The sequence below is a fragment of the Salvelinus alpinus genome, chromosome 1 (genome assembly GCF_045679555.1).
Source record: "Salvelinus alpinus chromosome 1, SLU_Salpinus.1, whole genome shotgun sequence".
NCBI classification, from domain to species: Eukaryota; Metazoa; Chordata; class Actinopteri; order Salmoniformes; family Salmonidae; genus Salvelinus; species Salvelinus alpinus.
In genome coordinates this window covers 20329545-20473723 of record NC_092086.1, presented here as the reverse complement: position 1 = coordinate 20473723, position 144179 = coordinate 20329545, and the positions used below count along the sequence as shown (strand labels likewise).

General features: G+C 40.8%; 5 protein-coding genes across 15 annotated transcripts in view; all 5 read left to right on the top strand.

The window, feature by feature from the left end:
• Nucleotides 1–4939, top strand: part of LOC139575682 (serine-rich adhesin for platelets-like) — a 7405-nt gene extending 2466 nt beyond the window's left edge. For all 4 annotated transcript variants that reach the window (XM_071401084.1, XM_071401006.1, XM_071400932.1 and 1 more), the window contains 6 exons: nt 1–50; nt 335–371; nt 485–795; nt 1238–4238; nt 4425–4506; nt 4701–4939. The exon at nt 1–50 is cut by the window's left edge and continues 104 nt beyond it. In XM_071401084.1, coding sequence (XP_071257185.1) covers nt 1–50; nt 335–371; nt 485–795; nt 1238–4238; nt 4425–4506; nt 4701–4819 — 3600 coding nt within the window. In that variant the 3' untranslated portion in view covers nt 4820–4939. The remainder of the gene's footprint in view (nt 51–334; nt 372–484; nt 796–1237; nt 4239–4424; nt 4507–4700) is intronic.
• Nucleotides 4940–20781: 15842 nt separating this feature from the next.
• LOC139575433 (serine-rich adhesin for platelets-like) lies at nt 20782–27043 on the top strand. Of its 2 annotated transcripts, none has more exons than XM_071400504.1 (9): nt 20782–20862; nt 21524–21619; nt 21771–21837; nt 22048–22201; nt 22486–22522; nt 22636–22946; nt 23358–26358; nt 26539–26620; nt 26806–27043. In XM_071400504.1, exons 2-9 carry the CDS (start codon nt 21575–21577, stop codon nt 26922–26924), a joined length of 3816 nt encoding a protein of 1271 aa, XP_071256605.1. In that variant the 5' UTR covers nt 20782–20862; nt 21524–21574; the 3' UTR covers nt 26925–27043. The 2 variants fall into 2 exon arrangements, with proteins under 2 accessions (XP_071256605.1, XP_071256527.1); XM_071400426.1 differs by lacking the exon at nt 20782–20862 and adding an exon at nt 20935–21320.
• Nucleotides 27044–36191: 9148 nt separating this feature from the next.
• On the top strand, nt 36192–42512 carry LOC139575549 (serine-rich adhesin for platelets-like). Of its 3 annotated transcripts, none has more exons than XM_071400723.1 (9): nt 36192–36321; nt 36987–37082; nt 37234–37300; nt 37511–37664; nt 37949–37985; nt 38099–38409; nt 38821–41821; nt 42002–42083; nt 42275–42512. In XM_071400723.1, the coding sequence occupies exons 2-9, from the start codon at nt 37038–37040 to the stop codon at nt 42391–42393; spliced, it is 3816 nt and encodes a 1271-aa protein (XP_071256824.1). In that variant the 5' UTR covers nt 36192–36321; nt 36987–37037; the 3' UTR covers nt 42394–42512. The 3 variants fall into 3 exon arrangements, with proteins under 3 accessions (XP_071256824.1, XP_071256733.1, XP_071256911.1); XM_071400632.1 differs by lacking the exon at nt 36192–36321 and adding an exon at nt 36664–36783; XM_071400810.1 differs by lacking the exons at nt 36192–36321; nt 37234–37300 and having other exon boundaries at nt 36996–37082.
• A 16488-nt stretch (nt 42513–59000) lies between these two features.
• LOC139576080 (NLR family CARD domain-containing protein 3-like) lies at nt 59001–112270 on the top strand. Of its 2 annotated transcripts, XM_071401774.1 has the most exons (10): nt 59001–59095; nt 60140–60321; nt 64379–64495; nt 71271–71695; nt 72085–73873; nt 74514–74687; nt 78583–78756; nt 82677–82850; nt 83116–83162; nt 84821–86288. In XM_071401774.1, the coding sequence occupies exons 2-10, from the start codon at nt 60149–60151 to the stop codon at nt 85372–85374; spliced, it is 3627 nt and encodes a 1208-aa protein (XP_071257875.1). In that variant the 5' UTR covers nt 59001–59095; nt 60140–60148; the 3' UTR covers nt 85375–86288. The 2 variants fall into 2 exon arrangements, with proteins under 2 accessions (XP_071257875.1, XP_071257961.1); XM_071401860.1 differs by lacking the exons at nt 83116–83162; nt 84821–86288 and adding an exon at nt 112008–112270.
• Nucleotides 112271–139663: 27393 nt separating this feature from the next.
• Nucleotides 139664–144179, top strand: part of LOC139575873 (NLR family CARD domain-containing protein 3-like) — a 54655-nt gene continuing 50139 nt past the window's right edge. For all 4 annotated transcript variants that reach the window (XM_071401390.1, XM_071401476.1, XM_071401648.1 and 1 more), the window contains exons 1-2: nt 139664–139810; nt 142774–143007. In XM_071401390.1, the coding sequence (XP_071257491.1) occupies nt 142880–143007 (128 nt within the window). In that variant the 5' untranslated portion in view covers nt 139664–139810; nt 142774–142879. The remainder of the gene's footprint in view (nt 139811–142773; nt 143008–144179) is intronic.

Genomic DNA, 144179 nt, shown 5'->3' with positions numbered 1-144179 from the left:
ACATGCTGTGCCCCAATCCTCCTCTCTTTCCTGAGGAGTCTAACTGATGAGCAAGTTCCATGTCTTTTTCCAACCTCACATACAACTTATCTGAATTTGTAGTCATAGTGCACCTTCTAACCACAAATGGGATTTTAAACACTACACCTAACCCTAACATCACTGTAACCACACCCCTAACTCTTGCTGTAAATCAAGAACAAAATGACTCATGTACTTGCTAATAGCTTAATTAAATACACTTTTATTATCCCTAACATGGCTATCTAGTGACTCCACTAACTCAACACCAGTGTGCAGCTAAAATATGTTTCCTTTCTTTTCTTTTCTCTAGCCAATGGAGAGTGATTCAGCATGGCATGAAAAATAACGTAAGTCTCTCCACATAAGGTTCTGGTCAAAAGTTGTGCACTATATATATATAGGGAATGGTGTCATGGAATTGGTTGATTGGCAAAAACATTACTCTGTTTGTTGGTCATAGCTGACATTCGAGCAGCTCTCCATGCTGTGTCTGAAGATTGTTAAGGTCGTGACCCAGACAGCCCTCCGCATTCTCCTACCAGCGCTAGCTCGTATCATGGGGGTGAACCTGAGGAGTGGGGCAACCTCCCCAGAATCCCAGTGCTCTCTGACAGGGTCTGAGGATTCCTTAGGCAGTCTGGATGAGAGAGAGAAAAGGCTGCTGATCAGTGAGATGAACTACTGGACTAAGGAGAGGAGGAGGAATGGCAGTGCAGGGTTCCGCCAAAAATCCACTCGCAGAACCTCATCATCATGCTGGTCGCCTAAGAGGTATGTTCACAGCAATATTTGAACTTAATAATTTCAAGACCTGACCCATACTTATCATAAATTATTAACTTGGAATTCATACCTTGTAGTTTTAAGTTCTGGTCAGAAATGTTGCCCCTGAGGGGGTGGGTCCAGGTGAAAGTAATTTGTAACTGGGTAAGCCATAATCTGGGTAAGATTAATCTGGGTAACTGGGTAAGTAATCTATGAATAAATAGATCAGGTACATGCCTTTCAGAATTAGTCATATTCTGATGTCGTATAAACATAAAAATCAGGCAAAAAATTGTGTCAGTTGGCTTTAGGCTTCTAGAACTACGATGGTATGAGAAGTAAACCATCATTGCTCTAATTTGGTTTTCAGGCTCACTAATGACCCAGATAAGATACCAGTTGGTCACATTTGCATGGCATAAGTGGTGATTGTGTGTTTATCTTCAAGGTCCCAGACCTCATTGCAGAGCTTGCCTGCAACTAGAGAGGCTCCCCTCATGGAGGAGCCTCTGAAGGCTCTTTTTGGGGTAACGGAAGAGAGCCTCCTGATATCCCTGGTTGAGGGTCACTCCAACCCCACCTCCTCCAGCTCCTCCGAGTTGAGCTGTGCTATCGTGGGGGAGGTAGTACACCAGCTTAACTCTGGCCTCTCAGTGGCCATTCAGGCCAGCTCGGGGAATTGCCCCCCTATGGACAGTCAGGACATAGCAGCAGGCAAGGAGGTCATTCGGGTAGCCTCGGTGCAGATCCTGGCCGAGCTACAGAGCAAAACGTCTGAGCCAGAGTGGGTAGGGTTTATCGAGCCCCTCATGGACCCTGTGACCGATGATGTGCTGGATGCCATTGTCGGCACAATGGACAAAATGGCACAGGACTTCAACATCCTCTTGGATCTGGCCAAGAAGATGACAATCTTGGGGTCTAAATTTCTGACCAATCTTCAATGTGACCTTGATGTTGAGTGTCCATCTGGGAAAGAAGGAACCACTCACTTTCTCAAAGAGACTGGATCCTCTACCAGTGTGGTGGCCAGAAAGCTTCAGACCCTCTCTAGCCCCGACTTTCAGTCTAAAGCCCTCAAGGCGGTGAGCACCATCCTTACAAGGAAAGTCAGCAGCTCTTCTGGCATGGCTCCTTCCTCTAGGCCTTCTAGTGCTGCTCCTAGCCTTACTGAAGCACCCCTGAATACCAGCTCTACAGCCCTGACATCTGTAACCTCCACTGCCACAGTGATTGTTAAGGCATTTGTGGGAGGCATGGAGACGATAGCATCATTTGAAGGCACATGTGAAGCAGTTGATTGGCCAGTTCCTGTAAATGACCACAAAATAGGGTCTTCACAGAAGATAACCTTCTCTCCAGCCCGCACACTCTACGGCCTTATACGAGCAAAGCTGAGGGACCTTTTAACTCTATCCGCTCGAGAAGAAGGTGTGGCTAAGGACGCTTCTCTTCAGGAGTCTTCAGACACCCTGGAAAAGGCAACTGTTTCAACTGTTGAGGTCCAGTTACCCAGCACCAAACTTAGTAGAGTTCATAGTGAGAGCCAACCAATATCAGCTCTCTGTCTCTCCAATCTGGATACCAGTACTCAAGAAGTTCTTAGCAGTGTTTTTTCCATCTACAAGTCAGAGTTATCAAAAGTGGAGAGTAAATCCTTGGACGTTGTCAGTTCATCTGATGAGTCCCTAGAGGCTTGTTGGATTGTTGATGGTGTCCTATCAGAGCTTGATGACTATACTATTTCCCAGTCACCCTCACCCAATGAAGACTTGAGTGTGAGTACTCAATGTTCTCAACTGAGCTCAGAAGAGAGTGTCAGAATCACACAGTCCTCTACTCGTCTGATTCAGAGCATTAAGAAGCTCGCTAGCAATGACTTTCAGACTCAGGCAGAAGAGGCAGTGAGTAAAGTGCTGATGAGATCCAGTCATTCCTTTATCACACAGATCAGTCATACTGGTCTTCAGAAAAGTCCGCAGGCTGGCTTATCATCTAGCTCGCCATCAGAGATTGCCTCCATGTCCTCTCAAAATACAGCCTCTGGATTAGTGGAAACCTTTGTCAAAGGAATGGCGACTATTTTCCAGAAAAATGAGTCCACTGGCACTGTGCTACTGGAAAGAAGTGGGAAAGTTTTGCAGTACTCCCACGGGGGCTCCCAACTGGATGATACTGAATTGAGTGTTAAAATATCAGAGGAGAAGCTTTGGTCAACAGCTAAGACCATCTGCGTCAGTATGAAGAACACACTTAAGGATTTCTTCACAGGGCTGAAGCCATCCGGATCCGAAAGGACAGAAAATGCTTCTTCCAAAGAGACCCTTGGGGAAATCCTGGTTGCTATCCAGAGTGAAATCTCAAACTTAGGGCGAATGAAGGATTCCAGGGAGCTCCTTCAGATCAACGATATGGTAGGAACTATGCTGAAGGAGGTTGAGAAAAGTGAGGATGACAGTGAAGAAGTCTGCCAAGACATCCCTAGAACCTGTTCATTTTTGTCCACTTCTTTAAAGGGTCGTAGTTCCTTGTCCAGCTCTTCAAAGGGTTCTAGGTCAGAGTGTGAGTTAGAGATCAACCTCCCTGGCACTCCCATCCCTGACGAAGTGCCTTTTGATCTGACCTGCCCCATAGTCAGGAGCTCCTGCATCGACATCAGGGACTCTAAAATGCCAGAGATTTCTACAAGTGACACAAAGACAAAGATGATGGCACACACAGATGAACCCCTGCATCGTAACAGTCCAATGACTGACAGCAGCCGACCACCGAGTGCTAAAGCCTCTTTTCGATCATCCACTCCGTCTTTCACCAGCAAGGGAACCTCTTTGGTACCAAAGGGAGATGGGATTGACATTGAAGAGAAGGAGGTGTGCATCCCCAGCAGCTCTGGCCATCTGAGGGAGCTCTTAATCACCCCGGACATCAGCAGTGCCACTGCATTCCTACTGCAGTACTTGATGGACTCCAGCAAAGATGATGTCATGTGTTTGGTCACCATACTGGTGATACGGTTGCTATCGAAGATCAGACCCTCAGCCCTAGATGGACCCTCCCAACAGGCAGCAGACATGACAGAAACATCTCAGCAACTCATCAGACAAGTCCTGTCTGAGTTCTGTGCTGCATCCAGATTCTCCAGGACACAGGCATATTCCCAGAACCTGCACATCCACAGGGTGTTCAGAGGTGTACATAAAAACCTCATGGAGGAGTTTGGCTCTTATAACACCCTGCAAGCAGCTATTTCCTCCCAGGACCCTGCATTTGACAGAGTCCTGGTAAAGTCTTTGACCCAGCAGCTGGTACAGGGATGCAAGGAGGCATCAAGACCAGCTTCTGCTGCAACAAACCCATCAGACCAGGCTGAGACAGAGAGGGGGGCTGAGCAGAAAGCAAGAAGGAGCTTCCTTTGCTTTTCAATGACCAAACTCAGGATCAACTTCAAGGTATAGCAGGGAGTTAGCATAGTTTTTTTTGTTCCAGTTAGGTGCTGATGTTATTGATGTGGCTATGATAAGACAAATACATGTGATAAATATGTTTTATTCATCACTAAATTGTTGCCTTGGATTCAGAAGTGTTCCATTTATTTATTTATTCTCTGTACCATTTTCTTTACCTTTCTCTGTTAGCGTTCCAAGAGAGGAAACAAAAAGGACTGCCATTCAGTCCAGGAACAGACTGAGATTCCCTCTACTGATGGACATTGCATAGGTAAGGATGTTTTAGAGCTCTGCTATAGCTTGTAGTTTTGTTTAGGTGTGTGTTAGAAACATAGAGTATGCCTACCAAACTCATAGCACTGTTATTTTTCAACGTTATTATACTGTATTTCTCTCTCTCTCTTCTCTCTCTCTCGCTCAATTTCTCTTTCTCTCTTACCCCATCCATTTCCCTTGTGTTTCTAGCTCCAGTTGGAGAGGTTTCTCTCTCCATGTCTCAGCCTATCAAAAAACAATCCTTGATTGTCAGGGTCTTTTCAGCAATGATGAAGCCATTCAGGTGCTTCACCAAGAAGAACCTGTAACCTGTTACGCTGCATGAACAACTACTTTTGGAACAGCAAGACTTTTGACAAGAGGAATTTCTGCATGTTTACCCTTTCAAAGTCTATTTGATCAAATAAATGCAAATTATTTTACAAGAGTTTCAAGTGTTTTGGATGATTGGTAGCACTGAGCAGCTTTTCTCAGAGAAATGTGCTAGTTCCCCCTTGGTTACACATTTATTGTGCAGTTTTTGAGTTGGCGGGACTTGGGGTGGCAAGTAGCCTTGTGGTTAGAGCGTTGGGCCAGTAACCGAAAGGTTGCTAGATCAAATCCCTGAGCTGACAAGGTAAAAATCTGTCATTCTGCCCCTGAACAAGGCAGTTAACCTGCTGTCATTGTAAATAAGAATTTGTTCTTAACTGACTTGTCTCGTAAAATATAATAACCAGAGCTTGTCTCTAATACAATAGTTGCTGCATAGACCGTCAGATAACCAGATGTTCTCTATTCATTTAGTTAGATTGATAAGAGCTTATTAGCAGCAAGGGGAAAACACATAGAGGAGAATTAGCTATCTGCAGCTAGATCAACCCTCTGAGATGTTATCTGTATGTTGAATATATAAGGTCCAGCAGTTGACAGTGTATGTCAGAGCAAAAATCAAGCCATGAGGTCGAAGGAATTGTCCGTAGAGACATGATTGTGTCAAGGCACAGATCTGGTGAAGGGTACCAAAACATTTCTGCAATATTGAAGGTCCCCAAGAACACAGTGGCCTCCATCATTCTTAAACGGAAGAAGTTTGGAACCACCAAGACACTTCCTAGAGCTGGCCGCCTGGCCAAACTGAGCAATCGGGGGAGAAGGGCTTTGGTCAATTCAAAAATGCTCTATTCTGAGAACTACTTTTAATCACAGAGTGGAAAACATAGAACCATACTGTGTGAATCACAATTATGGGTGTATTCTGGAATAAGACAAACCTATAAATAGAGTTGGAGTCTGAGTGTGTGTGCACACAGCCACATCTTTAACCACTCTTTAAAATATTTGGCAGCCTTTGAGATGGAGAGGCAGGAGAATGAGTGACAGAACAAGAGTCTAATAAAAGCATGGCTTCTCTCCCACTCCTGCTCACAGCAGCAGTGCAGTGGAGTAGCTTCAACAGCCATAGGCCCAGGGATTTCACATCACATTCCATGATGCAATGCAGAATACGGCTTCACACAGAACAATCACCAAACCCATAAGATAACACTTCACACAGCACAGCCAAACATCATGTATCACATGAAGAGGCATGTGTGTTCTCCGGACGTGATACCTTGTCACGGACCTGCTGTTTCGATCTTCGCTCTCTCTCCCTCTCCCCCACCTCTTTCTCTCTCTCCCTCTCTCTCTCTCTCTCTCTCGTCGGAGTGCATGCTGGGAGTGAGTCGTCAAGCAGGAGTGATTGTGAGAGCGAATGGAATTTATTTTCACTCTATTGGGTTTTGGTATGTATATATATATATATTGATTAGTTAGTTGTTTTAAGGGTATCTTGTCTAACTATCACTAAGCACGTATAGGGGTGGTGGGATTGTTGAGGTTGGGTTTTCGCGAGGGCACAACCAGTGGGTGGGGCTGGTTGCAATGGCCAATCGCGGAAGTGTGGAGTTTGAAAAACTTAGTCGGAGGCATGGAGTAAAGATTCCTGCTGCGGCCGGGTGTTCAGTGGAAGAATGTAGCTTGGCTGTGGGTGCTATCATTGGGTATGATAGCATCAAATCAGCCTCAAGGATGAATAGCGCTGTAGTGATATTCTTAGATTCCATTGAAAAGGTGAATAAAATAGTTGAGAGGGGGGTTGTGTTGCGGGAGACACAGACGCCGCTATTCCCGCTTATGAATCCGGCGAAGAAAGTTATATTGTCTAACGTGCCACCATTTGTTAGAGATGAAGTGTTGGAGCGAGAGTTATCTCGCCATGGTCAAATCGTATCTACAATAAAGAAAGTTATTTTTGGATGCAAATCTCCGTTGCTGAAACATGTCGTGTCTCATAGGAGACAAGTGCATATGATATTAAAAAAGGACGGAGATGAACTGAATTTAGCGTTCAGTTTTAAGATTGATGGATTTGATTATGTATTCTACGCTTCTACTGAATCAATGAAATGCTTTGGCTGTGGAAGAGAGGGGCATTTGGTGCGTAGTTGTCCCGAGAATGAGCGCGCTGAGCCCGGTAGTAGCGCTAGTGCTGGTGCAACTAACGCACCACCGCGAAGGGATGAACATGCTAAGGGTGCAGGGGAAGGGAGAAGGTGGGCAGATGTGGTTGGAAAAGTAGGAGAGGAAGGCATTGTGGATACGGGGGCAATTGTGGTAGATCAGAACAAAGAGGGAGGGGAAACAGTCGGTGAGATTGCGACTGCCGTCGCTGAGGTGGTGCTGGAAAATGAAATTGGAGGTCAAGAGGAGATTGAAATAACGGAAAAGGAAGCAGATGTTTTCAAAATACCGAGGAGTAAAAGGAAGAATTTAAGGGGTGGTGAAGGGTCTAATTCTAAGAGAAAGGTAGAGATTGATAAATCAGTTGAAGATGAACAAGTTGTAGAGATGGTGGAGTTTTCTTCTGGGGAGGATAGCGAGAGTGAGTCATCTGACGCGTCACAACAATATAGCGAGATAAATGGGGTGGAAGGGAGGTATGGGATTGAGAAGATACGTCAATTTCTGAAGTTGACAAAAGGGAAGAAATATATGCAGGATTACAATGTAACTGATTTTTTCCCTGAAAGTGAATTGTTTATTGAATCAGCAAAGTTTCTGATGTCAAAAATTACAGGGGGAGGTTTAAAAAGCCCTGAAATTGCTAGACTCAAGAAAGTGGTCACGAGAGTGATAAGTGATGTAAATTCTAAAGAAAATGAAAGAGTTTTAACTCTGAAAGAGTTTTAACTCTGTAAAGAGATGTGGTGGCTGTATCTTCCTCTGTATAGCAGTTTTAAGATTTCTTCTTTAAACGTAAATGGGGCAAGAGATGGTAGAAAAAGAGCTATGGTGTATGTGTTAATTAGGGGAAAGGGAAGTGACATAAATTTTCTACAAGAAACGCATAGTAATTTGGAAAATGAAGTTATGTGGCAACAGGAGTGGGGGGGGACAGTGGTGTGTAGTCATAAAAACTCAAAAAGTGGGGGTGTGGCTATCTTGTTCTCAAAAGGGTTTTTGCCTTTCTCTTATGAGGTTGAAGAAGTAGTTGAGGGGAGGTTATTAAAAGTTAGAGCAAGGTATGAAAACATCACTATGTGTCTGATAAATGTATATGCCCCAGTGGTGACAGTTGAGAGGGTATGTTTTTTAGAGACATTATCAAATACCATTGAGAAATTAGATTATTTATTTATTGCTGGGGATTTTAACTGCACAGTCAGCGATTTAGATAGAAATCACCAAGAACCTCATATAGCCTCAAGGACTTTTTTTAAAACGCCTCATTGTAACACATGAACTGTGTGATATTTGGCGGAGTCAACATGGAGGAACAAGGCAGTACACCTGGGCGCATGTGAGAGAGAACATCATCTCTATGGCCAGGTTAGATAGGTTTTATTGTTTTGAGCATCAATTTCAGGTCTGTAAATCAAGTGTGATAACCCCAGTGGGATTTTCTGATCATTGTTTAATAACAGAGGTGGTGTTCATTAAAACCTTTTGTCAATAGGGGGTGCTGTTAGCAGTTCTTATTTTTTTGCCTCTCCAAATTAAACTGCCTCGTTATCAATTCTTGCTCGTACAATATGCATATTATTGTTATTATTGGATAGAAAACACTCTCTAGTTTCTATAACCGTTGGAATTATGTCTCTGAGTGGAACAGAACCCATTCTACAGCACTTTTCCTGACAGGGAGTGAGATTTCAGAAATCTTGGCCTCTGGTCCCAGGTCAGTTTTAATGTCCCTGTGAATGCTATGAGGATACAAACACTGCCTACGCCTTCCTCTAGATGTCAGTAAGTGGTGACAATTTGAATGGAGTCGATTGCGCAATCAGGGCCTGTATAAAACACAAAAGACCGGAAGGAGCTTTCTTTCGGACCCTGCGCTCGACGCACAATGGACATGGGGACTGGCCTCTTTCCAAGCCTTGGTTTAGCCAGTAATATATCCCCGGTCATGTTTTTACTAGTTATAGGTGTTAAAAACATCATAAGGTAGTTAATTTAAACCGTTTTATAGCAATTTATATCCGTTTAGTGCGATTTTGAGGCATTTATTTGTGACTTCCTTCCATGAGCTGGGCACGTTTCCTGTACATACCGAACGTTAGTGGCAATTTCGACGGGACAAGAGGACATCTTTCGACCAAAAGACGATTAGACCGGAGAAAGGATACATTGCCCAAGATGCTGATGGAAGAACAGCTCAAAGTAAGCACTATTTATGATGATAAATCGCTGTTCTGTTGAAAAATGTTAAACGCATATATCGCCATTTTGTTTTGTGTAGCTTCGTTTGGCGGACCCGGTATTGCACAGTAAGGATAATTTTAGAAATGTAATTCAGCGATTGCATTAAGAACTAATTTGTCTTTCGATTCCTGTCAACCCTGTATTTTTTAGTCAAGTTTATGATTAGTTATGGATTAGACTAGATCACTCTCAAAGATGGCGCCCGACATTTTCAGGCCAGTTTTGCTACTACTCTCATTGTATAACCACGTTTTTTTGTGGCTAAATATGCACATTTTCGAACAAACTCTATATGTATGTTGTAATATGATGTTACAGGAGTGTCATCGGAAGAATTCTGAGAAGGTTAGTGAAAAAATTTATATATTTTGGCGATCATAACGTTATCGCTCACGTTGCCTTGAATTCATGCTGGGGTAACGTTTGCACATGTGGTATGCTAATATAACGATTTATTGTGTTTTCGCTGTAAAACGCTTAGAAAATCTGAAATATTGTCTGAATTCACAAGATCTGTGTCTTTCCATTGCTATGCTTTGTCTATTTTTATGAAATGTTTTATGATGAGTAAATTGGTAATACACGTTGCTCTCTGTAGTAATTCTAGTCGCTTTGGGGAGATTTGTGATGGTGGCTGCAATGGCAAACTATGATTTATACCTGAAATATGCAAATTTTTCTAACAAAACCTATGCTATACAATAAATATGTTATCAGACTGTCATCTGATGAGGTTTTTTCTTGGTTAGTGGCTATTTATTTCTTTATTTGGTCGAATTGGTGATAGCTAGTGATGGAGTGGAAAAATAGTGTAGTAAAAAAAATTGTGTCTTTTGCTAACGTGGTTAGCTAATAGATTTACATATTGTGTCTTCCCTGTAAAACATTTTAAAAATCAGAAATGGTGGCTAGATTCACAAGAAGTGTATCTTTCATCTGGTGTCTTGGACTTGTGATTTAATGATATTTAGATGCTACAATTTACTTGTGACGCTATGCTAGCTATGCTAGTCAGTGGGGGGGGGGGGGGGTGATCCCGGATCCGGGTTTCTGAGGCAGTAAAAGTTAACGATGTAAAACCCAAAAGCGCATACTGGCATTTTAATATAACTTTATTGAGTGATGCTCACTTCAGGAAATGTTTCAGTTTTTTCTGGGAGAGGTGGAGGTCACAAAAGAACAGTTTTGTATCCCTTCAACAGTGGTGGGATGTAGGGAAAATCCAGATTCAACAATTCTGTAATCAATACACGAGGAATGTCACCAAGGATATCACCAGATCAATGAAAGCCCTAGAGTTTGAAATAGTGGAACTCATGACGTTGGTTGAGACCACAGGAGATCGAGGCCATACTCAGGCCCTCAAGAGGAGAAAAGCTGCATTGGCAGACCTGCTGGGTATCAGAGCACAGGGGGCATTGGTGAGAAGTAAGTTTCAGGGAATATCTGAAATGGATGCCTCATCCAAATTTTTCTTTGGTTTAGAGAAAAATAATGGACAAAGAAAAATTATTCATTGTCTCAAATCAGCTGTTGGACAAGAGCTCACTAGCCCTAGTGAAATTAGAAAGAGGGCAGTAGAGTTCTATGCTGAGCTCTACAAGTGTGAGTACAAAGAGGATAAAACAGTGACACAACAGTTCTTTGATGGGCTCCCAAAGGTGGCTGCAGAAGCTCAGGTTGAGCTTGAGCAACCATTGTCTTTGCAGGATTTATACACTGCATTAAAAGGCATGGAAAATGGAAGGGCACCAGGCATTGATGCGCTTCCCGTTGACTTTTTTAAGTATTTTTGGGCTATGTTGGGAGAGGATTGGCTAGCAGTAGTTAATGATAGTTTAATCGGAGGGTTACTACCAATAAGCTGCAGAAGGGCTGTCCTCACCCTACTGCCAAAAAAGGGTGACCCTAGGGAGGTGAAGAACTGGAGGCCGGTGGCTTTATTGTGCACTGATTATAAGATATTGTCAAAAGCTTTGTCCAACAGGCTGAGGGAGGTGATGGGGCAAATCATACATACGGACCAGTCCTACTGTGTTCCTGGCAGGCAGATAGGGGATAACATTTCTCTGATTCGTGATTTTTTGGACGTCTCTAGGGCTATTGGGTTGGAAGCTGGTCTAATTTCAATTGATCAGGAAAAGGCATTTGACCGAGTTGAACATCAATATTTATGGCACACGCTTGAGGCGTTTGGGTTCAGCTCTGGTTTTATTGCCATGATAAAGGTGATATATGGTGACATTGAAAGTGTATTGAAAGTTAACGGTGGTTTGAGTGCTCCTTTTAAAGTGTGTAGAGGTATTAGGCAGGGATGTTCTTTGTCCGGAATGTTATATGCCATTGCTATAGAGCCACTACTAAATAGCATTAGAAGTCGCATTGCAGGGGTGTATCTTTCAGAGGATATTCCTCCTATTCGTCTTTCAGCCTATGCTGATGATGTAGTTGTGTTAGTGAAAAATCAAGCGGAGGTGGATAGTTTGAGTCTAATGGTTGATCGTTTTAGGGGAATATCCTCTGCAAAGGTAAATTGGGAAAAGAGTTGTGCTTTACAGATTGGAGAATGGTCTGGAGGGATCATGGCTTTGCCAGGGGGGCTAGAATGGTGTAAGGGAGGTTTTAAGTATCTTGGAGTGTACCTAGGAGATGAGGGGACTATGGAAAAAAATTGGAGTGGGGTGGTTGAAATGGTGGAAGGGAGGATGAGGAGATGGCGTTGGTTACTATCTCGTATGTCATATAGGGGGCGCACTATTATAGTTAACAATGTGATTGCCTCTGCACTGTGGCATCGGTTGTCAGTTTTAGAACCACCATCTGGCCTTCTGGCTAAGATACAGGCAATTATTGTGGATTTCTTTTGGGATAAATATCACTGGGTTCCACAAAGTGTTTTGTATTTGTCAAAAGAGGAGGGGGGACAAGGTCTTGTACATCTTGCTAGTAGGGCTGCTGCTTTCCGGTTTCAGTTTATTCAAAGGTTGCTTTATGGACCGGAAAATGTGGTGTGGAGAGGGGTGGCAGGTCTTGTATTACAGAGGGTTGGAGGATTAGGTTTAAAGAAGGCTTTATTTCTGGTTGATAGTAGCCAGATTTCTAGGGAGGGAGTACCTCCGTTTTACAGAGGCCTTCTCAGAGTGTGGAGCATAATGAAGGTGTCCAGACGAACTTCAGCGGAGTCAGTGCATTGGCTGTTGGAGGAACCTCTGGTGTATGGGGCAAGACTGGATTGTACAACTGCAGCTGTTCCACATTTCTCTAAGATTCTGGTGAAGGGCAAAATCATTACCTTAAAACAGTTAATGGCCATGGCTGGGCCCGCCTTAATGGATGGAAGACGGGTGGCTGAACATTTGGGGATGAGGTCGGAAAGGATTGTCGGACAAATGCTGGGGAGCTGCAGGAAGGCTCTGTCAGCGGAAGAGTGGGGTATGCTTAGTAGCCACAAGAAGAAGGTACAAGATGAAGACGTCTCATTTCCAAGACTAGGGATTACACCAAATATCCCAGAGTCAGAAAGAAAGGCGTTATTGCTGGATTTGAGAGGGTTGGAGGAGGTGGGTTTGGATGAGGTGAATGGGAAGGACTTGTATAGGGGGTGTGTCAAGGTGTTGAATAAAGATAAATTGAAAAATAGAAAAGACACTCCATGGAGGGTAAAATTGGGCATTGATGACAAGGTAAAGCCAGAATGGAGAGCACTGTACAAGCCACCGTTACAAAAGGGTACTGGTGATATGCAATGGAGGGTTTTACATGGTATCATTGCAGTTAATGCTTTTGTATCTGTTATTAACTCAGATGTTAGAGATGGATGTCCTTTTTGTAATATAAGAGAAACCATTTTTCACTGTTTTATGGAGTGTGAGAGGATAAAACCTCTATTGGAAATGCTGGAATCTTTGTTTAAAGCTGTAGGGGAGTTTTTCAATAACACTGTTTTTATTTTGGGGTTTCGATATAGTAAGCAACAGAAAAGAAAATGTCAAATGTTAAATTTTATTTTGGGACAAGCTAAGATGTCAATTTTTCTGAGTAGGAAACATAAGATAGAAACGGGATATGGGCAGGATGTAAGATGTGTTTTTAAAGGATTAATGAAAGCAAGAATAAAAGTAGATTTTGAGTTCTTCTCAGCTGTAAAAGATCTCATATTGTTTGAGGAGAAGTGGGCATACGAAGGAGCGCTTTGTTTTGTAGAGGAGGGGAAATTATTTTTTGCTGATGAAATAAGTTGAATGTATATGTTATGTAATTATTTTTGTTTAGGAATTACATTTGTTGTTTCATTTCTGAAAAGGCAGTGTGTCATTATTTATGTTAACACTTGAGTATAAAATAAAGGTTTTATAAAAACTCAAACTCTCTCTCCCTCTCTCTCTCTACCACACCTGCTGTCTCGACCTCTGAATGTTCAGCTATGAAAAGCCAACTGACATTTACTCCTGAGGTGCTGACCTGTTGCACCCTCTATAACCACATTATTTTTGACCCTGCTGGTCATCTATGAAGAACTTTGAACTACAGTACTTGAAGAACAATCTGGCCTTAATGGCCATGTACGCTTATAATCTCCACCGGCACAGCCAGAAGAGGACTAGCCACCCCTCAGAGCCTGGTTCCTCTCTAGGTTTCTTCCTAGGTTCCGGCTTTTCTAGGGAGTTTTTCATAGCCACCGTGCTTCTAAATCTGCATGATGATGATGAGCAAGCTTGACAGTTTTCTAAAGAAAGATAATCTATCTGAAGAAGAGGAGTCTGTGTTCAGGTCTTTACAACTAGAATTAGAACAGACTTACACGGATCTGGCAAAGGGCGCCTTTGTAAGGTCAAGAGCAAAATGGATTGAAGAGGGGGATAGAAACACTAGTTACTTTTTTGCACTTGAAAAGAGAAACTAGAAAAAGAAAATCTATAACTGCACTCAAAATTAACAATGTTTTATGCAAAGATCCCATTACAATATCATCATTTGTCAATTCCTTTTATGAAAACCTTTACAGCTCTCAATTTCAGGAAGATGGTTGTGAAAGTTACATTTGCCACATTCAGAATTGTGTCCCGGTAATTGAGGATGATTTCCACTCAGTTTGCGATTCACCTGTGTCAATTGGTGAAATTAGAGAGGCTCTGAATTCAATGAAAAAAGGGAAATCACCTGGCCCTGATGGCCTGTCAGTTGAATTCTATAGACAGTTTTGGGAGTTGCTAGAAGACCCGATTTTCAATATGTTTCAAGATTGCATTAAAAATGGGGAAATGGTCTCCACTATGAAACAGGGCCTTATTTCATTGATTCCGAAGCCTGATAAAGACCCTTCTCTCATTGATAATTGGAGACCAATTACTTTATTAAATGTTGATTACAAATTGATTGCTCTGGTTTATGCCAAAAGATTAAAGAAAGGAATAGATACCATTATAAATTAGACTCAAAGAGGATTTATGAAGGGCCTGAAGGGATGAAGGGATTTATAAACTCTAACATTCGTTTAGTCTTGGACCTTATAGATTATTCAGATGCAATTGACTCAGATGCGGTTGTCGTGCTTCTACACCTGCATTACTAGCTGTTTGGGGTTTTAGGCTGGGTGTCTGTACAGCACTTCGAGATATTAGCTGATGTACGAAGGGCTATATAAAATAAAATTGATTGATTGATTGATTGATTGATTGTCCTATTTCTGGACTTCTATAAAGCCTTTGACACAATTGAACATTAATTTCTCTTTAGGTCTCTTAAACTTTTTGGATTTGGTGAACATTTTATTAAAGTAATTTGCATGTTTTACAAAGATATAAATAGTTCTGTGCTACTAAACCTTAATACTTCCAAAAGATTTAGTATCAACAGAAGTGTACGACAGGGATGCCCAATTTCGCCATTTTTATTTATTTTGGTTGTGGAACTTCTATCTCTAGATATTCTGAATGATGCAAATTTGTATGGCTTAACCATTTTTAACAAAGAAATCAAAATTTCCCAACTGGCTGATGATACTACTCTTTCCTTAAGAGTCAAAGACCAGGTCGCACATGCCCTTAATGCTATAACTGCATTTTCTATTGCATCAGGATTAATGCTGAATGTTTCTAAATGTGAAATCTTATGTTTATTTGACTCTGATTATAAAGAAATTGAAAATATTCCTGTAAAGGACTGTGTAAAATATTTAGGAATACATCTGTCAAAAAACCACTTAGTCAGACAACATTTGAATTTCTCTCCTAAAATTAAGGAACTAAAAATATATGTAATAATTGGCTACAAAGAGATCTGTCAGGACTTCAAAAGTGGTGAGTGAAGGAGTCAGGCGCAGAGAGCAGGGTAGTTCCAAAAGACGTGGATTTTTAACATTCCAAATAACCAGAGAGACGGTCACGCCACACACACAAGGGCGCGTAAAGTCCCAGTCCAACAAACAGGACGAAACTGAGCAGGAACAGACACCACAAGAATGAACGAACACCACAAACAGAAAAACAAGCCCGCACAAAAGCCGGCGGGCCAACTGGGTTGAAATAGCCCACAACCAAACCTAAACACGAAACAGGTGCAACAAATCAGACACAACCAAATGAAACAGAAAAGGGGATCGGTGGCAGCTAGTAGGCCGGCGACGACGACCGCCGAGCGCCGCCCGAACAGGAAGAGGCACTATCTTCGGCGGGATTCGTGACAAGATCTTTCTATACTTGGGAGAGTACTTCTGTCCAAGCAAGAGGGACTGTCTCGTTTTGTGTACCCCTCATTATCGTTATGTGTAAATCCAGCTACTTGTAAAGAGATCAATAAGACCTTTCTTGACTTCATCTGGAAAAATAAGTCTCACAAACTAAAAAAATATGTCCTTTCTAACAAAAGAGCTGAAAGCAGTCTAGAAGTGTTGGATTTTGTTGACATAAATAACACTTTCAATATAAACTGGTTGAAAATGTTTTGCTCGATACTGATTCAATATGGTATTTCATTCCAAATAATGTGTTTAATAAATTGGGAGGTCTTCACTTTTTACTGAAATGTAATTATATTCCTGAAAGATTACCTGCTAAATTGGCTAGGTTTCACCAACAAGCTTTACTGGCCTGGAAAATATGTTTCCTGCACAATTTTTCCCTCATAAAGCTCTTTTGTGGAATAATTCAGACATAACTGTAAGGAATAAGTCATTGTTCTACCCCAGCTGGCATGAGAGGAATATTGACTTTGTTCTTGATATTTTCGACAACAAGGGTAATATTCTCACATATGAACAATTTATAACATTGAAAGAGTTTCCAATACCTTTCAGAGAGTTTATTTCTGTATTCAAAGCTGTTCCCAGTGGTCTAACTACACTTATGAAAAGTCACCTTAATTTTGGGAATGATCACAAAGTTTATCCAGAACTCAGATTGGAAGGCGTGGGCTTACTTGAGAAATCTTGTTGTAATAAATATATAAGACAAATTCTTCATTCACAAAACCAACTTACACCGAGAGGAAAGTTTTTCTGGAACATGCTTATTCCTGACATTGTCTGGAAAAATGCATGGTTAAGGCCTTACAAATACTGTATACCAAACAAAGTTAAGGAAGTGCACTTCAAAATTTTACATAAGATATATCCATGTAATTCTATGATTTCCAAATTTGTGGCTAAAGGTGAGAATCTGTCTCACTTGTTCTTTGAATGTAAATTTGTGTCAGAATTTTGTGAAAACCTTGCAAAGTACTTATTTACCATTATGAACACTGCCTATATTTTTAACATAAAATATATTATATGTTACTATTGCAATGATAACAAAACCACTGAAATGATTGTTATTTTTTTTAAATTCTTGTTGCCAAATACTTTATACCAGGGGCGAAAATCTGATATCAACTTTGGAGGGGACAATTACATTACATTTTCTCAAGAGCAATTCCTGAGGGGGACACCAAAAGTAGTGCTGTAACACATAGCCTACGTTGTAATATGTTAAATGTATATTGAGGAACCATAATCACTACTACTGGATAATTGATAGGTACAGTAGTTAACTGAAGGGTTGTCCCAACTTGTTCAAATGTTTAAATCATTATAATACTACTAATAATAATAGTTATAGCAGTGTTCCTTATCAGTCCAGTATGTATGCAGGTATTTGTACTTACAACAAGCAATACCAAGAAAGGCCAGTAGGTGGCAATGGTACTGTACACTGTATGGGTGCAGTTTTCGTAAATACAATGAACATGGTGTGATCTCGTCTAAAATAATCTCCATTGAGAACAATCACAAAGTTGGTCTCCACTGGCCTGAGTCTACTACAATAGTTTTACAAGAACAAAAAGATACAAATAAGTACAGTTCTAAAAGCAAAATAACTACTTCAATGAATAACCCAAATAAATCAAACAAAATATCCTTCAGTCATTGGCTCAACTCTTCAAACAGCAGCTATGGACAAGTATGTCACACAAAGTATGCCATTTTAAATAAAATAACATTAAATAAATAATTAGTAAGTGTAGTCATGTACTAAAAACTAAAAACTACTATTCTGCCCTATAGTGATCCACTGCTTTGCCAGCAAATAGTCTTGAGTGCGTCTCAATGGATTCAATAGAGTCAATCAATGTTGTTGCTTTCTCATACAGTCAACGGTAGCTTTCGTCATTTCTCTTCCCCTAAGAGATGACCGCACACACTCGACTGCAGCCTGCATACCAGAGACAGTCTGAGTTTTCTTCTGCAGTGAAATGTTTAGACATTCAAGCTCTCCAAGAACAGCAGAGGCAAGTGTGAGGCCCAACACAGTCTTGCCTTTGCTGAAGTGCTCGAATAAGCCACTGGCAGTTGAAGCTGTCTTGGATGCAGATTTTGCCATCTCCTCTAGGTTGCTTAGTACCCGCTCATACTGCCCTAGCACAGCTCTAATAGCAGTATTCAGCACAGTCCACCTTGTTGGACATATGGGTTTCAGGGTGGTCAGATTTGTATCTTTGGACGTGACAATTGATTCAAACATGCTCTTAAACTTTCCTGACTGGCCATAGAGGACACCTAACTGATGGACCCAAGAAAGGGAATCCCGGATCAGTGGGGGGGCTGAGCAGCCAGCCTGTGTAATCAGATTTACTGTGTGCTCCACAATGTACATAGAGGGCTAATGGCTGCTGCCTCCTCACAATTGCCTGTGCACCTGTGTATTTTCCTGCCATGTTTGAGGCACCATCGTAACTCTGCCCACGTAAGCCAGACATGGGCAAATTGAGCCTCAACAACACATCAGTAGCCACTTTCGTAATGCCCTCGCCTGTTGTCTCCGACACCCTGTACAGCCCAATAAACTCCTTGTGAGGGACAAGGTCATGGTCAACATTACGCAGACAGACACTCTCCTGTTCGGCACCAGAGACATCTTGAGTACCATCAACAATTACTGAAAATTGTACAAATCGGAAGAGACCTAATCTCAGCTGCAATGGCTCGAATGACTGTATTGGCCATGATGTTCAGAATTTCATTCTGTGCTTTGGGGCCTTTGTACATTGTGGTAAGCTCTGTTAATAACCACTTCAGTAAAATGGAATCATCCTCTTCTGCCCTAAGTTTCAAAAGCCGGTATAAATTCCCACTGTCATCCGTGTGGCCTCTAAAGGCTTGTCCCTGTCTTACTACATGCCGCACCGAACTAACAATTTTCATCAAGCAATACCTTGCGTCCTGCTGCTGTCGCGAAATCGCGAAACCATCTCTCTTGAAACGTCAGCACTCTGTTGGCAAGAGTTTGCGGTTCTATAAATTGTGGGTGCTGCTGATATAGTTTTGTGCCATCACTGAGGTAACTGGACAATGCTGTGCCACTGTCCCCTATACTGGTGCTGCTGGCAACAAGGGTGACACCTGGTCCTGCCGTGGCTGTGACATTGTTCTCTGAAGTCTCTCTCCCTGGCTCTTTCCCTTTCACCACCCTCAATGACTCACAGTCTGTCTCCTAGAAAAGAAATAAGGTGTTTGCCGTACTCGTAACTACCGGTACCCAAAACTACACAATTAATCACAACAGCAATACCATTGCCTTAAACAAATCTTAGTTCAGTCACCAGTTTAAGTTGAGAGTGGGGGTATCCATGGCATTTTCCAATTATGTCCCTATTTTACAACTAAAAAAAATTGAGAACCTTTCATAATGTTGCCAAACACAGACTCAACAAACTTACCTGAGACTCCCTGTCTCTGCCAGTCTGTCCCTGCATATCTGTCCCCAACTCTGCTGTCTGTGTGCCATCTGTTGCCTGCTCTGCCTAATGACATCATTGTGAAACATTTCCATTAGCATTTCACTTCTTTCTTATGAACATTTTATCAACTAGTCTTTGAGATATTAGGCTACTAGGGTTCTTACTTTGCGTTTTGGTGTACTGAAAAATACTCTGATGTCCGTCTTTTTTCTGCCATTTGTCTATCTGGCTGGCTGGCTACACACACACACACAGTGTGTAGGTTATTTACAGTAGGAGATGGGCTTCTATCATCTTATCTTCTATCATTCTATATGTGCTTCGATCTAAAAGGTAACTAGCAAATGTGAAACGGATTGCAGTGACAAGAGTTGACAGCTGTATGAGTTCACCATTTACACAACATATGCTGCAACATTTCGTAATTTTAATATAGTTTGTTTCATATTGGCTGGCTTCCAACAATAGCTGAATTTGCAAAGCACCAATTCCGTTTCTGTGGTGTTTGCTATAATCTTTGCTACCTGGTTAAATAAAGGTGAAATAAAATAAAAAAGTTCACTAGCGACAATTTAGCTTTTGCAACGAGACCATTAAATATATTTAAGACAATGGTAGAAGAGAGTGTAGTTCTGTTCAGTTTGGACTTCTTTATCGCTAACCTTATTGCAGGGACTTTGAAGCACTCCAGCTGCATGCTGATCTTGGAATAAACTGACGATAGCAAAGATTCCATCTTTGACGACGCCACATAAATGGATAGGTACTAACTAGCATGATGGTTAATGTTTACTTTAGTTTGCGTGCTAGCTCTGCAAATTCAGCTAGTGTGTGTGTGGGTGTGTGTGTGAACCCTGCCAACATCAACAACAACAAAAAACATTGCTATGGCCGATTGACTAGATAAACCTCACGTCAGTTACTTGCATTGAGTGCCTTTCACACAGTAGATACGAACTATCTTTTACCTTGCCAGCTAAGGAACAGGCAGTGGATCAAACCATTGTGAGGAAAAGGGCGGGGGTCGCAATCTTTTGAAATTTAAAAACGCGCTATTAAGTGTCTATAATCAGAATAAGTGCTTTCATTGCGTATTATTAATATTATTGAAATTACATAGCTATGTTAACAGTGATATATTGGGGGGGACAAATCATATTTTTCCCAGGATGGGGGGGTCGTGTGTCCCCCGTCCCCCCTGGGATTTCCACCTATGCATGAGATACCCATAGAACTGAGCCCTGCTCCATTTCAGCACCATGCCGCGGTCTCAGGTGCTGCCCAGACTCGAAACATTTCAGCACCATGGCACGGTCCCCTGACGCCGAGAAACGTGTCAGCACTATGCAGCGGACAATAGTGCTGAAATAGTTAAAGCCCCCTAGAACGTCATTGATTTTAAATTATTGTGCAAGTGGTTATAATTTATTGCATGTCCTAGTTTTGCAGTTTTGCAACCTCAGAATGATAGCTAATGGATTGCAGCGAGTTACGTGTTTGTGCATGGCGATGAATGAGGATGCTTGATAAACCATAAATTAAATGCAACAACGTGCACTTACAAATATTTTCGTTTGGCAGAACTTTGCCAAGCTATGATCTGTTTTCTAATGACATTGACAATTCATATAGACATTAGACTTAGGCCTAATTGTGACATCATGTGTGTATGACATCTTTGAAGAATGCCCTGGCTTCAGCCAATCGGAATCGAGTATTAAACAATGCTTTGGCATAATTCAAGGACGTTCATATTCACTTCAGTTGTCTGCCGATGGTTCACTGGCGTTTTTTCAAAGGAAGTATTAGTATTACCTCTAAACAGCCTACAACAATAAGCTACACATCATGTCAGACGACAGCAAGGTATGGTTCATTTAGCCTATTTTGAGTTTAGAGGAGAAATTACTAACAATATAGTAGGTCACTACCACAGCAATAGGTGTCACTGGTTTGATCCATGGACTGAAATCTGACCACTATTGCCGTTTTGTTTGAAATAGGAGAGAATCATTTGTTTCATAAAGTCACAACCTAGGACTGATATTGACCTCTCATTTATCCACCAGAACGTGAAATGTGAGGATCACCCGGATGACCAAAATAAAGTTGTGGAGAATATGAAGGATGAAACAGAGACCAACAAGAACAGGACAGGAGGCAAGGTAAGAAATATGCTGTCCTTTACACATCCTCTGCCTACTTAGGCACAGATCTAGGATTAGTTTACTATCACTAAATCCTAACCTTAAAGCATTAGGAGACACTACACTGACCTTAGATCTGCTATGAGACCTATAATCTGTTGTCATGTAGGCTAAACGTAAGTCCAGTGGCCGTGCCAAGAAGACTTCCGTGGAGGAGGACAGCAGCATTGGTGCAGGTCCGAGATTACTTAATGTTGGGTGCAGGTTGTGTTCAAATTCATCAGCACTGATCTGAGAAGATAGTATCTATATAGGTGAAAGCAATATAGTGGAGGCCCGCAGAGAGATGTGCTTTTACCTGTCCAGTGCAATCAAATCACTAAAGGTGAAGGAAATTAGGAATAAAGTTCAGATTCAACTTTAGATTTCTCTTTGCGGTTTCCCAGAGTCTTCTCAGACACCCAGGTGTGGTTTCCGGGAAAGGGGATCTATCATTGAGCAGCTGGAGAAGGAGGCTCAGAGGACTCTAATGCCTTCTCTCAAGATTGGGACATGCTGTGCCCCAATCCTCCTCTCTTTCCTGAGGAGTCTAACTGATGAGCAAGTTCCATGACTTTTTCCAACCTCACATACAACTTATCTGAATTTATAGTCATAGTGCACCTTCTAACCACAAATGGGATTTTAAACACTATACCTAACCCTAACATCACTGTAACCACACCCCTAACTCTTGCTGTAAATCAAGAACAAAATGACTCATGTACTTGCTAATAGCTTAATTAAATACACTTTTATTATCCCTAACATGGCTATCTAGTGACTCCACTAACTCAACACCAGTGTGCAGCTAAAATATGTTTCCTTTCTTTTCTTTTCTCTAGCCAATGGAGAGTGATTCAGCATGGCATGAAAAATAACGTAAGTCTCTCCACATAAGGTTCTGGTCAAAAGTTGTGCACTATATATATATAGGGAATGGTGTCATGGAATTGGTTGATTGGCAAAAACATTACTCTGTTTGTTGGTCATAGCTGACATTCGAGCAGCTCTCCATGCTGTGTCTGAAGATTGTTAAGGTCGTGACCCAGACAGCCCTCCGCATTCTCCTACCAGCGCTAGCTCGTATCATGGGGGTGAACCTGAGGAGTGGGGCAACCTCCCCAGAATCCCAGTGCTCTCTGACAGGGTCTGAGGATTCCTTAGGCAGTCTGGATGAGAGAGAGAAAAGGCTGCTGATCAGTGAGATGAACTACTGGACTAAGGAGAGGAGGAGGAATGGCAGTGCAGGGTTCCGCCAAAAATCCACTCGCAGAACCTCATCATCATGCTGGTCGCCTAAGAGGTATGTTCACAGCAATATTTGAACTTAATAATTTCAAGACCTGACCCATACTTATCATAAATTATTAACTTGGAATTCATACCTTGTAGTTTTAAGTTCTGGTCAGAAATGTTGCCCCTGAGGGGGTGGGTCCAGGTGAAAGTAATTTGTAACTGGGTAAGCCATAAAGTAATCTATGAATAAATAGATCAGGTACATGCCTTTCAGAATTAGTCATATTCTGATGTCGTATAAACATAAAAATCAGGCAAAAAATTGTGTCAGTTGGCTTTAGGCTTCTAGAACTACGATGGTATGAGAAGTAAACCATCATTGCTCTAATTTGGTTTTCAGGCTCACTAATGACCCAGATAAGATACCAGTTGGTCACATTTGCATGGCATAAGTGGTGATTGTGTGTTTATCTTCAAGGTCCCAGACCTCATTGCAGAGCTTGCCTGCAACTAGAGAGGCTCCCCTCATGGAGGAGCCTCTGAAGGCTCTTTTTGGGGTAACGGAAGAGAGCCTCCTGATATCCCTGGTTGAGGGTCACTCCAACCCCACCTCCTCCAGCTCCTCCGAGTTGAGCTGTGCTATCGTGGGGGAGGTAGTACACCAGCTTAACTCTGGCCTCTCAGTGGCCATTCAGGCCAGCTCGGGGAGTTGCCCCCCTATGGACAGTCAGGACATAGCAGCAGGCAAGGAGGTCATTCGGGTAGCCTCGGTGCAGATCCTGGCCGAGCTACAGAGCAAAACGTCTGAGCCAGAGTGGGTAGGGTTTATCGAGCCCCTCATGGACCCTGTGACCGATGATGTGCTGGATGCCATTGTCGGCACAATGGACAAAATGGCACAGGACTTCAACATCCTCTTGGATCTGGCCAAGAAGATGACAATCTTGGGGTCTAAATTTCTGACCAATCTTCAATGTGACCTTGATGTTGAGTGTCCATCTGGGAAAGAAGGAACCACTCACTTTCTCAAAGAGACTGGATCCTCTACCAGTGTGGTGGCCAGAAAGCTTCAGACCCTCTCTAGCCCCGACTTTCAGTCTAAAGCCCTCAAGGCGGTGAGCACCATCCTTACAAGGAAAGTCAGCAGCTCTTCTGGCATGGCTCCTTCCTCTAGGCCTTCTAGTGCTGCTCCTAGCCTTACTGAAGCACCCCTGAATACCAGCTCTACAGCCCTGACATCTGTAACCTCCACTGCCACAGTGATTGTTAAGGCATTTGTGGGAGGCATGGAGACGATAGCATCATTTGAAGGCACATGTGAAGCAGTTGATTGGCCAGTTCCTGTAAATGACCACAAAACAGGGTCTTCACAGAAGATAACCTTCTCTCCAGCCCGCACACTCTACGGCCTTATACGAGCAAAGCTGAGGGACCTTTTAACTCTATCCGCTCGAGAAGAAGGTGTGGCTAAGGACGCTTCTCTTCAGGAGTCTTCAGACACCCTGGAAAAGGCAACTGTTTCAACTGTTGAGGTCCAGTTACCCAGCACCAAACTTAGTAGAGTTCATAGTGAGAGCCAACCAATATCAGCTCTCTGTCTCTCCAATCTGGATACCAGTACTCAAGAAGTTCTTAGCAGTGTTTTTTCCATCTACAAGTCAGAGTTATCAAAAGTGGAGAGTAAATCCTTGGACGTTGTCAGTTCATCTGATGAGTCCCTAGAGGCTTGTTGGATTGTTGATGGTGTCCTATCAGAGCTTGATGACTATACTATTTCCCAGTCACCCTCACCCAATGAAGACTTGAGTGTGAGTACTCAATGTTCTCAACTGAGCTCAGAAGAGAGTGTCAGAATCACACAGTCCTCTACTAGTCTGATTCAGAGCATTAAGAAGCTCGCTAGCAATGACTTTCAGACTCAGGCAGAAGAGGCAGTGAGTAAAGTGCTGATGAGATCCAGTCATTCCTTTATCACACAGATCAGTCATACTGGTCTTCAGAAAAGTCCGCAGGCTGGCTTATCATCTAGCTCGCCATCAGAGATTGCCTCCATGTCCTCTCAAAATACAGCCTCTGGATTAGTGGAAACCTTTGTCAAAGGAATGGCGACTATTTTCCAGAAAAATGAGTCCACTGGCACTGTGCTACTGGAAAGAAGTGGGAAAGTTTTGCAGTACTCCCACGGGGGCTCCCAACTGGATGATACTGAATTGAGTGTTAAAATATCAGAGGAGAAGCTTTGGTCAACAGCTAAGACCATCTGCGTCAGTATGAAGAACACACTTAAGGATTTCTTCACAGGGCTGAAGCCATCCGGATCCGAAAGGACAGAAAATGCTTCTTCCAAAGAGACCCTTGGGGAAATCCTGGTTGCTATCCAGAGTGAAATCTCAAACTTAGGGCGAATGAAGGATTCCAGGGAGCTCCTTCAGATCAACGATATGGTAGGAACTATGCTGAAGGAGGTTGAGAAAAGTGAGGATGACAGTGAAGAAGTCTGCCAAGACATCCCTAGAACCTGTTCATTTTTGTCCACTTCTTTAAAGGGTCGTAGTTCCTTGTCCAGCTCTTCAAAGGGTCCTAGGTCAGAGTGTGAGTTAGAGATCAACCTCCCTGGCACTCCCATCCCTGACGAAGTGCCTTTTGATCTGACCTGCCCCATAGTCAGGAGCTCCTGCATCGACATCAGGGACTCTAAAATGCCAGAGATTTCTACAAGTGACCTAAAGTCAAAGATGATGGCACACACAGATGAACCCCTGCATCGTAACAGTCCAATGACTGACAGCAGCCGACCACCGAGTGCTAAAGCCTCTTTTCGATCATCCACTCCGTCTTATACCAGCAAGGGAACCTCTTTGGTACCAAAGGGAGATGGGATTGACATGGAAGAGAAGGAGGTGTGCATCCCCAGCAGCTCTGGCCATCTGAGGGAGCTCTTAATCACCCAGGACATCAGCAGTGCCACTGCATTCCTACTGCAGTACTTGATGGACTCCAGCAAAGATGATGTCATGTGTTTGGTCACCATACTGGTGATACGGTTGCTATCGAAGATCAGACCCTCAGCCCTAGATGGACCCTCCCAACAGGCAGCAGACATGACAGAAACATCTCAGCAACTCATCAGACAAGTCCTGTCTGAGTTCTGTGCTGCATCCAGATTCTCCAGGACACAGGCATATTCCCAGAACCTGCACATCCACAGGGTGTTCAGAGGTGTACATAAAAACCTCATGGAGGAGCTTGGCTCCTATAACACCCTGCAAGCAGCTATTTCCTCCCAGGACCCTGCATTTGACAGAGTCCTGGTAAAGTCCTTGACCCAGCAGCTGGTACAGGGATGCAAGGAGGCGTCAAGACCAGCTTCTGCTGCAACAAACCCATCAGACCAGGCTGAGACAGAGAGGGGGGCTGAGCAGAAAGCAAGAAGGAGCTTCCTTTGCTTTTCAATGACCAAACTCAGGATCAACTTCAAGGTATAGCAGGGAGTTAGCATTTTTTTTTTGTTCCAGTTAGGTGCTGATGTTATTGATGTGGCTATGATAAGACAAATACATGCGATAAATATGTTTTATTCAAATTGTTGCCTTGGATTCAGAAGTGTTCCATTTATTAATTTATTCTCTGTACCATTTTCTTTACCTTTCTCCTGTTAGCGTTCCAAGAGAGGAAACAAAAAGGACTGCCATTCAGTCCAGGAACAGACTGAGATTCCCTCTACTGATGGACATTGCATAGGTAAGGATGTTTTAGAGCTCTGCTATAGCTTGTAGTTTTGTTTAGGTGTGTGTTAGAAACATAGAGTATGCCTACCAAACTCATAGCACTGTTGTTTTTCAACGTTATTATACTGTATTTCTCTCTCTCGCTCTCGATCAATTTCTCTTTCTCTCTTACCCCATCCATTTCTCTTGTGTTTCTAGCTCCAGTTGGAGAGGTTTCTCCCTCCATATCTCAGCCTATCAAAAAACGATCCTTGATTGTCAGGGTCTTTTCAGCAATGATGAAGCCATTCAGGTGCTTCACCAAGAAGAACCTGTAACCTGTTACGCTGCATGAAGAACTACTTTTGTAACAGCAAGACTTTTGACAAGAGGAATTTCTGCATGTTTACCCTTTCAAAGTCTATTTGATCAAATAAATGCAAATTATTTTACAAGAGTTTCAAGTGTTTTGGATAATTGGTAGCACTGAAGCAGCTTTTCTCAGAGAAATGTGCTAGTTCCCCCTTGGTTACACATTTATTGTGCAGTTTTTGAGTCGGCAGGACTTGGGGTGGCAAGTAGCCTTGTGGTTAGAGCGTTGGGCCAGTAACCGAAAGGTTGCTAGATCAAATCCCTGAGCTGACAAGGTAAAAATCTGTCATTCTGCCCTTGAACAAGGCAGTTAACCTCCTGTCATTGTAAATAAGAATTTGTTCTTAACTGACATGTCTAGTAAAATATAATAACCAGAGGTTGTTGCTGCATAGACCGTCAGATAACCAGATGTTCTCTATTCATTTAGTTAGATTGATAAGAGCTTATTAGCAGCAAGGGGAAAACACATAGAGGAGAATTAGCTATCTGCAGCTAGATCAACCCTCTGAGATGTTATCTGTATGTTGAATATATAAGGTCCAGCAGTTGACAGTGTATGTCAGAGCAAAAATCAAGCCATGGGGTCGAAGGAATTGTCCTTAGAGACATGATTGTGTCAAGGCACAGATCTGGTGAAGGGTACCAAAAAAATTCTGCAATATTGAAGGTCCCCAAGAACACAGTGGCCTCCATCATTCTTAAACGGAAGAAGTTTGGAACCACCAAGACTCTTCCTAGAGCTGGCCGCCAGGCCAAACTGAGCAATCGGGGGAGAAGGGCTTTGGTCAATTCAAAAATGCTCTATTCTGAGAACTACTTTTAATCACAGAGTGGAAAACATAGAACCATACTGTGTGAATCACAATTATGGGTGTATTCTGGAATAAGACAAACCTATAAATAGAGTTGGAGTCTGAGTGTGTGTGCACACAGCCACCTCTTTAACAACTCTTCAAAATATTTGGCAGCCTTTGAGATGGAGAGGCAGGAGAATGAGTGACAGAACAAGAGTCTAATAAAAGCATGGCTTCTCTCCCACTCCTGCTCACAGCAGCAGTGCAGTGGAGTACTTCAACAGCCATAGGCCCAGGGATTTCACATCACATTCCATGATGCAATGCAGAATACGGCTTCACACAGAACAATCACCAAACCCATAAGATAACACTTCACACAGCACAGCCAAACATCATGCATCACATGAAGAGGCATGTGTGTTCTCCGGACGTGATACCTTGTCACGGACCTGCTGTTTCAATCTTCGCTCTCTCTCCCTCTCCCCCACCTCTTTCTCTCTCTCCCTCTCTACCACACCTGCTGTCTCGACCTCTGAATGTTCGGCTATGAAAAGCCAACTGACATTTACTCCTGAGGTGCTGACCTGTTGCACCCTCTATAACCATATTATTTTTTGACCCTGCTGGTCATCTATGAAGAACTTTGAACTATAGTACTTGAAGAACAATCTGGCCTTAATGGCCATGTACGCTTATAATCTCCACCGGCACAGCCAGAAGAGGACTAGCCACCCCTCAGAGCCTGGTTCCTCTCTAGGTTTCTTCCTAGGTTCCGGCTTTTCTAGGGAGTTTTCCAAAGCCACCGTGCTTCTAAATCTGCATGATGATGATGAGCAAGCGTGACAGTTTTCTAAAGAAAGATAATCTATCTGAAGAAGAGGAGTCTGTGTTCAGGTCTTTACAACTAGAATTAGAACAGACTTACACGGATCTGGCAAAGGGAGCCTTTGTAAGGTCAAGAGGAAAATGGATTGAAGAGGGGGATAGAAACACTAGTTACTTTTTTGCACTTGAAAAGAGAAACTAGAAAAATAAAATCTATAACTGCACTCAAAATTAACAATGTTTTATTACAATATCATCATTTGTCAATTCCTTTTATGAAAACCTTTACAGCTCTCAATTCCAGGAAGATGGATGTGAAAGCTACATTTGCCACATTCAGAATTGTGTCCCGGTAATTGAGGATGATTTCCACTCAGTTTGCGATTCACCTGTGTCAATTGGAGAAATTAGAGAGGCTCTGAATTCAATGAAAAAAGGGAAATCACCTGGCCCCGATGGCCTGTCAGTTGAATTCTATAGACAGTTTTGGGAGTTGCTAGAAGACCCGATTTTCAATATGTTTCAAGATTGCATTAAATATGGGGAAATGGTCTCCACTATGAAACAGGGCCTTATTTCATTGATTCCGAAGCCTGATAAAGACCCTTCTCTCATTGACAATTGGAGACCAATTACTTTATTAAATGTTGATTACAAATTGATTGCTCTGGTTTATGCCAAAAGATTAAAGAAAGGAATAGATACCATTATAAATGAGACTCAAACAGGATTTATGAAGGGCCGTCACATAAACTCTAACATTCGTTTAGTCTTGGACCTTATAGATTATTCAGATGCAATTGACTCAGATGCGGTTGTCCTATTTCTGGACTTCTGTAAAGCCTTTGACACAATTGGACATGAATTTCTCTTTTACTTTTTGGATTTGGGGAAAATTTTATTAAAGTAATTCGCATGTTTTACAAATATATAAATATTTCTGTGCTACTAAACCTTAATACTTCCAAAAGATTTAGTATCAACAGAAGTGTACGACAGGGATGCCCAATTTCGCCATTTTTATTCATTTTGGTTGTGGAACTTCTATCTCTAGATATTCTGAATGATGCAAATTTGTATGGCTTAACCATTTTTAACAAAGAAATCAAAATTTCCCAACTGGCTGATGATACTACTCTTTTCTTAAGAGACAAAGACCAGGTCGCACATGCCCTTAATGCTTTAACTGCATTTTCTATTGCATCAGGATTAATGCTGAATGTTTCTAAATGTGAAATCTTATGTTTATTTGACTCTGATGATAAAGAAATTGAAAATATTCCTGGAAAGGACTGTGTTAAATATTTAGGAATACATCTGTCAAAAAACCACTTAGTCAGACAACATTTGAATTTCTCTCCTAAAATTAAGAGAACTAAAAATATATTTAATAATTGGCTACAAAGAGATTTGTCAGGACTTCAAAAGTGGTGAGAGAAGGAGTCAGGCGCAGAGAGCAGGGTAGTTCCAAAAGACGTGGATTTTTAATATTCCAAATAATCAGAGAGACGGTCACGCCACACACACAAGGGCGCGTAAAGTCCCAGTCCAACAAACAGGACGAAACTGAGCAGGAACAGACACCACAAGAATGAACGAACACCACAAACAGAAAAACAAGCCCGCATAAAAGCCGGCGGGCCAACTGGGTTTAAATAGCCCACAACCAAACCTAAACACGAAACAGGTGCAACAAATCAGACACAACTAAATGAAACAGAAAAGGGGATAGGTGGCAGCTAGTAGGCCGGCGACGACGACCGCCGCCCGAACAGGAAGAGGCACCATCTTCGGCGGGATTCGTGACAAGATCTTTCTAATCTTGGGAGAGTACATCTGTCCAAGCCAGAGGGACTGTCTCGTTTTGTGTACCCCTCATTATCGTTATGTGTAAATCCAGCTACTTGTAAAGAGATCAATAAGACCTTTCTTGACTTCATCTGGAAAAATAAGTCTCACAAACTAAAAAAATCTGTCCTTTCTAACAAAAGAGCTGAAGGCAGTCTAGAAGAGTTGGATTTTGTTGACATAAATAACACTTTCAAGATAAACTGGTTGAAAAAATGTTTGATCGATACTGATTCAATATGGTATTTCATTCCAAATAATGTGTTTAATAAATTGGGAGGTCTTTAATTTTTACTGAAATGTAATTATATTCCTGAAAGATTACCTGCTAAATTGGCTAGGTTTCACCAACAAGCTTTACTGGCCTGGAAAATATGTTTCCTGCACAATTTTTCCCCTCATAAAGCTCTTTTGTGGAATAATTCAGACATAACTGTAAGGAATAAGTCATTGTTCTACCCCAGCTGGCATGAGAGGAATATTGACTTTGTTCTTGATATTTTCGACAACAAGGGTAATATTCTCACATATGAACAATTTATAACATTGAAAGAGTTTCCAATACCTTTCAGAGAGTTTATTTCTGTGATCAAAGCCGTTCCCAGTGGTCTAACTACACTTATGAAAAGTCATCTTAATTTTGGGAATGATCACAAAGTTTATCCAGAACTCAGATTGGAAGGCGTGGGCTTACTTGAGAGATCTTGTTGTAATAAATATATAAGACTTCTTCATTCACAAAACCAACTTACACCGAGAGGAAAGTTTTTCTGGAACATGCTTATTCCTGACATTGTCTGGAAAAATGCATGGTTAAGGCCTTACAAATGCTGTATACCAAACAAAGTTTTACATAAGATATATCCATGTAATTCTATGATTTCCAAATTTGTGGCTAAAGGTGAGAATCTGTCTCACTTGTTCTTTGAATGTAAATTTGTGTCAGAATTTTGTAAAAAGCTTGCAAAGTACTTATTTACCATTATGAACACTGCCTATATTTTTAACATAAAATATATTATATGTTACTATTGCAATGATAACAAAACCACTGAAATGATTGTTATTTTTTAAAATTCTTGTTGCCAAATACTTTATACCAGGGGCGAAAATCTGATATTAACCTTGGAGGGGACAATTACATTAAATTTTCTCAAGAGCAATTCCTGAGGGGGACACCAAAAGTAGTGCTGTAACACATAGCCTACGTTGTAATATGTTACATGTATATTGAGGAACCATAATCACTACTACTGGATAATTGATAGGTACAGTAGTTAACTGAAGGGTTGTCCCAACTTGTTCAAATGTTTAAATCATTATAATACTACTAATAATAATAGTTATAGCAGTGTTCCTTATCAGTCCAGTATGTATGCAGGTATTTGTACTTACAACCAGCAATACCAAGAAAGGCCAGTAGGTGGCAATGGTACTGTACACTGTATGGGTGCAGTTTTCGTAAATACAATGAACATGGTGTGATCTCGTCTAAAATAATCTCCATTGAGAACCATCACAAAGTTGGTCTCCACTGGCCTGAGTCTACTACAATAGTTTTACAAGAACAAAAAGATACAAATAAGTACAGTTCTAAAAGCAAAATAACTACTTCAATGAATAACCCAAATAAATCAAACAAAATATCCTTCAGTCAGTGTCTCAACTCTTCAAACAGCAGCTATGGACAAGTATGTCACACAAAGTATGCCATTTTAAATAAAATAACATTAAATAAATAATTAGTAAGTGTAGTCATGTACTAAAAACGGAAAACTACTAAACAAAAGAACAAATATCATACTATACACCAGGGGTTCTCAAACAGGGGTCCATGGACCCCTAGGGGTCCCTGGTGTAATTGAAAGGGGTCCGTGAAATCAAAAAGTGTAATGAACGTATTCAGTACCACAAGGTTTCCAGTAACTTTACATATAATATAGAGGGGGTGGAGGTCCCTGAGGACCGCTCAAAACCTTGCCTGCCTTGCCTCAAAATATGCAGGGGTTCCAGTACCCAAAAAAAGGTTGAGAACCACTGCTATACACATTACTGAACAAAAGAACTGAACATATGTTTGCGGGTTTCAATGGATCCAACAAATTGCTGGCAGATATTTTCCCTCTTGAGACTGTCCAGCCTGTCTTTATGTACATTACAGACAACTACGCCGTTCAGTCTCTCTTGGCCCATGCTAGCCCGTAGCCAAGTCTTTAACCTGCGGAGTGCACTGAAACTCCTCTCAGCCTCACATGAAGACACTGGCACCACAGCCAAAATTCTGATCAGCACCTCAACTTGGTCAAACAACCCCCGCACCTCCACTGGAAGCCTCCTGAGGACCTCTGCTGCCTCTCCACTGCTGCTACAGGGGTATTTGTTGTGAAAGAGAGGGATCTGCACTGAAAGAGAATCTATGTTCACCTCTGGGTACTGATCTAGAGACTCATCCAACTCCCCCGTGAGAAGCGCTCTTTCCAACTTTTGCAGGATGTTTAGACTGTCCTGGTCAAAACGGTCACCTAACTGAACCTCCACACCATCCAACACTTAAAAAAATTCTGCCCTATAGTGATCCACTGCTTTGCCAGCAAATCGTCTTGAGTGCGTCTCAATGGATTCAATAGTCAATCAATGTTGTTGCTTTCTCATACAGTCAACGGTAGCTTTCGTCATTTCTCTTCCCCTAAGAGATGACCGCACACACTCGACTGCAGCCTGCATTCCAGAGACAGTCTGAGTTTTCTTCTGCAGTGAAATGTTTAGACATTCAAGCTCTCCAAGAACAGCAGAGGCAAGTGTGAGGCCCAACACAGTCTTGCCTTTGCTGAAGTGCTCGAATAAGCCACTGGCAGTTGAAGCTGTCTTGGATGCAGATTTTGCCATCTCCTCTAGGCTGCTTAGTACCCGCTCATACTGCCCTAGCACAGCTCTAATAGCAGTATTCAGCACAGTCCACCTTGTTGGACATATGGGTTTCAGGGTGGTCAGATTTGTATCTTTGGACGTGACAATTGATTCAAACATGCTCTTAAACTTTCCTGACTGGCCATAGAGGACACCTAACTGATGAACCCAAGAAAGGGAATCCCGGATCAGTGGGGGGGCTGAGCAGCCAGCCTGTGTAATCAGATTTACTGTGTGCTCCACAATGTACATAGAGGGCTAATGGCTGCTGCCTCCTCACAATTGCCTGTGCACCTGTGTATTTTCCTGCCATGTTTGAGGCACCATCGTAACTCTGCCCACGTAAGCCAGACATGGGCAAATTGAGCCTCAACAACACATCAGTTGCCACTTTCGCAATGCCCTCGCCTGTTGTCTCCGACACCCTGTATAGCCCAATAAACTCCTTGTGAGGGACAAGGTCATGGTCAACATAACGCAGACAGACACTCTCCTGTTCAGCACCAGAGACATCTTGAGTACCATCAACAATTACTGAAAATTGTACAATCGGAAGAGACCTAATCTCAGCTGCAATGGCTCGAATGACTGTATTGGCCATGATGTTCAGAATTTCGATCTGTGCTTTGAGGCCTTTGTACATTGTGGTACGCTCTGTTAACCACTTCAGTAAAATGGGATCATCCTCTTCTGCCCTAAGTTTCAAAAGCTGGTATAAATTCCCACTGTCATCCGTGTGGCCTCTAAAGGCGTGTCCCTGTCTTACTACATGCCGCACCGAACTAACCATTTTCATCAAGCAATGCCTTGCGTCCTCCTGCTGTTTACCCCACGCGCTGGATAACTGGACACTGATTGGATTTAGCTGGTGTGCTGTTACAGTTACAAAGTGGCGGTGGGTTTGGCAGTTTTGATGTGCTGTGAATTTTTCAATGGCTTTTCTCCAGTTCCTAAATCCTGCACTAATGAAGGCAGCATCTGCTCTTTGGCCAAAAGATGAATGGCTTGAAAACCCTTGGCTCCAGTGAAAACACAACACTCCTTTTATTGATGGATTATAATGTAGCCAGGGGAAATCGCGAAACCATCTCTCTTGAAACGTCAACACTCTGTTGGCAAGAGTTTGCGGTTCTATAAATTGTGGGTGTGGCTGATATAGTTTTGTGCCATCACTGAGGTAACTGGACAATGCTGTGCCACTGTCCCCTATACTGGTGCTGCTGGCAACAAGGGTGACACCTGGTCCTGCCGTGGCTGTGACATTGTTCTCTGAAGTCTCTCTCCCTGGCTCTTTCCCTTTCACCACCCTAAATGACTCACAGTCTGTCTCCTAGAAAAGAAATAAGGTGTTTGCCGTACTCGTAACTACCTGTACCCAAAACAACACAATTAATCACAACAGCAATACCATTGCCTTAAACAAATCTTAGTTCAGTCACCAGTTTAAGTTGAGAGTGGGGGTATCCATGGCATTTTCCAATTATGTCCCTATTTACAAAAAAAATATTTGAGAACCTTTCATAATGTTGCCAAACAAAGACTCAACAAACTTACCTGAGACTCCCTGTCTCTGCCAGTCTGTCCCTGCATATCTGTCCCCAACTCTGCTGTCTGTGTGCCATCTGTTGCCTGCTCTGCCTAATGACATCATTGTGAAACATTTCCATTAGCATTTCACTTCTTTCTTATGAACATTTTATCAACTAGTCTTTGAGATATTAGGCTACTAGGGTTCTTACTTTGCGTTTTGGTGTACTGAAAAATACTCTGATGTCCGTCTTTTTTCTGCCATTTGTCTACCTGGCTGGCTGGCTACACACACACACACAGTGTGTAGGTTATTTACAGTAGGAGATGGGCTTCTATCATCTCATCTTCTATCATTCTATATGTGCTTCGATCTAAAAGGTAACTAGCAAATGTTTAACGGATTGCAGTGACAAGAGTTGACAGCTGTATGAGTTCACCATTTACACAACATATGCTGCAACCTTTCGTCATTTTAATATAGTTTGTTTCATATTGGCTGGCTTCCAACAATAGCTGAATTTGCAGAGCTAGCGAGCACCAATTCCGTTTCTGTGGTGTTTGCTATAATCTTTGCTACCTGGTTAAATAAAGGTGAAATAAAATTAAAATAAAAAAGTTCACTAGCGACAATTTAGCTTTTGCAACGAGACCATTAAATATATTTAAGACAATGGTAGAAGAGAGTGTAGTTCTGTTCAGTTTGGACTTGTTTATCGCTAACCTTATCACAGGGACTTTGAAGCACTCCAGCTGCATGCTGATCTTGGAATAAACTGACGATAGCAAAGATTCCATCTTTGACGACGCCACATAAATGGAATAGGTACTAGCTAGCATGATGGTTAATGTTTACTTTAGTTTGCGTGCTAGCTCTGCAAATTCAGCTAGTGTGTGTATGTGTGAACCCTGCCAACATAAAAAAAAACATTGCTATGGCCGATTGACTAGATAAACCTCACGTCAGTTACGTGCATTGAGTGCCTTTCACACAGTAGATACGAACTATCTTTTACCTTGCAAGCTGAGGAACTGGCAGTGGATCAAACCATTGTGAGGAAAAGGGCGGGGGTCGCAATCTTTTGAAATTTAAAAACGCGCTATTAAGTGTCTATAATCAGCATAAGTGCTTTCATTGCGTATTATTAATATTATTGAAATTACATAGTTATGTTAACAGTGATATATTGGGGGGGACAAATCATATTTTTCCCAGGATGGGGGGGTCGTGTGTCCCCCGTCCCCCCTGTGATTTCCGCCTATGCATGAGATACCCATAGAACTGAGCCCTGCTCCATTTCAGCACCATGCCGCGGTCTCAGGTGCTGCCCAGACTCGAAACATTTCAGCACCATGGCACGGTCCCCTGACGCCTAGAAACGTGTCAGCACTATGCAGCGGACAATAGTGCTGAAATAGTTAAAGCCCCCTAGAACGTCATTGATTTTAAATTATTGTAAGTGCAAGTGGTTATAATTTATTGCATGTCCTAGTTTTGCAGCTTTGCAACCTCAGAATTATAGCTAATGGATTGCAGCGAGTTACGTGTTTGTGCATGGCGATGAATGAGGATGCTTGATAAACCATAAATTAAATGCAACAACGTGCACTTACAAATATTTTCGTTTGGCAGAACTTTGACAAGCTATGATCTGTTTTCTAATGACATTGACAATTCATATAGACATTAGACTTAGGCCTAATTGTGACATCATGTGTGTATGACATCTTTGAAGAATGTCCTGGCTTCGGCCAATCGGAATCGAGTATTCAACAATGCTTTGGCATAATTCAAGGACCTTCATATTCACTTCAGTTGTCTGCCGATGGTTCACTGACGTTTTTTCAAAGGAAGTATTAGTATTACCTCTAAACAGCCAACAACAATAAGCTACACATCATGTCAGACGACAGCAAGGTATGGTTCATTTAGCCTATTTTGAGTTTAGAGGAGAAATTACTAACAATATAGTAGGTCACTACCACAGCAATAGGTCTCACTGGTTTGATCCATGGACTGAAATCTGACCACTATTGCCGTTTTGTTTGAAATAGGAGAGAATAATTTGTTTCATAAAGTCACAACCTAGGACTGATATTGACCTCTCATTTATCCACCAGAACGTGAAATGTGAGGATCACCCGGATGACCAAAATAAAGTTGTGGAGAATATGAAGGATGAAACAGAGACCAACAAGAACAGGACAGGAGGCAAGGTAAGAAATATGCTGTCCTTTACACATCCTCTGCCTACTTAGGCACAGATCTAGGATTAGTTTACTATCACTAAATCCTAACCTTAAAGCATTAGGAGACACTACACTGACCTTAGATCTGCTATGAGACCTATAATCTGTTGTCATGTAGGCTAAACGTAAGTCCAGTGGCCGTGCCAAGAAGACTTCCGTGGAGGAGGACAGCAGCATTGGTGCAGGTCCGAGATTACTTAATGTTGGGTGCAGGTTGTGTTCAAATTCATCAGCACTGATCTGAGAAGATAGTATCTATATAGGTGAAAGCAATATAGTGGAGGCCCGCAGAGAGATGTGCTTTTACCTGTCCAGTGCAATCAAATCACTAAAGGTGAAGGAAATTAGGAATAAAGTTCCGATTCAACTTTAGATTTCTCTTTGCGGTTTCCCAGAGTCTTCTCAGACACCCGGGTGTGGTTTCCGGGAAAGGGGATCTATCATTGAGCAGCTGGAGAAGGAGGCTCAGAGGACTCTAATGCCTTCTCTCAAGATTGGGACATGCTGTGCCCCAATCCTCCTCTCTTTCCTGAGGAGTCTAACTGATGAGCAAGTTCCATGACTTTTTCCAACCTCACATACAACCTATCTGAATTTATAGTCATAGTGCACCTTCTAACCACAAATGGGATTTTAAACACTATACCTAACCCTAACATCACTGTAACCACACCCCTAACTCTTGCTGTAAATCAAGAACAAAATGACTCATGTACTTGCTAATAGCTTAATTAAATACACTTTTATTATCCCTAACATGGCTATCTAGTGACTCCACTAACTCAACACCAGTGTGCAGCTAAAATATGTTTCCTTTCTTTTCTTTTCTCTAGCCAATGGAGAGTGATTCAGCATGGCATGAAAAATAACGTAAGTCTCTCCACATAAGGTTCTGGTCAAAAGTTGTGCACTATATATATATAGGGAATGGTGTCATGGAATTGGTTGATTGGCAAAAACATTACTCTGTTTGTTGGTCATAGCTGACATTCGAGCAGCTCTCCATGCTGTGTCTGAAGATTGTTAAGGTCGTGACCCAGACAGCCCTCCGCATTCTCCTACCAGCGCTAGCTCGTATCATGGGGGTGAACCTGAGGAGTGGGGCAACCTCCCCAGAATCCCAGTGCTCTCTGACAGGGTCTGAGGATTCCTTAGGCAGTCTGGATGAGAGAGAGAAAAGGCTGCTGATCAGTGAGATGAACTACTGGACTAAGGAGAGGAGGAGGAATGGCAGTGCAGGGTTCCGCCAAAAATCCACTCGCAGAACCTCATCATCATGCTGGTCGCCTAAGAGGTATGTTCACAGCAATATTTGAACTTAATAATTTCAAGACCTGACCCATACTTATCATAAATTATTAACTTGGAATTCATACCTTGTAGTTTTAAGTTCTGGTCAGAAATGTTGCCCCTGAGGGGGTGGGTCCAGGTGAAAGTAATTTGTAACTGGGTAAGCCATAAAGTAATCTATGAATAAATAGATCAGGTACATGCCTTTTAGAATTAGTCATATTCTGATGTCGTATAAACATCAAAATCAGGCAAAAAATTGTGTCAGTTGGCTTTAGGCTTCTAGAACTACGATGGTATGAAAAGTAAACCATCATTGCTCTAATTTGGTTTTCAGGCTCACTAATGACCCAGATAAGATACCAGTTGGTCACATTTGCATGGCATAAGTGGTGATTGTGTGTTTATCTTCAAGGTCCCAGACCTCATTGCAGAGCTTGCCTGCAACTAGAGAGGCTCCCCTCATGGAGGAGCCTCTGAAGGCTCTTTTTGGGGTAACGGAAGAGAGCCTCCTGATATCCCTGGTTGAGGGTCACTCCAACCCCACCTCCTCCAGCTCCTCCGAGTTGAGCTGTGCTATCGTGGGGGAGGTAGTACACCAGCTTAACTCTGGCCTCTCAGTGGCCATTCAGGCCAGCTCGGGGAGTTGCCCCCCTATGGACAGTCAGGACATAGCAACAGGCAAGGAGGTCATTCGGGTAGCCTCGGTGCAGATCCTGGCCGAGCTACAGAGCAAAACGTCTGAGCCAGAGTGGGTAGGGTTTATCGAGCCCCTCATGGACCCTGTGACCGATGATGTGCTGGATGCCATTGTCGGCACAATGGACAAAATGGCACAGAACTTCGACATCCTCTTGGATCTGGCCAAGAAGATGACAATCTTGGGGTCTAAATTTCTGACCAATCTTCAATGTGACCTTGATGTTGAGTGTCCATCTGGGAAAGAAGGAACCACTCACTTTCTCAAAGAGACTGGATCCTCTACCAGTGTGGTGGCCAGAAAGCTTCAGACCCTCTCTAGCCCCGACTTTCAGTCTAAAGCCCTCAAGGCGGTGAGCACCATCCTTACAAGGAAAGTCAGCAGCTCTTCTGGCATGGCTCCTTCCTCTAGGCCTTCTAGTGCTGCTCCTAGCCTTACTGAAGCACCCCTGAATACCAGCTCTACAGCCCTGACATCTGTAACCTCCACTGCCACAGTGATTGTTAAGGCATTTGTGGGAGGCATGGAGACGATAGCATCATTTGAAGGCACATGTGAAGCAGTTGATTGGCCAGTTCCTGTAAATGACCACAAAACAGGGTCTTCACAGAAGATAACCTTCTCTCCAGCCCGCACACTCTACGGCCTTATACGAGCAAAGCTGAGGGACCTTTTAACTCTATCCGCTCGAGAAGAAGGTGTGGCTAAGGACGCTTCTCTTCAGGAGTCTTCAGACACCCTGGAAAAGGCAACTGTTTCAACTGTTGAGGTCCAGTTACCCAGCACCAAACTTAGTAGAGTTCCCAGTGAGAGCCAACCAATATCAGCTCTCTGTCTCTCCAATCTGGATACCAGTACTCAAGAAGTTCTTAGCAGTGTTTTTTCCATCTACAAGTCAGAGTTATCAAAAGTGGAGAGTAAATCCTTGGACGTTGTCAGTTCATCTGATGAGTCCCTAGAGGCTTGTTGGTTTGTTGATGGTGTCCTATCAGAGCTTGATGACTATACTATTTCCCAGTCACCCTCACCCAATGAAGACTTGAGTGTGAGTACTCAATGTTCTCAACTGAGCTCAGAAGAGAGTGTCAGAATCCCACAGTCCTCTACTAGTCTGATTCAGAGCATTAAGAAGCTCTCTAGCAATGACTTTCAGACTCAGGCAGAAGAGGCAGTGAGTAAAGTGCTGATGAGATCCAGTCATTCCTTTATCACACAGATCAGCCATACTGGTCTTCAGAAAAGTCCGCAGGCTGGCTTATCATCTAGCTCGCCATCAGAGATTGCCTCCATGTCCTCTCAAAATACAGCCTCTGGATTAGTGGAAACCTTTGTCAAAGGAATGGCGACTATTTTCCAGAAAAATGAGTCCACTGGCACTGTGCTACTGGAAAGACGTGGGAAAGTTTCGCAGTACTCCCACGGGGGCTCCCAACTGGATGATACTGAATTGAGTGTTAAAATATCAGAGGAGAAGCTTTGGTCAACAGCTAAGACCATCTGCGTCAGTATGAAGAACACACTTAAGGATTTCTTCACAGGGCTGAAGCCATCCGGATCCGAAAGGACAGAAAATGCTTCTTCCAAAGAGACCCTTGGGGAAATCCTGGTTGCTATCCAGAGTGAAATCTCAAACTTAGGGCGAATGAAGGATTCCAGGGAGCTCCTTCAGATCAACGATATGGTAGGAACTATGCTGAAGGAGGTTGAGAAAAGTGAGGATGACAGTGAAGAAGTCTGCCAAGACATCCCTAGAACCTGTTCATTTTTGTCCACTTCTTTAAAGGGTCGTAGTTCCTTGTCCAGCTCTTCAAAGGGTCCTAGGTCAGAGTGTGAGTTAGAGATCAACCTCCCTGGCACTCCCATCCCTGACGAAGTGCCTTTTGATCTGACCTGCCCCATAGTCAGGAGCTCCTGCATCGACATCAGGGACTCTAAAATGCCAGAGATTTCTACAAGTGACCTAAAGTCAAAGATGATGGCACACACAGATGAACCCCTGCATCGTAACAGTCCAATGACTGACAGCAGCCGACCACCGAGTGCTAAAGCCTCTTTTCGATCATCCACTCCGTCTTATACCAGCAAGGGAACCTCTTTGGTACCAAAGGGAGATGGGATTGACATGGAAGAGAAGGAGGTGTGCATCCCCAGCAGCTCTGGCCATCTGAGGGAGCTCTTAATCACCCCGGACATCAGCAGTGCCACTGCATTCCTACTGCAGTACTTGATGGACTCCAGCAAAGATGATGTCATGTGTTTGGTCACCATACTGGTGATACGGTTGCTATCGAAGATCAGACCCTCAGCCCTAGATGGACCCTCCCAACAGGCAGCAGACATGACAGAAACATCTCAGCAACTCATCAGACAAGTCCTGTCTGAGTTCTGTGCTGCATCCAGATTCTCCAGGACACAGGCATATTCCGAGAACCTGCACATCCACAGGGTGTTCAGAGGTGTACATCAAAACCTCATGGAGGAGTTTGGCTCTTATAACACCCTGCAAGCAGCTATTTCCTCCCAGGACCCTGCATTTGACAGAGTCCTGGTAAAGTCCTTGACCCAGCAGCTGGTACAGGGATGCAAGGAGGCGTCAAGACCAGCTTCTGCTGCAACAAACCCATCAGACCAGGCTGAGACAGAGAGGGGGGCTGAGCAGAAAGCAAGAAGGAGCTTCCTTTGCTTTTCAATTACCAAACTCAGGATCAACTTCAAGGTATAGCAGAGAGTTAGCATTTTTTTTTTGTTCCAGTTAGGTGCTGATGTTATTGATGTGGCTATGATAAGACAAATACATGTGATAAATATGTTTTATTCAAATTGTTGCCTTGGATTCAGAAGTGTTCCATTTATTAATTTATTCTCTGTACCATTTTCTTTACCTTTCTCCTGTTAGCGTTCCAAGAGAGGAAACAAAAAGGACTGCCATTCAGTCCAGGAACAGACTGAGATTCCCTCTACTGATGGACATTGCATAGGTAAGGATGTTTTAGAGTTCTGCTATAGCTTGTGGTTTTGTTTAGGTGTGTGTTAGAAACATAGAGTATGCCTACCAAACTCATAGCACTGTTATTTTTCAACTTTATTATACTGTATTTCTCTCTCTCTCTTTCTCTCTCGCTCAATTTCTCTTTCCCTCTTACCCCATCCATTTCTCTTGTGTTTCTAGCTCCAGTTGGAGAGGTTTCTCCCTCCATATCTCAGCCTATCAAAAAACGATCCTTGATTGTCAGGGTCTTTTCAGCAATGATGAAGCCATTCAGGTGCTTCACCAAGAAGAACCTGTAACCTGTTACGCTGCATGAAGAACTACTTTTGGAACAGCAAGACTTTTGACAAGAGGAATTTCTGCATGTTTACCCTTTCAAAATCTATTTGATCAAATAAATGCAAATTATTTTACAAGAGTTTCAAGTGTTTTGGATGATTGGTAGCACTGAAGCAGCTTTTCTCAGAGAAATGTGCTAGTTCCCCCTTGTTTACACATTTATTGTGCAGTTTTTGAGTTGGCAGGACTGGGGTGGCAAGTAGCCTTGTGGTTAGAGCGTTGGGCCAGTAACCGAAAGGTTGCTAGATCAAATCCCTGAGCTGACAAGGTAAAAATCTGTCATTTTGCCCCTGAACAAGGCAGTTAACCTGCTGTCATTGTAAATAAGAATTTGTTCTTAACTGACTTGTCTAGTAAAATATAATAACCAGAGCTTGTCTCTAATACAATAGTTGCTGCATAGACCGTCAGATAACCAGATGTTCTCTATTCATTTAGTTAGATTGATAAGAGCTTATTAGCAGCAAGGGGAAAACACATAGAGGAGAATTAGCTATCTGCAGCTAGATCAACCCTCTGAGATGTTATCTGTATGTTGAATATATAAGGTCCAGCAGTTGACAGTGTATGTCAGAGCAAAAATCAAGCCATGGGGTCGAAGGAATTGTCCGTAGAGACAAGATTGTGTCAAGGCACAGATCTGGCGAAGGGTACCAAAACATTTCTTCAATATTGAAGGTCCCCAAGAACACAGTGGCCTCCATCATTTTAAAAAGGAAGAAGTTTGGAACCACCAAGACTCTTCCTAGAGCTGGCCACCAGGCCAAACTGAGCAATCGGGGGAGAAGGGCTTTGGTCAATTCAAAAATGCTCTATTCTGAGAACTACTTTTAATCACAGAGTGGAAAACATAGAACCATACTGTGTGAATCACAATTATGGGTGTATTCTGGAATAAGACAAACCTATAAATAGAGTTGGAGTCTGAGTGTGTGTGCACACAGCCACCTCTTTAACCACTCTTCAAAATATTTGGCAGCCTTTGAGATGGAGAGGCAGGAGAATGAGTGCCAAAACAAGAGTCTAATAAAAGCATGGCTTCTCTCCCACTCCTGCTCACAGCAGCAGTGCAGTGGAGTAGCTTCAACAGCCATAGGCCCAGGGATTTCACATCACATTCCATGATGCAATGCAGAATACGGCTTCACACAGAACAATCACCAAACCCATAAGATAACACTTCACACAGCACAGCCAAACATCATGTATCACATGAAGAGGCATGTGTGTTCTCCGGACGTGATACCTTGTCACGGACCTGCTGTTTCGATCTTCGCTCCCTCTCCCCCACCTCTTTCTCTTTCTCTCTCTCTCTCTCTCTCTCTACCACACCTGCTGTCTCGACCTCTGAATGTTCGGCTATGAAAAGCCAACTGACATTTACTCCTGAGGTGCTGACCTGTTGCACCCTCTATAACCACATTATTTTTGACCCTGCTGGTCATCTATGAAGAACTTTGAACTACAGTACTTGAAGAACAATCTGGCCTTAATGGCCATGTACGCTTATAATCTCCACCGGCACAGCCAGAAGAGGACTAGCCACCCCTCAGAGCCTGGTTCCTCTCTAGGTTTCTTCCTAGGTTCCGGCTTTTCTAGGGAGTTTTTCATAGCCACCGTGCTTCTAAATCTGCATTGCATGCTATTTGGGGTTTTAGGCTGGGTGTCTGAATAAGCACTTTGTGACATCTGCTGATGTAAAAAGGGCTTTATAAATAAATTGTACTGATTGATGATTGATTGTATGAAATGGAGTAGCATATATTGTCACGTTCCTGACCTGTTTTCTGTTAGTTTTGTATGTTTTGTTGGTCAGGACGTGAGTGTGGGTGGGCATTTCTATGTTTTGTGTTTCTATGTGTAGGTCTATTGTAATCAGCCTTATATGGTTCTCAATCAGAGACAGGTGTTTGACGTTGTCTTCTGATTGAGAACCATATATAGGTTAGCTGTTCACACTGTTTGTTTGTGAGTGGTTGTCTCCTGTGTCTTTGTTTTGTTTGCACCATACAGTACTGTTTCGTTCGTTCGTCATTTTGTTTGTAGTAAGTACTTGTTCGTTCGTTCTGCGTGTTTTATGTCAGTTCGTCGTTCTAGTCTGTCTACATTCGTTTTGTTATTTTGTATCATTTCAAGTATAGTTCGTTTTTGTTCTTGTTTAATAAAATTCATTATGGCATTTCAACGCGCTGCACCTTGGTCGAATCACTACTCCTCCTCTTCGTATGAAGAGGAGGAGGAACGGCGTTACAGAACCACCCACCAATCCAGAACCAAGCAGCGTAATGTCGAGCAGAGGAACCAGGACTCGTGGACTTGGGAGGACGTTTTAAATGGAAAGGGTTGCTACACATGGGAGGAGATCCTGGCTGGAAGGGATCGCCTCCCATGGGAACAGCTGGAGGCATTGAGGAGAGCAGAGGCTACCGGAGTGAAGAACCGCAGTTATGAAGGTACGCGGCTGGCCAGGAAGCCCGAGAAGAAATCCCAAAAATTTCTTGGGGGGGGGGCTAAAGGGTAGTGTAGCGAGGTCAGGTAGGAGACCTGCGCCCACTTCCCATGCTTACCGTGGAGAGCGGGAGTACGGGCAGACACCGTGTTACGCAGTAGAGCGCATGGTGTCTCCTGTACGTGTGCATAGCCCGGTGCGGGTTATTCCACCTCCCCGCACTGGTAGGGCTAGATTGGGCATTGAGCCAGGTGTCATGAGGCCGGCTCAACGCGTCTGGTCTCCAGTGCGTCTTCTCGGGCCGGCATTCATGGCACCAGCCTTACGCATGGTGTCCCCGGTTCGCCTACATAGGCCGGTGCGGGTTATTCCACCTCCCCGCACTGGTCGGGCGACGGGGAGCATTCAACCAGGTAAGGTTGGGCAGGCTCAATGCTCAAGAGAGCCAGTACGCCTGCACGGTCCGGTATTTCCGGCGCCACCTCCCCGCCCCAGTCCAGTACCAACAGTTCCGGCACCACGCACTAAGCCACCAGTGCGTTTCCAGAGCCCTGTTCCTCCTCCACGCACTCTCCCTATGGTGCGTGTCTCCAGCCCAGTGCCTCCAGTTCCGGCACCACGCACTAAGCCTCCTGTGCGTCTCCAGAGCCCTGTACGCACTGTTCCTTCTCCCCGTACTCGTCCTGATGTGCGTGCACTCAGCCCGGTGCCACCAGTGCCGGTACCACGCACCAGGCCTATAGTGCGCTTCGAGAGGTCAGTGTGCCCTGTCCCTGCTCCCCGCACTAGGCTTGAAGTGCGTGTCTCCAGTCCGGTGCCTCCAGTTCCGGCACCACGTACCAGGCCTACAGTGCGTCTCAGCCGGCCAGAGTCTGCCGTCTGCCCAACGGCGCCTGAACTGTCCGTCTGCCAAGCGCCGCATGAACTGCCCGTCTGTATTGAGCCTTCAAAGCCGCCCGTCTGCCATGAGCCTGCAAAGCCGCCCGTCTGCCATGAGCCTACAGAGCCTTCCGCCAGACAGGAGCCGCTAGAGCCTTCCGCCAGACAGGGGCCGCTAGAGCCTTCCGCCAGACAGGAGCAGCCAAAGCCTTCCGCCAGACAGGATCAGCCAGAGCCATCCGTCTCCGCAGCGCCATCTGAGCCATCCGTCTCCCCAGCGCCATCTGAGCCATCCGTCTCCCCAGCGCCATCTGAGCCATCCGTCTCCCCAGCGCCATCTGAGCCATCCGTCTCCCCAGCGCCATCTGAGCCATCCGTCTCCCCAGCGCCATCTGAGCCATCCGTCTCCCCAGCGCCATCTGAGCCATCCGTCTGTCCCGAGCCATTAGAGCCGCCCGTCTGTCCCGAGCCGTCAGAGCCGATAGTCAGTCAGGAGCCGCTAGAGCCATTCGTCAGACAGGATCTGCCAGAGCCGCCAACCAGACAGGATCTGCCAGAGCCGCCAACCAGACAGGATCTGCCAGAGCCGCCAACCAGACAGGATCTGCCAGAGCCGCCAACCAGACGGGATCTGCCAGAGCCGCCAGTGAGCCATGAGCGTCCAGAGCTGTTAGTGAGCCATGAGCAGCCAGAGCCGTCAGCCTGCCATGAGCGTCCAGAGCCGTCAGCCTGCCATGAGCGTCCAGAGCCGTCAGCCTGCCATGAGCGTCCAGAGCCGTCAGCCTGCCATGAGCGTCCAGAGCCGTCAGCCTGCCATGAGCGTCCAGAGCCGTCAGCCTGCCATGAGCGTCCAGAGCCGTCAGCCTGCCATGAGCGTCCAGAGCCGTCAGCCTGCCATGAGCGTCCAGAGCCGTCAGTCAGCCATGAGCTGCCCCTCAGCCCGAAGCGGCTAGTAATCCAGAACTGCCCCTCAGTCCAGAGCTGTCTCTCTGTCCGGAGCTGCCCTTCAGTCCGGAGTTGCCCCTCTATCCTGAGCTACCTCTCTATCCTGAGCTACCTCTCTATTCTGAGCTATCTCTCTATTCCGACCTACCTCGCTGTCCTGAGCTACCTTGTCCCGGAGATGTCCCTTATCTTGGTGTTGCCCCTTATATTAGGTGGGTGGAATAATGGGGTGGTCATTGTAAAGGGGAGAAGTAAGCTGGGATTGATTATGGTGGGGTGGGGACCTCGTCCAGAGCCTGAGCCACCACCGTGGTCAGATGCCCACCCAGACCCTCCCCTAGACTTTGTGCTGGTGCGCCCGGAGTTCGCACCTTGAGGGGGGGGTTATGTCACGTTCCTGACCTGTTTTCTGTTAGTTTTGTATGTTTTGTTGGTCAGGACGTGAGTGTGGGTGGGCATTTCTATGTTTTGTGTTTCTATGTGTAGGTCTATTGTAATCAGCCTTATATGGTTCTCAATCAGAGACAGGTGTTTGACGTTGTCTTCTGATTGAGAACCATATATAGGTTAGCTGTTCACACTGTTTGTTTGTGGGTGGTTGTCTCCTGTGTCTGTGTTTTGTTTGCACCATACAGGACTGTTTCGTTCGTTCGTCATTTTGTTTGTAGTAAGTACTTGTTCGTTCGTTCTGCGTGTTTTATGTCAGTTCGTCGTTCTAGTCTGTCTACATTCGTTTTGTTATTTTGTATCATTTCAAGTATAGTTCGTTTTTGTTCTTGTTTAATAAAATTCATTATGGCATTTCAATGCGCTGCACCTTGGTCGAATCACTACTCCTCCTCTTCGTATGAAGAGGAGGAGGAACGGCGTTACATATATCCATCATGTAAAATGAACAATGAACACTGTCTCCATGGAGTATAGCACTGCAGCCTTAGGCAATGTATATTTGCATGGTACATAACATTATCTCATATCACATGCATGGCAAGACATGATTGACGTAATTAGATGCTCTGGAGAGATCCCACCCTCCTTCCCCAACACATGTAGAATGCTTAGAAACCACCAGAAACCTGTGAAATAGATCAACAGATGTTCTTTTATCTCCTCTCGAGGTCTGTTGATTTACAGTATCTCAGAATCAGGAACTGTCATATCCCATGTGATATGTCAAAACAAGTTGATGCATGTGTTATCATGGTGCATTGGGTTTGTATTTGTATTTATTGTGGATCACCTTTAGCTGCAGCAGCTACTCTTTATGGGATCCAGTAAAATGAAGGCAGTTATACAATTGTAAAAACATTACTATACATTCACAACAGATTTCACAAAATCCATGTTCCTGTTTGAGATCGGGGTAGGTTGTCAACAGCACGTACTGTGATATGTATTCTGATTAAGTATTTTTATTATTTTTTAATTCATAATACACAAATCAACTTACATTGCTACATCAAACATGTCTAGCAAACCAAACACAGGTATTAACAATACTCAAACATACAAAAAATATCAATAAAATACAAAAAATAAACAATTTAAGTGCAATTATATTCACTCTGAAAATATCTTATTATAATGATTCATGAAGATGTTATTATTGTTGTTATTCACTAGGGTTAATGTTTTAATAAGATAATTAAATTCAATCAGAAAAATTGGTCATTTTGGTATAGAATTTTGGAATCTTTGTTTGTGTATAAAGTATTTGGCAACAAGAATAAAAATTTAAAAAAACAATCATTTCAGTGGTTTTGTTATCATTGCAATAGTAACATATTATATATTTTATGTTAAAAATATAGGCAGTGTTCATAATGGTAAATAAGTACTTTGCAAGGTTTTCCCAAAATTGTGACACAAATTTACATTCAAAGAACAAGTGAGACAGATTCTCACCTTTTTCACATAAAACGCAGATATCAATAGCCACAAATTTGGAAATCATAGAATTACATGGATATATCTTATGTAAAATTTTGAAGTGCACTTCCTTAACTTTGTTTGGTATACAGTATTTGTAAGGCCTTAACCATGCATTTTTCCAGACAATGTCAGGAATAAGCATGTTCCAGAAAAACTTTCCTCTCGGTGTAAGTTGGTTTTGTGAATGAAGAAGTCTTATATATTTATTACAACAAGATCTCTCAAGTAAGCCCACGCCTTCCAATCTGAGTTCTGGATAAACTTTGTGATCATTCCCAAAATTAAGATGACTTTTCATAAGTGTAGTTAGACCACTGGGAACGGCTTTGATCACAGAAATAAACTCTGAAAGGTATTGGAAACTCTTTCAATGTTATAAATTGTTCATATGTGAGAATATTACCCTTGTTGTCGAAAATATCAAGAACAAAGTCAATATTCCTCTCATGCCAGCTGGGGTAGAACAATGACTTATTCCTTACAGTTATGTCTGAATTATTCCACAAAAGAGCTTTATGAGGGGAAAAATTGTGCAGGAAACATATTTTCAAAAAGCTTGTTGGTGAAACCTAGCCAATTTAGCAGGTAATCTTTCAGGAATATAATTACATTTCAGTAAAAATTGAAGACCTCCCAATTTATTAAACACATTATTTGGAATGAAATACCATATTGAATCAGTATCGAGCAAAACATTTTCAACCAGTTTATCTTGAAAGTGTTATTTATGTCAACAAAATCCAACTCTTCTAGACTGCCTTCAGCTCTTTTGTTAGAAAGGACAGATTTTTTTAGTTTGTGAGACTTATTTTTCCAGATGAAGTCAAGAAAGGTCTTATTGATCTCTTTACAAGTAGCCAGATTTACACATAACGATAATGAGGGGTACACAAAACGAGACAGTCCCTCTGCCTTGGACAGAAATACTCTCCCAAGTATAGAAAGATCTCTTTGTAGCCAATTATTAAATATATTTTTAATTCTCTTAATTTTAGGAGAGAAATTCAAATGTTGTCTGACTAAGTGGTTTTTTGACAGATTATAATCCTAAATATTTAACACAGTCCTTTACAGGAATATTATCAATTTCTTTATCATCAGAGTCAAATAAACATAAGATTTCACATTTAGAAACATTCAGCATTAATTCTGATGCAATAGAAAATGCAGTTATAGCATTAAGGGCATGTGCGACCTGGTCTTTGTCTCTTAAGAAAAGAGTAGTATCATCAGCCAGTTGGGAAATTTTGATTTCTTTGTTAAAAATGGTTAAGCCATACAAATTTGCATCATTCAGAATATCTAGAGATAGAAGTTCCACAACCAAAATTAATAAAAATGGCAAAATTGGGTATCCCTGTCGTACACTTCTGTTGATACAAAATATTTTGGAAGTATTAAGGTTTAGTAGCACAGAACTATTTATATCTTTGTAAAACATGCAAATTACTTTAATAAAATTTACACCAAATCCAAAAAGTAAAAGAGAAATTCATGTTCAATTGTGTCAAAGGCTTTACAGAAGTCCAGAAATAGGACAACCACATCTGAGTCAATTGCATCTGAATAATCTATAAGGTCCAAGACTAAACGAATGTTAGAGCTTGTGTGACGGCCCTTCATAAATCCTGTTTGAATCTCATTTATAATGGTATCTATTCCTTTCTTTAATCTTTTGGCATAAACCAGAGCAATCAATTTGTAATCAACATTTAATAAAGTAATTGGTCTCCAATTGTCAATGAGAGAAGGGTCTTTATCAGGCTTCGGAATCAATGAAATAAGGCCCTGTTTCATAGTGGAGACCATTTCCCCATTTTTAATGCAATCTTGAAACATATTGAAAATCGGGTCTTCTAGCAACTCCCAAAACTGTCTATAGAATTCAACTGACAGGCCATCAGGGCCAGGTGATTTCCCTTTTTTCATTGAATTCAGAGCCTCTCTAATTTCTCCAATTGACACAGGTGAATCGCAAACTGAGTGGAAATCATCCTCAATTACCGGGACACAATTCTGAATGTGGCAAATGTAACTTTCACAACCATCTTCCTGAAATTGAGAGCTGTAAAGGTTTTCATAAAAGGAATTGACAAATGATGATATTGTAATGAGATCTTTGCATAAAACATTGTTAATTCTTCAGATAGATCATCTTTCTTTAGAAAACTGTCAAACTTGCTCATCATCTCCTTTTCTCTATGGTTCTTTAATTGCATCAGCTCTTTGGCGCGTTTAATGGCTACCACTGACTTTATATTTGAAAAATTCCCATCTACTTCCATGACCCAAGTCTTTTCTTGCAAAAATATCTTTAGTTAATGATTTGATATTTTCAATGAGAGCAGTATCTTTAAGAAGTGTATTGTTTAACTTCCAATATCCTCGAGTACCTTTTGATTTTTTAGTAGCTTGTAAATTCAGGGAAATCAAGTGATGATCAGAAAAGGGAGCCAACTGATGATCTACATCTATAACAAATTGTAACAAAAAAGGGGAAATTAGGAATACATCTATTCTAGATTTACGTGACATAGTTTTGTTGGTTCAGGTATAACCCTTAGCATCCGGATTGAAATAACGCCAGGGATCCTCAACACAGAGATCCTTGCATAATGTAATAATAATAATGTTACTATTTTGAGGGTTTTGACTCGTTCTAGGAGGAAAACGATCAGCAGATGCATCAGGTGTTACATTAAAATCTCCTGAAATAATTAGAAAAGCCTCGGAGTATTTGTTGCTTAAATCCTGTACTTTCCTGGTAAATTGGGTAAAAGGGGTCTTATTAGGAGCATGTGAGTTATGTCCGTATACATTACAGATGATGAACACAGCATTGTCAAGTTTAACAGTTACTATGACCCATCTGCCGTCTTGTGAAGATGTGGATTCTAGAATGTCACCTTTAAACTTGTGAATAAGTGTCAAAACACCAGCAGAATGATTTGATCCATGACTGAAATAGGCCATATCTCCCCATTGTGCTTTCCAAAATTTCAAATCACTTTCACCCGAATGAGTTTCCTGAAGAAGGACAAAATCTGCGTTACTGCGTTCACAGTATAAAAATAAAGCTTTCCTTTTTGTAGGATTTCTCAAACCCCTAGCATTCAGACTAACGATATTGAGTGAATTGAAAACGAACTCCTGCATTAAAAAAGAAAGAACACAAATTAGATAACAAGTATTAACGTGAACAATAAAACAAACAGTGAACCTTGAGAGGATTACTCCGACGGAAAACTACGCTCAACTGAGGTAGCGGTGGTTAACAGAATAACAAATCTATTTACTTCCTTTTCTTGGCAAGTGTTCATCAGTTGTAGTTCGAACGGTACATGTATAATTGGCAGTACATTAACTGTACTCATGGTAGTACGTACAGTTCCAATTTGGTTCATGTCAACAGAGTTACCCAGTAATCATTCTTCCTTCGATAAACGCGTGTGGGCCCTTGAACCCCGCCTTCTTTCCCTCTTGTCGCGCTTTCTGTATAAGCGGCCACAGTTTCTCTCTGGCAGCCTGATCCTGCGGTATCAGGGCTTCTTTGATGCGGAGTTTCTTCTCGTTCATAAACTTGTTCCCATTGGCCATTTTCCATATGATGTCCCTGTAATGGCGCATAGTTAAGCGCAAGATGATATTGCGAGGGGGTCCATCAGATCTTCGTTTCCCAAGTCGATGTACCACATCAATCACGTCTCTTAGCCTGTCTTTGATGCATGGTGCCACTTTTCCCAGGATATTAATGACTACTTCTCTAATATCCTCTCCCTCTACCTCTTTTACACCTTGGATTTTCAGATTTCACCTGCGAGAGTACCTTTGAAGTTCAGCTACATTCTCACACAACTCATTATTTTTGGATTGCATTTTCTTCAGCTCATTCTCTAGGAACGTTATCTTATCATTGTTCTCGCTCACAATTTTGTGTAGTTGATTGACAGTTTCTGACAAATTATCGATCGTCTTTGATGTTTCTTCTGTAGCCCGCTCTATGAGGGACACTTTGGAGAGCGTGGCGTCTTGTTTAGTAGACAGGGACTGGATTGCAGAGAAAAGTTCCGACATGGAAATGTTTTCTTTTACTTTTTTCACCGGTGGATTTTTACTTGGGGTCTGAGGTAAAGAGGTTGCAAGGATTTCATCCTGGTCAGTTTTGTTCTTTCTCTTGCTTGAGTTTGCGGCTTCTTGTGTATCCATGCTGCTCTGGTTCTCGTTGTGGCTAGCTAGCATGTCAGCCGTCTTCTGCGAGACTTGGATATTTCGTCTACTTTTGTCTTTCTGTCGTGTTCTTCCCATTCAACTTGACAAAAACTAACTCTAAACGTATCCCATGTCCATAAAAAAAGTTATAGTTCGTTTTTTCCAATATTAATAGCCAATATTTGACTGTTAACCACCTAACACGCAATATTGCTTTGTAGAGCGAGAAAACACTCCCTCTCACAGCGACGCCATCTTGGCCTCCATCCTGTATTATGATTAAGTCAACAATACCTCTAGGCATATCTGACGTCATGTATTTGATATCTTTATGTGAAGGTTAATTTCCATATTGACATCAGTTCATTGTGTTTGAGAACGGTTCAATGACGGGTTTTCAACGGATAGATTAGATTAGACTAGTTTAACAGTTACAGAGCAGCTACAGTAGCCTATCAGAACAGCTGCAGTAGCCTATCAGAACAGCAGAGGTAGGCTATCAGAACAGCTACAGTATTAGAGGCGCAGACCCTTAATCAACGGACTACACATAATGGCTGAAGACAGCCAGGTAAGGTTAATTTTAGCCTACGTTTAACGAGCTTTAGAGTTTTCCTAATTCCATCTTGTTCTAATAGCAAGTCTGCCTTAAGTGCAGAAACCGTGGTTGATATTAGAAAATATGTATGATTGGAAGTTTATGCAAGTAATTCAATTTGGTAATTGTTGTGGGATGTTAGCATACCATACTGCGCGTGTAGCATTAGTGCCATGGAGGATTGTGCAGGCCGGCAGGTTGCTACAGTTTCCTAGTAGCATGTATGCTTTAGGGATCAGATCTGGATGACTTTTTCACCTGAACTGCTCATTGGCTGTCCATAATGAGCCCAGCAAGCAGGATGTGTAGCTGGGTTCTGCAATAACTAGCTCCCAGAGCAATTACAAATAACTATTCTTGTTTTAATAGCGTCATTAGAACTAGCAACATGACAGTCAGTCACCTCAGTAGAAACGCTATGTGTTGGATTCGTCCATGTCTTGCTAAATGACCTAGCTACCATAACAGCTGTGGAGAATTTATACTGCAGTTTTAAGGGATCTCTCTGAAGGTTTTAGATGATACAGTGGTGCTTCGTCCTCTGGATGAAGAATCATACATCTCGGCTTGGCTTCATTGCATTATTATTTGGGAAACGTTGACATGCCATTTGTGTTGACGGATGGATGAAAATAATGTAATTATAGTATCGTTATACATAGGCTAGCAGGAAAATCCTCATCCCTGCCTCTCCTCCACAGTATCCACCCTGCCTCTCCTCCACAGTGTCCACCCTGCCTCTCCTCCACAGTATCCACCCTGCCTCTCCTCCACAGTATCCACCCTGCCTCTCCTCCACAGTGTCCACCCTGCCTCTCCTCCACAGTTTCCACCCTGCCTCTCCTCCACAGTATCCACCCTGCCTCTCCTCCACAGTATCCACCCTGCCTCTCCTCCACAGTTTCCACCCTGCCTCTCCTCCACAGTATCCACCCTGCCTCTCCTCCACAGTATCCACCCTGCCTCTCCTCCACAGTATCCACCCTGCCTCTCCTCCACAGTATCCACACTGCCTCTCCTCCACAGTTTCCACCTTGCCTCTCCTCCACAGTATCCACCCTGCCTCTCCTCCACAGTATCCACCCTGCCTCTCCTCCACAGTATCCACCCTGCCTCTCCTCTACAGTATCCACCCTGCATCTCCTTCACAGTATCCACCCTGCCTCTCCTCTACAGTATCCACCCTGCCTCTCCTCTACAGTATCCACCCTGCATCTCCTTCACAGTATCCACCCTGCCTCTCCTCTACAGTATCCACCCTGCATCTCCTTCACAGTATCCACCCTGCCTCTCCTCTACAGTATCCACCCTGCATCTCCTTCACAGTATCCACCCTGCCTCTCCTTCACAGTATCCACCCTGCATCTCCTTCACAGTTTCCACCCTGCCTCTCCTCCACAGTATCCACCCTGCCTCTCCTCCACAGTATCCACCCTGCCTCTCCTCCACAGTTTCCACCCTGCCTCTCCTCTACAGTATCCACCCTGCCTCTCCTCCACAGTATCCACCCTGCCTCTCCTCTACAGTATCCACCCTGCCTCTCCTTCACAGTATCCACCCTGCCTCTCCTCCACAGCACCCACTGTGCCCCCCCTCCATCTCCTATATGTAACAGATATATCCCTCTCTCTCCTTCTTTTCCACCCCTCTGTCACAGCTCTCTCCATCCATAATACATAAAACTGGCAGTCTGGGCACTGTCCAGGAAGTGATGGGTCTGTGAAATACCCCCACAGAACTCCATGCTTCCCAGTTCCTGTGTACCCCACACAGTCTTTGAAGTAGTCATTGCGCATCAAATCTTAAAACGTCTGTGGCATGCTCTCCGTGTTCACCATGCCTGTATCAAGAAACAGGGAGAATCAAGGAGAACGTAACATTATTAAGATGAACAGGCTTATAATTAGAATACTGCCTAAGACAACATGAGACACGAAATGGTGAAACACTAAGAGTTGATGGAAAATTCTATTCTTGAATCAATCTACTGTGTTGTAATATTTTCATGCCACTGTTGCACTGCTTCCTGACACACGAGTAAAGGTTTCATAAACAGACGTCTCAATTTTCTTATTATCATTATTGAAATTGTGTAACATTGAATAGTACTTAACAATATAGCACAAAATTGCATTGGCTACTCACGGTCCAGCCAGGCAAAGTGGGCCCGCTGTCAAAATTATCCACTGTTCTCAACATCCCTTAATCCCTTCCATTTCAAGGAGAGAGTCAGGTAGGCAACATCCGCCTCCGAGAGGATGACCTCCAGACAGATCTCCTCTGAGAGGACGACCTCCAGACAGATCTCCTCTGAGAGGACGACCTCCAGACAGATCTCCTCTGAGAGCACGACCTCCAGACAGATCTCCTCTGAGAGGACGACCTCCAGACAGATCTCCTCTGAGAGGACGACCTCCAGACAGATCTCCTCTGAGAGCACGACCTCCAGACAGATCTCCTCTGAGAGGACGACCTCCAGACAGATCTCCTCTGAGAGGACGACCTCCAGACAGATCTCCTCTGAGAGGATGACCTCCAGACAGATCTCCTCTGAGAGGACGACCTCCAGACAGATCTCCTCTGAGGGTGACCTCCAGACAGATCTCCTCTGAGAGGATGACCTCCAGACAGATCTCCTCTGAGAGGATGACCTCCAGACAGATCTCCTCTGAGAGGACAACCTCCAGACAGATCTCCTCTGAGAGGACGACCTCCAGACAGATCTCCTCCAAGACACATTGTGGCATCTGAAGGGCAAATAGCATATTCAGTGTATTGTCAGGGTTGTTACTATTACCAATGGATAATGCATACATGTTTGTAATTACAATCATTACATTTTTTATTTGAAGTCATGTGTAACAGAGATAAAGAGAGGGAGAGATTGTGTTGTGTGTGCTCCTGTCACGTTCTGACCTTAGTTCTTTTGTTATTTCTTTGTTTTAGTATGGTCAGGGCGTGAGTTGGGTGGGTTATCTATGTTCGTTTTTCAATGTTGGTTTTTACGTTTGGCCTGGTATGATTCTCAATCAGAGGCAGGTGTCGTTAGTTGTCTCTGATTGAGAATCATACTTAGATAGCCTTTTTCCACCTGTGTTTCGTGGGTGTTTATTTTCTGTGTCTGTGTGTTCCACACGGAACTGTTTCGGTTGGTTATTTCACGTGTCGTTTATTGTTTTGTTTCAGTGTTTGTTTGTTTTATTAAAGAGCATGAACACGTACCACGCTGCGCATTGGTCCTCCGATCCGTACTACTCCTCGTCAGAGTTAAGGTTATTACATACTCTAGTTTAAGGTTATTACATACTCTAGTTTCCAAATGGTTTCATTATCATAAATGACCAACTTTCTGACATGATACTTGGGTGACTTCCGCATGTCTCCTTTTCCGTTCCCCCGTCACAATCCTCTTCCTGGAAATGACTGGACCAAAGCGCAGCGTGATGAGCGTACATTTATTTTTATTTGAAATGAATGTCAACAACAAAACAACAAAACAAGGAAATGACCGTGAATTTTAACTTGGGCAATAGTGCCAGGCTGGGGAGACCTACTGGAGGCCTGGTCCTTGGAGGAGGCACAGGATGAACCAGGCTGGGGAGACCTACTGGAGGCCTGGTCCTTGGAGGAGGCACTGGATGGACCGGGCTGTGGGGGAGCACTGGAGATCTGGTGCTTAACACTTGCACCTCTCCTCTTGGCTGAATGCCCACTTTAGCCCGGCACAGGCGGAGCGCAGGCATAGGACGCACTGAGCAGTCACAGCGCACCGGAGACACAGTGCGCAGAGCCGGCACAGGATACCCTGGGCCGAAACAGCACACCGGAGACCAAGAGCGCTGAGCTGGCACAGTCCGCCCTGGCTGGATGCCCACTCTAGCGTGGTACTTACGGAGAGCTGGCTCTGAGCGCACCGGGCTGTGCATGCGCACCGGAGACACTGTGCGCTTTACCGCATAACACGGTGCCTTACCCAGTCACTCGCTCCCCGCGGTAAGCACGGGGTGTTGGCTCAGGTCTATCACCTGACTCCGCCAATCTCCCTGTGTTCCCCCCCCCAAAAAAATGTTTTGGGGCTGCCTCTCGTGCCTGCTTCGATGACCTGCCTCCTCATATCGCTGCCGCTCCTCCTTCGCTGCCTTTATTTCCTCCTTTGGACGGCGATATTCCCCAGCCTGTGCCCAGGGTCCTTTACCGTCCAGGATTTCCTCCCAAGTCCATGAGTCCAAAAAACGCAGCTCCTCCTTAACACGCTGCTTGGTCCATTTGTGGTGGGTAGTTCTGTCACGATCCTCTTCCTGGAAATGACTGGACCAAAGCGCAGCGTGATGAGCGTACATTTATTTTTATTTGAAATGAATGTCGCCAACAAAACAAGGAAACGACCGTGAAGCTTAACTTGGGCAATAGTGCTAACAAAGTCAACTACCCACAAACACCAAAGGAAAAAAGGCTACCTAAGTATGATTCCCAATCAGAGACAACGATAGACAGCTGTCCCTGATTGAGAACCATACCAGGCCAAAACATAGAAATACAAAACATAGAAATAAAGAAACTAGAATGCCCACCCTAGTCACACCCTGGCCTAACCAAAATAGAGAATAAAAGCCTCTCTATGGCCAGGGCGTGACACCCCCACCTTGTTCAAAACAGTTTTTAAGCATCAGCTGTCAGAGCAGCTTACCGATCATTGCACCTGTAAATAGCCCACCCAGCTACCTCATCCCCATATTTTTTGTTTTTATGCACCTTTGCACCCCAGTATCTCTACTTGCACATTCATCTTCTGCACATCTATCACTCCAGTGTTAATTGCTAAATCTTACTACATTTGCACACACTGTATATAGATTTTTCTATTGTGTTATTGACTGTACGTTTGTTTATCCCATGTGTAACTCTGTGTTGTTTGTGTCGCACTGCTTTGCTTTATCTTGGCCAGGTCGCAGTTGTAAATGAGAACTTGTTCTCAACTGGCCTACCTGGTTAAACCAGAGAGTGTCTAGAATGCGCTGTTACTGAAGATGCGGTATTGCAGAAAGTTCTGCGTGGGGTCCATCTACTGGGAGGTGGCTAACTGGTCTGTTTATTCCACTGATTCATATGGATGCCAGTTCATACATTGGCTGTAAAAGTGGGTAAAAGCAGAAAAGCGTTTAACTGTAGCTATGTGGTGTTTACTTGCGTGTGTTTCAGCAGGGTGAGGTCAGAGAGATGCTTCCAAGTCAGTGTTTTTTTGAACTCATAAAATCCTTTACACAATCTGATGGGATGGATGTTCAACCCCATTAAAATGACCATAAGGTCCATATAGTACCTTTAAGTTAAGACCTCACAGATCTGTTCATGGCAAAGCAGGTCAATTAATGATAGTCATTGATTCTTAAAGAACATAACTTATAAATCATGAGCATCATCTCAAGTCACATGTGAAAGTAGGAGTCACTAGGACCAAGAAACCAAACACACACTGTTGTAAAGTCTAGATACCGCAGGTGTTACATGCCATCTAGTGGAAGATACCAATAAAACACTTTATTATCAGGGTGGGACTGAGCTGAAACAGAAAGTAAAGTTGTTATTTTGTACAGGATTCATTTTGAGACGACAGAGCAGAAAACACTATATGGAGAGAAGTAATAATAAAGTAAGTATTTGTGAACAATAATATATTCTAACGGACAGAGTAAGAGAATGAATACCTGGAATTAGATATTACTAGTTAGTAGAACTGTTACTTGAGCTTAGTTGCTGACAAATAGTGGAAACTAATCAGTAGGCCTAGATGTTATAAGGTAGGCTATTTATATTGTCATAATGGAGACACCTATTTTACAACCCTTATTCCATAAAACATGTTAACGCTCTGTGCATCAAGAAATAAGGCAACAAAGCACAGGAAAACTACTTTAGGCGCTCTAGAGTGCATTAGATACATTTGCTCGGAGGTGCTTTAAACTGCATTCCAATGTCGACTTTACTTATGGATAAATCATATCATGCGATGGTTTTTATGCATGCTCAGTTCTTGGGTCTCGCAGTTCCATTTGCTTCTGTTATGAGAAAAACTCCACACTGAAACTGACATTAAATGTGGAGACTGATTCATCTTTTGGCTAATAAGTAGCCTATACATTTGTGTGCATATGTAGGCTACTGTAGGCTACCATTTTATACTATAAATATGTTGAAATGACTGGAGTCATTGCAAATCATTTTGTGCCACTTGTGTAGCCAACCTGGAGCTGGAAAACGGATTTAATAAACAGTCTAAACTTCAGTTTGTTGTTGTTGTAGCCTTGTGTTATTATGCAACTATTAATGGCCGTGTTTAGTTACATCAATTGGAAGTTATGAAGTGTGACCATGGTCACAGTTCTATCACAATTGCTGATCAGATGTTAGAATGTATTAGATTGAAGGTAACAGTCAGTCAGATTAGGCTACAGGTAATAAAACGACCTGGCTATTTTTGGGGCTAGTTTTCAGGCCTTGTGGGCATGTTTTGAGTAGTCATTGGGCTGGGCTAGAAAAGGTAATTGCATTAAATCACCTGACCGTTTGGATGTGTCTGTTAGTAAACTGTTTTATTTCTAGGAGATACTGAATAAAATAAAACAATTTACATTTAATAATTAGTTGTCACTGTGTTAACCACAACCAACATGCTGCATCTTTGTTTAATACTCAGTGATCGAAAATGAGTCTCTCTGGGGAGAGAGAGGAGGGGGGCCTTGCCTCTAAAAGGAGACTCTCTGGGGAGAGAGAGGAGGGGGGCCCTGCCTCTAAAATGAGTCTCTCTGGGGAGAGAGAGGACGGGGGACCTGCCTCTGAAATTAGTCTCTCTGAGGGACATGACACCAAAGTTAAGAGGTGAGATAACAATATTGTTTAAGAATTTATATTAAAAAACGCTATATACAAAGAAAAAAAGTGCTTTTTCATCAGAAATGATTGTTTATGGGTACCTTCAATATAACTGTCCTAGATTTGAGATGTGTATGAAAATATGTTTTTTTATATATGTACAGTGGCAAGTAAAAGTATGTGGACCCTTTGGAATTACCTGGATTTCTGCATAAATTGGTCATCAAATTTGATCTGATCTTCATCTAAGTCACAACAATAGATAAACACAGTGTGCTTCAACTAATAACACACAAATTAGTGTTTTGTTCTTGTCTATATTGAATACATCATTTAAACATTCACAGTTTAGGTTGGAAAAAAATTGAAAACATAATTTAATCATTTACAGTGTAGGTTGGAAAAAGCATGTGAACCCCTAGGCTAATGATTTCTCCAAAAGCTAACTGGAGTCAGGAGTCAGCTAACCTGGAGTCCAATCAATGAGATAAGATTGGAGATGATGGTTAGAGCTGCCTTGCCCTTTAAAAAACACTCACAAAATGTGAGTTTGCTATTCACAAGAAGCGTTGCCTGATGTGAACCATGCCTCGAACAAAAGAGATCTCAGAAGACCTAAGATGAAGAATTGTTGACTTGCACAAAGCTGGAAAGGGTTACAAAAGTATATCTAAAAGCCTTGATGTTCATCAGTCCACGATAAGACACGTTGTTTATAAATGGAGAAAGTTCAGCACTGTTGCTACTCTCCCTAGGAGTGGCCGTCCTGCAAAGATGACTGCAAGAGCACAGTGCAGAATGCTCAATGAGATTAAGAAGAATCGTAGAGTGTCAGCTAAAGACTTACATAAATCTCTGGAACATGCTAACATCTCTGTTGATGAGTCTACGATACGTAAAACACTAAACAAGAATGGCTTTTGTGGGAGGACACCATGGAAGAAGCCTCTGCTGTCCAAAGAAATTGCTGCACGTCTGAAGTTGCAAAAGTGCACCTGGATGTTCCACAGCGCTTCTGACAAAATATTCTGTGGACAGATGAAACTACAGTTGAGTTGTTTGGAAGGAACACACAACACTACAGTGTCTTGCAAAAAAAATTATTGTTTCAAAAAATAATAAAATAAAAAAATGGAAAAGTGGTGCGTGCATATGTATTCACCCCCTTTGCTATGAATGTCCTAAATAAGATCTGGTGCAACCAATTACCTTCAGTAGTCACATAATTAGTTAAATAAAGTCCACCTGTGTGCAATCTAATTGTCACATGATCTCAGTATATATACACCTGTTCCGAACGGCCCCAGATTCTGCAACACCACTAAGCAAGGGGCACCACCAAGCAAGCGGCACCATGAAGACCAAGGAGCTCTCCAAACAGGTCAGGGACACAGTTGTGGAGAAGTACAGATCAGGGTTGGGTTAAAAAAAAAACATATCAGAAACGTTTAACATCCCACGGAGCACCATTAAATCCATTATTAAAAAATGGAAAGAATATGGCACCACAACAAACCTGCCAAGAGAGGGCCGCCCACCAAAACTCACCGACCAGTCAAGGAGGGCATTAATCAGAGAGGCAACAAAAATACCAAAGATAGCCCTGAAGGAGCTGCAAAGCTCTACAGCGGAGATTGGAATATCTGTCCATAGGACCACTTTAAGCCGTACACTCCACAGAGTTGGGCTTTACGGAAGAGTGGCCATAAAAAAGTCATTGCTTCAAGAAAAAAATAAGCAAACATGTTTGGTGTTTGCCAAAAGGCATGTGGGAGACTCCCCAAACATATGGAAGAAGGTACTCTGGTCAGATGAGACTAAAATTGAGTTTTTTGGCCATCAAGGAAAATGCTATGTCTGGTGCAAATCCAGCACCTCTCATCACCCCGAGAATACCATCCCCACAGTGAAGCATGGTGGTGGCAGCATCATGCTGTAGGGATGTTTTTCATTGGCAGGGACTGGGAAACTGGTCAGAATTGAAGGAATGGTGGATGGCGCAAAATACAGGGTAATTCTTGAGGGAAACCTGTTTCACTCTTCCAGAGATTTGAGACTGGGACAGTAAATCAACAACAGAGTGGCTTCAACAGAATAAAATACGCCTTCTGGGGTGGCCCAGTCAGAGTCCTGACCTCAACCCGATTGGGATGCTGTGGCATGACCCCAATAGAGTGGTTCGCGCCAGGCATCCCAAGAATATTGCTGAAATTAAACAGTTTTGTATAGAACAATGGTCCAAAATTCCTCCAGACCATTGTGCAGGTCTGATCTGTAACTACAGAAAACGTTTGGTTGAGGTTATTGCTGCCAAAGGAGGGTCAACTAGTTATTAAATCAAAGGGTACACATACTTTTCCCACCCTGCACAGAGGTTCACCTTCCAGCACAACAATGACCCGAAGCATACTGCTAAAGCAACACTGGAATGGTTTAAGGGGAAACATTTAAATGTCTTAGAATGGCCTAGTCAAAGCCCAGACCTCAATCCAATTGAGAATCTGTGGTATGACTTAAAGATTGCTGTACACCAGCGGAACCCATCCAACTTGAAGGAGCTGGAGCAGTTTTGTCTTGAAGAATGGGCAAAAATCCCATTGCCTAGATGTGCCAAGCTTATAGAGACATACCCCAAGAGACTTGCAGCTGTAATTGCTGCAAAAGGTGACTCTATAAAGTATTGACTTTGGGGGGTGAATAGTTATGCACCCTCAAGTTTTCTGTTTTTTGTCTTATTTGTTTGTTTCATAATACAAAATATGTTGCATCTTCAAAGTGGTAGGCATGTTGTGTAAGTCAAATGGTTCAACCCCCCCAAAAATCTATTTTAATTCCAGGTTGTAAGGCAGGAAAATAGGAAAAATGCCAAGGGGGTGAATATTTTTGCAAGCCACTGTATGTGTGGATAAAAAAGGCACAGCACACCAACATCAAAACCTCATCCCAACTGTAAGGTATGGTGGAGGGAACATCCTGGTTTGGTTCTGCTTTGCTGCCTCAGGGCCTGGACAGCTTGCTATCATTGACAGAAAAATTAATTCCCAAGATTATCAAGACATTTTGCTGGAGAATGTTAGGCTATCTGTCCGCCAATTGAAGCTCAACATAAGTTGGGTGATGCAACAGGACAACGACCCAAAACGTAGAAGGAAATCAACAACAGAATGGCTTCAACAGAGGAAGATACGCATTCTGGAGTGGCTCAGTCAGAGTCCTGAGCTCAACCCGATTGAGATGCTGTGGCATGACCTCAAGAGAGCAGTTCACACCAGACATCTCAAGAACATTGCTGAACTGAAACAGTTTTGTATACGAGAATGGTCCAAAATTCCTCCAGACCATTGTGCAGGTCTGATCTGCAACTACAGAAAACGTTTGGTTGAGGTTATTGCTGCCAAAGGAGGGTCAACTAGTTATTAAATCAAAGGGTTCACATATACTTTTTCCATCCTGCACTGTAAATTTTTACACGGTGTTCAATAAAGACATGAAAATGTATAATTGTTTGTGTGTTATTAGTTTAAGCAGACTGTGTTTGTCTATTGTTGTGACCTAGATGAAGTTCAGATCAAATTCAATGACCAAGTCACGCAGAAATCCAGGTAATTCCAAAGGGTTCACATACTTTTTCTTGACACTGTATATCCATTGTTTAGCTGGAATGGAATGTTCGAATCCTGTATATTTGACTGTGATATGTGGTTGCTCACCTAGCTACCTTATGATGAATGCACTTACAGTACATATGTCATATCTTAATTTGACCCAGTTTCTCACAGCAGGAAAATAATCCTGCAGCAACAGCAAACATTTTTACGTGGATTATAATTAAGGGACATTTTTTGTAGGGGCTGATCCATTTTAGGGCAAATCAAGTCTGACATTTTTAAGTGGAAATTACACACTTTAGAAGCCTTTATAATGCCTTCTAGTGATATAAAAGCTAATTTACCAACATTTCTGAAAATGAATATGTAGCGTTTTGGAATGAAACTCTTCTTATGTTTCCCATCTGAGCTCAGAGTAGATGAGCTATCGAATGTTTTTCTCTGTTGTGTTAAAGCTCAATCAAGCAGGAGAGACCAGCCTCCCCTGTACCCAGCTGTGTATCCATGAAGAGTGACTTGTCTATGAGGCATCCTATACAGTTTAGAGAGGAAGACTTTTCTACTGAACAAAGGTAAGAAGAACCCATGGGTCATGGTCAGTGAGTTAAACAACACTGTCTCTAGTCATTTCTCCTCTCCCATATCCTATTTATTTTTGTTGTTTTCATAATCCATAGGCTAATCCTTTTCTTCCATTTTCATAGTTCTAAAACAATATTAAACAAACACAACATTTGTTGTGGGTGTGTGTGCACTCCCTGCATGAGGGGATGTAATCTATATTCTGATTGCATGGTCACTTTTACCCCTACCTACATGTAAATATTACCTCAACTACCTCGTACCCACATTGACTCGGTACTGGTACTCCATATGATAATTTTATTGTGTTACTATTTCCTTTTTTTATTTAGCAAATATTTGTTACTTTTTAACTGCATTGTTGGGAAAGGGCTCATAAGTAAGCATTTCACAGTAAAGTGTACCCTTGCAGCCAAATGAAACTAGTTCAGACAGGACAAATTCAATTCAATTCAATTTTATTTTATATAGCCCTTCGTACATCAGCTAATATCTCGAAGTGCTGTACAGACACCCAGCCTAAAACCCCAAACAGCTAGTAATGCAGGTGTAGAAGCACGGTAAGGGAGAGGAATGGTTAAAAAAACAAATCTCACTTAAAGGGAATGTTTCCGATTATGGGGGAGGGGAGAGCTTAAGGGAGGATAGAAGGAAGGAGAGGTTGATGCTTAGAGCTGTGTGGAGGGAGGGATCAAGGGATGAAAAGCTCAAAGCTGGGTGAAAGGAGGCAGGGTGGGAAGGAGGGATGAAAGCGGAAAGAGTGAGAGGGAGGGACAGGGTGCTCAGAGCTCTCCACAGTCAGCTATACAATTTAATTTGGATAAATTTCAAGCTCATGCGTAAAAACATGTCATAGCGTTAAACGGTCGACTCGCACCGAACTGCGCAAGTGTAGGCCGTCAAATCAAAGGCAGTCCTTCCATATAAAGTTGTTTTTGACTAACATGAAAACGTGTCAGTTTGTCACTTTCATGAGGTTGGAGTAGTAATGTGTTCAACTACTTACGACCGAACATTTTGAAAATTAACAAATCAATCAAATCAAATGTTATTTGTCACATGCGCCGAATACAACATGTGTAGACCTTACCGTGAAATGCTTACTTACGAGCCCTTAACCAACAGTGCAGAGTTTTAAAAAATGTAACTAAGACATTTATTTTTGCTAAATAAACTAACAACTAAGGAAGTCATTTTTACTTATTTGACTTCTCAAACCCCAAACCCTGGTCTGGTCTGCTTCATATGCGTTCCCAGAAGACATGTTTTTTTACATCAGCAGTTGTCACAAAGTGCTCATATAGAAACCCAGCGTAAAAGACCAAAGAACAAGCAATGCAGATGTAGAAGCGTGGTGGCTCTGAAAAACAACCTAGAAAGGCGGGAACCTAGGAAGAAACCTAGAGAGGAACCAGGCTCTGAGGGGTGGCCAGTCCTCTTCTGGCTGTGTTGGGGCGAGATTATAAGAGTATATGGCCATTAAGGCCAGATCTTCAAGATTTTCAAATGTTCATAGATGACTAGCAGGGTCCAATAATAATCACTGTGGTTATAGAGGGTGAAACAGGTCAGCACCTCAGGAGTAAATGTCAGTTGGCTTTTCATAGTCGAGCATTCAGAGGTCGAGATAGCAGGTGTGGTAGAGAGAGAGAAGGAGATCCGGTGAACAGGTCAGGGTTCCATATCCGCAGGCAGACCAGCAGAAACTGGATCAGCAGCTTGACAGGGTATCATGTCCGGTGAAGAAGCATGTATCGATACTGATAGGATCAAAAGAAAGGGAGCGCTGCTCTCGGATCAGCTTTCTCCATTCAAATCTTTCCTTATAATTATAATTATTTCAAAATACTGATGATGGATCAGCTCCTAGAGCGATATTAGCAACTATACCTGCAAATATTGAGGCAGCTTATTCTAATGGTTACCCAATAAAAATCACTAAATCACAGATACTCTATGGCACATCTGTAACGGCTGCTCTCCTCCTCTTCGTCTGAAGAGGAGAAGCATGGGTCGGACCAATACGCATCGAGGTATGCAGTCATAATGAATTTATTTAAACAAAACCGAAAACACGAAGAACACTTGAATTGATACAAAATAACAAAACGATGTAGACTGACCTAAACATGAGAACTTACAGACACATGAAGAACGCACGAACAGGTACAGACTACACAAACCGGAACAGGTACAGACTACACAAACCGAAACAGTCCTGTGTGGCGGGACAAACACAGACACGGAAGACAATCACCCACAAACTAACAGTGTAAAACAGCCTACCTATATATGATTCTCAATCAGAGGAAATGAATAACACCTGTCCCTGATTGAGAACCATATAAGGCTAATTAACAATCACACTCCCACATAGAACAAACACAGACTGCCCATCCCAACTCACGCCCTGACCAACTAAACACATACAAAACAAGAGAAAACAGGTCAGGAACGTGACAACATCATTGCGCACATGTTAGGCTACACATAATGAAATATATTGAGACAAATTACAGACAGTAGTCTACAAGTAACAAATTAGAACTCAATTAATGTAACATTTTTGTATACGTCCCTTGTTTGAATCAATTGCAAAGACATTGGCAACTTTGTATTTGTAGACAACTTTGTTCTGAATTTATCGGCGGTCACAGAGAGATGGATTACCCATGTGATTTTATGTTTAGCAGAGATCTGTGTATAAAGTCACTCGGAAGGGCAAAAAAGCATCAAACGACTCACTCAGCTGTTCTTCGAGTGGTCTGAGGCAGGTCATATCAAATCACATTTTATTGGTCACATACACATGGTTAGCAGATGGTATTGCGAGTGTAGCGAAATGCTTGCGCTTCTAGTTCCGATAGTGCAGCAATATCTAACATGTAATCTAACAATTCCACAACAACTACCTAATACACACAAATCTAAGTAAAGGAATGGAATAAGAATATATACATATAAATATATGGATGAGCAATGACAGAGCGGCATAGGCAAAATGCAATAGATGGTATACAGTATATGCATATGAGATGAGTGATGCAAGATATGTAAACATTATTAAAGTGGCATTATTAAAGTGACTAGTGATCCATTTACTAAAGTGTCTAATTATTTCAAGTTTGTATGTAGGCAGCAGCCTCTCTGTGTTAGTGATGGCTGTTTAACCTTTCTAGCCCCAGCGTTTCGCTAGCGGAACTCCTCCCACATTCCACTGAAAAGGCAGAGCGCGAAATTCAAAAAATATTTTTTAGAAATATTTAACTTTCACACATTAACAAGTCCAATACAGCAAATGAAAGATACACATCTTGTGAATCCAGCCAACATGTCCGATTTTTTAAATGTTTTACAGCGAAAACACCACGTATATTTATGTTAGCTCACCTCCAAATAGAAAAAAGCACAGACATTTTTCACAGCACAGGTAGCATGCACAAAACCAACCAAACTAACCTAGAACCAACCAAACTAACCAAGAAACAACTTCATCAGATGACAGTCTTATAACATGTTATTCAATAAATCTATGTTTTGTTCGAAAAATGTGCATATTTGAGGTATAAATCAGTTTTACATTGCAGCTACCATCACAGCTACCGTCAAAAATAGCACTGAAGCAGCCAGAGTAATTATAGAGACCAACGTGAATTACCTAAATACTCATCATAAAACTTTTCTGAAAAATCGATGGTGTACAGCAAATTAAAGACAAACATCTTGTGAATCCAGCCAATATTTCCGATTTTTTAAGTGTTTTACAGCGAAAACACAATATAGCATTATATTAGCTTACTACAATAGCCTCCCACACTACCGCATTCATTCATCAAGGCACGTTAGCGATAGCAATAGGCACGTTAGCGTTAGCGAATAAACCAGCAAAATATATTAAATTTCACTAACCTTCATAAACCTTCCTCAGATGACAGTCCTATAACATCAGGTTATACATACACTTATGTTTTGTTCGAAAATGTGCATATTTAGAGCTGAAATCCGTGGTAATACAATGTGCTAACGTAGCATATTTTTCCCAGAATGTGCGGATATTTCTATTAGACTCTCACCTATTCTGACCAAATAGCTATTCATAAACATTACAAAAAAATACATGTTGTATAGGAAACGATAGATCCATTAGTTCTTAATGCAATCGCAGTGTTAGAATTCTAAAAATATCTTCATTACGACATAAGACTTAGTTATGGTAAGGGAATAACCTAAACCTGAGCGCAAAGCTACTAGTACACAGTTCGACAGATATGTGAAATAGCATCACAAAATGGTTCCTACTTTTGCTGATCTTCTATCAGAATGTTGTACAAGGGGTCCTTTGTCCAGAACCGTCTTTGTTTGGATTCAGAACGTCATTTTTCCCTCTTGAATTAGCAAGCACACTGGCCAGGTGGTGCTAAGCTCTCCTTCGTGAACAAACGCAAACAACGCAACACGCCTAACGTCCCGAATAAATTTCTATAATCTAATAAAACTATATTGAAAAAACATACTTTACGATGATATTGTGACATGTATCAAATAAAATCAAAGCCGGAGATAGTATTCGCCCATAACGACAGCTTTCCAGTAGGCAATAACAGGTCCCTCCACGCGCCTTGCAGAAAACAGAAAATGGCGTACACGTCGTTCCAAGAGGGTTTATTCCACCTCAGACCGAGATAATCAACTCATTTCTCCTCTCACTTCCTCTTGACATCTAGGGGAAGGTGTATGACGTGCACGTATAGTCATACGTATCATGCCCATTTATAGGCAGGCCCTTGAACACAGCATCGATTTCAGACTTTCCACTTCCTGGTCAGAAAGTGTGCTGCCAAATGAGTTGTGTTTTACCCACAGACAAAATTCAAATCAGGTTAACCTTTTATGGCTGCCATCCCGCTACCGGGATGATATGACAACAGCGAGTGATAGTACAGGGCGCCAAATTCAAAAAGCAGAAATCTCATAATTAAAATTCCTCAAACAAACATGTGTCTTATATCATTTTAAAGGTAATCTTGTTGTTAATCCCACCAAAGTGTCCAATTTCAAATATGCATTTCAGCGAAAGCACTTCAAACGATTATGTTAGGTCACCACAAAACCACAATAAGCACAGCCATTTTTCCAGCGAAAGATAGCTTTCACAAAAAACAGAAATAGAGAAAATTAATCACTAACCTTTGATTATCTTCATCAGATGACACTCATAGGACTTCATGTTACACAATACATGCATGTTTTGTTTGATTAAGTTCATATTTATATAAAAAAATCTGAGTTTATATTGGCGCGTTAGATTCACTAGTTGCAAAAACATCAAGTGATTTTGCATAGCCACATCATTTCAACATAAATACTCATCATAAATATAGATGATAATACAAGTTATACACATGGAATTATACATATACCTCTCCTTTAATGCAACCGCTGTGTCAGATTTCAAAAAAACTTTACGGAAAAATAAACCATGCAATAATCTGAGACGGAGTTCAGAACAATAGCCAAATTAGCCGCCATGTTGGACTCAACAGAAACCAGAAAATACATGATAAATGTTTCCTTACCTTTGATGAATTCATCAGAATGCAGTCCTAGGAATCCCAGGTCCACAATAAATGCTTGATTTGTTCGATAATGTCCGTTATTTATGTCCAATTAGCTACTTTGGGATTGTTTACCAAACGCCCAACCCAAAGTCACAAAGCGCGTCCACTACCGTCCACTATAACGTGACGAAATGTCCAAAAGTTCCGTTACAGTCAATAGAAACATGTCAAACGATGTACTGAATCAATCTTTAGAATGTTGTTAACATACATCTTGAATAACGTTCCAACCGGAGAATTACATTGACTTCAGTTGACCGATGGAACGGAGCTGCCTCTCACGTGAACGCGCCTCTTCAATGCGTGATCACCTCGTGGCAGTGGTCACTAATTCCTGTCTCCTTCGGCCCCCCTTCACATTAGAGTCATCAGACAAAGTTCTATTGACTGTTGACATCTAGTGGAAGCCGTAGGAAGTGAAAACTCATCAATATCTCACTGTAATTTCAATGAGAGCTTGGTTGAAAATCTGGCACCCCCAGAAAAAATACAAACAGGAAGTGGAACTTCTCAGGTTTTTGCCTGCCATGTGAGTTCTGTTATACTCACAGACATAATTCAAACAGTTTTAGAAACTTCAGAGTGTTTTCTATCCAATACTACTACTAATATGCATATATTAGCAACTATGACATAGGAGCAGGCCGTTTACTCTGGGCACCTCTGTGCACCTTTCATCCAAGCTACTCAATACTGCCCCTGCAGCCAAAAGAAGCTAAACAACATGAACATGAAACAGAACAGTGTCTGGACAGGGGAAACAAAATGACAATAATGCAGACACGGGGAAGACACTGAGGAAGTGACAGATATAGGAGGGGCAATCAACAAAGTAATAGAGTCCAGGTGAGTCCAAAGACTCACCGCAGCCTGGCACCCTCGAGCGCCAGGGAGGGGGAGCGGGTGCAGGCGTGACAGTCGTGACAGTCTCTAGTTATTTCTCCTCTCCCATTTTCTCATTTATTTTTGTTGTTTTCATAATCCATAGGCTAATCCTTTTTTCCATTTTAATAGGCCTAAAACAATATTTAACAAACACAACATTCCCTCCCTGAATGTGTGTGTTTGTGTGTGTACATGCGTGCGTGTGTGTCTGTGTGTGTGTGTGTGTGTGTGTGTGTGCACTCCTTGGATGTTTTGTCCACAGAAACCAACAGGAGATATCAGAGTCAGAGATTCTCAGTGCTCAGTCTTCCCAGAGTCATCAAACAGACCTGGCCTCCATATTCAGTGTATGTGGTCCTGTTATGTACATTTGTTTTTGTTTACCTCAAGTGAAGTTGATCTGTCAATTATTCATTAATGTGTTAATGAGAAAGCATTTCTTCTCTTCTTTAACATATTTACTTGAAAATAATATAATGACATTTGTGAAGAACGAGCTGAAGAGGTTCAAGAGGATTCTTAGTTCAGAACTCCCAGAAGGCTTTGAGTGTCAGAAGCAGGATAAGGAAGTGGTGGACGCTGAAGATGAGAAGCAGGAGAGTAGTGCCAGAGAGGGGGCTCTGAAGATCAAACTGCACGTCCTAAAGAAAATGAACCAGAAGGAGCTTGCTGACACACTGGAGAAAAGTAAGAGCTGTCTGTTTTATAAAAAAAACATTTAAAAGCTGTAGCTAAAGTAAAGCTAAAGTAGCTGTGTAACTCAATGATATTGTTGCAGACTTAACAACACCTAGTGACCCCATCAAGTAGCAGCAGTTGTGGTGATTAATTTAGACAGAAAGAAGAGGAGAGGCAGAAGAGGAGAGACATAGAGATTAATAATACCATAAATAATACCAGTAATGATATAAATCTTTCACACCAGTGTGTAATGCACTATGAAAACATTTACACATTTTTACGGACAGTTAATATAATACATTATTATAATTTTAACTTTATAACACAGTCTTACAATACTGTAGGCATTAAAACAGATGTAATATTAATACCCTCTGTGTTATTTCTTCATTCAGATGAGCTTGCTGTGATTTGCCAACGTGAACTCAAATCTAGTCTAAAGATGAAGTTTCAGTGTGTATTTGAAGGGATCACTAAACAAGGAAACCCAACACTTCTCAATAAGGTCTACACAGAGCTCTACATCACAGAGGGTGGAAAAGGAGAGGTAAATAATGAACATGAGCTGAGACAGATTGAGACAACAACCAGGAAACAAGCAAGACCAGAGACTGCAATCAAATGTAACGACATCTTCAAACCCTTAACTGGACAAGACAAACCTATCAGAACTGTGATGACTAAGGGAGTCGCTGGCATTGGAAAAACAGTCTCTGTGCAGAAGTTCATTCTGGACTGGGCTGAAGGAAAAGCAAATCAGGATGTCCAATTTCTATTTTCATTCCCTTTTCGGGAGCTGAATTTGATGAAAGGGGAAAACCACACTTTGATTGAACTTCTCAATCACTTCTCAATGGAAACCAAAAAATCAAGAATCTCCAACTACGACAAGTACAAAGTTCTGTTCATCTTTGATGGTCTGGATGAGTGTCGACTTCCCCTAGACTTCCAGAAGAACAAGATCTGTTGTGACGTCACAAAGTCAACCTCAGTGGATGTTCTGCTGACAAATCTCATCAAGGGAAATCTGCTTCCCTCTGCTCTCCTCTGGATAACTACCCGGCCTGCAGCAGCCAATAAGATCCCTTCCGTGTGTGTTGACCAGGTGACAGAGGTACGAGGGTTCAATGACCCACAGAAGGAGGAGTACTTCAGGAAGAGATTCCGTGATGAGGACCTGGCCAGCAGAATCATCTCACACATAAAGACATCAAGGAGCCTCCACATCATGTGCCACATTCCAGTCTTCTGTTGGATTTCTGCAATAGTCCTTGAAGACATGCTGGAACATAAGAGAGAAGAGATGCCCAAGACTCTGACTGAGATGTACACACACCTTGTGGTGTTTCATACAAAACAGAAGAATGAGAAGTATCTTGGGAAAGAAGAGACAGGTCCACACTGGAATAAAGAGAGCATTCTGTCACTGGGGAAATTGGCTTTTCAACAGCTTGTGAAAGGCAATCTGATTTTCTATGAAGAAGACCTGAAAGAGGCTGGCATTGATGTCAATGAAGCCTCAGTGTACTCAGGATTGTGCACACAGCTCTTTAAAGAGGAATGTGGGCTGTACCAGGAGGTGTACTGTTTCGTGCATCTGAGCGTTCAGGAGTTTCTGGCTGCTGTATATGTGTTCCTCTCATTCATCAACAACAATGAGAATCCAATCGACGAACCGCAATCAACATCCAGCAACTTATTTGTTATTTTCAGAAACAAGCCTGAAGTTACTGTCTACAAGAGTGCTGTGGATAAAGCCTTACAAAGTGAGACGGGAAACCTGGACCTTTTCCTCCGATTCCTTCTGGGCCTCTCACTGGAGTCCAATCAGAAGCACTTAGGAGGTCTACTCACAAAGACAAGAAGCAGTTTACAGAGCCATGAAGAAACAGTCAAGTACATCAAAGAGAAGATCAGGGAGAATCCCTCTCCAGAGAGGTGCATCAATCTGTTCCACTGTCTGAATGAACTGAATGACCATTCTCTAGTGGAGGAGATCCAAAGCTTCCTGAGCTCAGGAAGTCTCTCTGAAGTCGAACTATCACCTGCACAGTGGTCAGCTCTAGTCTTTGTGTTGCTGACTTCAGAAAAGGAGCTGGATGTGTTTGACCTGAAGAAATACTCCAGTTCAGAGGAGGGTTTTCTGAGACTGCTGCCAGTAGTCAAAGCCTCCACAGCTGCTCTGTGAGTACATCAAATGACATTTAAGTACTAATCATCAGAAAGAAATATTCAGTTAAGGCAAAAATATGTTGTCACGGCCATTTAAAGGAGTGGACCAAGGTGCAGTGCGATTGGAATCCATCTTTTAATTCCACAAAGAACACTTAACAAACTAACAAACGTGACGCCAACGTAGTGCTCACAGGCAACTAAACATGGACAACTACCCACCAAACCAACATGGAAAATGGCAACCTAAATAGGCTCCCCAATCAGAGACAACGATAAACAGCTGTCTCTGATTGGGAACCCACTCAGGCCACCATAAACCTACAACCCCTAGACAATACAAAATCCCCACAGATAACAAAACCCCAAGAAACTAAACAAACCACCCCTTGTCACACCCTGACCTAACCAAATAATAAAGAAAGCAAATATAACTAAAGTCAGGGCGTGACATATGTATTATTGAAAAACGTATTGAATCAATGCATTGATGTTCACATTAGTATAACAATATGACCATATAATTCTAGGAGACGGAAGATGAATCTATATGTTGTTTTTGAAATAAACCAAATGCATCTGCCACTCTCCTTCTACACTACTGGTGTTAAATTAACAGTGTGATTGTGAAATCATGATGATCTCTTTGCAGGCTGTCAGGCTGTGGAGTCACAGAGAAAGGCTGTCCTTTTCTGGCCTCAGCTCTGAAGTCAAACCCCTCACATTTGAGAGTTCTGGATCTGAGTTACAATGACCTGAAGGATTCAGGAGTGAAGCTGCTCTCTGCTGGACTTGGGAATTCCCACTGTAAACTGGAGACTCTGAGGTCAGTATTCCTGTAATTGGTCAACAAGTGATAACTGTTCACGAGATCCACATGTGTTTACCAGGCACACATAATCTACACCATATATGTTTGGGCAGTGAAGCTTACATTTTCTGTTTGTCACACCCTGATCTGTTTCACCTGTCCTTGTGCTTGTCTCCACCCCCTTCCATCTGTCGCCCATTTTCCCCATTATCCCCTGGGTACTTATACCTGTGTTCTTTGTTTGTCTGTTGCCAGTTCGTTTTGTATCGTCAACCCGACCAGCATTTTCCCTCTGTTCCTGTCAATTGATTGTTCCTGTTTTTCCCGGTGTTGACCTTTTCTGCCCACCCTGACCCTGAGCCTGCCTGCCGTCCTGTACCTTTGCCCCACTACTCTGGATTATCGACCCTTGCATGTCTTGACCTGTCGTTTTCCTCCCCCTGATGCTGTAATAAACATTGTTACTTCAACACAGTCTGAATTTGGGTCTTACCTGAATGTGATAGTGTTGTCTTAGGAATTCAGCAGTCTCTGTGTTGTCTTAGGAACTCAGCATTCTCTGTGTTGGTCTTAGGAACTCAGCATTCTCTGTGTTGGTCTTAGGAATTCAGCATTCTCTGTGTTGTCTTAGGAATTCAGCATTCTCTGTGTTGGTCTTAGGAACTCAGCATTCTCTGTGTTGTCTTAGGAACTCAGCATTCTCTGTGTTGTCTTAGGAACTCAGCATTCTGTGTGTTGTCTTAGGAATTCAGCATTCTCTGTGTTGGTCGTAGGATTTCAGTATTCTCTGTGTTGGTCTTAGGAATTCAGCATTCTCTGTGTTGTCTTAGGATCTCAGCATTCTCTGTGTTGTCTCAGGAACTCAGCATTCTCCGTGTTGTCTTAGAAATTCAGCATTCTCTGTGTTGGTCTTAGGAATTCAGCATTTTCTGTGTTGGTCTTAGGAATTCAGCATTTTCTGTGTTGGTCTTAGGAATTCAGCATTCTCTGTGTTGTCTTAGGAATTCAGCATTCTCTGTGTTGTCTTAGGAATTTAGCATTCTCTGTGTTGGTCTTGCCAACCCCCATTGTCCCAACTCTGAGAAGCAGAGGTTATATCATGTAGGTCTGATATCTTATTGGAGGTTAACTTTACAGTAATACTATTGGTCAACAACTCAGGTTTTGAATCCAAATAACTCAGATGCTTATGAATGGGTCTAAGATTCATTGTTCATTCTCTTATTTGTTCCTGATATGCTGTGGTGAGATATGCTTTCTCTCTCTCCACCCAATGGACTTTTGGGGCTTGGCCTTTCAGGCTAGAGATTTCTCTCTCTCCACCCAATGGACTTTTGGGGATTGGCCTTTCAGGCTAGAGATTTCTCTCTCTCCACCCAATGGACTTTTGGGGCTTGGCCTTTCAGGCTAGAGGTTTCTCTCTATCTCTGACCTTGCTTATAATAATGACTTATAATGCTTGTTAATGCCTTGTAACTTAACAAGGCTTTATGCCTTGTATTTTAATCCATTAATTTTACAAAGTAATTAAATACACTTGTCTTTACAATCCATTCTCAGACATTTCTTCATTGTCTATTAGTGTAACTCAACCATAGTCTCTTGCATATAGCTAATTATCTTTATGCAGTCAGATAAACATTTTAATAGGCTAATTGCTGTCTTATTACAAGTCACGTGAGGTATTTATAATATCATACTGTACATGATAAATATTATGCCCACTACAGTTCCATAGTCTTTGCCTGCAGTGATAACATCAAGCTTGTGGTTCTACAAACTTGTTGAATGCATTTGCAGTTTGTTTCGAATGATGTTTTTCCCAATAGTAACTGAATGGTGAATAATGTCCTGTCATTTTGGAGTCACTTCACTTGTATTGTAAGTAAGAATAGAAGATGTTTCTGAACACTGCTACATTCATGTGGATGCTGACATGATTATGAATATTAATAAATAAGAAAGTTAGAGGCACAAAGATCATAACCCCCCCACAAAAATGCTAACCTCCCCTGTTAATGGTAATGGTGAGAGGTTAGCGTGTTTTGTTGTAGCCTCTGTAACTTTCTCACTTATAATATTCATTATTCATTTAGTAGTGTTTATAATTATGTTATCTACTCACTTAGAAACAGGACCGGTCCTTGGCGTTCTGTCGCCATAGACGAGACCAAAAAATGCCGCCCCCGGCAAAACTAGAATAGTCCAAGTAAGCAAAATGACGTTGAAAATAAATACTCTGAATGATAGGTGAAAAGGAATTTTCAGTTGGTTTAAAATACGTATTTTCCGGACGTTGAAATCAGGCTCATTTTCAGTTCTGAATGAAAGTTGAAATAAGTAATTTATTGACGTCTATGTTTGGACGAAATCAAGGCTGGTCCATACCGGACAAAATCTGAACCAAACATACTGCAGACGTCTATGACTGGTTCCGAGTTGGTCCGGACCAAAAACCAATGTCCGTGAATGTGGATGGCCGGTCCGGAAACAAAAAAAGACGTCCAAAAGTCGTCGCCGTTGGTCTGTGCTTACTGAGGTGTAGCCTACAGTGTTGCCTAAAATTGAATTGTATGAATGCACATCTATGTGGTAAGCTTACCATTTGTAAAACACGAAAAAACGACATCCAGACAGGACCAAAAAAGACATCCAAAAGACGTTGGCTCGTTCCTACTGGGGTGTAGCTTACCATGTCGGCCGCAATTCATTTTTATGAATGTCTATCCATATGGTAGGCCCACCGTTTGTAAAACAGGCCATTGCATTGGCTTTTATTAGTCCTGATTCCTGTGACTAATCAATTTGGCTATTTAAACTGAATATCAGCTACCCAACTTTATCAGGAGCTATCGCGAGCCTATTTGCAATGTGTTTACACAGTGGGAAATGCAGAAGTATTGACAATGGGGGGAAGATCATGACAATGTGGTGAAACTCCTGGACAACAGTTGTGATTGTCCATTCCATATTGTCCATTTTACTTTGACCTGTGCTGTGTTTTTGAATATGTTGCTTTGTTAACATGAATGCGCTTTTTGTATTTGATTGAGCGACATTTAGGTTAGGCTATTTGATGGGAGAAACCTACATGATGTAAAACATTTCCGTCTCACTACATTATTATACATTTTATCTCCAGTCTGTTGGTATCAAAAATGGTCACATACTCTTTCTACCATATCCGATATCTGATACATGATTTATGTTCGTTTTTTTGATGGAACGTTGGTGGAGCGCTGCAGAGATGAGTCTCTCCAACAACACCCTAGAGAGGCGCCATGAGAATGAACAATATAAATATTTTGCGCCCCTGCCTTTGACAAAGTGGGCACTGCTTATCACAGGGCGGCATCAGCGCTCACCTAAAAAGCCCATTTAGATTTTTACCTTTATTTAAGTAGGTAAGTCAGTTAAGAGCATATTCTTATTTACAATGACGGCCCACCACGGCCAAACTCGGACGACGCAGGGCCAATTGTGCGGACCCCCCTATGGGACTCCCATTCACGGCAGGATGTGATACAGCCTGAATTTGAACCAGGAACTGTAGTGACGCCTCTTGCACTGAGATGCAGTGCCTTAGATAGCTGTGCCACTCAGGAGGTATGCCACTGGTTAAGACAAATTGTCGCTGTTTTTGGTCAGATTTCTGTGAGGTTTTATGTGTTGTTGGAGGTGTGTCTTGGTCAGTTTAGCTCAGAAAATGCTGCCCTTGTCAATCTGCCACAATAGACGGCCGCCTAATCCTGCCAAATGTGCGGGCCGGCCATGCTTAGACAGAAGATTACTCCAGTCATCATCCACCATTCAGTTACTATTGGGAAAAACATAACACAACCATAACATAATCAAAACACAACCAAAGCAAAAAAAATATTATTAAAAAAAAATATTTGACTCTTTGCAGGCTGTCAGGCTGTCTAGTCACAGAGGAAGGCTGTGCTTCTCTGGTCTCAGCTCTGGAGTCAAACCCCTCACACCTGAGAGAGCTGGACCTGAGTAACAATGACCTGAGGGATTCAGGAGTGAAGCTTCTCTCTGCTGGACTGGAGAGTCCCCACTGTAAACTGGAGACTCTGAGGTCAGTATTCCTGTAGCTAGTCAACAAGTGATAACTGTTCACCAGATCCAGGTGTTTTTACCAGGCACACATACTGTAGTCCACACCGTATGTGTTTGGACATTGAAGCTTACAGTTTGAGATTTGGCGCTATGCTCCAGGATTTTGGATTTAAGTTTCATATTAGACGACAGAACAAAGTGTCACCTTTTATTAGAAGGTGTTCATACATATCTGTTTTACTGTTTAGAAATGAAAGCACTTTATGTATCTAGTTCTCCCATTGGAAAAATTCATCATCATTTGGACAAATTCACTTATAAAGCAGAAAGAGACACAAGCTGTGTTCGAATACCCATACTAACATATTGTATACTACATGCTTAATGAGTGTATACTACATGCTATATACTATTAATTCATTTTAGTATACTGTAAACGAACGGTATCGTTTCAATTGAGCGTACTAGAGCTTCGCCTGTCTACCGCCTGATGCTCTTGCTAGCAACCTCTTGCTACCTTGTTAGAAATTCAAATGACGAGCTAAGCATTTTATGAGTGTGTTCGTAAATTCAATCTGGAGTGCCAGAGTGCGCTCTGGGCGTTCGTAAATCCAGAGCGTTGTCAGATTGTAAATTCAGAGCGTTTTGCTCTTAGAGTGTTCAGAGCCCACACTCGACACTCTGGCCGAGGAGTAGGGTTGAACGGCAGTCAAGCACTCAAGCTAACTGGCTAACGTTGGTTAGTTACTTCCAGATACAAATGAGAGAGAACCTCACTCGCCCTAGCAGAGCTGGTTAGGCTGTTTTCATGTTATCCAGAGCGTTGGTGACTGTAACTGTGCTGCTGGTAAAACATTATTTTTTTTAAATTGCAGACATTTACTGACGCCGGTCATATTCAACAGGTGTTGAGTGTTTGTAAATTCATCAGTTATTCTGCATGAGAGTGCTCTGAAATCGGAGTAGATAGCCAGAATGAACAATGTCCATTGCAAAGCACAACGACAATACCACTTAGTTAAGAATGATATGAATAATCAAGTCAATAAACGTTGGGTAGTTAGTTAGATAGAAGATAGTTAATATACTGCCTCGCAAGTTCGATGTATTAGTAGCCAAATAACGTTATGTAACTAGCTAACATACCGGTATATTCTGCTGTAATGCTATGCGATTCGTAAGGATATAGTAGCTAACAAATAAACAAGCCAACGTAACGTGTAAGGTAACTTATTTGAAAAGTCAAAATTTTCTTAACATTTGTCATAATTAGTAAAGGATTAGCCCCCTTTTTTCAATTTTCATCTAAAATGACATACCCAAATCTAACTGCCTGTAGCTCAGGCCCTGAAGCAATGATATACAGTGGGGCAAAAAAGTATTTAGTCAGCCACCAATTGTGCAAGTTCTCCCACTTAAAAATATGAGTGAGGCCTGTAATTTTCATCATAGGTCCACTTCAACTATGACAGACAAAATGAGAAAAAAAATCCAGAAAATCACATTGTAGGATTTTTAATGAATTTATTTGCAAATTATGGTGGAAAATAAGTATTTGGTCACCTACAAACAAGCAAGATTTCTGGCTCTCACAGACCTGTAACTTCTTCTTTAAGAGGCTCCTCTGTCCTCCACTCGTTACCTGTATTAATGGCACCTGTTTGAACTTGTTATCAGTATAAAAGACACCTGTCCACAACCTCAAACAGTCACACTCCAAACTCCACTATGGCCAAGACCAAAGAGCTGTCAAAGGACACCAGAAACAAAATTGTAGACCTGCACCAGGCTGGGAAGACTGAATCTGCAATAGGTAAGCAGCTTGGTTTGAAGAAATCAACTATGGGAGCAATTATTAGGAAATGGAAGACATACAAGATCACTGATAATCTCCCTCGATCTGGGGCTCCACGGAAGATCTCACCCCGTGGGGTCAAAATTATCACAAGAACGGTGAGCAAAAATCCCAGAACCACACGGGGGGACCTAGTGAATGACCTGCAGAGAGCTGGGACCAAAGTAACAAAGCCTACCATCAGCAAGGGCATTGAAGATGAAACGTGGCTGGGTCTTTCAGCATGACAATGATCCCAAACACACCGCCTGGGCAACGAAGGAGTGGCTTCGTAAGAAGCATTTCAACGTCCTGGAGTGGCCTAGCCAGTCTCCAGATCTCAACCCCATAGAAAATCTTTGGAGGGAGTTGAAAGTCCGTGTTGCCCAGCAACAGCCCCAAAACATCACTGCTCTAGAGGAGATCTGCATGGAGGAATGGGCCAAAATACCAGCAACAGTGTGTGAAAACCTTGTGAAGACTTAGAGAAAACGTTTGACCTCTGTCATTGCCAACAAAGGGTATATAACAAAGTATTGAGATAAACTTTTGTTATTGACCAAACACTTATTTTCCACCATAATTTGCAAATAAATTCATAAAAAATTTTACAATGTGATTTTCAGGATTTTTTTTCTCATTTTGTCTGACATAGTTGAAGTGTACCTGTGATGAAAATTACAGGCCTCTCTCATCTTTTTAAGTGGGAGAACTTGCACAATTGGTGGCTGACTAAATACTTTTTGCCCCACTGTACATATTCTTGGTACCATTTGAAAGGAAACACTTTGCAGTTTATGGAAATGTGAAAGAATGTAGTAGAATATAACACAATAGATCTGGTAAAAGATAATACAAAGAAAAAACGATCTTTGAAATGCAAGAGAAGGGCCATAATTTATTATTCCAGCCCAGGTGCAATTTAGATTTTGGCCACTAGATGGAATCAGTGTATGTGCAAAGTTGTAGACTGATGCAATGAACCATTGCATTTCTGTTCAAAATGTTGCATCAAGACTGCTCAAATGTGTCTAATTTGTTTATTAATAACTTTTCATGTTCAAAATTGTGCACTCTTCAAACAATACCATGGTATTCGTTCACTGAAATAGCTAATGTAAATTGGACAGTGCAGTTAGATTAACAAGAATGTAAGCTTTCTGCAAATATCAGATATGTCTATGACCTGGGAAATGTTCTTGTTACTTACAACCTCATGCTAATCGCATTAGCCTACGTTAGCTCAACCGTCCCGTGGAAGGGACACCGATCCCGAAAACGTTTTTAAAGCAATTCATTTGTATCCGCTCTCGTCGGACTTTGGCTGCATATTTTCCGCCATTTTCTTTAAATCTGAAAATGTTGTGAAGCCACACCCATTCTCTGAAGAATTGCATTATATGCCCTAAAAGCACAGAAATAGTGTATAGTGTAATACGAAGTATACTTCGTATTTTGGCTAATTTAGTATGACATCTAGGAACTTTTGGCATACTAACTATATCCATACAATGACCAATAAGCATACTACATACTCAATTCACGTAACAAATAGTATGGTTAGCGCGGTTAGTGTGAGTATTCGAACACAGCTACAGTAAAATTCCACTACAATATCATCATCAGGATTTAGTAATTTTTACAAACATGTTATCTGCTCACTTAGAAGATTAATCCAGTCATCATTCTCCATTCAGATACTATTGGGCAAAACTTAACCCAAAACACAACCAAAATAAACTCAAATGCAACCAACAAGTGTAGGAGCATATACTAAACATTGGACTACTTTAATACACTAAGTGAAATGGTCAGAATACCTATGACTTCTTCAATTGGGGGAACTAGATACATAAAGTGCTTTCTGTCTCACTGTCTTAAAAAAAATGGTCTGGTCAGTCTACTCAAATAGGTGTACTTTATATTTTTCTGTCTACAAGCAATACTTTGATAATTTGTAGTTTTCTAATAATGATACATCCATTTATTAATTTAAATGGCAGGTTTCATGACATTGATATTTGAACATTTTGAAAAAATATACTGAAAACATTTAAACCACCAAAGAATACAGTGTGATTTTTAAATTATTTTACTCTTTGCAGGCTGTCAGGCTGTCTAGTCACAGAGGAAGGCTGTGCTTCTCTGGTCTTATTTCTGAGGTCAAACCCCTCACACCTGAGAGAGCTGGACCTGAGCTACAATCATCCAGGAAACTCAGGAGTCAGACTGCTCTCTGCTGGACTGGAGGATCCACACTGCAGACTGGAGAAACTCAAGTATGTAGAAGGTTTATGTCAATGTTCATATCAGACATGTTTGAGTTATCAGGCTAGTTAAGACAAACATTCTTACCGCCACTTGGACCAAATGATATGCTGACCGTGTGTGTGTGTGTGTGTGTGTGTGTGTGTGTGTGTGTGTGTGTGTGTGTGTGTGTGTGTGTGTGTGTGTGTGTGTGTGTGTGTGTGTGTGTGTGTGTGTGTGTGTGAGAGTTCACGTGTATCACTCAATGACTGTCTGTTCTTCTGCTTACCGCTACAGTGTGGAACATGGTGGAGAGTACACAATGAAACCTGGGCTTAGAAAATGTGAGTGTTTACTGCTGTGAAGAATATGACTAAGAATAAGTCTTAAAGTAATTCAAGTTAAGTCAAAATCAAAGACCACCATCATTACCTACTTGCAGTGGCGATTTTAGCATGTAAATCTTGTTGGTGCAAACAAAAAAATATGTTTTAGATACATGCCAGCAAAGCCACAACACAACACAACACTACACAATACATTAATTTCACTATAACGGTGCCCACAAACTGTTAGGGCCTACATAAAGCTGTCCCAACAGCAGTTCCAACACCTTACCACTGCTACACCTGGCTTTCAGCGAAGCCTTGTCTGGCAGCGAAACAGTTCATTCAGCCTCATTTACCTCCTTTAAAAAAAACATAGCTGATATGGCTGACTTGCTTAAACGAATGTGGTTTATAATGACAATTGAGATGCATAAACTGTGGCATAAAGGGACGACAAGCGGATAAGAGGCAATCAGTCATTTCGATTAAGACATTAATGAGCGATTGACAACGGACATATTCAATATAACTATTTGTTCAGCACTTTTGAAATGTACATGCGACAGAATTCAGAACATGGGCCGTTCTTACAATGTACTCCCAAGTCAGAACCGTAGGATAAATGCAGGGGGCATATAAGCAGACAATGAAAGCTCTTACAATGATTACATTTCTCTAAAACAGGTTATAGGTTACATGTGCACCACCAAATTAGAACAGTAGGCGAAATTAAGAGTTGAAAGTAGACCAAATTATTAGGGTGAGCACATGGGCAACTAACAGCTTACTACACAACAAACACTTTGTGTAGTACAAACACTTTGTGTAATTTAAAGGCAATGCTACCAAATACTAATTGAGTGTCTGACCGACTGCGAATGTGATGAAAGAAATAAAAGTTGAAATAAATAATTCTCTCTACTATTATTCTGACATTTCACATTCTTAAAATAAAGTGGTGATCCTAACTGACCTTAAACATTCCCTTAAACAGGGAATTTTTACTAGGATTAAATGTCAGGAATTGTGATAAACTGAGTTTAAATGTATTTGGCTAAGGTGTATGTAAACTTCTGACTTCAACTGTAGATCTTTTTTTATTTTTTTTTACATTGTTTGCAAACTGATATGTGACATGTATTAATGCCAAAATAACAAGCAAAACAGCCCCCCCAAAAATTATATATAAAAAATATATATATGTATATATATTTTTTTTGTTGCTAAAAATGTGGGTCTCAAAACAGGATGAATGACGGGTCGCCACTTCTTACTCGGTCATATTAAATTTAAGCTGTAGTTCTACAGAAACAGAAATCAGGGACACCAAAGTTTAGAAAGAGTTGCTTTGACAATGTGTGTGTCTGTGTACATGTGTGGCGCATTTGTGTTACATTAGAAGTGTGTGTGTGTGTGTGTGTGTGTGTGTGTGTGTGTGTGTGTGTGTGTGTGTGTGTGTGTGTGTGTGTGTGTGTGTGTGTAATTATTGGGAATAAGTGTTTTTTATGTTATCATACTGTATAACATATGATCATTCAACAAGTCTTAAGTTACCTTAACTTCTCCTTTTGATACATATAATCATCTACATTAAATTAATTTGTGAAAAGTGAGTTAACCTTCTAATGTGAATGATGATGATTTCTAATTTTGTGTCTGGATTCATCCATCAGATGCTTGTGATCTCACACTGGACCCAAACACAGTAAACAGACACCTCTCTCTGTATGGGGAGAACAGAAAGGTGACACGTAGGACAGAGATGCAGCCGTATCCTGATCACCGAGAGAGATTTGAGGACTGGTACCAGGTGCTGTGTGGAGAAGGTCTGACTGGGCGCTGTTACTGGGAGGTAGAGTGGAGTGGGAGGGGGTCTTACATTGGAATGACATATAAAGGAATCAGCAGGAGAGGATGTTTTAAGGACTGTATTATTGGATACAATGACAAGTCCTGGAGTCTGGACTGCTCTGACAATACTTACAGAGCCTGGCACAATTACAATCCCACTACCATAGACGTCACCCCCTCCATCCCCCACAGAGTAGGAGTGTATCTGGACTGGCCAGCCGGCACTCTGTCCTTCTACAGAGTCTCCTCTGACACACTGACCCACCTGTACACATTCCACACTACATTCACTGAGCCCCTCTATCCAGGGTTTAGGCTTTGGTGTGACTCCTCAGTGTCCCTGTGTCAGGTGGTCCCTGTGTCAAACACAACATGATGTTTTACTCTAACCATGTGTTTTATGTTTGATCAGAATATGACATTTAAATACATGGAGTAACACACACACACACACCAGTTTGGTCCGGTTTATTCCTGTAAATAATAACCATGGTAACTCTGTGTCTGTCTCTTTCTGTGATCCTTATCCCTGAGAGAACGGTTCAGATGCACCACACACACAGACAACGAACACAAGTGTATTTTATCGATGGCAATTTGAATGCACAGAGATATCGTGATGAGATCCCATTGTCGTGCCATTCATCTGCCGCCATTACCTCATGTTTCAGCATGATAATGCACGGCCCCATGTCGCAGGGATCTGTACACAATTCCTGGAAGTTATTCCACGGCCTGAGTACCAGCATGTTTGGGATGCTCTAGGTAGACGTGTACGACACCGAGTTCCAATTCTCACCAATATCCAGCAACTTTGCACAGCCATTGAAGAGGAGTGGGACAACATTCCACAGGCCACAATCAACAGCCTGATCAACACTATGCAAAAGGAGATGTGTCATGCTGCATAAGGCAAATGGAGGTCACTCCAGATACTGACTGGTTTTCTGATCCAAGCTCCTACTTTTTTATTAAGGTATCTGTGACCAACAGATGCATATCTGTATTCCCAGTCATGTGAAATCCATAGATTAGGGCCAAATTTATTTATTTTAATTGACTGATTTCCTCATATGAACTGTAACTAATGTAAAATCTTAGAAATTGTTGCGTTTATATTTTTAGTTCAGTATAATAAAAAAGACCAGTTCTAAATGTTTTATGTTTGATATGATGTTAGTAGAATATAAAACATGAGCTGGCGCACACCCAGAAAAATGGTTTTGTGTGGAGGTGCTGACTAACGGCGAATAAACTATAAACTTTTAAAATAAAGAGTCGCACACTCCATATATAAACTCCCAGTCATTTATTGGATAAATCACCAACGTTTCGGCCTTCTTCAGGGTAATGTCATGAATACTTGAAGCAGGTTATGTAGACAAACAGTGCAATTAGTGCAACCAATGTCAATAGTGAGGGGTGTGTCATAATGATGAAGTTAATAAGAATGAATTGAGTGAAACTGTTAAAAAACAATAGTTTATGGCATATTAAATATATTAGGCTAAGCATCACAGCAGTTAGAAATCCAAAATGGATGGTGTTGAGAGATAGATGGGAGGGGTTGAATGGAGCTGAAGGGTGGGACTAATAACAAGATAACCCATGTAAAATATACAGCGTCTGTAAAATGTATATAGGTACAGACATTTTGTGAAATAGCACAGTTACAAGCAGAAATCAAACTGGATGGACATCAGAAATAGAGGAACGACTAAAAACAAAATATGACTATTGTAAAATAGATTGTGTCTGTAAAATGTGTATAGTATGTATAAACTGAAGGTAGAAGCCTAAGTGTTATTGTTTATTAGTTTACTCCAATTGGAGGAAGGGTGGTAGGGTTTGCGGGGAATAATAAAGGTATATTCTTTAAAAAGTATGTATGTCTATATAGGAATGTGTATGTATACAGTGGGGAGAACAAGTATTTGATACACGGCCGATTTTGCAGGTTTTCCTACTTACAAAGCATGTAGAGGTCTGTAATTTTTATCATAGGTACACTTCAACTGTGAGAGACGGAATGTAAAACAAAAATCCAGAAAATCACATTGTATGATTTTTAAGTAATTAATTTGCATTTTATTGCATGACATAAGTATTTGATCACCTACCAACCAGTAAGAATTCCGGCTCTCACAGACCTGTTAGTTTTTCTTTAAGAAGCCCTCCTGTTCTCCACTCATTACCTGTATTAACTGCACCAGTTTGAACTCGTTACCTGTATAAAAGACACCTGTCCACACACTCAATCCAACAGACTCCAACCTCTCCACAATGGCCAAGACCAGAGAGCTATGTAAGGACATCAGGGATACAATTGTAGACCTGCACAAGGCTGGGATGTGCTACAGGACAATAGGCAAGCAGCTTGGTGAGAAGGCAACAACTGTTGGCGCAATTATTAGAAAATGGAAGAAGTTCAAGATGACGGTCAATCACCCTCGGTCTGGGGCTCCATGCAAGATCTCACCTCGTGGGGCATCAATGATCATGAGGAAGGTGAGGGATGAGCCCAGAACTACACGGCAGGACCTGGTCAATGACCTGAAGAGAGCTGGGACCACAGTCTCAAAGAAATTCATTAGTAACACACTACGCCGTCATGGATTAAAATCCTGCAGCGCACGCAAGGTCCCCCTGCTCAAGCCAGCGCATGTCCAGGCCCGTCTGAAGTTTGCCAATGACTATCTGGATGATCCAGAGGAGGAATGGGAGAAGGTCATGTGGTCTAATGAGACAAAAATAGAGCTTTTTGGTCTAAACTCCACTCGCCGTGTTTGGAGGAAGAAGAAGGATGAGTACAACCCCAAGAACACCATACCAACCGTGAAGCATGGAGGTGGAAACATCATTCTTTGGGGATGCTTTTCTGCAAAGGGGACAGGACGACTGCACCGTATTGAGGGGAGGATGGATGGGGCCATGTATCGCGAGATCTTGGCCAACAACCTCCTTCCCTCAGTAAGAGCATTGAAGATGGGTCGTGGCTGGGTCTTCCAGCATGACAACGACCCGAAACACACAGCCAGGGCAACTAAGGAGTGGCTCCGTAAGAAGCATCTCAAGGTCCTGGAGTGGCCTAGCCAGTCTCCAGACCTGAACCCAATAGAAAATCTTTGGAGGGAGCTGAAAGTCCGTATTGCCCAGCGACAGCCCCAAAACCTGAAGGATCTGGAGAAGGTCTGTATAGAGGAGTGGGCCAAAATCCCTGCTGCAGTGTGTGCAAACCTGGTCAAGAACTACAGGAAACGTATGATCTCTGTAATTGCAAACAAAGGTTTCTGTACCAAATATTAAGTTCTGCTTTTCTGATGTATCAAATACTTATGTCATGCAATAAAATGCAAATTCATTACTTAAAAATCATACAATGTGATTTTCTGGATTTTTGTATTAGATTCCGTCTCTCACAGTTGAAGTGTACCTATGATAAAAATTACAGACCTCTACATGCTTTGTAAGTAGGAAAACCTGCAAAATCGGCAGTGTATCAAATACTTGTTCTCCCCACTGTATATAGGTAGGTATATGTATGCATATGTGTATCTATATGGATATATATATATATATATACCCACAAAAATATATATGGGGGATAGGAAATGATGCAGACAATTACATTGATGGAAGATTTTTCAACCTGCATGTGGGTTTCTGAAGAAGGATGTTGTTATAGTGCTGTTGCACTGTGCGCATGAGCCACATTTGTAGTTCCCATTTGGCATGGGTGTCAAGAGTGTCTGAGTGGGCTCAGGTTGAAGTATTCATGATATGATGTTAGTAACACTAAGTCATTCCATCCTTTCACTAAGTTAGTAGCACTAAGTCATTCCATCCTTTCACTAAATGTTAGTAGCACTAAGTCATTCCATCCTTTCACTAAGTTAGTAGCACTAAGTCATTCCATCCTTTCACTAAATGTTAGTAACATTAAGTCACTCCATCCTTTCACTAAATGTTAGTAACACTAAGTCATTCCATCCTTTCACTAAATGTTAGTAACACTAAGTCATTCCATCCTTTCACTAAGTTAGTAGCACTAAGTCATTCCATCCTTTCACTAAATGTTAGTAGCACTAAGTCATTCCATCCTTTCACTAAGTTAGTAGCACTAAGTCATTCCATCCTTTCACTAAATGTTAGTAACATTAAGTCACTCCATCCTTTCACTAAATGTTAGTAACACTAAGTCATTCCATCCTTTCACTAAATGTTAGTAACACTAAGTCACTCCATCCTTTCACTAAATGTTAGTAACACTAAGTCATTCCATCCTTTCACTAAATGTTAGTAACACTAAGTCATTCCATCCTTTCACTAAATGTTAGTAACACTAAGTCATTCCATCCTTTCACTAAATGTTAGTAACACTAAGTCATTCCATCCTTTCACTAAATGTTAGTAACACTAAGTCATTCCATCCTTTCACTAAATGTTAGTAACACTAAGTCACTCCATCCTTTCACTAAATGTTAGTAGCACTAAGTCATTCCATCCTTTCACTAAATGTTAGTAGCACTAAGTCATTCCATCCTTTCACTAAATGTTAGTAACACTAAGTCACTCCATCCTTTCACTAAATGTTAGTAACACTAAGTCATTCCATCCTTTCACTAAGTTAGTAGCACTAAGTCATTCCATCCTTTCACTAAATGTTAGTAGCACTAAGTCATTCCATCCTTTCACTAAATGTTAGTAACACTAAGTCATTCCATCCTTTCACTAAATGTTAGTAACATTAAGTCACTCCATCCTTTCACTAAATGTTAGTAACACTAAGTCATTCCATCCTTTCACTAAATGTTAGTAGCACTAAGTCATTCCATCCTTTCACTAAATGTTAGTAACACTAAGTCACTCCATCCTTTCACTAAATGTTAGTAACACTAAGTCATTCCATCCTTTCACTAAATGTTAGTAACACTAAGTCATTCCATCCTTTCACTAAATGTTAGTAACACTAAGTCATTCCATCCTTTCACTAAATGTTAGTAACACTAAGTCACTCCATCCTTTCACTAAATGTTAGTAGCACTAAGTCATTCCATCCTTTCACTAAATGTTAGTAGCACTAAGTCATTCCATCCTTTCACTAAATGTTAGTAACACTAAGTCACTCCATCCTTTCACTAAATGTTAGTAGCACTAAGTCATTCCATCCTTTCACTAAATGTTAGTAGCACTAAGTCATTCCATCCTTTCACTAAATGTTAGTAACACTAAGTCACTCCATCCTTTCACTAAATGTTAGTAGCACTAAGTCATTCCATCCTTTCACTAAATGTTAGTAACACTAAGTCACTCCATCCTTTCACTAAATGTTAGTAGCACTAAGTCATTCCATCCTTTCACTAAATGTTAGTAGCACTAAGTCATTCCATCCTTTCACTAAATGTTAGTAACATTAAGTCACTCCATCCTTTCACTAAATGTTAGTAACACTAAGTCATTCCATCCTTTCACTAAATGTTAGTAACACTAAGTCATTCCATCCTTTCACTAAATGTTAGTAACATTAAGTCACTCCATCCTTTCACTAAATGTTAGTAACACTAAGTCATTCCATCCTTTCACTAAATGTTAGTAACACTAAGTCACTCCATCCTTTCACTAAATGTTAGTAACACTAAGTCATTCCATCCTTTCACTAAATGTTAGTAACACTAAGTCATTCCATCCTTTCACTAAATGTTAGTAACACTAAGTCATTCCATCCTTTCACTAAATGTTAGTAACACTAAGTCATTCCATCCTTTCACTAAATGTTAGTAACACTAAGTCATTCCATCCTTTCACTAAATGTTAGTAACACTAAGTCACTCCATCCTTTCACTAAATGTTAGTAGCACTAAGTCATTCCATCCTTTCACTAAATGTTAGTAGCACTAAGTCATTCCATCCTTTCACTAAATGTTAGTAACACTAAGTCACTCCATCCTTTCACTAAATGTTAGTAACACTAAGTCATTCCATCCTTTCACTAAGTTAGTAGCACTAAGTCATTCCATCCTTTCACTAAATGTTAGTAGCACTAAGTCATTCCATCCTTTCACTAAATGTTAGTAACACTAAGTCATTCCATCCTTTCACTAAATGTTAGTAACATTAAGTCACTCCATCCTTTCACTAAATGTTAGTAACACTAAGTCATTCCATCCTTTCACTAAATGTTAGTAGCACTAAGTCATTCCATCCTTTCACTAAATGTTAGTAACACTAAGTCACTCCATCCTTTCACTAAATGTTAGTAACACTAAGTCATTCCATCCTTTCACTAAATGTTAGTAACACTAAGTCATTCCATCCTTTCACTAAATGTTAGTAACACTAAGTCATTCCATCCTTTCACTAAATGTTAGTAACACTAAGTCACTCCATCCTTTCACTAAATGTTAGTAGCACTAAGTCATTCCATCCTTTCACTAAATGTTAGTAGCACTAAGTCATTCCATCCTTTCACTAAATGTTAGTAACACTAAGTCACTCCATCCTTTCACTAAATGTTAGTAGCACTAAGTCATTCCATCCTTTCACTAAATGTTAGTAGCACTAAGTCATTCCATCCTTTCACTAAATGTTAGTAACACTAAGTCACTCCATCCTTTCACTAAATGTTAGTAGCACTAAGTCATTCCATCCTTTCACTAAATGTTAGTAACACTAAGTCACTCCATCCTTTCACTAAATGTTAGTAGCACTAAGTCATTCCATCCTTTCACTAAATGTTAGTAGCACTAAGTCATTCCATCCTTTCACTAAATGTTAGTAACATTAAGTCACTCCATCCTTTCACTAAATGTTAGTAGCACTAAGTCATTCCATCCTTTCACTAAATGTTAGTAACACTAAGTCATTCCATCCTTTCACTAAATGTTAGTAACATTAAGTCACTCCATCCTTTCACTAAATGTTAGTAACACTAAGTCATTCCATCCTTTCACTAAATGTTAGTAACACTAAGTCACTCCATCCTTTCACTAAATGTTAGTAACACTAAGTCATTCCATCCTTTCACTAAATGTTAGTAACACTAAGTCATTCCATCCTTTCACTAAATGTTAGTAACACTAAGTCATTCCATCCTTTCACTAAATGTTAGTAACACTAAGTCATTCCATCCTTTCACTAAATGTTAGTAACACTAAGTCATTCCATCCTTTCACTAAATGTTAGTAACACTAAGTCACTCCATCCTTTCACTAAATGTTAGTAGCACTAAGTCATTCCATCCTTTCACTAAATGTTAGTAGCACTAAGTCATTCCATCCTTTCACTAAATGTTAGTAACACTAAGTCACTCCATCCTTTCACTAAATGTTAGTAACACTAAGTCATTCCATCCTTTCACTAAGTTAGTAGCACTAAGTCATTCCATCCTTTCACTAAATGTTAGTAGCACTAAGTCATTCCATCCTTTCACTAAATGTTAGTAACACTAAGTCATTCCATCCTTTCACTAAATGTTAGTAACACTAAGTCATTCCATCCTTTCACTAAATGTTAGTAGCACTAAGTCATTCCATCCTTTCACTAAATGTTAGTAACACTAAGTCACTCCATCCTTTCACTAAATGTTAGTAACACTAAGTCATTCCATCCTTTCACTAAATGTTAGTAACACTAAGTCATTCCATCCTTTCACTAAATGTTAGTAACACTAAGTCATTCCATCCTTTCACTAAATGTTAGTAACACTAAGTCACTCCATCCTTTCACTAAATGTTAGTAGCACTAAGTCATTCCATCCTTTCACTAAATGTTAGTAGCACTAAGTCATTCCATCCTTTCACTAAATGTTAGTAACACTAAGTCACTCCATCCTTTCACTAAATGTTAGTAGCACTAAGTCATTCCATCCTTTCACTAAATGTTAGTAGCACTAAGTCATTCCATCCTTTCACTAAATGTTAGTAACACTAAGTCACTCCATCCTTTCACTAAATGTTAGTAGCACTAAGTCATTCCATCCTTTCACTAAATGTTAGTAACACTAAGTCACTCCATCCTTTCACTAAATGTTAGTAGCACTAAGTCATTCCATCCTTTCACTAAATGTTAGTAGCACTAAGTCATTCCATCCTTTCACTAAATGTTAGTAACACTAAGTCATTCCATCCTTTCACTAAATGTTAGTAGCACTAAGTCATTCCATCCTTTCACTAAATGTTAGTAACACTAAGTCATTCCATCCTTTCACTAAATGTTAGTAACACTAAGTCATTCCATCCTTTCACTAAATGTTAGTAACACTAAGTCATTCCATCCTTTCACTAAATGTTAGTAGCACTAAGTCATTCCATCCTTTCACTAAATGTTAGTAGCACTAAGTCATTCCATCCTTTCACTAAATGTTAGTAACACTAAGTCATTCCATCCTTTCACTAAATGTTAGTAACACTAAGTCACTCCATCCTTTCACTAAATGTTAGTAACACTAAGTCATTCCATCCTTTCACTAAATGTTAGTAGCACTAAGTCATTCCATCCTTTCACTAAATGTTAGTAGCACTAAGTCATTCCATCCTTTCACTAAATGTTAGTAACACTAAGTCATTCCATCCTTTCACTAAATGTTAGTAGCACTGAGTCATTCCATCCTTTCACTAAATGTTAGTAACACTAAGTCACTCCATCCTTTCACTAAATGTTAGTAACACTAAGTCATTCCATCCTTTCACTAAATGTTAGTAGCACTAAGTCATTCCATCCTTTCACTAAATGTTAGTAACACTAAGTCACTCCATCCTTTCACTAAATGTTAGTAACACTAAGTCATTCCATCCTTTCACTAAATGTTAGTAACACTAAGTCATTCCATCCTTTCACTAAATGTTAGTAGCACTAAGTCATTCCATCCTTTCACTAAATGTTAGTAGCACTAAGTCATTCCATCCTTTCACTAAATGTTAGTAACATTAAGTCATTCCATCCTTTCACTAAATGTTAGTACCACTAAGTCATTCCATCCTTTCACTAAATGTTAGTAGCACTAAGTCATTCCATCCTTTCACTAAATGTTAGTAACACTAAGTCATTCCATCCTTTCACTAAATGTTAGTAACACTAAGTCATTCCATCCTTTCACTAAATGTTAGTAACACTAAGTCATTCCATCCTTTCACTAAATGTTAGTAACACCAAGTCATTCCATCCTTTCACTAAATGTTAGTAGCACTAAGTCATTCCATCCTTTCACTAAATGTTAGTAACACTAAGTCATTCCATCCTTTCACTAAATGTTAGTAACACTAAGTCATTCCATCCTTTCACTAAATGTTAGTAACACTAAGTCATTCCATCCTTTCACTAAATGTTAGTAGCACTGAGTCATTCCATCCTTTCACTAAATGTTAGTAACACTAAGTCACTCCATCCTTTCACTAAATGTTAGTAACACTAAGTCATTCCATCCTTTCACTAAATGTTAGTAGCACTAAGTCATTCCATCCTTTCACTAAATGTTAGTAACACTAAGTCACTCCATCCTTTCACTAAATGTTAGTAACACTAAGTCATTCCATCCTTTCACTAAATGTTAGTAACACTAAGTCATTCCATCCTTTCACTAAATGTTAGTAGCACTAAGTCATTCCATCCTTTCACTAAATGTTAGTAGCACTAAGTCATTCCATCCTTTCACTAAATGTTAGTAACACTAAGTCATTCCATCCTTTCACTAAATGTTAGTAACACTAAGTCATTCCATCCTTTCACTAAATGTTAGTAGCACTAAGTCATTCCATCCTTTCACTAAATGTTAGTAACACTAAGTCATTCCATCCTTTCACTAAATGTTAGTAACACTAAGTCATTCCATCCTTTCACTAAATGTTAGTAGCACTAAGTCATTCCATCCTTTCACTAAATGTTAGTAGCACTAAGTCATTCCATCCTTTCACTAAATGTTAGTAACACTAAGTCATTCCATCCTTTCACTAAATGTTAGTAACACTAAGTCACTCCATCCTTTCACTAAATGTTAGTAACACTAAGTCATTCCATCCTTTCACTAAATGTTAGTAGCACTAAGTCATTCCATCCTTTCACTAAATGTTAGTAGCACTAAGTCATTCCATCCTTTCACTAAATGTTAGTAACACTAAGTCATTCCATCCTTTCACTAAATGTTAGTAGCACTGAGTCATTCCATCCTTTCACTAAATGTTAGTAACACTAAGTCACTCCATCCTTTCACTAAATGTTAGTAACACTAAGTCACTCCATCCTTTCACTAAATGTTAGTAACACTAAGTCATTCCATCCTTTCACTAAATGTTAGTAGCACTAAGTCATTCCATCCTTTCACTAAATGTTAGTAACACTAAGTCACTCCATCCTTTCACTAAATGTTAGTAACACTAAGTCATTCCATCCTTTCACTAAATGTTAGTAACACTAAGTCATTCCATCCTTTCACTAAATGTTAGTAACACTAAGTCATTCCATCCTTTCACTAAATGTTAGTAACACTAAGTCACTCCATCCTTTCACTAAATGTTAGTAGCACTAAGTCATTCCATCCTTTCACTAAATGTTAGTAGCACTAAGTCATTCCATCCTTTCACTAAATGTTAGTAACACTAAGTCACTCCATCCTTTCACTAAATGTTAGTAGCACTAAGTCATTCCATCCTTTCACTAAATGTTAGTAGCACTAAGTCATTCCATCCTTTCACTAAATGTTAGTAACACTAAGTCACTCCATCCTTTCACTAAATGTTAGTAGCACTAAGTCATTCCATCCTTTCACTAAATGTTAGTAACACTAAGTCACTCCATCCTTTCACTAAATGTTAGTAGCACTAAGTCATTCCATCCTTTCACTAAATGTTAGTAGCACTAAGTCATTCCATCCTTTCACTAAATGTTAGTAACACTAAGTCATTCCATCCTTTCACTAAATGTTAGTAGCACTAAGTCATTCCATCCTTTCACTAAATGTTAGTAACACTAAGTCATTCCATCCTTTCACTAAATGTTAGTAACACTAAGTCATTCCATCCTTTCACTAAATGTTAGTAACACTAAGTCATTCCATCCTTTCACTAAATGTTAGTAGCACTAAGTCATTCCATCCTTTCACTAAATGTTAGTAGCACTAAGTCATTCCATCCTTTCACTAAATGTTAGTAACACTAAGTCATTCCATCCTTTCACTAAATGTTAGTAACACTAAGTCACTCCATCCTTTCACTAAATGTTAGTAACACTAAGTCATTCCATCCTTTCACTAAATGTTAGTAGCACTAAGTCATTCCATCCTTTCACTAAATGTTAGTAGCACTAAGTCATTCCATCCTTTCACTAAATGTTAGTAACACTAAGTCATTCCATCCTTTCACTAAATGTTAGTAGCACTGAGTCATTCCATCCTTTCACTAAATGTTAGTAACACTAAGTCACTCCATCCTTTCACTAAATGTTAGTAACACTAAGTCATTCCATCCTTTCACTAAATGTTAGTAGCACTAAGTCATTCCATCCTTTCACTAAATGTTAGTAACACTAAGTCACTCCATCCTTTCACTAAATGTTAGTAACACTAAGTCATTCCATCCTTTCACTAAATGTTAGTAACACTAAGTCATTCCATCCTTTCACTAAATGTTAGTAGCACTAAGTCATTCCATCCTTTCACTAAATGTTAGTAGCACTAAGTCATTCCATCCTTTCACTAAATGTTAGTAACATTAAGTCATTCCATCCTTTCACTAAATGTTAGTACCACTAAGTCATTCCATCCTTTCACTAAATGTTAGTAGCACTAAGTCATTCCATCCTTTCACTAAATGTTAGTAACACTAAGTCATTCCATCCTTTCACTAAATGTTAGTAACACTAAGTCATTCCATCCTTTCACTAAATGTTAGTAACACTAAGTCATTCCATCCTTTCACTAAATGTTAGTAACACCAAGTCATTCCATCCTTTCACTAAATGTTAGTAGCACTAAGTCATTCCATCCTTTCACTAAATGTTAGTAACACTAAGTCATTCCATCCTTTCACTAAATGTTAGTAACACTAAGTCATTCCATCCTTTCACTAAATGTTAGTAACACTAAGTCATTCCATCCTTTCACTAAATGTTAGTAGCACTGAGTCATTCCATCCTTTCACTAAATGTTAGTAACACTAAGTCACTCCATCCTTTCACTAAATGTTAGTAACACTAAGTCATTCCATCCTTTCACTAAATGTTAGTAGCACTAAGTCATTCCATCCTTTCACTAAATGTTAGTAACACTAAGTCACTCCATCCTTTCACTAAATGTTAGTAACACTAAGTCATTCCATCCTTTCACTAAATGTTAGTAACACTAAGTCATTCCATCCTTTCACTAAATGTTAGTAGCACTAAGTCATTCCATCCTTTCACTAAATGTTAGTAGCACTAAGTCATTCCATCCTTTCACTAAATGTTAGTAACACTAAGTCATTCCATCCTTTCACTAAATGTTAGTAACACTAAGTCATTCCATCCTTTCACTAAATGTTAGTAGCACTAAGTCATTCCATCCTTTCACTAAATGTTAGTAACACTAAGTCATTCCATCCTTTCACTAAATGTTAGTAACACTAAGTCATTCCATCCTTTCACTAAATGTTAGTAGCACTAAGTCATTCCATCCTTTCACTAAATGTTAGTAGCACTAAGTCATTCCATCCTTTCACTAAATGTTAGTAACACTAAGTCATTCCATCCTTTCACTAAATGTTAGTAACACTAAGTCACTCCATCCTTTCACTAAATGTTAGTAACACTAAGTCATTCCATCCTTTCACTAAATGTTAGTAGCACTAAGTCATTCCATCCTTTCACTAAATGTTAGTAGCACTAAGTCATTCCATCCTTTCACTAAATGTTAGTAACACTAAGTCATTCCATCCTTTCACTAAATGTTAGTAGCACTGAGTCATTCCATCCTTTCACTAAATGTTAGTAACACTAAGTCACTCCATCCTTTCACTAAATGTTAGTAACACTAAGTCATTCCATCCTTTCACTAAATGTTAGTAGCACTAAGTCATTCCATCCTTTCACTAAATGTTAGTAACACTAAGTCACTCCATCCTTTCACTAAATGTTAGTAACACTAAGTCATTCCATCCTTTCACTAAATGTTAGTAACACTAAGTCATTCCATCCTTTCACTAAATGTTAGTAGCACTAAGTCATTCCATCCTTTCACTAAATGTTAGTAGCACTAAGTCATTCCATCCTTTCACTAAATGTTAGTAACATTAAGTCATTCCATCCTTTCACTAAATGTTAGTAACACTAAGTCATTCCATCCTTTCACTAAATGTTAGTAGCACTAAGTCATTCCATCCTTTCACTAAATGTTAGTAACACTAAGTCATTCCATCCTTTCACTAAATGTTAGTAACACTAAGTCATTCCATCCTTTCACTAAATGTTAGTAACACTAAGTCACTCCATCCTTTCACTAAATGTTAGTAGCACTAAGTCATTCCATCCTTTCACTAAATGTTAGTAACACTAAGTCATTCCATCCTTTCACTAAATGTTAGTAACACTAAGTCATTCCATCCTTTCACTAAATGTTAGTAGCACTAAGTCATTCCATCCTTTCACTAAATGTTAGTAACACTAAGTCATTCCATCCTTTCACTAAATGTTAGTAACACTAAGTCATTCCATCCTTTCACTAAATGTTAGTAGCACTATGTCATTCCATCCTTTCACTAAATGTTAGTAGCACTAAGTCATTCCATCCTTTCACTAAATGTTAGTAACACTAAGTCATTCCATCCTTTCACTAAATGTTAGTAACACTAAGTCACTCCATCCTTTCACTAAATGTTAGTAACACTAAGTCATTCCATCCTTTCACTAAATGTTAGTAGCACTAAGTCATTCCATCCTTTCACTAAATGTTAGTAGCACTAAGTCATTCCATCCTTTCACTAAATGTTAGTAACACTAAGTCATTCCATCCTTTCACTAAATGTTAGTAGCACTGAGTCATTCCATCCTTTCACTAAATGTTAGTAACACTAAGTCACTCCATCCTTTCACTAAATGTTAGTAACACTAAGTCATTCCATCCTTTCACTAAATGTTAGTAGCACTAAGTCATTCCATCCTTTCACTAAATGTTAGTAACACTAAGTCACTCCATCCTTTCACTAATTGTTAGTAACACTAAGTCATTCCATCCTTTCACTAAATGTTAGTAGCACTAAGTCATTCCATCCTTTCACTAAATGTTAGTAACACTAAGTCATTCCATCCTTTCACTAAATGTTAGTAACACTAAGTCATTCCATCCTTTCACTAAATGTTAGTAGCACTAAGTCATTCCATCCTTTCCCTAAATGTTAGTAGCACTAAGTCATTCCATCCTTTCACTAAATGTTAGTAACATTAAGTCATTCCATCCTTTCACTAAATGTTAGTAACACTAAGTCATTCCATCCTTTCACTAAATGTTAGTAGCACTAAGTCATTCCATCCTTTCACTAAATGTTAGTAACACTAAGTCATTCCATCCTTTCACTAAATGTTAGTAACACTAAGTCATTCCATCCTTTCACTAAATGTTAGTAACACTAAGTCATTCCATCCTTTCACTAAATGTTAGTAACACCAAGTCATTCCATCCTTTCACTAAATGTTAGTAGCACTAAGTCATTCCATCCTTTCACTAAATGTTAGTAACACTAAGTCATTCCATCCTTTCACTAAATGTTAGTAACACTAAGTCATTCCATCCTTTCACTAAATGTTAGTAACACTAAGTCATTCCATCCTTTCACTAAATGTTAGTAGCACTGAGTCATTCCATCCTTTCACTAAATGTTAGTAACACTAAGTCACTCCATCCTTTCACTAAATGTTAGTAACACTAAGTCATTCCATCCTTTCACTAAATGTTAGTAGCACTAAGTCATTCCATCCTTTCACTAAATGTTAGTAACACTAAGTCATTCCATCCTTTCACTAAATGTTAGTAACACTAAGTCATTCCATCCTTTCACTAAATGTTAGTAGCACTAAGTCATTCCATCCTTTCACTAAATGTTAGTAGCACTAAGTCATTCCATCCTTTCACTAAATGTTAGTAACATTAAGTCATTCCATCCTTTCACTAAATGTTAGTAGCACTAAGTCATTCCATCCTTTCACTAAATGTTAGTAGCACTAAGTCATTCCATCCTTTCACTAAATGTTAGTAACATTAAGTCATTCCATCCTTTCACTAAATGTTAGTAACACTAAGTCATTCCATCCTTTCACTAAATGTTAGTAGCACTAAGTCATTCCATCCTTTCACTAAATGTTAGTAACACTAAGTCATTCCATCCTTTCACTAAATGTTAGTAACACTAAGTCATTCCATCCTTTCACTAAATGTTAGTAACACTAAGTCACTCCATCCTTTCACTAAATGTTAGTAGCACTAAGTCATTCCATCCTTTCACTAAATGTTAGTAACACTAAGTCATTCCATCCTTTCACTAAATGTTAGTAACACTAAGTCATTCCATCCTTTCACTAAATGTTAGTAGCACTAAGTCATTCCATCCTTTCACTAAATGTTAGTAACACTAAGTCATTCCATCCTTTCACTAAATGTTAGTAACACTAAGTCATTCCATCCTTTCACTAAATGTTAGTAGCACTATGTCATTCCATCCTTTCACTAAATGTTAGTAGCACTAAGTCATTCCATCCTTTCACTAAATGTTAGTAACACTAAGTCATTCCATCCTTTCACTAAATGTTAGTAACACTAAGTCACTCCATCCTTTCACTAAATGTTAGTAACACTAAGTCATTCCATCCTTTCACTAAATGTTAGTAGCACTAAGTCATTCCATCCTTTCACTAAATGTTAGTAGCACTAAGTCATTCCATCCTTTCACTAAATGTTAGTAACACTAAGTCATTCCATCCTTTCACTAAATGTTAGTAGCACTGAGTCATTCCATCCTTTCACTAAATGTTAGTAACACTAAGTCACTCCATCCTTTCACTAAATGTTAGTAACACTAAGTCATTCCATCCTTTCACTAAATGTTAGTAGCACTAAGTCATTCCATCCTTTCACTAAATGTTAGTAACACTAAGTCACTCCATCCTTTCACTAATTGTTAGTAACACTAAGTCATTCCATCCTTTCACTAAATGTTAGTAGCACTAAGTCATTCCATCCTTTCACTAAATGTTAGTAACACTAAGTCATTCCATCCTTTCACTAAATGTTAGTAACACTAAGTCATTCCATCCTTTCACTAAATGTTAGTAGCACTAAGTCATTCCATCCTTTCCCTAAATGTTAGTAGCACTAAGTCATTCCATCCTTTCACTAAATGTTAGTAACATTAAGTCATTCCATCCTTTCACTAAATGTTAGTAACACTAAGTCATTCCATCCTTTCACTAAATGTTAGTAGCACTAAGTCATTCCATCCTTTCACTAAATGTTAGTAACACTAAGTCATTCCATCCTTTCACTAAATGTTAGTAACACTAAGTCATTCCATCCTTTCACTAAATGTTAGTAACACTAAGTCATTCCATCCTTTCACTAAATGTTAGTAACACCAAGTCATTCCATCCTTTCACTAAATGTTAGTAGCACTAAGTCATTCCATCCTTTCACTAAATGTTAGTAACACTAAGTCATTCCATCCTTTCACTAAATGTTAGTAACACTAAGTCATTCCATCCTTTCACTAAATGTTAGTAACACTAAGTCATTCCATCCTTTCACTAAATGTTAGTAGCACTGAGTCATTCCATCCTTTCACTAAATGTTAGTAACACTAAGTCACTCCATCCTTTCACTAAATGTTAGTAACACTAAGTCATTCCATCCTTTCACTAAATGTTAGTAGCACTAAGTCATTCCATCCTTTCACTAAATGTTAGTAACACTAAGTCATTCCATCCTTTCACTAAATGTTAGTAACACTAAGTCATTCCATCCTTTCACTAAATGTTAGTAGCACTAAGTCATTCCATCCTTTCACTAAATGTTAGTAGCACTAAGTCATTCCATCCTTTCACTAAATGTTAGTAACATTAAGTCATTCCATCCTTTCACTAAATGTTAGTAACACTAAGTCATTCCATCCTTTCACTAAATGTTAGTAGCACTAAGTCATTCCATCCTTTCACTAAATGTTAGTAACACTAAGTCATTCCATCCTTTCACTAAATGTTAGTAACACTAAGTCATTCCATCCTTTCACTAAATGTTAGTAACACTAAGTCACTCCATCCTTTCACTAAATGTTAGTAGCACTAAGTCATTCCATCCTTTCACTAAATGTTAGTAGCACTAAGTCATTCCATCCTTTCACTAAATGTTAGTAACACTAAGTCACTCCATCCTTTCACTAAATGTTAGTAGCACTAAGTCATTCCATCCTTTCACTAAATGTTAGTAGCACTAAGTCATTCCATCCTTTCACTAAATGTTAGTAACACTAAGTCATTCCATCCTTTCACTAAATGTTAGTAGCACTAAGTCATTCCATCCTTTCACTAAATGTTAGTAACACTAAGTCATTCCATCCTTTCACTAAATGTTAGTAACACTAAGTCATTCCATCCTTTCACTAAATGTTAGTAGCACTAAGTCATTCCATCCTTTCACTAAATGTTAGTAACACTAAGTCATTCCATCCTTTCACTAAATGTTAGTAACACTAAGTCATTCCATCCTTTCACTAAATGTTAGTAGCACTAAGTCATTCCATCCTTTCACTAAATGTTAGTAGCACTAAGTCATTCCATCCTTTCACTAAATGTTAGTAACACTAAGTCATTCCATCCTTTCACTAAATGTTAGTAACACTAAGTCACTCCATCCTTTCACTAAATGTTAGTAACACTAAGTCACTCCATCCTTTCACTAAATGTTAGTAGCACTAAGTCATTCCATCCTTTCACTAAATGTTAGTAGCACTAAGTCATTCCATCCTTTCACTAAATGTTAGTAACACTAAGTCATTCCATCCTTTCACTAAATGTTAGTAGCACTGAGTCATTCCATCCTTTCACTAAATGTTAGTAACACTAAGTCACTCCATCCTTTCACTAAATGTTAGTAACACTAAGTCATTCCATCCTTTCACTAAATGTTAGTAGCACTAAGTCATTCCATCCTTTCACTAAATGTTAGTAACACTAAGTCACTCCATCCTTTCACTAAATGTTAGTAACACTAAGTCATTCCATCCTTTCACTAAATGTTAGTAGCACTAAGTCATTCCATCCTTTCACTAAATGTTAGTAGCACTAAGTCATTCCATCCTTTCACTAAATGTTAGTAACACTAAGTCATTCCATCCTTTCACTAAATGTTAGTAGCACTGAGTCATTCCATCCTTTCACTAAATGTTAGTAACACTAAGTCACTCCATCCTTTCACTAAATGTTAGTAACACTAAGTCATTCCATCCTTTCACTAAATGTTAGTAGCACTAAGTCATTCCATCCTTTCACTAAATGTTAGTAACACTAAGTCACTCCATCCTTTCACTAAATGTTAGTAACACTAAGTTATTCCATCCTTTCACTAAATGTTAGTAACACTAAGTCATTCCATCCTTTCACTAAATGTTAGTAGCACTAAGTCATTCCATCCTTTCACTAAATGTTAGTAGCACTAAGTCATTCCATCCTTTCACTAAATGTTAGTAACACTAAGTCATTCCATCCTTTCACTAAATGTTAGTAGCACTAAGTCATTCCATCCTTTCACTAAATGTTAGTAACACTAAGTCATTCCATCCTTTCACTAAATGTTAGTAACACTAAGTCATTCCATCCTTTCACTAAATGTTAGTAGCACTAAGTCATTCCATCCTTTCACTAAATGTTAGTAACACTAAGTCATTCCATCCTTTCACTAAATGTTAGTAGCACTAAGTCATTCCATCCTTTCACTAAATGTTAGTAGCACTAAGTCATTCCATCCTTTCACTAAATGTTAGTAACACTAAGTCATTCCATCCTTTCACTAAATGTTAGTAACACTAAGTCACTCCATCCTTTCACTAAATGTTAGTAACACTAAGTCATTCCATCCTTTCACTAAATGTTAGTAGCACTAAGTCATTCCATCCTTTCACTAAATGTTAGTAGCACTAAGTCATTCCATCCTTTCACTAAATGTTAGTAACACTAAGTCATTCCATCCTTTCACTAAATGTTAGTAGCACTGAGTCATTCCATCCTTTCACTAAATGTTAGTAACACTAAGTCACTCCATCCTTTCACTAAATGTTAGTAACACTAAGTCATTCCATCCTTTCACTAAATGTTAGTAACACTAAGTCATTCCATCCTTTCACTAAATGTTAGTAACACTAAGTCATTCCATCCTTTCACTAAATGTTAGTAGCACTAAGTCATTCCATCCTTTCCCTAAATGTTAGTAGCACTAAGTCATTCCATCCTTTCACTAAATGTTAGTAACATTAAGTCATTCCATCCTTTCACTAAATGTTAGTAACACTAAGTCATTCCATCCTTTCACTAAATGTTAGTAGCACTAAGTCATTCCATCCTTTCACTAAATGTTAGTAACACTAAGTCATTCCATCCTTTCACTAAATGTTAGTAACACTAAGTCATTCCATCCTTTCACTAAATGTTAGTAACACTAAGTCATTCCATCCTTTCACTAAATGTTAGTAACACCAAGTCATTCCATCCTTTCACTAAATGTTAGTAGCACTAAGTCATTCCATCCTTTCACTAAATGTTAGTAACACTAAGTCATTCCATCCTTTCACTAAATGTTAGTAACACTAAGTCATTCCATCCTTTCACTAAATGTTAGTAACACTAAGTCATTCCATCCTTTCACTAAATGTTAGTAGCACTGAGTCATTCCATCCTTTCACTAAATGTTAGTAACACTAAGTCACTCCATCCTTTCACTAAATGTTAGTAACACTAAGTCATTCCATCCTTTCACTAAATGTTAGTAGCACTAAGTCATTCCATCCTTTCACTAAATGTTAGTAACACTAAGTCATTCCATCCTTTCACTAAATGTTAGTAACACTAAGTCATTCCATCCTTTCACTAAATGTTAGTAGCACTAAGTCATTCCATCCTTTCACTAAATGTTAGTAGCACTAAGTCATTCCATCCTTTCACTAAATGTTAGTAACATTAAGTCATTCCATCCTTTCACTAAATGTTAGTAACACTAAGTCATTCCATCCTTTCACTAAATGTTAGTAGCACTAAGTCATTCCATCCTTTCACTAAATGTTAGTAACACTAAGTCATTCCATCCTTTCACTAAATGTTAGTAACACTAAGTCATTCCATCCTTTCACTAAATGTTAGTAACACTAAGTCACTCCATCCTTTCACTAAATGTTAGTAGCACTAAGTCATTCCATCCTTTCACTAAATGTTAGTAGCACTAAGTCATTCCATCCTTTCACTAAATGTTAGTAACACTAAGTCACTCCATCCTTTCACTAAATGTTAGTAGCACTAAGTCATTCCATCCTTTCACTAAATGTTAGTAGCACTAAGTCATTCCATCCTTTCACTAAATGTTAGTAACACTAAGTCATTCCATCCTTTCACTAAATGTTAGTAGCACTAAGTCATTCCATCCTTTCACTAAATGTTAGTAACACTAAGTCATTCCATCCTTTCACTAAATGTTAGTAACACTAAGTCATTCCATCCTTTCACTAAATGTTAGTAGCACTAAGTCATTCCATCCTTTCACTAAATGTTAGTAACACTAAGTCATTCCATCCTTTCACTAAATGTTAGTAACACTAAGTCATTCCATCCTTTCACTAAATGTTAGTAGCACTAAGTCATTCCATCCTTTCACTAAATGTTAGTAGCACTAAGTCATTCCATCCTTTCACTAAATGTTAGTAACACTAAGTCATTCCATCCTTTCACTAAATGTTAGTAACACTAAGTCACTCCATCCTTTCACTAAATGTTAGTAACACTAAGTCACTCCATCCTTTCACTAAATGTTAGTAGCACTAAGTCATTCCATCCTTTCACTAAATGTTAGTAGCACTAAGTCATTCCATCCTTTCACTAAATGTTAGTAACACTAAGTCATTCCATCCTTTCACTAAATGTTAGTAGCACTGAGTCATTCCATCCTTTCACTAAATGTTAGTAACACTAAGTCACTCCATCCTTTCACTAAATGTTAGTAACACTAAGTCATTCCATCCTTTCACTAAATGTTAGTAGCACTAAGTCATTCCATCCTTTCACTAAATGTTAGTAACACTAAGTCACTCCATCCTTTCACTAAATGTTAGTAACACTAAGTCATTCCATCCTTTCACTAAATGTTAGTAGCACTAAGTCATTCCATCCTTTCACTAAATGTTAGTAGCACTAAGTCATTCCATCCTTTCACTAAATGTTAGTAACACTAAGTCATTCCATCCTTTCACTAAATGTTAGTAGCACTGAGTCATTCCATCCTTTCACTAAATGTTAGTAACACTAAGTCACTCCATCCTTTCACTAAATGTTAGTAACACTAAGTCATTCCATCCTTTCACTAAATGTTAGTAGCACTAAGTCATTCCATCCTTTCACTAAATGTTAGTAACACTAAGTCACTCCATCCTTTCACTAAATGTTAGTAACACTAAGTTATTCCATCCTTTCACTAAATGTTAGTAACACTAAGTCATTCCATCCTTTCACTAAATGTTAGTAGCACTAAGTCATTCCATCCTTTCACTAAATGTTAGTAGCACTAAGTCATTCCATCCTTTCACTAAATGTTAGTAACACTAAGTCATTCCATCCTTTCACTAAATGTTAGTAGCACTAAGTCATTCCATCCTTTCACTAAATGTTAGTAACACTAAGTCATTCCATCCTTTCACTAAATGTTAGTAACACTAAGTCATTCCATCCTTTCACTAAATGTTAGTAGCACTAAGTCATTCCATCCTTTCACTAAATGTTAGTAACACTAAGTCATTCCATCCTTTCACTAAATGTTAGTAGCACTAAGTCATTCCATCCTTTCACTAAATGTTAGTAGCACTAAGTCATTCCATCCTTTCACTAAATGTTAGTAACACTAAGTCATTCCATCCTTTCACTAAATGTTAGTAACACTAAGTCACTCCATCCTTTCACTAAATGTTAGTAACACTAAGTCATTCCATCCTTTCACTAAATGTTAGTAGCACTAAGTCATTCCATCCTTTCACTAAATGTTAGTAGCACTAAGTCATTCCATCCTTTCACTAAATGTTAGTAACACTAAGTCATTCCATCCTTTCACTAAATGTTAGTAGCACTGAGTCATTCCATCCTTTCACTAAATGTTAGTAACACTAAGTCACTCCATCCTTTCACTAAATGTTAGTAACACTAAGTCATTCCATCCTTTCACTAAATGTTAGTAGCACTAAGTCATTCCATCCTTTCACTAAATGTTAGTAACACTAAGTCACTCCATCCTTACACTAAATGTTAGTAACACTAAGTCACTCCATCCTTTCACTAAATGTTAGTAACACTAAGTCATTCCATCCTTTCACTAAATGTTAGTAGCACTAAGTCATTCCATCCTTTCACTAAATGTTAGTAGCACTAAGTCATTCCATCCTTTCACTAAATGTTAGTAACATTAAGTCATTCCATCCTTTCACTAAATGTTAGTAACACTAAGTCATTCCATCCTTTCACTAAATGTTAGTAGCACTAAGTCATTCCATCCTTTCACTAAATGTTAGTAACACTAAGTCATTCCATCCTTTCACTAAATGTTAGTAACACTAAGTCATTCCATCCTTTCACTAAATGTTAGTAACACTAAGTCATTCCATCCTTTCACTAAATGTTAGTAACACCAAGTCATTCCATCCTTTCACTAAATGTTAGTAGCACTAAGTCATTCCATCCTTTCACTAAATGTTAGTAACACTAAGTCATTCCATCCTTTCACTAAATGTTAGTAACACTAAGTCATTCCATCCTTTCACTAAATGTTAGTAACACTAAGTCATTCCATCCTTTCACTAAATGTTAGTAGCACTGAGTCATTCCATCCTTTCACTAAATGTTAGTAACACTAAGTCACTCCATCCTTTCACTAAATGTTAGTAACACTAAGTCATTCCATCCTTTCACTAAATGTTAGTAGCACTAAGTCATTCCATCCTTTCACTAAATGTTAGTAACACTAAGTCATTCCATCCTTTCACTAAATGTTAGTAACACTAAGTCATTCCATCCTTTCACTAAATGTTAGTAGCACTAAGTCATTCCATCCTTTCACTAAATGTTAGTAGCACTAAGTCATTCCATCCTTTCACTAAATGTTAGTAACATTAAGTCATTCCATCCTTTCACTAAATGTTAGTAACACTAAGTCATTCCATCCTTTCACTAAATGTTAGTAGCACTAAGTCATTCCATCCTTTCACTAAATGTTAGTAACACTAAGTCATTCCATCCTTTCACTAAATGTTAGTAACACTAAGTCATTCCATCCTTTCACTAAATGTTAGTAACACTAAGTCACTCCATCCTTTCACTAAATGTTAGTAGCACTAAGTCATTCCATCCTTTCACTAAATGTTAGTAGCACTAAGTCATTCCATCCTTTCACTAAATGTTAGTAACACTAAGTCACTCCATCCTTTCACTAAATGTTAGTAGCACTAAGTCATTCCATCCTTTCACTAAATGTTAGTAGCACTAAGTCATTCCATCCTTTCACTAAATGTTAGTAACACTAAGTCATTCCATCCTTTCACTAAATGTTAGTAACACTAAGTCATTCCATCCTTTCACTAAATGTTAGTAGCACTAAGTCATTCCATCCTTTCACTAAATGTTAGTAACACTAAGTCATTCCATCCTTTCACTAAATGTTAGTAACACTAAGTCATTCCATCCTTTCACTAAATGTTAGTAGCACTAAGTCATTCCATCCTTTCACTAAATGTTAGTAGCACTAAGTCATTCCATCCTTTCACTAAATGTTAGTAACACTAAGTCATTCCATCCTTTCACTAAATGTTAGTAACACTAAGTCACTCCATCCTTTCACTAAATGTTAGTAACACTAAGTCATTCCATCCTTTCACTAAATGTTAGTAGCACTAAGTAATTCCATCCTTTCACTAAATGTTAGTAGCACTAAGTCATTCCATCCTTTCACTAAATGTTAGTAACACTAAGTCATTCCATCCTTTCACTAAATGTTAGTAGCACTGAGTCATTCCATCCTTTCACTAAATGTTAGTAACACTAAGTCACTCCATCCTTTCACTAAATGTTAGTAACACTAAGTCATTCCATCCTTTCACTAAATGTTAGTAGCACTAAGTCATTCCATCCTTTCACTAAATGTTAGTAACACTAAGTCACTCCATCCTTTCACTAAATGTTAGTAACACTAAGTCATTCCATCCTTTCACTAAATGTTAGTAGCACTAAGTCATTCCATCCTTTCACTAAATGTTAGTAGCACTAAGTCATTCCATCCTTTCACTAAATGTTAGTAACACTAAGTCATTCCATCCTTTCACTAAATGTTAGTAGCACTGAGTCATTCCATCCTTTCACTAAATGTTAGTAACACTAAGTCACTCCATCCTTTCACTAAATGTTAGTAACACTAAGTCATTCCATCCTTTCACTAAATGTTAGTAGCACTAAGTCATTCCATCCTTTCACTAAATGTTAGTAACACTAAGTCACTCCATCCTTTCACTAAATGTTAGTAACACTAAGTCATTCCATCCTTTCACTAAATGTTAGTAACACTAAGTCATTCCATCCTTTCACTAAATGTTAGTAGCACTAAGTCATTCCATCCTTTCACTAAATGTTAGTAGCACTAAGTCATTCCATCCTTTCACTAAATGTTAGTAACACTAAGTCATTCCATCCTTTCACTAAATGTTAGTAGCACTAAGTCATTCCATCCTTTCACTAAATGTTAGTAACACTAAGTCATTCCATCCTTTCACTAAATGTTAGTAACACTAAGTCATTCCATCCTTTCACTAAATGTTAGTAGCACTAAGTCATTCCATCCTTTCACTAAATGTTAGTAACACTAAGTCATTCCATCCTTTCACTAAATGTTAGTAGCACTAAGTCATTCCATCCTTTCACTAAATGTTAGTAGCACTAAGTCATTCCATCCTTTCACTAAATGTTAGTAACACTAAGTCATTCCATCCTTTCACTAAATGTTAGTAACACTAAGTCACTCCATCCTTTCACTAAATGTTAGTAACACTAAGTCATTCCATCCTTTCACTAAATGTTAGTAGCACTAAGTCATTCCATCCTTTCACTAAATGTTAGTAGCACTAAGTCATTCCATCCTTTCACTAAATGTTAGTAACACTAAGTCATTCCATCCTTTCACTAAATGTTAGTAGCACTGAGTCATTCCATCCTTTCACTAAATGTTAGTAACACTAAGTCACTCCATCCTTTCACTAAATGTTAGTAACACTAAGTCATTCCATCCTTTCACTAAATGTTAGTAGCACTAAGTCATTCCATCCTTTCACTAAATGTTAGTAACACTAAGTCACTCCATCCTTACACTAAATGTTAGTAACACTAAGTCATTCCATCCTTTCACTAAATGTTAGTAACACTAAGTCATTCCATCCTTTCACTAAATGTTAGTAGCACTAAGTCATTCCATCCTTTCACTAAATGTTAGTAGCACTAAGTCATTCCATCCTTTCACTAAATGTTAGTAACATTAAGTCATTCCATCCTTTCACTAAATGTTAGTAACACTAAGTCATTCCATCCTTTCACTAAATGTTAGTAGCACTAAGTCATTCCATCCTTTCACTAAATGTTAGTAACACTAAGTCATTCCATCCTTTCACTAAATGTTAGTAACACTAAGTCATTCCATCCTTTCACTAAATGTTAGTAACACTAAGTCATTCCATCCTTTCACTAAATGTTAGTAACACCAAGTCATTCCATCCTTTCACTAAATGTTAGTAGCACTAAGTCATTCCATCCTTTCACTAAATGTTAGTAACACTAAGTCATTCCATCCTTTCACTAAATGTTAGTAACACTAAGTAATTCCATCCTTTCACTAAATGTTAGTAACACTAAGTCATTCCATCCTTTCACTAAATGTTAGTAGCACTGAGTCATTCCATCCTTTCACTAAATGTTAGTAACACTAAGTCACTCCATCCTTTCACTAAATGTTAGTAACACTAAGTCATTCCATCCTTTCACTAAATGTTAGTAGCACTAAGTCATTCCATCCTTTCACTAAATGTTAGTAACACTAAGTCATTCCATCCTTTCACTAAATGTTAGTAACACTAAGTCATTCCATCCTTTCACTAAATGTTAGTAGCACTAAGTCATTCCATCCTTTCACTAAATGTTAGTAGCACTAAGTCATTCCATCCTTTCACTAAATGTTAGTAACATTAAGTCATTCCATCCTTTCACTAAATGTTAGTAACACTAAGTCATTCCATCCTTTCACTAAATGTTAGTAGCACTAAGTCATTCCATCCTTTCACTAAATGTTAGTAACACTAAGTCATTCCATCCTTTCACTAAATGTTAGTAACACTAAGTCATTCCATCCTTTCACTAAATGTTAGTAACACTAAGTCATTCCATCCTTTCACTAAATGTTAGTAACACCAAGTCATTCCATCCTTTCACTAAATGTTAGTAGCACTAAGTCATTCCATCCTTTCACTAAATGTTAGTAACACTAAGTCATTCCATCCTTTCACTAAATGTTAGTAACACTAAGTCATTCCATCCTTTCTGAGTTGTGCCTCAGAATATCATGTGTGTGTTGACATGATCACATTCCAGATAAATGATTCCTGTCTCCTGTCTCATTATTTAATTGTTATACAGACGTGGTTATGAAACCCACGGGAGTTATATGCTGACTGAGTGTGTGTGAGTTCACGTGTATCGCTCAATAACTGGCTGTTCTTCTGCTTACCGCTACAGTGTGGAACATGGTGGAGAGAACACAATGAAACCTGGGCTTAGAAAATGTGAGTGTTGACTGCTGTGAAGAATATGACTAAGAATAAGTCTTAATTCAAGCTAAGTCAAATTGAAAGACCACCATCATTACTTCCTTGGTCATATTACATTTAAGCTGTAGTTCTACAGAAGCAGAAATCAGGGACACCAAAGTTTAGAAAGAGTTGCTTTGACAATGTGTGTGTTCGCCTGTGTTTGTGTTTAATTCATAGGAATAAATGTGTTTTATATTACCGTACAGTACAACATATGATCATTCAAGTTACCTTAACTTATCCTTTTGATACCTTACAGTGACAAGAAAAAGTATGTGAAACCTTTGGAATTACCTGGACTTCTGCATAAATTGGTCATCAAATTTGATCTGATCTTCATCTAAGTCACAACAATAGACAATCTGCTTAAACTAATAAGACGCAAACAATTATATGTTTTCATGTCTTTATTGAACATACCGTGTAAACATTCACAGTGCAGGGTGGGGAAACATTTGTGGATTCAATAACTGGTTGACCCTCCTTTGGCAGCAATAACCTCAACCAAACATTTTCTGTTGTTGCGGATCAGACCTGCACAACAGTCAGGAGGAATTTTGGACAGTTCCTCTTTACAAAACTTTTTCAGTTCAGCAATATTCTTGGGATGTCTGATGCTCCCTCCACCATCCTTTACAGTTGGGATGAGGTTTTGATGTTGGTGTGCTGTGCCTTTTTTTTCTCCACACATAGTGTTGTGTGTTCCTTCGAAACAACACTTTTTAAAAAATCTGTCCACAGAATATTTTGCCAAAAGCTGTGGAACATCCAGGTGCTCTTTTGCGAACTTCAGACGTGCAGCAATGTTTGTTTTGGACAGCAGTGGCTTCTTCTGTGATGTCCTCCCATAAACACTATTCTTATTTAGTGTTTTACAGATTGACTGATCATTGACAACAGAGATGTTAGCATGTTCCAGAGATTTCTGTAAGTCTTTACCTGACACGCTAGGATTCTTCTTAACCTCATTAAGCATTCTGCTGGACGACCACTCCTAGGGAGAGTAGCAACAGTGTTGAACTTTCTCCATTTTTAGACAATTTTTCAAGGCTTTAAGAGATTCTTTTGTAACCCTTTCTAGCTTTATGCAAATCAACAATTCTTAATATTAGGTCTTCTGAGATCTCTTTTGTTCGAGGCATAGCTCACATCAGGCAATGCTTCTTGTGAATAGCAAACTCAAATTGTGTGAGTGTTTTTTATAGGGCAAGTCAGCTCTAACCAACATCTCCAATCTCGTATCATTGATTGGACTCCAGGTTAGCTGACTCCTGACTTCAATTAGCTTTTGGAGAAGTCATTAGCCTAGGGGGTTCACAAACTTTTTCTAACCTACACTGTGAATGTTTAAATGATCTATTCAATATAGACAAGAAACATACAATAATTAGTGTGTTATTAGTTTAAGCACACTGTGTATGTCTGTTGTTGTGACTTAGATGAAGATCAAATCCAGGTAATTCCAAATGAATTAGGGAAAAGTGAGTTAACATTCTAATGTGAATGATGATTTCTAATATTGTCTGGTTTCAACCATCAGATGCCTGTGATGTCACACTGGACCCAAACACAGTAGAGAGGGTGGAGTGAAGTGGGAGAGGGGCTGGTCATATAAAGGAATCAGCAGGAGAGTAGGGGGTAAGGACTGTATTATTGGATTAAAGTCCTGGAGTCTGGACTGCTCTGACAACAGTTACACAGCCTGGCACAATTATAATTACACTACCACAGATGTCCCCTCCTCCAGCTCCCACAGAGTAGGAGTGTATCTGGACTGGCCAGCCGGCACTCTGTCCTTCTACAGAGTCTCCTCTGACACACTGACCCACCTGTAAACATTCCACTCCACATTCACTGAGCCCCTCTATCCAGGGTTTTATGTTTGTGTTGACTGTTCAGTGTCCCTGTGTCAGGTGGTCCCTGTGTCAATCCACTGAATGAAATATACATGTGACAGATTTGACTGATAAAGGTTAATCAAACAGATGAAGGAAGAGAGGTTTAAAAGTTTTAATATTGATCAGAATATGACAGTACAGTAAATGGAGTACCATATTATGGGTTGTGTTCAGTACATCGAAATGGGTCTTATTCAGTTGAAAAGTAAGCTTTGATGATCACACACACTAATCATTATATGTTTTTAGTACTGTATGATGCTGAAAGAACAGGACTATGGGTGCATCTCAATAATCTCCTTTATCTTGACTCATCTGAAAACAAGATAGGTCAAAGTAATATGGTCGCTGCCTACCGGGACATTGCTTTCACCGTGCATTTACTATTCACATTATAATAGCGTCTATTGTCCTTATGATATCCACTATTCTGTCATTATAATATTCACAATTCGGTCCTTATGTTAAAACCTCTTGGCGCACAGATCCCTTTAGCGGGATCGTTTTCATAAACATCCGCTGAATTACAGAGTGCCAAATTTTTTAAAAATTACTAAAAATTTTTAATTTCATGAAATCACAAGTGCAATATACCAAAACACAGCTTAGCTTGTTGTTAATCCGCCTGTCGTGTCAGATTTTGAAAATATGCTTTACAGCGAAAGCAATCCAAGCGTTTGTGTGAGTTTATCGATCACTAGACAAAACATTACAATCTTCGGATGTTTGCACTCACGAGACTCCCAGTTACACAATAAATGTTCCTTTTGTTTGATAAAGATAATTTTTATATCCAAAAACCTCCATTTGGTTGGCGCGTTATGTTCAGTAATCCACAGGCTCAGGCAGGTCATGAAGGGCAGACGAAAATTCCAAATAGTATCCGTAAAGTTCTTAGAAACATGTCAAACTTTTTTTATAATCAATCCTCAGGTTGTTTTTAACATAAATAATTGATAATATTTGAACCGGACGGTAAACTATTCAATACAAGAGAGAAAGAAAATGTTGAGCTACCACTTTCGCGCACATGAACTAATGGAAGGACATCTGGCAGTCCACTGACGCGATGTGATAAATCTCGCTCATTTTTCAGAATAAAAGCTTGAAACTATGTCTAAAGACTGTTCACACCCTGAGGAAGCCACAGGAAAAGGAATCTGTTTGATATCTCTTTAAATGGAGGAAAGGCAGGCAATGGAACAGGGATTCTTCAAAATAAGAGGCACTTCCGGGTTGGATTTCCTCAGGTTTTCGCCTGCAAAATCAGTTCTATTATACTCACAGACAATATATATTTTTTTAATTTATTTAATTTTACCCCCTTTTCTCCCCAATTTCGTGGTATCCAATTGCTAGTAAGTACTATCTTGTCTCATCGCTACAACTCCCGTATGAGCTCGGGAGAGACGAAGGTCGAAAGCCATGCGTCCTCCGAAGCATAACCCAACCAAGCCGCACTGCTTCTTAACACAGCGCGCCTCCAACCCGGAAGCCAGCCGCACCAATGTGTCGGAGGAAACACCGTGCACCTGGCCCCCTTGGTTAGCGTGCACTGCGCCCGGCCCGCCACAGGAGTCGCTGGTGCACGATGAGACAAGGATATCCCTACCGGCCAAACCCTCCCTAACCCGGACAACGCTAGGCCAATTGTGCGTCGCCCCACGGACCTCCCGGTCGCAGCCGGCTGCGACAGAGCCTGGGCGCGAACCCAAAGTCTCTGGTGGCACAGCTTGCGCTACGATGCAGTGCCCTAGACCACTGCGCCACCCGGGAGGCCCTCACGGACAATATTTTGACAGTTTTAGAAACTTTAGAGTGTTTTCTATCCTAATCTGTCAATTATATGCATATTCTAGCATCTGGCCCTGAGAAATAGGCAGCTTACATTGGGAACGTTATTTTTCCAAACATAAAAATACTGCCCTCTAGCTTCAAGAGGTTAAACAGAGTGGAACAGGGGAACCCAAGAGCAGACTCAGACGAGGAGACTGGGATGAAGTAGCCAAGGTATTTATTGAAACACAGGGGGAAGATGGAGTGCAGGCCAGGGGAAGTTCGGATGGGATGAAGGAAACCAGGTGCGGAGGCTGAGGCTGGAGCGAGAGGGGTCGGGACAGGGTAAGCAGGTCCGGAGGGGAATCCAAGGGAGTAATCGAGTGGGAAATCCAGGACAGAGTAGCAAGTTGACGAGACGTGGAACTGGAGACAGGGACCAGAGTCAGAGCGGGCGGAAAACAGCGTCAGGCAAGGAAAACAGGCACAACAGCATAACAGGATCTAACAGCAACAAACAGCTAGAAGCTTAGACTGACTGAGCAGAGATTACGATCTGGCAGAGTGGAAGTGGCAGAGCAGAGCATTTGTACGTGACCCTGTCAGTGGTGAATCAGAACCACACATCGGACTGTGTGATACGACCTTTTCAATTATGATTTTTGACAATTTCAACTCAGACTGAGTGTGCATGTTCATCATAGAAGGCCAAAGTTCAAATTCATGTTTTTTCAGGAAATTGCCCATTCTCACCATTAGCAGCATAGAGCAAGATTGTGCTCACTCTACCACAGTAGACTTCTGAGGGTATTTGACTTTGGGAAGTAATACATAATTTGCTTGTAATATCTTACAGTAAACAAAAACCTTTCAACTTCATCTACATAACCTTTTTAGTGTTTTTCAAAATGGTGCTATTAGGCAACAAGTTCAAGCCAATTTTGTTTGCATTTTCAAATGATATATACCCCTTGATTATGGCTTATGCCTTTATTGTAGTAGCATACCTATGTTGTGATGTCATAACTAGAACAGTAAGAAACTACTACTGGATATTGTCAATGGGATAGTTGTTGTTGTCATGGGAGACTTTTAAAACTCATGTGGCTGGCCACCCCTTTACAACTCAGAAGGCATGTTTTTGCAGATAGTAAAAGTGAACTAGACAGTTTTGGTAAGCAACTGCCCTCAAACAACACTGTTCAAAGTGAAATCATTGATGGACAAAACGTAAAACCTTAGTTTTGAGTTACAATAGCTGACAATCTGCAGCGAAGGTTGTTTTTATAAAGCACAATGAGCCCATCCGCTCAGTGGCCTTGGGGTTTGTGTTGGCCCTGAGATTGGAAGGGGACCCAATTCATCTCTGCTTGGCACTGCGCATTAAACCTCTTAAGGATTTTTTTTCAATTTTCACCTAACCTGACATACCCAAATCTAACTGCCTGTAGCTCAGGACCTGAAGCAAGGATATGCATATTCTTGAAACCATTTGAAATAAAACACTTTGAAGTTTGTGGAAATGTGAAATTAATGTTGAAGAATATACACATTAGATCTGGTAAAAGATAATACATAGAACAAAACATGCATATTTTTTTAATCATTATCTTTGAAATGCAAGAGAAAGGCCACAATGTGGTTTAGGCGCAATAAAATTTTGGCCACTAGATGGAAGCAGTGTATGTGTAACCGTCCCTTGGGGGTGGACACCGATCCCGTAGAGGCTAAGATCATTTACCATTTTAACTAAGGCTGTCTCTGTGCAGTGGTGGGCATGAAAACCAGACTGGAATTTTTCAAAAATAGAGTTGGCACTTAAAAAATAATTTAGCTGTTGAAAACCAAGTGGTCCAGAATTTTGCTAAAGAATGAAATGGAGATTGGCCTAAAACTGCTTAGAGCTGAAGTACAGTATCTAGATGACTTTTCTTCAGAAGGCGTTTCACCATCGCAGTTTTTAGTGCAGTGGGAAAAGTGCCTGGCAGTGATTAACAATAACTTGCACTTCTTCAGATATGCAATTAAAATGTTTTGTCAGAAATGTTTCCTTAAAGTTCTTTGTGCTTTGGCACATACTTCGCCTCCACACCAACATTAACACCTGCGTAAATGCATGTTCACACCCACACATTTCTGGGAAATGATTCTGTTCTGCTAAGAGACGTTCCACATCCTGTTGTTAGAGAATCTACTGTATAGCCACAATGAAAGCCATAACAACCCCCACACACACACACACACACACACACACACACACACACACACACACACACACACACACACACACACACACACACACACACACACACACACACACACACACACACACACACACACACACACACACACACACACACACACACACACACACACACACACACACACACAGTAACATGCACACCTGCATACACACACGTTTCTTGGAAACGTCTCTCTTCTGATAAAAGTCGAGGATGTCACTAAACTCTTAGAAAAAGGTTTCCAAAATGATTCTTCAGCTGTCCCTATAGGCGAGACATTTTTGGTTGCAGGTGGAACCCTTTTCCACGTAGAACACTCTGTGCAAAGGGTTCAACATGGAACCCAAAAGGGTTCTATCTTAAACCAAAAAGGTTCTACCTGGAACCAAAAATGTTTCTTCAAAGGGTTATCCTATCGGGACAGCAAAGAACCCTTTTAGGTTCGAAATAGCAATTTTTTTTCTAAGTCTGTAGTCACTAGTTTGATGCAACGGAAAAGCTGACTGGATAGTTTAGGACCTGTGAGAAGTCTTTATCTTCACCTAAAACTAACCAATGTTTAAATCAAGGATGTCTCTTCCTTCAGAAAGACTCTAATGTCAGTCTCACAATGACAGCTTTTTTTCCCACCTTTATTTAACCAGGTAGGCCAGTTGCGAACAAGTTCTCATTTGCAACTGCGACCTGGCCAAGAATAAAGCAAAGCAGTTCGACACATACAACAACACAGAGTTACACATGGAATAAACAAACATACAGTCAATAATACAGTAGAAAAAAAGTATATATACAGTGTGTGCAAATGAGGTAAGATAAGGGAGGTAAGGCAATAAATAGGCCATGGTGGAGAAATAATTACAGTATACCAATTAAACACGGGAGGAGATAGAGTTAGAGAAAATGGGACAGGAGAAAGGAAGAGAGGGAGTCAGTAGAGAGAGGGAGTCAGTAGAGAGAGGTAGTCAGTAGAAAGAGGTAGTCAGTGGGAAGAGGTTGTCTGTAGTGAGAGGAAGTCTGTAGTGAGAGGAAGTCAGTAGAGAGAGGTAGTCTGTAGAGAGAGGTAGTCTGTAGAGAGAGGTAGTCTGTAGAGAGAGGGAATCGGGCAGTGAGGGGAGTCAGTAGAGAGTAGATACAACAGGGAGTCAGTAGATACAACACATGGTCAGTAGAGAGTAGATACAACAGGAAGTCAGAAGATACACCTGGGAGTCAGCAGATACAACAGGGAGTCTGTAGATGGTAGATACAACAGGGAGTCAGTAGCTACAACAGGGAGTCAGTAGAAAGTAGATACAACAGGGAGTCAGTAGAGAGTAGATACAACAGTGATTCAGTAGAGAGTAGATACAACAGGGAGTCAGTAGAGAGTAGATACAACAGTGATTCAGTAGATAGTAGATACAACAGGGAGTCAGTAGAGAGTAGATACAACAGGGAGTCAGTAGAGAGTAGATACAACAGGGAGTCAGCAGAGAGTAGATACAACAGTGGGTCAGTAGATTTAACAGGGAGTCAGTAGAGAGTAGATATAACAGGGAGTCAGTAGAGAGTAGATATAATAGGGAGTAAGTAGAAAGTAGATACAACAGGGAGTCAGTAGATACAACAGGGAGTCAGTAGAGAGTAGATACAACAGGGAGTCAGTAGAGAGTAGATACAACAGGGAGTCAGTAGATAGTAGAAACAACACGGAGTCAGTAGATAGTAGACACAACAGGGAGTCAGTAGAGAGTAGATACAACAGGGAGTCAGTAGAGAGTAGATACAACAGGGAGTCAGTAGATACAACAGGGAGTCAGTAGAGAGTAGATACAACAGGCAGTCAGTAGATACAACAGGGAGTCAGTAGAGAGTAGATACAACAGGGAGTCAGTAGATACAACAGGGAGTCAGTATATACAACAGGGAGTCAGTAGATACAACAGGGAGTCAGTAGAGAGTAGATACAACAGGCAGTCAGTAGATACAACAGGGAGTCAGTAGAGAGTAGATACAACAGTGGGTCAGGAGATATAACAGGGAGTCAGTAGAGAGTAGATACAACAGGCAGTCAGTAGATACAACAGGGAGTCAGTAGAGAGTAGATACAACAGGCAGTCAGTAGATACAACAGGGAGTCAGTAGAGAGTAGATACAACAGTGGGTCAGGAGATATAACAGGGAGTCAGTAGAGAGTAGACACAACAGGGAGTCAGTCGATACAACAGGGAGTCAGTAGAGAGTAGATACAACAGAGAGTCAGTAGATACAACAGGGATTCAGCAGAGAGTAGATTCAACAAGGATTCAGTAGAGAGTAGATACAACAGTGGGTCAGTAGATATAACAGGGATAAAGTAGATATAACATGGGATCAGTAGATACAACAGGGAGTCAGTACATAGTAGGTACAACAGGGAGTCAGTAGATATAACGGAGTCAGTAGAGAGTAGATACAACATGGATTCAGTAGAGAGTAGATACAACAGGTAGAGAGTAGATGCAACAGGGAGTCAATAGATATAACAGGGAGTCAGTAGATACAACAGGGAGTGGGTAGATACAACAGGGAGTCAGTAGATACAACAGGGAGTCAGTAGAGAGTAGATACAACAGGGAGTCAGTAGAGAGTAGATACAACAGGGAGTCAGTAGAGAGTAGATACAACAGGGAGTCAGTAGAGAGTAGATGCAACAGGGAGTCAATAGATACAACAGGGAGTCAGTAGATACAACAGGGAGTCAGTAGATACAACAGGGAGTCAGTAGATACAACAGGGAGTCAGTAGATACAACAGGGAGTCAGTAGATACAACAGGGAGTCAGTATATACAATAGGGAGTCAGTAGATACAACAGGGAGTCAGTAGATACAACAGGGAGTCAGTATATACAACAGGGAGTCAGTAGAGAGTAGATACAACAGGGAGTCAGTAGATACAACAGGGAGTCAGTATATACAACAGGGAGTCAGTAGAGAGTAGATACAACAGGGAGTCAGTAGATACAACAGGGAGTCAGTAGATACAACAGGGAGTCAGTAGAGAGTAGATACAACAGGGATTCAGTAGATACAACAGGGAGTCAGTAGATACAAAAGGGAGTCAGTATATACAACAGGGAGTCAGTAGATACAACAGGGAGTCAGTAGAGAGTAGATACAACAGGGAGTCAGTAGAGAGTAGATACAACAGGGAGTCAGTAGAGAGTAGATGCAACAGGGAGTCAATAGATACAACAGGGAGTCAGTAGATACAACAGGGAGTCAGTAGATACAACAGGGAGTCAGTAGATACAACAGGGAGTCAGTAGATACAACAGGGAGTCAGTAGAGAGTAGATACAACAGGGATTCAGTAGAGAGTAGATACAACAGGGAGTCAGCAGAGAGTAGATTCAACAGGGATTCAGTAGAGAGTAGATACAACAGTGGGTCAGTAGATACAACAGGGAGTCAGTAGATACAACAGGGAGTCAGTAGAGAGTAGATACAACAGGGATTCAGTAGATACAACAGGGAGTCAGTAGATACAAAAGGGAGTCAGTATATACAACAGGGAGTCAGTAGAGAGTAGATACAACAGGGATTCAGTAGAGAGTAGATACAACAGGGAGTCAGCAGAGAGTAGATTCAACAGGGATTCAGTAGAGAGTAGATACAACAGTGGGTCAGTAGATACAACATGGAGTCAGTAGATAGTAGATACAACAGGGAGTCAGTAGATATAACGGAGTCAGTAGAGAGTAGATACAACATGGAGTCAGTAGAGAGTAGATACAACAGGTAGAGAGTAGATGCAACAGGGAGTCAATAGATACAACAGGGAGTCAGTAGATACAACAGGGAGTCAGTAGATACAACAGGGAGTCAGTAGATACAACAGGGAGTCAGTAGAGAGTAGATACAACAGGGAGTCAGTAGAGAGTAGATACAACAGGGAGTCAGTAGAGAGTAGATGCAACAGGGAGTCAATAGATACAACAGGGAGTCAGTAGATACAACAGGGAGTCAGTAGATACAACAGGGAGTCAGTAGATACAACAGGGAGTCAGTAGATACAACAGGGAGTCAGTAGATACAACAGGGAGTCAGTAGAGAGTAGATACAACAGGGATTCAGTAGAGAGTAGATACAACAGGGAGTCAGCAGAGAGTAGATTCAACAGGGATTCAGTAGAGAGTAGATACAACAGTGGGTCAGTAGATACAACATGGAGTCAGTAGATAGTAGATACAGCAGGGAGAAAGTAGATACAACAGGGAGTCAGTAGAGAGTAGATACAACAGGGAGTCAGTAGAGAGTAGATACAACAGGGAGTCAGTAGATAGTAGATACAACAGGGAGTCAGTAGATAGTAGATACAACAGGGAGTCAGTAGAGAGTAGATACAACAGGGAGTCAGTAGAGAGTAGATACAACAGGGAGTCAGTAGAGAGTAGATACAACAGGGAGTCAGTAGATACAACAGGGAGTCAGTAGAGAGTAGATACAACAGGCAGTCAGTAGATACAACAGGGAGTCAGTAGAGAGTAGATACAACAGGGAGTCAGTAGATACAACAGGGAGTCAGTATATACAACAGGGAGTCAGTAGATACAACAGGGAGTCAGTAGAGAGTAGATACAACAGGCAGTCAGTAGATACAACAGGGAGTCAGTAGAGAGTAGATACAACAGTGGGTCAGGAGATATAACAGGGAGTCAGTAGAGAGTAGATACAACAGGCAGTCAGTAGATACAACAGGGAGTCAGTAGAGAGTAGATACAACAGGCAGTCAGTAGATACAACAGGGAGTCAGTAGAGAGTAGATACAACAGTGGGTCAGGAGATATAACAGGGAGTCAGTAGAGAGTAGACACAACAGGGAGTCAGTCGATACAACAGGGAGTCAGTAGAGAGTAGATACAACAGAGAGTCAGTAGATACAACAGGGATTCAGCAGAGAGTAGATTCAACAAGGATTCAGTAGAGAGTAGATACAACAGTGGGTCAGTAGATATAACAGGGATAAAGTAGATATAACATGGGATCAGTAGATACAACAGGGAGTCAGTACATAGTAGGTACAACAGGGAGTCAGTAGATATAACGGAGTCAGTAGAGAGTAGATACAACATGGATTCAGTAGAGAGTAGATACAACAGGTAGAGAGTAGATGCAACAGGGAGTCAATAGATATAACAGGGAGTCAGTAGATACAACAGGGAGTGGGTAGATACAACAGGGAGTCAGTAGATACAACAGGGAGTCAGTAGAGAGTAGATACAACAGGGAGTCAGTAGAGAGTAGATACAACAGGGAGTCAGTAGAGAGTAGATACAACAGGGAGTCAGTAGAGAGTAGATGCAACAGGGAGTCAATAGATACAACAGGGAGTCAGTAGATACAACAGGGAGTCAGTAGATACAACAGGGAGTCAGTAGATACAACAGGGAGTCAGTAGATACAACAGGGAGTCAGTAGATACAACAGGGAGTCAGTAGATACAACAGGGAGTCAGTATATACAATAGGGAGTCAGTAGATACAACAGGGAGTCAGTAGATACAACAGGGAGTCAGTATATACAACAGGGAGTCAGTAGAGAGTAGATACAACAGGGAGTCAGTAGATACAACAGGGAGTCAGTATATACAACAGGGAGTCAGTAGAGAGTAGATACAACAGGGAGTCAGTAGATACAACAGGGAGTCAGTAGATACAACAGGGAGTCAGTAGAGAGTAGATACAACAGGGATTCAGTAGATACAACAGGGAGTCAGTAGATACAAAAGGGAGTCAGTATATACAACAGGGAGTCAGTAGATACAACAGGGAGTCAGTAGAGAGTAGATACAACAGGGAGTCAGTAGAGAGTAGATACAACAGGGAGTCAGTAGAGAGTAGATGCAACAGGGAGTCAATAGATACAACAGGGAGTCAGTAGATACAACAGGGAGTCAGTAGATACAACAGGGAGTCAGTAGATACAACAGGGAGTCAGTAGATACAACAGGGAGTCAGTAGAGAGTAGATACAACAGGGATTCAGTAGAGAGTAGATACAACAGGGAGTCAGCAGAGAGTAGATTCAACAGGGATTCAGTAGAGAGTAGATACAACAGTGGGTCAGTAGATACAACAGGGAGTCAGTAGATACAACAGGGAGTCAGTAGAGAGTAGATACAACAGGGATTCTGTAGATACAACAGGGAGTCAGTAGATACAAAAGGGAGTCAGTATATACAACAGGGAGTCAGTAGAGAGTAGATACAACAGGGATTCAGTAGAGAGTAGATACAACAGGGAGTCAGCAGAGAGTAGATTCAACAGGGATTCAGTAGAGAGTAGATACAACAGTGGGTCAGTAGATACAACATGGAGTCAGTAGATAGTAGATACAACAGGGAGTCAGTAGATATAACGGAGTCAGTAGAGAGTAGATACAACATGGAGTCAGTAGAGAGTAGATACAACAGGTAGAGAGTAGATGCAACAGGGAGTCAATAGATACAACAGGGAGTCAGTAGATACAACAGGGAGTCAGTAGATACAACAGGGAGTCAGTAGATACAACAGGGAGTCAGTAGAGAGTAGATACAACAGGGAGTCAGTAGAGAGTAGATACAACAGGGAGTCAGTAGAGAGTAGATGCAACAGGGAGTCAATAGATACAACAGGGAGTCAGTAGATACAACAGGGAGTCAGTAGATACAACAGGGAGTCAGTAGATACAACAGGGAGTCAGTAGATACAACAGGGAGTCAGTAGAGAGTAGATACAACAGGGATTCAGTAGAGAGTAGATACAACAGGGAGTCAGCAGAGAGTAGATTCAACAGGGATTCAGTAGAGAGTAGATACAACAGTGGGTCAGTAGATACAACATGGAGTCAGTAGATAGTAGATACAGCAGGGAGAAAGTAGATACAACAGGGAGTCAGTAGAGAGTAGATACAACAGGGAGTCAGTAGAGAGTAGATACAACAGGGAGTCAGTAGATAGTAGATACAACAGGGAGTCAGTAGATAGTAGATACAACAGGGAGTCAGTAGAGAGTAACAGGGAGTCAGTAGAGAGTAACAGGGCTAATCCCCAATGACACCATGTTCCATATACAGTTGTGGAAGTGCATTATACTTGGAATTGTAGACGCAACCAATGTAGGCCTAATATCTTGTAGGGTAGGGACGTCTCAAGGATCCCATCTACCAGCGAGGCATAACCTCCTCGGTAGATGATTTGAGCAAACAAAAGTAACTTTAGATGACAGAATGATCATTCTAGACTGTTGAGAGAGAAATAAAAGGTAAGGCAACGATAGTTATGTGTATTCATATAGTTGATGATATTGTTATGTGTATTCATATAGTTGATGATGTTGTAATGTGTATTCATATAGTTGATGATATTGTTATGTGTATTCATATAGTTGATGATATTGTTGTGTGTATTCATATAGTTGATGATGTTGTTATGTGTATTCATGTCACGACTTCCGCCGAAGTTGGCTCCCCTGCCTGTTCGGGCGGTGCTCGGCGGTCGTCGTCACCGTCCTACTAGCCGCCACCGATCCCTTTTTCGTTTGTCTGTTTGTTTTGTCTTATTAGTTGCACCTGTGGTTTTGTTTTCGTAATGAGCTTCCCTATATTTAGGAGTTTGACCCGCCCTTGTTTTGTGCAGGATTGTTTTTGTTACGTGTGTGTGTTTTGGGTGTTTGGCAAGTGTTGCTCTTTACGCCCTGGATGTTCGGGCTTATTCAGTTTTTCCTTAAGAATAAATATAAGGAATATTTTTTCCCAAGCGGCTCTCTCTCTCTCTGCGTCTGGTTCTTTCGCCAACCTAGTCCCGCGTGACAATTCATATAGTTGATGATAATGTTATGGGTATTCATATAGTTGATGATGTTGTTATGTGTATTCATATAGTTGATGATATTGTTGTGTATTCATATAGTTGATGATATTGTTATGTGTATTCATATAGTTGATGATGTTGTTATGTGTATTCATATAGTTGATGATAATGTTATGGGTATTCATATAGTTGATGATGTTGTTATGTGTATTCATATAGTTGATGATATTGTTGTTTACTCATATAGTTGATGATGTTGTTATGTGTATTCATATAGTTGATGATATTGTTATGTGTATTCATATAGTTGATGATATTGTTATGTGTATTCATATAGTTGATGATATTGTTATGTGTATTCATATAGTTGATGATATTGTTATGTGTATTAATATAGTTGATGATATTGTTATGTGTATTCATATAGTTGATGATGTTGTTATGTGTATTCATATAGTTGATGTTGTTATGTGTATTAATATAGTTGATGATATTGTTATGTGTATTCATATAGTTGATGATGTTGTTATGTGTATTCATATAGTTGATGATATTGTTATGTGTATTCATATAGTTGATGATATTGTTGTGTGTATTCATATAGTTGATGATGTTGTTATGTGTATTCATATTGTCACGTTCCTGACCTGTTTTCTGTTAGTTTTGTATGTGTTAGTTGGTCAGGACGTGAGTTTGGGTGGGCAGTCTATGTTTTCTGTTTCTATGTTGGTTTAAAGGGTGACCTGATATGGCTCTCAATTAGAGGCAGGTGGTTTTCATTTCCTCTGATTGAGAGCCATATTAAGGTAGGTGTTTTCACACTGTTTGTTTGTGGGTGGTTGTCTCCTGTGTCAGTGTCTGTATGTTACGCCACACGGGACTGTTTTCGGTTTTGTTTGTTTGTTCGTTTTATGTAGTCAGTTTTCCTGTTATTGCGTTCTTCGTGTTTCATGTAAGTTCGTCGTCCAGGTCTGTCTACATCGTTTATTTGTTTTGTTAATTATTCAAGTATAGTTCGTTTTTTCGTCTTGTTTAAGTAAATTATGTCATCACACAACGCTGCATTTTGGTTCAATCCCTGCTCCTCCTCTTCGGATGAGGAGGAGGAAAGCCGTTACACATATAGTTGATGATATTGTTGTGTATTCATATAGTTGATGATAATGTTATGGGTATTCATATAGTTGATGATTTAGTTTTTTTTTTATTTCAAATTATTTTTTAACAAGTTTTTTATTTTCTAAGAACAGTTTGAAATGAGGTGTGTTCCGCCTCATTCATTCATATAAAAGTGTCACGCCCTGACCTGAGTATTCTTTGTTTTCTTTATATTTTTGGTTAGGTCAGGGTGTGACGAGGGTGGTTTGTGTGTTTTTGTCTCATCTAGGGTGTTTGTAGATATATGGGGTTGTGTTCATTCTAGGTGTTTATGTAAGTCTATGGTTGCCTAGATTGGTTCTCAATTAGAGGCAGGTGTTTATTGTTGTCTCTGATTGGGAACCATATTTAGGCAGCCATGTTCTTTGGGTATTTTGTGGGTGATTGTTTCAAGTGTCAGTGTTTGTGCCACACGGGACTGTTTCGGTTTGTTCTCGTTTATTGTTTTTGTATTTGTGTTCATGTTCAGTTTTCCCTATTAAAACATGGACACCTACCACGCTGAGTATTGGTCCGATCCTTGCTACACCACTTCAGAGGAAGAAGAGGACGACAGCCGTTACAAAAAGTAGTCATTTTTACTTTTGCGGACCAATTAATTTTTTTTACATTTCTGACCCCGGAACAAAATTCCGCAAGCACTTCCCAATTGTTTGTGCAGTTCAAGTCTGCAGACATTTGCTCATCTCCCAACCTGCACACACGTGTTCACATTCCCCGTCTGTTGCCTGCATCACAGTCATAGTTGTTTTCGTTACCAATAATAACTTTGGAAACGTGTGTGTTTCTATCAAAGTAAGTGCATGTCGTGTTATGTCGTTTCTACTGTAGCATAATATCTTTGTGTATTTTCCTTATAACCGCTGACACGCGAGGTAGCGTTACTCATTTCATAACCATTATGGCGTTTTATTCAATCGTGCTTATGTACAGTGGGGCAAAAAAGTATTTCGTCAGCCACCAATTGTGCAAGTTCTCCCACTTAAAAAGATGAGAGAGGCCTGTAATTTTCATCATAGGTACACTTCAACTATGACAGACAAAATGAGAATTTTTTTTCCAGAAAATCACATTGTAGGATTTTTTATTAATTTATTTGCAAATTATGGTGGAAAATAAGTATTTGGTCAATAACAAAAGTTTATCTCAATACTTTGTTATATACCCTTTGTTGGCAATGACAGAGGTCAAACGTTTTCTGTAAGTCTTCACAAGGTTTTCACACACTGTTGCTGGTATTTTGGCCCATTCCTCCATGCAGATCTCCTCTAGAGCAGTGATGTTTTGGGGCTGTTGCTGGGCAACACGGACTTTCTACTCCCTCCAAAGATTTTCTATGAGGTTGAGATCTATAATATCTATAACCATTATGGCGTTTTATTCAATCGTGCTTATGTAGCTAGCCTGTTTGGGAAAGGCGTGCCGCTAGCGGGACACCTCGACAACATCTGGTGAAATTGCAGAGCGCCAAATTCAAATTAAATTACTATAAATATTTTACTTTCATAAAATCACAAGTGTAATACTTTAAAATAAAGCTTAACTTGTTGTTAATACAGCCGCCATGTCAGATTTCAAAAAGGCTTTACGTCGAAAGCAAACCATGCGATTATCTGTGGACAGCGCCCCGCATACCAACACATGAAAAACATATTTCAACCAGGCAGGTGCGACATGAAAGTCAGAAATAGCAATATAAAAAATGCCTTACCTTTGATTATCTTCTTCTGTTGGCACTCCAAAAGGTCCCAGTTACATCACAAATGGTCCTTTTGTTCGATAATGTCCTTCTTAATATCCATAAAATCTCAGTTTAGCTGGCGTGGTTCAGTCAATAATCCAACGGTTTCCCTCCATCAAAATGCATACAAAATGAATCCCAAACGTTACTAATAAACTTTTCCAAACAACGTTTAGAAACAAACCTTAGGTATCTTAATACGCAAATAAACTATCAAATTTAAGACGGAGAATAGTATGTTCATTACCGGAGACAAATAAGAATGAACGCGCTTTCTTCCACGCGCTTGGAAACACTACAGCCAAAATGGGAGCCACCTAGAAAAACTACAATTTCTGGGTCATTTTTCCAAAAACCAGCCTGAAACTCTTTCTAAAGACTGTTGACATCTAGTGGATGCCCTATGAACTGGGAGGACTTGGGCTTATAATTATAGTACTAGCCATTGAAAATAGTGGTAAGCTGAATTTTTTTGGGGGGGATTGGTTTGTCCTCGGAGTTTCGCCTGCCATATCAGTTCTGTTATACTCACAAACAAAAATGTAACAGTTTTAGAAACTTTAGAGTGTTTTCTACCTAACTCTACCAATTATATGCATATCCTAGCTTCTGGGCCAGGTAACAGGCAGTTTACTTTGGGCACGCTTTTTATCCGGACATGAAAATACTGCCCCCTATCCCAAAGAAGCTAGGTTCAAATCCAGACTGTGTTTCTATCAAAGTAATGCCTTATTACGATATAATAGTTTCTGTATGTCGTGTTATACCATTTCTACTGCAGCTCACTGTATGTATGGAGCATAATACATTTGTGTATATTCCTTATAACCGCGGACATGCGAGGTAACGTTACTCATTTCATAACCTTTATGGTGTTATTTTCAATCTTGTTTATGTTGCTAGCTACATTCTTCTATTAGCTCTGTAAAACAATGCTAATTGCGTCAGAGAAGTATTAGCTTTTGTTGTATTTTGAAGCTACCCTGGCCTTATGACTCCCAAGTGGCGCAGCGGTCTAAGGAACAGCATCTCAGTGCTAGAGGCATCACTACAGACACCCTGGTTCAAATCCAGGCTGCATTTCTATCAAAGTAAGTGCCTTAACATTTTTAAAGTTCCGGTGGTAAATCATGCATTCCGATTCTTGTATAGATTGTAATGGGCACATATGTGTGTAAAATACTTTTTTGAAGGTTGTACTGATTATGATGAGCTAAGCTAATTCCAGTTATGTGTGTAGCCATGTTTGTTGACATACAATGCATTCTGGGTTTCACGTAATCGTCTGTCGGATCAAAGATGCTAAAACAAAATGAGGTGAGTGAGGGTTCACAAATTTTTTGAGAACTTCAGGAAGTGAATGGTGGGATGTGAACGATGGTAGACTACACACCCCTTCAACATGCATACTATAAACAGACCAAACTCATCTTGTCTTCTATTATTATCTTTGGTTTCTGTGAGGAAAACAAGCATGGCGGCGCACTGAAACTCCCCATCGTCGGATTACTTTCGATTCTAGAAAGTGTTTTACTCAATTTTTTTGATCAATGGTGAGCTCACCCGTGATCTGATTAATTATACATAGTAACTGCTATTAGCTAATTCATATTGTAGTTTATGTCAGCCGAGAGTTATAAAAATATGACCGCTTGTGTTGCATCAATCTTTCCTCAGTTAGCGCTAGGACAAACATAGCCTACATTTTTCCCATTTGGATGATTGTGTTTTGCTATAGATACTTCTGTGAATATCTGAACATTGCATCCAAAAATAAACTGCTCACATTCTGGACATAACTTTGTAAGGACTGTGTTTGTGTAAATAGTTTCTGAAAAAAGTGTGGCCAGCTCAAATGCTGATTGTTGCATCATTCGAAACTGGCTGTTCTAAATAAGCATTCTAAATAAGTGTTCTTATCACACGGGTGTGATCGTACACTTCAGGGACCACTGTAGAACGATCACACCCGTGTGATGGTACGTGTGAAAGGGTTAAAAAATGTATCACGTAGTAAAACTGCATAAGTGTTGCTCTCCACTTTCTGGAGGACCGAGTTTTAAATCAGTGGAATTCGAGTATGATAGCAAAGGAGATGGAGAAAACACCTGTTTCCGGATTACATCTTCAAACTAAGGGCAACCGTGGTATCTGTAAGGGAGACGTGTCCATCCACGATGTATATGGATAAGATAGTCTAGCTAGCTACATTACACATTTATAATTTTGACAGAAAGTGGTTTTATTTCAAGTTAAAGTGTACTGTTGTGGAACTAATAATCACTTTGCAAAAGTGTGTCTCAAAAGCAAAAGAAGGGTGAGTGAGGGCAAGATTCACTGTGTTGATGATGTTACTCAATGTTCAGAGCTGAACAGTGAAAGTGACATTTACATGCATGAATCCATTGGGGCTGTACACTCAAGAGGGAAGAAATGGTTTGTGACACTACGATTACACAACAAGCAACAACAATGTCAACTGGATTCGGGTGCTACATGCAACGTAATGAGCTACAAAGACAAAATCAATCTGGCACCTGACACACATCTATTGCCCAGCGATACTAGACTAAAGCTGTACTCAGGAGAACTAATGAGCTCCATGGGCACCTTTGAGACCGAATGTGTTATTCGGGGACGCAAACACAAGCTGGAGTTTGAGATTGTGAAAACCAGTCAAAATCCTCTCCTCTCAGGCTCTACATGCGAACGCCTGGGACTGATGCAGTTCACTGTACCAAATGACCTGCACATTGTGGATCATGTCCAGCATGGACCCCTGTCCAAAGAACAACTACTCAGCAGATATGACGATGTATTCAACATGCCCGTTGAATCAGTGCCTGGGGAGGTACACTTTGAAGTGGATGAGAGCATCACTCCAGTCCAGTGTGCTCCTCGCAATGTGCCCATTGCAATGAAAGTGGCTGTGAAGGCCCAGCTGGACAAGTATGAGGCCGATGGCCACACGACATCTGTGACTGAACCAACTGACTGGATCAGCAATATGGTCATAGTGAAAAAACCAGAGAAGCTGAGGGTCTGCATCGACCCAAAGCATCTGAACCAAGCACTGAAACGATCCCACTACATCATGCCGACACTAGAGGATGTCCTCTATAAGCTTCCCAAGGCCAGGATTTTCACCTTGGTGGATGCCCGAGATGCATTCCTTCAATGCAAGCTGGACGAAGAAAGCAGCTTCATGACTACCTTCTGGACCCCCTGGGGTCGGAAACGCTGGCTCAAGCTCCCGTTTGGTGTCTCAGTGGCGCCTGAGGTATACCAACGCAAACAGCACGAGTTACTGGCTGGGCTCAAGGGCATTGAACCCATCGCCGATGATATCCTGATTGTAGGCTGTGGTGAAACAGACGAAGAAGCAGAACGCGACCACGATGTGAAGCTCCTGGCACTGATGGAGCGCTGCCGATCAGTTAAGCTTCGTCTTGGCCTGAAGAAGCTGCAGTTCAAGGTGAAAGACGTCCACTTCCATGGCCACATTCTCTCGGCAAAAGGCCTGAAGCCGGACCCAGACAAGGTCCAAGCGATCCTCGACATGCCAAACCCGTCTGATGCAAAAGGAGTACAGCGTCTCATCGGCTTTGCAAACTATCTTGCAAAGTTCATGCCACACCTATCAGCAGTCTGTGAGCCTCTGCACCGGTTGCTTGACAAAGACACACCATGGCACTGGCTACCCAAGCACGAGGCCGCAGTGCAGGAGATAATCTCTGGCTTCATCCATGCTAGTGTTGCGCTACTACGACGTCACGAAGCCTGTCACAATCCAGAGCGACTCTAGCCAAAGGGGACTTGGATGCTGCCTTATGCAGGAAGGCCAGCCCGTTGCGTTTGCCTCGAGAGCGCTCACCCCCACCGAACAAAACTATGCACAAATTGAGAAAGAGTGCCTCAGCATCGTCTTCTCCTGCCAGCGATTCAATCACTACTTATATGGTCGAGAGCTGGTCACCGCTGAAACTGACCACAAACCACTCATTTCCATATTCAGTAAACCTCTCCTCAATGCGCCCAAGAGGCTTCAAAGCATGCTCCTGACTCTGCAAAACTACAGCCTGAAGGTCATTTACAAGCCAGGACCAGAGATGTACATCAGCGACACACTGAGCAGGGCAACAGCACAATGTACAGGTAGAGGCACTGCCTATCAGCGGCAGGCCATCTGTTCGCTACAGCAGGAACAACAAGATGTTCAACAGATCAATCAGGCAGACTACTTAAACGTCACAGATCACCGCCTAGCCCAGATCAGGAAACATACTGACAAGGACGAACACCTACAGTCACTGAAGTCCATGGCTCTCGCAGGTTGGCCATATCTGAAAGAGGAGACACCTTTCACAGTGAGAGAATACTGGACCTTTCGAGATGAGATCAGTGTGCAAAATGGCGTCTTGTTCAGAGGTCAGAAGGTCATTATTCCCAAATCACTACGTCCAGAGATGCTTACCCGCATACTCTCCAGTCACGTTGGAGGTGACGCATGCTACCGCCAGGCTCGTGAAACATTATACTGGCCAAACATGCAAGCAGAAATTAAAGACTTTGTCAGCAACTGTACCACATGCAACGAGTACGCTCATGAACAGCAAAAGGAAACCATGATGTCACACGAACTGCCCACAAGGGCCTGGCAAATCATCAGCATGGACTTATTCAGCCACAGACAAAAGGACTATCTTCTGCTCGTTGATCATTACTCTGACTTTTGGGAAATTGAACTGCTCCCTGACTTGTCTGCAGAGACGGTCATAAAGCGCTGCAAGGCGCAGTTTGCAAGGCAAGGTCAGCCTGACAAGGTAATCACGGACAATGGACCACAATTCACTGCACAGTTCAAGCGTTTCGCCTCAGAATGGGAGTTTGACAACGTGACCTCCTCTCCAAGACACCCAAAAGCAAATGGCAAGGCAGAATCAGCTGTCAAGATTGCAAAAAACCTGTTAAGCAGGGCCTTGCGCGACAGCAACGACCCATGGAAAGCGATCTTACAGTGGAGGAACACACCCACCGAAAACATGGACAGCAGCCCAGCACAACGCCTTCTGTCCAGACGTCTGAAGACTACTATCCCCGTAGCTAACAAGCTACTTGAGCCCTGCGTCATGGTTGGCGTCACGGACAAACTGCGTCACAGAAAGCAGCTCGCTAAGTGCTTCTACGACCGGACTGCTCGAGACCTACCAGAGCTGGAGGTGGGTGAAACTATAAGGATGAAACCGCTGCCGGGAGACCACACAGGACTTTGGAGGCTGGGCACATGCCTACAGAGAGTTGCACCACGTTCTTACCTGGTGGATGTTGGTGGCTCCCTCTATCGTCGCAATCGGGTGGATCTGCGCGTAGCAGAGCAGACAAACCAGAACATGCCATACACTCACCTAGATGAGCTGGATCACAGTCCAGGCCTAAGGGTAAGGGGTGCAGAATTGAGCCAACTGAAGGTGAGGCTTCTACCCCACCAAACTCTCCAGCTCGTGGCCCTAATCCTACACCTGTCAGAGCCAATACTTACTCACGGGTGGGTCGGCTGTGCAAGCCACCGGACAGGCTTACTCTGTAAGCAAGAGACTTAACTTGTTGTCTGTTAATTAAGAAAAAAAAAGATAAAAAAAGGAAGATGACAACTGAAGTAAAAAGTAAATGTCATGCTTTTCAATTGTTATGACTTGACTGTTAAGAACTCAATGTTATGCCGTTATGTTTGCACTTTCTATTGAAAAGGATGATGTTACGGAGTCTAGTTGATAGGTAATCGACTAGCTGGACTGTTCCCCAGACTCCACGCGTAGGGATTTGTACAATGCTTAACATGGCTATTGAACTTGACATTGGTGTCTGTCTTTATTCCTTAATCCGACATATCATACTGAAACAAGAATGTCACTGCAAGAACTGCTGATAGACATAGTTGGTAAATTTGCTATGGCCATCTACTCCGATTTCAGAGCAAAGGTAAGATAGTCTAGCTAGCTACATTTTCAGATATTACACGTTTCTAATTTTGACAGAAAGTTTCTTTAATTTCAAGTTAAAGTGTACTGTTAGCTAGCTAGCTAACGTTAGCTGGCTGGCTCACTAGCTAACTTTATGTGTATGATAATATTATTTGTATCTCAGAGCCATTTGCTTTGCTAGTTACAGCCTAATGTTAGCTAGCTAACATTGAACCTGGTTGGTTAGCTACCTGCAGATGCATGCAGGGTAGCAACGTCATGAGTTGGGATTCTGGTTAATTGTTTACCTAGATGGCTAGCTACATGTCTTAACAAAAGACTCCACAATGCAAGTAACCATTTCAGGTGCGTTTGTAAACTCAGTCTGAGTATGCCAGAGCGCAGAATAACTGATGAATTTACGAATGCTCAACACCCATTGAATATGGCCGGTTTCAGTAAACATCTGTAAAAAAGTGTAATTCATTTGTTGCCAGCAGCACAGCTACAGTCACCAATGCTCTGGATAACATGAAAAAGCCTAACCAGCTTTGCTAGTTTGAGTGCTTGACTGCTGTTGTGAGGTCCAAGAGCGAAACGAGATGGGTGGGGCTAAAGCTTAAGAGGGTGTGAACGATGCTGAATGGGTGTAGACCAGTGCTTCCCAAACTTTTTATAGTACAGTACCCCTTCAAACATTCAACTTCCAGCTGTGTACCCCCTCTAGCACCAGGGTCAGCCCACTCTCAAATGTTGTTTTTTGCCATCATCGTAAGCCTGCCACACACAACTACAGTGGGGAGAACAAGTATTTGATACACTGCCGATTTTGCAGGTTTTCCTACTAAGAAAGCATGTAGAGGTCTGTAATTTTTTATCATAGGTACACTTCAACTGTGAGAGACGGTATCTAAAACAAAAATCCAGAAAATCACATTGTATGTGATTCCCAAGTTCTCTCACGTCACCCTGCTCCTCCGCTCTCTCCACTGGCTTCCAGTTGAAGCTCGCATCCGCTACAAGACCATGGTGCTTGCCTACAGAGCTGTGAGGGGAACGGCACCTCCGTACCTTCAGGCTCTGATCAGGCCCTACACCCAAACAAGGGCACTGCGTTCATCCACCTCTGGCCTGCTCGCCTCCCTACCTCTGAGGAAGTACAGTTCCCGCTCAGCCCAGTCAAAACTGTTCGCTGCTCTGGCACCCCAATGGTGGAACAAACTCCCTCACGACGCCAGGTCAGCGGAGTCAATCACCACCTTCCGGAGACACCTGAAACCCCACCTCTTTAAGGAATACCTAGGATAGGATAAAGTAATCCTTCTAACCCCCCCCCTCCCCCTTAAAAGAGTTAGATGCACTATTGTAAAGTGGTTGTTCCACTGGATATCATAAGGTGAATGCACCAATTTGTAAGTCGCTCTGGATAAGAGCGTCTGCTAAATGACTTAAATGTAAATGTAAATGTATGATTTTTAAGTAATTAATTTGCATTTTATTGCATGACATAAGTATTTGATCACCTACCAACCAGTAAGAATTCCGGTTCTCACAGACCTGTTAGTTTTTCTTTAAGAAGCCCTCCTGTTCTCCACTCATTACCTGTATTAATTGCACCTGTTTGAACTCGTTACCTGTATAAAAGACACCTGTCCACACACTCAATCAAACAGACTCCAACCTCTCCACAATAACCAAGACCAGAGAGCTGTGTAAGGACATCAGGGATAAAATTGTAGACCTGCACAAGGCTGGGATGGGCTACAGGACAATAGGCAAGCAGCTTGGTGAGAAGGCAACAACTGTTGGCGCAATTATTAGAAAATGGAAGAAGTTGAAGATGACGGTCAACCACCCTCGGTCTGGGGCTCCATGCAAGATCTCACCTCGTGGGGCATCAATGATCATGAGGAAGGTGAGGGATCAGCCCAGAACTACACGGCAGGACCTGGTCAATGACCTGAAGAGAGCTGGGACCACAGTCTCAAAGAAAACCATTAGTAACACACTACGCCGTCATGGATTAAAATCCTGCAGCGCACACAAGGTCCCCCTGATCAAGGCAACGCATGTCCAGGCCCGCATGTCCAGGAACAATATCATCCACATGTATCGATCACAAGTTTGCTGCCAAATGAGTTCTGTTTTACTCACAGATATAATTCAAACAGTTTTAGAAACTTCAGAGTGTTTTCTATCCAATAGTAATAATAATATGCATATTGCACATCTAGAACAGAGTACGAGGCCGTTTAATTTGGGCACTCATTTTTTTTTTTTTTAACTAACAAAATAGTTCTACAAGCAGTTATTACAACAACAAGAAAATAGCTTCAAGTGTTTTTTCCAAATACTGTTTGATTCAACTAATAGAAGCATGGACGACCTGACCAGATAGGTCCAGAAGGTTAAATTAAAATAAATTAAAATTAAATTGAGAGGACATCAGTTCTGTGTTTGAATCCATGATAACAATGACGGAGGGACAATCAAGGCGGAACAACATGGTTGTGGACGGACTTGCAGAATCTACACATGAGACCTGGACGGAGTCTGAGGTCAAAGTGAGGGAAAATGATCTCTGAGAAATTGAATATGGACCACCGGAAGATTGAGGTTGAGTGCGCTCACAGGACTGGAAAACCCACCTCCGGCCCAGGTGACAGGGCCAGGCCGATAGTGGTCAAGGTCTTGACGTTCAAGGACAATGTAGCTGTTCTGGAAAGAGCCAAGAACTTCAGAAGAACGTATATCTTCCTCAACGAGGACTATCCTGAAGCTGTGCGCCAGAAGAAGAAAGAACTGATCCCAGCCACGAATGTTGCCAGAGCGTGTGGGGACATTGCTTACATCCGCTATGACAGGCTCATTTTTCATGCTTCCTCTCAGTAGCCTGGAAGGGATGTCTGAGTCAAGCCTATGGGTTTGTAGCTTCAACCCTGCAGCATACACACACACACACACACACACACACACACACACACACACACACACACACACACACACACACACACACACACACACACACACACACACACACACACACACACACACACACACACACACACACACACACACACACACAGGAACCAGGAAAGGGCTGAAAATAGCCCATATTAATATATGAGCCTTAGAAATAAGGTTAATGAAATCAATAACTTGCTAACAACAGATAACATTCATATATTAGCCATTTCTGATACTCACTTAGATAATTAATTTGATGATACAGCAGTAGCAATTGAAGGATATAACATCTATAGAAGAGACAGAAATGCTTATAGGGGAGGTGTGCTGTATATTTTCAGAGCCAAATCCCTGTAATGCTTAGAGAAGATCTTATGTCAAGTGTTATTGAAGTGTTGTGGTTGCAGGTTCACTTGGCACATCTAAAGCCTTTTCTTTTGGGGTGTTGCTATAGGCCACCAAGTGCTAACAATCAGTATCTAAATAATGTGTGTGAAATGTTTGATAGTGTATGTGTTGTCAACAGAGAGGTCTACTTTCTTGGGGGCCTGAATATTGATTGGTTTTCATCAAGCTGTCCGCTCAAGAGGAAGCTTCTCACTGTAACTAGTGCCTGTAATCTGGTTCAGGTTATTAATCAATTTACCAAGGTATTTATAAACATTACAGGAACAATATCATCCACATGTATCGATCACATTTTTACTAATACCGTCAAACTTTGTTCTAAAGCTGTATCCGTACCCATTGGATGCAGTGATGACAATATTGTGGCTATATCCAAAAGCTATAAGTTCTAAAAGCTAGGCCAAAATAGTGATCATACAAAAGATTTTGCTGTGACTCTTATGTGGATGATGGTAAAAATATTCAAATAAAATAAAATTGTATGTGTCACATGAGCCGAATACAACAGGTGTGGACCTTACCGTGAAATGCTTTCTTATACAAGCCCCTAACCAACAATGCAGTTTTAAGATAAATAAGAGTTAAGAAAATATTTATTCAATACAGTAAAGTAAAAAATAAAAGAGTAACAATAAAATAACAATAAGGAGGCTATATACAGGGGGTACCAGTACCGAGTCAATGTGCGGGGGCAGTCGTGAGGTTAGTCAAGGCAGTTGAGGTAATGCAGTACATGTAGGTAGGAGTAAAGTGACTATGCATAGATAATAGACAATAAACAGCGAGTAGCAGCAGTGTTTTGATTAGCTGTTCAGCTTATGACTTGGGGATAGAAGCTGTTCAGAAGCCATTTGGACCTAGACTTGGTGCTCCGGTACCGCTTGCCGTGCGTTAGCAAAGAGCACAGAATGTGATTAGCGTGACGGGAGTCTTTGGCAATTTTAGGGCCTTCCTCTGACACCGCCTGGTATAGAGGTCCTGGATGGCAGGAAGCTTGGTCCCAGTGATGTACTGGGCCTTACGCACTACCCTCTGTAGCGCCTTGCGGTCTGAGACCGAGTAGTTGCTATGCCAGGCGGTGATGCAACCAGTCAGGATGCTCTCGATGGTGCAGCTGTAGAACTTTTTGAGGATCTGAGGACCCATGCCAAATATTTTCAGTCTCCTGAGGGGGAATAGGCTTTGTCGTGCCCTCTTCATGACTGTCTTGGTGTGTTTGGACCATGATAGTTTGTTGGTGATGTGATAGGATTGGCTATAGAGTCAGCTACCATCCTCAGAAATGTACCTTAGTACCTTTAAGTTAAGACCTCACAGATCTGTTCATGCCAGAGTAATTCAATTAATGATATTAATTGATTCTTAAAGAAGACAAGTTGTAAATCCATGAGCCTCATCTTGAGGAGTCACATGTGACACTATAAAAAAATTGTATGAGTGCTGATCTAGGATCAGTTTAGTATTTTAGATCATAATGCATCAGATTACATGGAGAGGGGTGACCAGATCCTATATCAGCACTCCTCCTCTTAGACACCTGTATGAATAGGGGACCAGAAGTCACCAGGACCAAGAAACCGAAAACATACTGTTGTAAAGTCTAGTTACAGCATGTGTTTAGTGTCATCTAGTGGAAGATACGAATACAACACTATTCATAGAGTGGGGGGATAGCTGATTGAAACAGAAAGTAAAGTTGGTATTTTGTACTGGATCCATTTTGAGACGAATGAGCAGAAAACACTATATGCAGAGAAGTACAAAATAAAGTAAGTATTTCTGAACAATAATCTATTCTAATGGACAGAGTAAGATAATTAATACATGGAATGAGATGATACTAGTTAGTAGAACTGCTACTTGAGCTTAGTTGCTGACAGACAGCAGTTTTCAAGTGGAAACTAATCAGTAGACCTACATGTTATCAGTCAAACGGTCTGGTAAAGATGGTGGAGGAGCGTTTCAATTATAGGGTTTTATGTTTATCTTAGGGTTTCTCAAGCCTTTTGTTCCTACTCAGTATTTACACACCTGATTCAACTTGTCATCAAATATTTAAAACAGTTTAATATTTGAGGCATACAAATGAACATTCTCAAATTAAAACCTGTTTGGTTTGTAGGCATGCTTACAATTATTAAAAGCCACCAGTGATTCACATTTTGGAGGAGCAACATTTGGTGCAATGGCATGGGCTTCATGCAACTGACTGTTAGTGCCACATTCTGTTTACTGTTGTTATATAAAGGAGTTAAACCGTGAAGCATTCCCTGAAGTCTCGCCTCTGAGCCACCAAGGTAAAGACATTTTCACGTTGGATATTCAACGGATATTCGCGCTTTCAAACCTCAATAGCTTTCAAGCCACTTGAGCCACAGACTCCAAATAAGTGCCATGATGTTGGAAGAATTGCGCACAACATTACACAGGTCTTATTTTCCCGATTTGGACATTAAATTGCCAAAGCTAATAAACATGTGGAAATGTGAACAGCATTTTGTATTCCTAGCTGATTCAGTTAGGGAGCATAAACAAAGTACAAACTTTTTTTACATTCGAATTTCAATCGCTCCTTGGTCATGTGCCCTACTTGACTCAAACAAGGTCCAGAATGTCCACTGACTACCCTTCTATATTGCACACCCTTTAGTTTGTCCATTTTCATCTCACATGATTTTAAATTAATTTTTCAAAATGTTACATTTCAATAGCTCCTTGGTCATGTGACCTACTGACTTCAAACAAGGTTCAGAATGTGCAATCAGTGGGCCTACACATTGCACACCCTTTAGTTCGTCCATTTTCATCTCACACGTTTTTACATTCATTTTTCAAACTTTCAAACATTTGTGACCTACTGACCTCAAACTACTTCCAGGGCCCCACGAATCTTACACTCCGGTAACGTGACCGATCCCGGAGAAGCTGGCGGGAGCCCTGGGGAGAGTTCTCTTTTCTTTGTGAAGGGCAGGGCACCCTGGAATGGGTTCGCCCCAAGAGAAGGGCCCAAGCCCTGGAAAGCGTTGTGGTTCCGGTGGTGTCCGGTGAGCTCTCGCTGGCCCTTGAAAATCTGGGAGAGAGAGTATAAATCACGCAAAAATGAGCATTAGGGAGGCGGGGCATTGATGTTGGGCTATTAGGCCTGTGTCGCAGTCGGCGTTCCAATTCATCCTTAAGGTGTTTGATAGGGTTGAGATCAGGGCTCTGTGCAGGCCAGTCAAGTTCTTCCACACCGATCTCAACCAGCCATTTCTGTATGGACCTCGCTTTGTGCGCGAGACATTTTCATGCTGAAACAGAAAACGGCCTTCTGCAAACTGTTGTCACAAAGTTGGAAGCACAGAATCGTCTACAATGTCATTGTATGCTGTAGCGTTAAGATTTCCCTTCACTGGAACAAAGGAGACGAGCCTGAACTATGAAAAACCACCCCAGACAATTATACCTCATCCACCAAACTTTTCAGTTGGGACTATGCATTTGGGCAAGTAGCGTTCTCCTGGCATCTGGCAAACCCAGATTTATTGGACTGCCAGATGGTGAAGCGTGATTCATCACTCCAGAGAACGCGTTTCCACTGCTCCAGAGTCCAATGGCGGCGAGCTTTACACCACTCCAGCCGATGCTTGTCATTGTGCATGGTGATCTTAAGCTTGTGTGCAGCTGCTCGTCCATGGAAACCCATTTCATGAACCTCCCATTTCATGACGAACAGTTCTTGTGCTGATGTTGCTTCCAGGCACAGTTTGGAACTGGGTAGTGAGTGTTGAAACCGAGGACAGGCAATTATTACGAGCTTCAGCACTCGGTGGTCCCGTTCTGTGATATTGTGTGGCCTACCACAATACAGCTGAGCTGTTGTTGCTCCTAGAAGTTTCCACTTCACAATAACAGCACTTACAGTTGACCGGGGCAGCTCTAGCAGAAATTTGATGAACTGACTTGTTGGAAAGGTGCTATCCTATGACGGTGCCACGTTGAAATTCACTGAGGTCTTCAGTAAGACCATTCTACTGCCAATGTTTGTCTATGGAGATTGCATGGCTGTGTGCTCGATCTTATACACCTGTCAGCAACGGGTGTAGCTGAAATAGCCAATTCTACTAATTTGAAGGGGTGTCCACATACTTTTGTAGATATACTGTACATTCTCTGTCCTGCTACTGGTAGGCCTATAACGTTATGTGAACTGATCTGAACAGGTTTAGGCTGGTCATCTAGGATATGTAGGCTATAGCTGAGGTATAGACCTCGATCTGCATATCACTAACAAACCGCTATTATATATTTTATTACTTTACATAATATATAATATCTTACTTGTTGCAAAAAAACGTTCCAATTGGATCGATGATTCCCCCCAGATCAATCATGCCTGTTTTAGCCCTTCTGTCTACATTCTAAGATACGTTTAGAAAAGAACAGATTGAAAGACAATAAATAGCCTACTTTTAATGAATAAAAATAAGTGTGAGACATGGCCTTGTGTTGCTGCACTGTCTAGAACTACCTTAACAAACAGTGACTTATTATTAGTTCATTGACAGTTACCATGGAGAAGAGATGTCACAACTACATGTTCATGTGCTTGCATTAAATCGCCTGACTGTTTCGATATGTCTTTAAGTAAATGTTTTATTTCAAAGACAGAATGATTAAAATAGAACAATTGACATTCAATAATTAATTGTCACTGTGTTAACTACAACCAACATGCTGGATCTCTGTTTAGGGGTCAGTGCTCTAAAATGAGTCTCTCTGGGGAGAGAGAGGAGGGGGTCCCTGCCTCTGAAATGAGTCTCTCTGGGGAGAGAGAGTAGGGAGTCCCTGCCTCTGAAATGAGTCTCTCTGGGGAGAGAGAGGAGGGGGACCCTGCCTCTGAAATGAGTCTCTCTGGGGAGAGAGAGGAGGGGGACCCTGCCTCTGAAATGAGTCACTCTGGGGAACATGACACCAAAGCTAAGAGGTGAGATGACAATTTTAATAATTAAGTTTATTTCCAAAATACTATAGCCACAATTTTTTCACTTTAGTTTTTTCATCATAAATGATTGCTTATGGGTACCTTCAATATTGCTATTTTTTAAAACGCTATATATCCATTGTTTAGCTTGAATAGAATGTTCGTATCTTGTATATAAAACGAATGCACTTACAGATGTCATATCTTAATTTGACCCAGTTTCTCACAGCAGGAAAATTATGTGGATTATAATTCATTAATATGTTTTGTAGGGGTTGGTACCTTTCTTCATTAGGGCAAATCAAGCTGGACATTTTTTAAGTGAAAATTACAAACTATAGAAGCCTTTTTAAAGCTTGAATACACTACAGTACGATAACTGTATTGTAAGTCACTCTGGACCCAGTTTCCCGATAGCGATGGAATTTAGGTTTACGAGTGTTTTAAGATGCATCTTTCCTACAACAGCTGAAGATGTAACATACATTTCCCACTCACAACGTAGAGAGAACGATTTCTAAGTGCTTCGTTGGAGCATGTTGTTATGTAGAGGATCGAAAGTATGGGAGCCCTGTTCTCAGATCAGCTTTCTGCGTTCAAATATTTTCTTAACATTATAATTAGTTCACAATACTGACAACGGATCAGCTCCTAGAGAGACATTACCACCTACGCCTGAAAATATTGAGGCGCCTTATTCTAATGCTTACCCAATAAAAATGCACTAAATCACAGATTTGGCACATCATTGCGCAAATGTTAGGCATGAAATATATTGACAAATTACTGACAGTAGTCTACAAGTGGCAATATAACTCCATTGATTGAACATTAAATGTATTTCAATATGATTGAAATAGGCCTATAAACTACTGTTAATATTTTAATGCAGTCATCTGGGCTTTTATTTGAAGCATACTTTCATATGTCGCTTGTTTGTATCAATTACAAAGACATTTGTAACTTTGTATTTGTAGTCAACTTTGTTCTGAAATTATCAGCGATCAAAAAGAGACGGATTAACCATGTGAATCAATTTTTTAGCAGAGATCTTCTGTGTATAAAATGATGCTGGAGGGGGAGAAGCATCTAAAGACTCAGCTGTTCTACGAGTGGTCTGAGGCAGGCGTTAGATTTTGAGCATTTTCAAGTGCATCGTTAATAATGGTTTTGGG

Bases quoted from the DNA above. Each gene is read 5' to 3' on its own strand.
- LOC139575433 (XM_071400426.1), top strand. The intron at 22,947-23,357 runs GTATGTTCACAG...TTTATCTTCAAG, and splicing joins TCATGCTGGTCGCCTAAGAG to GTCCCAGACCTCATTGCAGA. The intron at 26,359-26,538 runs GTATAGCAGGGA...TTCTCCTGTTAG, and splicing joins AACTCAGGATCAACTTCAAG to CGTTCCAAGAGAGGAAACAA.
- LOC139575549 (XM_071400632.1), top strand. The intron at 37,665-37,948 runs GCAAGTTCCATG...TCTTTTCTCTAG, and splicing joins CTGAGGAGTCTAACTGATGA to CCAATGGAGAGTGATTCAGC. The intron at 38,410-38,820 runs GTATGTTCACAG...TTTATCTTCAAG, and splicing joins TCATGCTGGTCGCCTAAGAG to GTCCCAGACCTCATTGCAGA.
- LOC139576080 (XM_071401774.1), top strand. From the start codon at position 60,149: ATGAGTCTCTCTGGGGAGAGAGAGGAGGGGGGCCTTGCCTCTAAAAGG. The intron at 71,696-72,084 runs GTAAGAGCTGTC...TTCTTCATTCAG, and splicing joins TGCTGACACACTGGAGAAAA to ATGAGCTTGCTGTGATTTGC. The intron at 82,851-83,115 runs GTATGTAGAAGG...TTACCGCTACAG, and splicing joins TGCAGACTGGAGAAACTCAA to TGTGGAACATGGTGGAGAGT.